The sequence below is a fragment of the Lissotriton vulgaris genome, chromosome 9, assembly GCF_964263255.1.
Source record: "Lissotriton vulgaris chromosome 9, aLisVul1.2, whole genome shotgun sequence".
NCBI classification, from domain to species: domain Eukaryota; kingdom Metazoa; phylum Chordata; class Amphibia; order Caudata; family Salamandridae; genus Lissotriton; species Lissotriton vulgaris.
Window position 1 is genome coordinate 21,335,858 of NC_141697.1, and position 144,179 is coordinate 21,480,036.

Genomic DNA, 144,179 nt, shown 5'->3' on the forward strand with positions numbered 1-144,179 from the left:
CCACCACATCACTCAGGGACACCACCACATCACTCAGGAACACCACCACATCACTCAGGGACACCACCACATCACTCAGGGACACCACCACATCACTCAGGAACACCACCACATCACTCGGGGACACCACCACATCACTCAAGGACACCACCACATCACTCAGGGGCACCACACATCACTCAGGGACACCACCACATCACTCAGGGGCACCACCACATTACTCAGGGACACCACCACATCACTCAGGGGCACCACCACATCACTCTGGGACACCACCACATCCCTCGGCCCAACCACATCGTCACTCCGCCCCACAACAGCACTGTCCTTGCTTGCTACCAATAAGCATTGCCAAAGCCAATAGGACTCGCATTAGGAAAGTGTAAGCTATTGGCTTTGTGAATAACAATGCTATTAATTTAAATATTTTCAAAGCCAATACATATTTAAAAAAATTGTCATTTACAATACCAATAGCTGACACTTTTTTAATGCGAGACCTATTGCATTGCAAATGCTTGTTATGATAGTTAATCTTTAGAAGTATTGAAAAAGGAAATCTTCAAGTACTTCAGTAATCAAAAAATACAATAACAACATGAAATATATTTATTGCTAAGAAATAATTTATAAACCATTTTTAAAGACTAAACACATTTTTTTGTACAATCTGTGTGTTTCGACTTTTTCCCATTTCTGCAGTGGGTACCAGCAAAGAAAGCCATTCTGCCCCTAATTTAAACTGGGTGCCCAGAAAAGAGTAGGTTTTGAATGCAGATCGCATAGGTATCATGGCGGCCCTCGTCGACACGTTCACTCTATAAATCAGCGCTCTAGTGCTTCACGCCAAGGTAGTAGAGTGGTTCAATCCATAATCCCTCTTCTGTGTCTACATTGCGCATGCGCACTCCAACAGTACCGGCTACCGCACGTGCCAGGGCTGCGCTTCCTGCGCATGCGCAGTGCTGAACACGGTGCCATCTGCCCCTCATGGATGCCCCAAGTGCCCTCGCTGCCCTGCGCACACTGCTCCGGGGGGTGTCGGGCCGGGCCCTGCCGGGGGTGCTGCACAGCATCAGAGAGGGTGAGGGGCGTTGGGGAGCTGTCCTGGGCAGCTGGGACAAGTAGAGGGGTGTGTGTGCATGTATGTGTGTCCATGCATTAAACATGCGACTGGGGTACAGAAAGAGCATGTGCCATGACGCATCACATATTAGCAGTCACTGGCACATGCTTGCACTCTAATGAAACAAGCGGAACTACAACTCCCAGGATGCACCTGTCTACTGGTTAACTGCTGGGAAGAGATCTACCAGACAAACGCTTCTTGCTATGATTTGGGAGAAGGAATGTCAGATTCTCATTTTGAGGTAGGAGGTGATATGTAGGATGGACTAAGGGAGTGCACCAGTGCTTTAAGTGGGGTGGGGTCTGCCAGTGCGCAGTAACTGGAATTGATTTGAGCCCCACCCTTTGAGAAGGGTCTCTACATTTATGACTTTAACTTTAAAGGCAAAATCATCAATCGGTGTCACCACTGGGAGTGGAGAAACCCTCAAGGTAGTCCCAGTTAGTAAAGTTTACATTTCACCTATTTTATTACGCATTCATTCACTACGAGGATTTGCTTTCTATTACAGACTGTTTTGGAAAGGATGTAAGGTATGCGTCTTGTATGGTGTGTATACACTTCTTGCTGCCTTGTCTATCTGGGTGACTCACAGTGGGGCTGGGTGTCAGGGCACGATCCTCAGCTGTGGAGTTTGGCTGATGGCAGTGGAGTTTCTAACTGCCTTCCAGAAGATCATTTCTTATTCTGACTACATGTTTATCCAGCCCTTGGCCTCTTTGCAGAGCGCAAATAGCAGTGGTCGTGTATTACAGTAGTAATTCTAATTCAATATGAAAGTGTTTGAAGGAGGTATACTTAATTGTTGAAATATTCATAGCATCAAAGAAAAAGAAAAATACACTGTTTACAGTTGGGCATCACACCATATATACTTCGCTTTACTACACTCAGCTCCACTCTACGCCACATTACATCACTCCAGGACTCTTTACTCCACTTGTGCCACTGTACGCCCCACGACTCTACTACACTCCACTCTACGCCAGGCTACTCCACCCCACTCCACTCTATAGCACTCTTTTCCATGCCACCCTATTCTACTCTATGCCACTTGATAACACTCTACTCTACCCTTTTCATTATTACATTTTAAAGGAGCATGGGCGTCAGGTAAGTTGTGTTTTTAGCAGTGAGCTCTAGAGAAATGTTTAGCAATATTTGTAATGTTTTTGCTCTGTAAATCAGTGCCAAGCTCCGAATAGGCACTATTTACAGGACTCTTCTTCTTATTTTTCCCTCTATCCTTCTCCCAAGAAACAGGCTAGAGGGTGGCATGAGGACGATTTTGTGGACAAAATACGTATGATCATTTTTGAGACCCTGTCCTCTATGGATAGCCCTGCTCCTCCTCCTACAATATCATAAATAAATAAGGTTTCTCCTTCTGATTCCTCTGACTATAAGGGTAAAGAGGTAGAAATGTCCACTTCTGACCAAAGGGTAAAATACATTGATAAAGCGACTTTGTCCAAGATATTTGTAAAGCACCACAGTAATAAGGAGAAGTGTGGCTCACTGGTTAGAGCAGGCAGACCCTGAAGCAGAGGTCAGACCCGGGACCAGGGTTCAATTCCCGACGCGGCAGGGTCTTGAGCTCAAATGTCCATGGACTCGATAATTCTCGCTTCGGTGCCTGACCTAATCATGGGTTCACACTCTGCAACTCTGGGCATTAAGCTTGCTTAATCTCCACAACGCCCCCCGCGGCGGGATGCCTGGCTTTCACCTTGGGGATGCCCTGTAGGGGCTATCTCACAGGGAAAAACCAGGACGGGTTCCCAAGGCAAGCGCGGAGATACCCCTTCGGGGGTCGATTCTGGCGCTATATAAGAATATAATAATAATAATAAGGGGTTTCCATGGGATGATGTTGCAAATACTTGTTCATGGCAAGTAGTTAAACAATTTCAGTGTGCTTTTTCCATGCACCAACCTCTGCATCTTCACATACACTATGTCATGGGTACTCACAAACATTTTTGCAAGGGCCACAAAGTTTGGTCTGTGATGTGACCGAGGGCCGCATACATGCTAACAGGGTGGCGATCTGGGGGCGGGGGGCACCTTTGGTGCACGTTGACTGTGAAAATAAACGTGTTTCAAAAGTTAAGTGGTGCAGGACAACCTAGCTAGTTCCTTTCTTTAACTTCACTTAACCTTTAAATAAAGGCTTGCCTGTATATTTAACAGCTTTTTATTGATAGTGCTGAGCCGAGGAAATAACAACCCAGTGCTGCTGTTGATCAAGGGGCCACGTGTAAAGGTCAGGAGGGCCGCATGCAGCCCCCAGGCTGCACTTAGAGTATGTAATCCTAAGGGAAAGTAAGTACCGGGTTGAGAATAATTCACCTAAGTTTGTTTCCAGGTTACATCGTTTAGAGGGTATGGAATAAATGATTCCGGGACTAGTGTCAGCGGATTCTTAAGTTGCAAGCTTGCTTGATCGTGTCTCTTTAAGGAACTTCCAAACGTGAAGCTTACTTGGCATGGAAAAAGTTCTATGCTGGATTTCATTTAGCCTTGAAAGTGGGCATGTATGGAGCTTATTTTTCTCAGTCGCTCATCCCTGACTTTAGAGAGCCTTTTAAAGCCATCCGCAAGGGCTTGGAGTGTACTATCCTTGCTGGAAATCAAAAAGTAGGAGGAATTTTTATCTGACGTATCCTTTGATGAAGTGTGTGTGTCACCATTGATGAAGGAGCAGACATTGCAGCAGTGCAGAACTTGTTTATAAAAGAAAGGCGTACTGATTCAGTTCATAAAAAAACTCAGTACTTCTTTCATCTGAAGAAGGTAAACTCTTTGGACCAGAGTTGGAAAAACAGCTGTGTTGGTTGTTCAAAGAGAAGATACGTTTTTCTTCCGTTCAGCAATAATCTCTGCTAATATGGGGTCTTCTTCAAAGTCTTCTTGTTTGACATCCCTCTGGAAGAGCGCCTCCTGAACATCAGACTTACAATAGAAGGAAAGAGCATGAAAAGTAATTCGCTGGATATTTTGACCAGATTGGGAAAGCTGCTTACCTCAATAAATCTACACATCCATAACTATGCTGAAGTTGGCCCCAAGTGGCAGGTTGGAGGCTGAATCAAACATTTCATGTTGGCATTAGAAAAATCTGCTCTAATGTCTGTGAGCTGAAAGTGGTCAAGGAAGGACATCTGTGTAGAATAAATCTTTCTTCATATAGATTTTGGGACCATAATTACCCCTTGCACGTCACTATCCTATTAAGAAGTTGGTAATTCTTCAGGCAAATCTGTCTCATAACAAAGGAGCTAGTTGTTCCAGTTCCTATAAAAGGAGAACGGCTTGGGGCTTATTCCATTGTGTTTTTAGTTCTCAAAGTGTCGGGAGTAGTCAAACTCCTAATTGACTTGAAAAACGATACAGTTGAGAAGGAGAGCTCCATTCAACAGTGAGTCTTTTCTCAAGATAATGTCTTGCATTCCAGAGAAACCCTTATGATTAACCCTTATGATTACAATGCTTTTTATAGAAGCTTATTTTGTCATTCCCATTTCTGTTAGTCTTCAGAAATTCCTACATTTCTGCAAGTGTGGAAATCACTATCAGTGTCAGGTACTGCCTTTGGACTTAAATCTGCTCCAAGACGTTTCAAGAAAATGTGCGCCCTCTGACCCCCATTCCCCTCACCCCTGTTGCTGTATCATATCATCAGAGCTGGCATGTGTTTCCTTACCTGGACGATTCGATTGGTTACGTAGTGCTCTATCATCTGAGGAAGCAGTGAAGGGCCTTCAAGATCCTAGAAGTGCCTTTCTTCATGACCTGCTCCCAGAATTTCAGGTGATTTAAACGCAAGATAGAAGTTTCATAGAGCACACTAGTTGACACATTTGGAGATGTTATTCCTTCCTTTGTAGAGAGCAGAACGTCTGAGAGCTATTCTAACTTTGTTACAGGCCCGGCCTCAGACTCCTGTTCGCCTGTGGCTGAAGGTCAAGGGACACATGGTCTTGTGTATTTTCAGATCTCATGGGCATGTTTTCATTTGCTTCTTTTGTTAATTCGTCTTCTCTTTCAGTTCTCCAGTCGTGGTTGAAACCTGAGAATCTGCTAGAGGTTTTCCACTGCATTCCGATTTTCCTTTCGTAGTAAAAACAGAAGGCAGCATGCCTTGCGTGATTTTCAAATGTAAATGACCAAGGAGGGACTTGTTTTAGATTGCACAGTCTTGTAGCAATGATACAGGGAGTTTGAGTTGAGAGGCATCTTCTGTCCATAAAAGGAGTTCATATCCAGTGTCAGGAAAATAGCCAAGCAGATTGCCTGATCAGAATATTTCCCTCATCTCAAGATTTATCCCTCTCCCCAGAATTTTTCAGTTTAATTTTCCAGAGATTCGAGAGGTTGTTACTAGATCTGTTCCCAGGAGGAAGCACAATTTCCCAGATTATTCTTTCAGGGAATTTAGTGATCTCTCATTTGCACCATGGCGTTCCTTCAGGTTCTCTTATCCCGGACTTCTGTTACAAATTCAGGAGGAGGCGCAGAAGTAATCTAGCTTCTGCCTTTCTGAATTTGCAAATCTTGGTTATCTCTATTGCAGTTTATGTTTCTATCTTAACTGTACAATTCCTCTTGTTACCTCTCCTCTTCAGATTCCAAGATATCTCCTTGATTAACTGAAACTTCGACCAATTTGGAAATATAAAGGGTTGAGCTATAAAATCGAGGTTGCCCAAATCATCATTCTGAAACCATTCAAAGATGTAGGCGTACTCTAGAGATTGGAAAAATTGGTGGTTGTCTAGGTCTTTTTCACTAGTTCGTGATTTTGTCTTCTGTCCTTAAATTTTTCTACAGTAATTCAGGGGAAATTGACAGTTTGTGCAATAAAGGCTCAATGGGGAACAATTACAACTCTTCATGGCCCTTTGGAAGGCATTGGGTCAGATGAAGTTCCTGCCACCATTCTTCTGAGTGTTTTTTATTCCCATATTCTATACCTTTTGTTATTCAACTTGGGACTAAACTCTAGGTTACTTTTTTGTTTTGGTGGCTGTAACCATTGCTCATGACTGGTCGGCTTGTGGCTCTCTTGTGTAGGTCTCATCTCCGCAAGATTCTGGTATTCCAGGATCCTTCTATTTCCATCAGATGCTGGATCTCATCTATGTCTTTGGCATACTAGTTCTGGAACTCTTCTTCCTGATGGTATTCAAGGAAGATATACTCAAGTGGCAGCTGATTCGCAGGCATAGATTCAGGAAGTTTCTATTACTGAGATTTGTAGAGCAGCCAATTGGGCTTCCCTGAATACCTTTACTCTCTATTAACCCATCATGAAATAAAATATAAAAATATTGAAACTGTATCTCTGGAAAAGAATTCTTTTGGACAGGGAGTTTTGAGTTGCATCCCGTCTTATTGCAGGGTCTGGTGGCTTAGTGGACTAATGCGTCCACTGTAGGGGCCTGTGTTCAACCTCCTGGTCACAGGTTCAAATCTTGGCGGGTTCAATCAGCCTTTCATCCTTCTGAGGCTGATAAAATGAGTACCATTGATTTGAGTAACAATTAACAACTCTTATTCAGCGCCATCATACCCTTGGGTAAACATGTGCTTTACAAATACTCTTTATGTTATTTTGTTCATAGTTATAGTCTGGATTTTTCTTTATGACAAAGCTTTTGATTTCAGACCTCTAAAAATTGTATTTGTGTATGCTGGCTGATGTGATGAGGGAAAAGAGGAGAACTCTTCCAGAGAGGAGCCCACCAACCTGAGATACAGGCTAGACTGGTGTCTAGTCAGGAGGGCAACACAGCTAAAACTATGGGGCAAAGAGATGGTGGTTTTGTCCACAGGGCGCTCAGTTGCATCAATATGGCAAATATTAGGGCCATATTTTAAGGAAATACCCATGTCTTTGAGATTGAAAAAATAGGAGGGCCTGAGAGCATAGAATATTAACGAGTGTACACTAGATGATAAAAGAACCCCTGACAAAAATAAATTGCAACCTGGCCCACGTAGGACTCTAGAGGCCCCATCTCTCTGAGTCCATTGGTAATGAATGATTAAATAAATTAATAGCTAAACATATAGTAGGGATTGACCTGGCAATCTAAATCACTAAAAATACTTTGCATATAACGCAATCGAGGGAAGAGGAAATTGAAAAAAATACTGACAGGGTGCTCCAGTGATTAGACCCCCACCCCCTCTTTTTAGGTAGAGCCTAGCGCAGCGCGCATGCGCTGCTCTATGGGAGGCTACTTGTGAGCACTCTAAACTTCTCCGTGTGGGTCTGTCTCCTACCACACATTGGATTGGCCTTTGCTTGTGTCTTTCAATAATGAAAGCACGCAAATGGCCAAAGGCGGGTGCATGTCTCACCTCCTTTCCAGTGTGTCACTCGCACTGTGTTTTGCTCTCGGGAGCGAACAGCGGCGCTCAGGGTGGCAGCTGCCTTCCTGGTGGGTCGGGTTACATGCAACGAGCCGTGCTTTCGCTTTTGCTTGTTGTGCTTAGTTTCCTGTTGCGTACCACCGCCTAATTACTGGTATTGTTGCACTTTGCGGCTTATGTGTTTGTTTTGGGGCAATTTATTTTCCTTTTTTCCTGCTTGTGTTTTTGCAAGCTTCATATTTTTTTTTGGTCCCTGTGCTTTTGTGGCATTTGAATAGCAGCGTGTTTGCTCTTATGTTTTTGTGGCAGCTAAAAGACATTATGCTTTTCCTTTATATTTGAATATTTATTTACGTCGGAAAAAGGCAAGCTAGCGAGTATGCATGTTTAAAAGCTTTTACCCCACCTTCTCCCTCCCGACAACACTTGCTCCATCCATAAATCATTCCCTCCCCATCACTGCTTTAAACCCCCTTTGGCCTTTGATGTCTTGCGAGATATTTTCATCAGTGTTTCGAACTTACCAGCCCCCAGGATCTGTTCCGAGTCTCTGTGCGGACACGTTCAGAGTCGGAGCGATTTGATGTTTCTCAGTCTAAAAAGATATTGTGCTTCTCCTTTATATTGAAATATTTATTTATGTTGGAAAAGGGCAAGATAGCCTATGTGCATGTTTAAAAGATTTTCCGCCACCTCCTCCCTCCTGTCTATGCTTGCTCCATCCACAAATGACCCCATACCCCATCACTGCTTTAAATCCTCACTGGCCTTTGAGGTCCCGCAATTCATTGTCATTAGTGATTAGAACTGCCCGGCCCCTGGGAATCTGCTCCACTCCAATCTCTGCACAGACACGAACACCGAGTCGGAGCTGTTTGATGTTTTTAAGCCTCACTCGGCCTGCATCTTTAGACCCAGCTGTGGGCACTGGAAAAGGCTTTGTGTTGAAGATCCTAACAGTGCAGATTTCCAAGAAAGTGGGTAGCGCTAGAAAGGTGTCCCAGGAGCGTGTTCACAATGCTGGCACAACTGTGCACCTCTTTCAGCAGATGGTGCCCTCTCATGGAGCAGTGAATCCCAGTGGCATAGACCACACACAACTTGTAACTGCTACAGATTCCCGGGGCATCCCCATGCACATTAATTACTGCAGAAGGACCGTCACCCACGCGCTCATAACCAGCAGACTGGACTCCGGAAACGCCCTATACACCGGAATCAACAGAACCCTTCTACACAAACTCCAAACCATCCGGAACGCCGCAGCCAGGCCCATCCTCGGGACACCGCGTCACAAACACATGACCCTACACCTACGAGACCTCCACTGGCTCCCCGTCGAGAAGAGGGTCATCTTCAAACTCCTCACCCACGCCTACAAATCCCTCAACATCGGACCCAAATACCTCAACGAGAGAGTATCCTTCCACGTACCCAAGAGGAACCTCCGTTCCGCTGGCCTGGCACTGGCAGAGGTCCCCCGCATCTGCAGAAACAGAACCGGTGGGAGACCTGTCTCATACATTGCAGGCAAAACCTGGAACGAACTCCCTGTGAATATAAGAAGCTCCCCGACCCTGCACACGTTCAGGAGAGACCTCAAGACCTGGCTCTTCGACTGATCCGGAGCTGCTCCCTCCCCCACCCCCCAGTGCCATGAGACACTCACGGGTGAGTAGCGCGCTCTATAAAGCCCTGATTTATTGATTATACTGAGTGAGCGATGTCGGGGCCCGGACAGACCCCGAATGCCTCTCCAGTGCTATTCCAGAGGTGCCAGGTTGTGCCCTGGCTCTGGCGTACGCTGCTTACCCAACACCGTGCTGCATCAATACGGCTGCTTTTATTATTCAGGTTGTTCATTCACAGGAATGTGGCCCGCATGTCCCTCTGGATAGGGTGAACACCCATTTGGTCTCTGGTTACATTCCATGTTGGGTAGGGGCAGAGGCTTGGTACGTCTGCATCTCGTTTCCCAGCCCGGGGCTCTCGCTTAGGGGCTCTAAATGACGCCTTCAACTTGTCGTCATTTACCGTATCCTAGTCTGAAAAATGACACAGCTACTAAGTTCTTGCTTTGGTAGATATTTTCATTTGAAACCATTCATTGTTTTAACAAAATTAAGAATGTAATATTTATTCAATGCTTTTATTTCGGTGTGTCTTTTGCTCGTAGCTGGTACCTCTGCTCGCCAGCAACCTTTCCTGGAGTGTGAAATCAGCATTTGTAGACGCTTCTTTGCAGACACCATAAGCATGCACCGCTGCCCATTTGATTGATGACGTTGTTCATGTTCCTAGAGAGGGTTGTGTTTACTTGTCGGCAAGAAACAACTGCTGGTTGCAGCGACCGGTCACATTATTTTTGAGTCACACTTGGGTCACTGTAGAACACAGCCAAGCACACGTTTATTTATTTTCTAAAGGGAGTGCAGCTGTAGGATAAGTCAGTGGGTAAATGGATCTGTTACCTGAATCTGCACGCAGCCTACAAGACGTTGCTTTAAATATGGCAGAACCAGCAGTATTTTCAACCTTCCAGGTCAATACTATAAGGGCCGGGCTCTCTTTTTACAGCAAGCATTGGCAAAGCCAACAGGTCTTGCCTATGCGTGAACTAGTGTCTTTGTCGGTGCCTTTTTTTTATTTCAAAGATGCTGCCAGTGTGTCTCCCGATGCTGTACAGTCCGGCCAAAAGCAATTGCCAAAGGCAATAGGTCCCAAAGGTGAGACCTATTGGCTTTGCCAATGCTTGTTGTAAATCACGTCCTCTGTCCCCCGATGGGATGGGTTGCTCTTACTAAGACAGTTTTGCTTCCTAGTTGTCTATGTGTATTCCAGGATGTTATGTATTTATTTCCGTAAACGATGTTTAAAACAAAATCCACTTTGTTCAAGGGGGGGTGGGGGTGGAATTGCCTTATAATTGAAATGACAGTACTAAAGCTCTCATATAAGCCATGGGTAGTAGCCCTGCAAGACTTAGAAGTCTTAAAGTAGTCTGATGGATATCAGGGTGTTCCAGATCCTGGGTGCATAGGTGGAAACGGCCAGCTATCTTATTATCTTTTTTTTCCCCTCTTTACACTTCTTAGTCTTTAGTCTGCCGGTGTTTTGACTTCAGGTGGGCGTAGAACGACAACAGATGGTGAGCTTGTCTGCAAGATAAGCAGGGGTGATGGTTGTGATGGCTTTGTCAATGTCGGCAGGAGGTTTTGAAGATGGTGAAGATAGTCATGGGAAGGCAGTGTAGTTCCATCTGCATGGGGGTGATATGTTCATTTTTCTTTTAGCCCTGGAGGAGATGTGTAGTAGGGGTGGTGAAATGGAGTCTTGGAGACCATGAAGCAGGGTGTTACCAGCATTCAGATGTTTGAACAGCCTTCTTGAAGTATCTTTGGAAGAAAGGGTTAATTTCTTCAGAAGAGAGAGCAGGTACCATGCCATCTTTGTTTTTTTGGCTCCATCCCCGACATCGCCACCGCCATCCTAGACAGATACAAGATCCTGAGGAAAGACCGCCCCAACCGCCCAGGAGGAGGCCTCGCCATCGTCCACAAAAGCTCCCTCCTACTAACAACCACCAACTCGGACAATGCCTTGCCCCTCATAGAACACCTCCACTTCCAGATCCAGGTCTGCATGATGTCCAAATAGTGGTTGGGGCATTGGCTGTCTTGAGTGAAGACGACTTTCAAGTAGAGTTGTCTATCCTTAACATGTCGATGAATCTTGATGCTGTACCCTGGTGAACTGCTCAAGTGATAGGGTCTTTTGTCACATGGCGGTGTTAATGTGGACAAACTGGTGTAGGTTGGAGAAGTACGAGGTGAACCAGAGTCCCATTTATAACTCCAGGGTGCATATGAGTGTAGGATGGTCGAGTGTGAGCTGCTGAGGGATCATCTTCATATGTGGTCAAGAAGGCATAGTCTACGTTGTGTAAGGTAGCAGTTTCTGAGCGTCAGCGTGATCTGAAGCCAGACTGGCAGTTGTGCAAGAAATCGTTTGCATAGTTGTGTTCTTGGAGTTGAACATAGACTGCTTTTACTTTGACCTTGCTGATGATTGGCGGGTAAATGATGGCTCGGTAATTAGTAAGGTCGTCGGGGACTAGTGTAGGTTTCTTCAGAAGTAGATGGATCTGGTCTGTCTTCATAGTTTCTTGGAAGATGCCTTGAGTGAGAGAGATATTGAATGTGGTCATGAGGGGCACGAGAACGTCCCCAAAGAGAGCTTTGATGAAGGAGGAGGATAAGGCATCATCTTCATTAAGTGGCTTTGAGGTAGTAGAGTATGTCCGGTCTGGAAGAGATTGAGCTTTGAGGCCGACCATTGCAGGATTCTACGGGAAGCGGTGGGTGAAAGATGAAGCTGTCGTGATGTTGTCAATGTGCTGTTTTTACTACAGAAGATGTTGATTGCATTGTATTTTTCTGTGCAGTGAGGAATAGGTGGGTCTGACAGGGGTTGATGCGTGGCTTGATTGTCTAGAGTAGAGTTCTACTTCTGGTGATGGCTTTGTTGATGGCGTTGGTATTGTACTTTACTTTAGCCTATGTGATGAGCAGTCTGTGAGTTGCGTAGAGGGGCTTCAGTATTGGAGTAATTTGTTGTTCTGTTTTTACCTTGTGGACACTTGACGGTGAGAAATCCAATATTATTGATGTCATAACTAAGGGAATGGGTGATTAAGAAAATCTGAAAAAGATCTTCTTTCTTGTCGGAAGCCATTGGGGGACATCCATTCATCCAAACAATAACTGTTAGATAGAGGAGGATGCTGGGTTATTGATTGATATGTACAGGTGTTTGGTAATCTTTGATGAAGCCAGGTGTACATTTACAATATGAACAGGAGAGTTGTTGACATTTTTAAAAATTACAAGGGCAGCAAGAGTTATATCGGGGTTTTTTTGGGGCACCCTTGCCAATCTGGTACTGTGACTGCTGTAAACTATGCTCCTAAAAGGAGAAAGGCCCACATCTAACATTTACAGAGCACTGCTACAGGACTGAGCACAAAAGCCCCTAACTGTTTGAGATAAATGGGACCGGGATAACAAGACACCACTGGACGTATCGGACTATTAAATTGTGTCTTTGTTGTGATGCTTCGTGCTGGGGGGTAGTCCGGTAAGACCAAACCATATCTTGAACCAGACGTTTGGGGTCTAAATTGTTGGTTAAGGCGAGTTGGATGGTACCTTTAACCAGGCGATTGGACCTTTCGACCATACCATTGCCCATGGGGTTGTACAAGGAAGTGCGAGAATGTTTGACACCACACTTCTCAAAGAAACACCTCATCTCATTGGAGGTTAACTGGGTGCCATTGTCAGTCAAGACCATGTTGGGGAAACCTTCTGAAGAAAACAAATTTTCAAACACTTCAATGGTAGACTTAGTGGTGACATCTCTAAGAAACTCCACACAGAGCCACTTGGAATGGACATCAATGACCACAGCAGCAAAACGCAAATCAAGAGAGAGACCGGACAGGGGGCCAATGAAATCTAGACACAGGTTATACCAGGGTTTGCCAGGATCAGAAATGTGCCCTTGATTGGCTTGAAGACCAACCTTCAATCTTTTTTCGCTCTCCTTGCAAAAAGAGCAATTCTCCACCCAAACACGAATAATATCATCCATGCCCGGCCACCAAAACTCTTGCTTTATTCTCCTAATAGTCATGCCCTGGCCCAAATGTCCCAAGTGTGCTAGCTTGAAAATGTGAGATCTCAGGCCAGCAGGTGGCACAAAACGATCGCCCCTCATAATGATCTCTGAACCTGCCAAAGACAACTCGTCTAAGAGTTTCCAAAAGGGCCTGACAGCCACAGGCACCATGCTTTCTCTAGGAGCACCTCTCCTAATCAAAAGAATGACTTCTTGGAGGACAGAGTCCTTCTTCATCTCAGTCAACCATTGGTCTTGAGAAAAGGCACCCACTGGAGATTCACAAACGTCCCCAACCACAGCAACGGCCTCATCCACAACACACTTCTCAAGATCTTGATCAACCAACTTCCAGTCAACAGACAAGCGAGAAAGACAATCCGCTTGAACGTTTTTCCATCCTTGAATGAACACAATTTCGTAAGAGTATTCCTGTAACCTTGCAGCAAACCTTGCAAGACGAGCAGAACCTTTTCCAGCACCACCACCCGATAAAATTTTCAGCAAAGGCTTGTGGTCGGTCCGCAACACAAATCTTACACCCCACAGATATACGCGAAAGTACTCAACACTCCAAGCAGCAGCCAAAGCTTCTCGTTCAATGACCGAGTAGTTTCTCTCAGCTTGGGTAAGTGTTCTTGAAGCAAAGGCAACGGTTCTTTCAAGACCACGCTGAAGCTGTGAGAACACCACACCGATGCCCGTAAGGCTGGCATCTACGGTCAAGAAGGATTTGCACCCAGGGTTAAAGGGGGCTAAAATACCAGCATTGCAAATATTCTCCTTGATCTGTTGGAAGGAGTCCTCTTGGGCTTCGTCCCAGACAAACTTGTTACCCTTTCTCAGTAACACTCTCAAAGGTTCGGACAGACAAGCAAAGCCTTGAACAAATTTCGAATAATATTCGACTAAGCCCAAGAAAGAGCGAAGCTGATCCCTGTCCTTGGGTGCTGGGGCCTGGCTGATGGCAAGTAACAGATTCTTTTTTGGAGCAATGCCATCAGCGGAGATAGTATACCCTAAATATTCGATCTTTTCAGTTAGGAAAACACACTTATCCTTGTTCACAGTTAAACCGGTGTCCTCTAATTTGAAGAGGACCTGACGCAAAGCTAAATTGTGATCATTCACACTTTTTCCTGACACTAGAATATCGTCTTGAAAGTAGACAACCCCAGACAGACCTTTGAGCATGCTAGACATCATCCTCTGAAAGACACTAGCAGCCGAGGCGAGGCCAAACGGCATGCGAGTGAACTGGAAGGTACCCTCGGTGGTAATAAAGGCAGTCAAAGGTTTGGAGTCAGGGTGTAATCTGATTTGGTGGTACGCACTCCTCAAATCGATCTTTGAGAAGAATCTACCCCCCCCCCCCCCCCCCCCACAGATTGTAACAGCTCATTGATATTGGGAAGGGGAAAGGTGTCAGTAATAATTTCCTGGTTGAGGGACCTGAGGTCAATGCAAAATCTCAACCTCCCATCAGATTTCAAAGTAATTACGACGGGAGAAATCCAGGGCGAGGCTTCCACAGGTTCAATAACTTTGGTAGACAACATGTCATGTAACAAATCCTTCAAACCCTGTCTGACAGAAAGGGGAACTCTCCTTAGTTTATGTTGCACGGGAGAAGCATTGGGCTTCAAAACAATTTTATGGAAATAGTCCTTGACACATCCTAACTTGTCAGCAAATACTCTATAAGCAGCATCTAAAATGTCTTTGACTTGAACATCACGCTCAATAGTCATAACCACATCCGGCGAACAAGGATTGATCACAATGTTCAAATCAAACTGGTGCATCCACCCTAAGATAGGAGGACCTTCTTTAGCTATGTACACTTTTCCATTGACACTTCTGGATTTAAAAGCGATGACCCCAAACATGTACCCCAGAACATCAATAGGTTTTCCCTGGTACCCCACAGGATCAATATCTTTTTCAGTGAGAGAAATATTGTGCCATAAGGAAGAAAAGGTAGATTCCGGAATGATGGTGAACAAGGAGCCAGAATCAACCATAAGTAAGACATTTTGACCACAAATAGAAAATATAGCGGACGGTCTAGATAACCTGGGGGAGTCACTTGTGGTACTAACTAAGTCACAACTCACTTGTTGAACGACTAAAACCCTGTTGTCAATTACATTCACTTTAGATTTGGGTTTGTCAAAGGTGTCAGACTTAGCTTTATCGGAACCCTCGTTCAGTTTACACATTCTAAGGTAATGACCTTTGCGACCACATTTCCGGCAAATCTGGTCAAGAGCATAGCACTTCTTAAAATCACCTGAATGGAATTGGCTTCCACAACGCCAACATTCTTTGCTCCTGACCCTAGAAGGAAAATTGTTAGGGTTACTCTTGTTAAAACGTTTAGAGACAGCATTAACTTCATAACCTTCCACACACTCTTCACAATCAACACTGCCAATTTGAGCGGAAGGCTTATCTTTACGCTCTAATTCTTTGATACACTTTTGAGATTCTTCTATAACCTTCGCCATGTCAATTGCCTCTTTTAAGGAGGGATCTCGTTTTCGGCTTGGGGGTGAGTATAAAAGCGATATCTTGCCATAACCAGGTTGACCTCCTTGGCAAATCTAGTCTCTAGTCTTTTCAGAGCCTCTTTGTAAGCGTCATCCATGGGTTGACCATTGGGACCTAAAGCCACTGGTAAGTATTTGAATACTCTTTGGCCTTCATTGCCAAGGGTGCTTAACAAGAGCGCTTTTTTCCTTTCAGGGTGGAAGTTTTTCCCATCGAGCGCAGTAATATAATTGTCTAACATTTCAACCCAGTCCTCCCAATCTATTGAAGGTGTACCTGGAGAGGAAAGAAACATTGGAGGCATGACAATATTTGAGGCCATAGTGAAGAGAAAATGCAATCAAAGTTTAAACACACTTTAAAAGAAATAATAAAGTCAAACTTGCAAGTAAGGGTGTGCAAATCACCGTGAAAGTGTCTGCAGAACGTTGAGTGAATCAGCGTAGTCACTGAAAGGCAGTCAGTGTGATGTCATAAGGCCCATTGGAAGGCGAGTAAGAACTGCTGCGAAGGGCTGAGGAAAACAAAGGGAACTGTGAACGTTCTCTGCTTGCAGACGCAATAATAGAGACTGACGATGCGTTCCAGTGACGAGGCAGAGGTGTCAGGAGACGTGGGGGCGTCAACACGTCGACACGCCAGAACGTCAAAACGTACAGCGTCAGAAGCGTTGCAGCAACGTCAAATGCGGTGCAGTGACGTGGGGCAAACCGAACTGCTTGGAACGTTGGAGTTCGACAAGCGAGAGTAATAAATCTAATGACAGTACCTTGAAGGTGGCCAAAACAGACGAAATCAGCGTGAAGAAATCCGGACGACAGGCGAAGGCAGCCAAAGGCAAACTTAGGGCTGGAGGAGACGTCGCGGAATTACCAGGTTGCTTCCCATACGATGAAGTCGAGTGAGGCAGATCCAAGCATCGGAAAGCGTCGCCAAAAATGTTGTGATGCTTCGTGCACTCAGGAAAGCAGGAGACTGGAAACGGAGGCCTTGTACAGGTAAGTTTATTGGGAGAAAGCAACCTGGCATCCGACCACCTCGACAGCGCAGGAACAACTGCCAACTCTCGAGTGTCGTGTACCAGATGTTCCACACGGAACATAGAGAAAGAGGAGAGCGAGGAGAGAATCTTGAGAACAGGTAAGATTCCAATACAACAGTCTTCCAATCATGATTTCACCCCACTGTCTTGAAAATATTACTCCGAGCTTACCCCACTTTGCTAACTATACAAAAGATCTGCCCAACTAGGACAGGGAGTGGCTGCATGTTCAGGTCTGGACATTTACCATCTTCCGGTCTGGTTCTTTCTTTGTCCACTGAACAAGTGGCAGTTTCCGGGAGGCCCCAACTCACCACACACTGAAATATGTGGTAGGCAAGTGCCCCAGAGAAGCTGCCACCTTCTGTTAAAGAACAGGAAAAGGACATTGCATCAAACACATGACAGGAAACATAAAGGATTGGGAAACCAGAAACTTGGAAAGGACCTTTGCAGAAGCAATTTACCATAATGTTGATACCTGGGTGAAGCCTGTTGAAATTTAAAAGTTAGGAAAAATTACTGGCCAATTCTGGGATAATGGGAATTTGGTGCATTAAGCACTAAAATCCGCATGTTACCCCGATTTTGGAGTGCTGCTAAAATTTAAATAGGTAATTTTCATACCCTTTAAAAATTGTGTTTCCTGGGGAATCCGATTCAACAGGTCTGATATTTATCACATCCTTTACCGGGCCAAGACTAGATTTATGCTCTTTCCACCAGGTCTGTGCCTTTTGGGCTGTCCACAAGGGAACGTTTGAAGAGTAAAAGTATTGTTTCTTTGCAGCATTAGAAATTCAGTTTTACTATGTGGTGCCAGGTAATATTATGTCATTGTCTTTTGTACAACGCACAGTCTGCAGTTAGTATGGCATACAGCTGTTGGCAGTCTTGGGGTGTGGGTTTCCTCTGCCTTTGATTTTGGAGTTTACATCTCAGAACAAAGCCTTAATTGTGCTTTGATCATTTGTCCTGAGAATTGTGTTCTTCTTGGTGCCTGCTTGGTTTGTATTGCCACATTAAGGGAGCTGTGGATGTGATTTTGATGTTGGAGTGACTGGTGGACGACATTCACCCGTTGATCACTCATCTCTTACTTAACTAACCCACACTGTGCCTGGTCATTTAGAGATGGCACAGGCCTGGTGATGCTGGCTGCCTGTGTGAATCTTTGAGCTGATCCTACATAGGTGAGAAGTTTTGCATTATGTGCTCTCTTGGATGGTAGTGGTGTACATTGGTTGCAAGTGATGCTGGGAGCTAAGCGGTTGCTACCGTTGTAGCACATTTGTGCTGTATTAGGAGTATGTGGAAGTTCTAACATGTACTGTCGGGTGTTCATTGGTGTGGTTTCATGAGGATGAGTTTTTGATTTCTCCAATTAGATTTAACAATTTGGTACACATGTGGTAAGTTGGGTCAGCCTTTGTTTACACCGAAAGAGCTTTATTGCCGCATGCCTGTCCCGGAATTCCAAAAGAGTGCCTTGAGCAGAACCTGTACAACATTCTAAAGAATGAGGTACCACATCCGTCTTCATGTTTGAGGAAGTGGGCAAGGTAACAGCGGGAGCAGCAATTACAGGTGGTGACATGAGCAGGATCTATGCGACCTAGAGGCCAGTTTCGAGCATGTTTGCACCCTAACCACCTCATACTCCTCAAGGAGCTGTAAGAGAAACGATCTGCGCTCACGGTAATCCTAGTTGTCAATTCTAAACCCTAGTTGCAAGGACTGAACTAGTGTGCATGAGAGGTTGAGACATAACATGGTTAATAGGCTACTTCTCTGCCAGAACCAGACTGATCAGGCATATTTAACCCGTCTGCCATTACTCCTCAATACACATTCATAACTTCATGTTAGACCCCAGAGTCCTTTGATGTGTCGTGTAGAAATGAGTTGGGTTTCTCCTTTACCTTCCTCCTAGACATTTTCCCTTATTAGGGAACGTCCTTGCCGGGCAAGAGCTTCGAGCACTTTCCAAAGGGCATGCAATGCCATGCGAAAGAGACGAGCGAGTTTCCTTGTTTTACCTGGGTCACCAGCAGGGCAAGGATCTGATGGAAGCCTCATCTTTTCAGCCTTAGTCCATTGTGATTAGTATCCAACCTGGCATCCGGGTGAGCGCTACCAACAAAAATGCCTCATCCCTACTTGCTCTTTAATATTAGTGTGGTCACTGCACTTCTGCCTCTCATTTCCAGTCCAGAATAGAGTATTGATTGAGCCGCAGCCTCCATGAGCAAAGCTACCCTGAAACAGTGGACACTAGAAACAAGGAAGACAGGGTTTAGAGGCCTCTTTAGAGCCCGGACTGAAGTCCACGTCCTTTCTTCTGGCTGTAAAAGCCTGCTGCCATCAAACCTTTTCAACTCTCAGGGCTTGTGCTTGTTGGTTTCCTCTCACAAACAGCATTTCATCCTTCAATTGAGTCTGTAATGTCAAAGAATAATATATCGGTGGTAACCGGGATTGCACTCTTTTTTTTTTTTTTAAACCTTTATTGTGCAAATAGAGGTATACATATACGGGCCAACAACCAATCAGGCAGGCCACAACACATTATGAACGCACGTAAGTCAACATTAAAGTTCCCTGGCAGTCGCCTAGTGTTGGACAGGCAAGCAATCAAACATTAAAAGGATGAATATAACCGCTAGGAGCAGGATTAAAGAAGGTTACATTTTATAGTGTAATAGGAAGTATAGCAGGATCTGTTACAACTTTTGACATCTGAATTCCCATGGCGGGCTACTTTTAAAGCATCAATACAAAGGGGCGTTGATAAATGAAAATAACAGCAGCGGTTGACAGGAATCAACTTGTGGACGCCCCGCTTCAGATCAGTTCCCACCGCAGCCCACCACACACCCGTCACCACCTGAAAGCGTGCTGGTACAAATCAGAGGAATCAGAACAGCAACGTAAAGATAGCCATCCACTATACTAACCCAAATAAAGAGAAAAAGAAGGGAGGGGTAGAGAGAAGAATATTAGAAAGAGGGAAAGAAAGAACGCAGCGCCACTGCACGCGCCCCACGGCGAATAAAGCACGCAGGACTGAAGGACTCGCTATCGGGGTCAAGGCGTGTAAGACATAATATATGTGCGATCAATATCGTGGAAGCGGGGAAGTCATCCCCTTCACTACTAGCTAACACACCATGGAAGACACGCGCAGAAACAGCGTCCCGATAAAGGGATACAAAAGAGCCATAGAACTAAAAGAAAAACGAACAATATAGAGACCCCATCCCTCCCACCCCACCCTGCACCCCTGCAGAAGGCTACGGCCTACCCCCCCAGCAGCGTGCCTGTCGCCCTAATTGGAACCCGAAATATAGAAAAATCAGAAAGTGAGAAAAGAAAGACAACAGACAAAAGAAAAAGGAAGGGGGGAAAGGGATCCAGTGGGAGAGGAGATCTGCAATTGAACATTCAGCTCCCACCCCCCACCTTAACACAACTGAAACCCACGTCGAGGCGAGAGCGACACAACCTCAAATATCAGGAAACAGAAAAAGGAATCGGCCATATTGCCACAGCTGCGGGCAGTCCTCATCTCCATACATTAAACCAGTAGTCCGCCGAGGCAAGTCTGTCTTACCCCTGTCCTCTCCTGATCATAGCTTTCGTGCGCAATAAAGTAGTAGGCAGAAAACAGTTCGGCATGGAGTGTACACAGGATCGAAACAAGTCAGGCCGAGGGTGTAAACCAGAGGGCCCCAGTCTCAAACAGCAAAGCAAGCAGTGGCTGCGGCAGACCAGACTTTCAAGTAGCAACATCAGGAGCAGCAAACAGTCTAAGTGCGGTCCCGCCGCCCAAAAAAGCGAGGTCTCCCCCGCATGGCAGCCGCGGGACCTCACCAAAGCAGTTCGAGTCAAACATCCGCCGAGCTCCCCAGCCAGACTGGCATGGACGGGCCCCGACGTGGGGCCCTCGCTCATGCTCGCCACAATCGAAACTTCCTGGAGATTCGGGGCCGCAGACATACAGTCTTGTAAATGCACGGCGTCAGCACTCTTCGCAGCAGCCGAGGGGGGCAAAGCAGCACACACCACCAGTCGAGCCGCTTTCATGGGGGACGGTCCAACAGGCATGGCGGCAGAACCGCTATCTTGCACAACAGCGTCGAAGGCCATGTCCGCACGTAAAGAACAGAGGGCGGCAAGGACATCACCAACCGTGGGCTCACGCCCACTAGCCTCAGCCATCGTGTGTTTCAACAATCCAGGTTCGCCGCCCCGAGCAGGTCCGGGACCCAGGGTGTCGGCAGCCATCTTGCAAGTGCAGCCGTGACTCTCCGCTCCTCAACTTGTGGAGTGGGCTCTCAAGCAAGGCCCACCGCTGGAGTCTCTTCGAGCCCCAGTAATGGCAAACTTGGTGCAGAAAGAAGGGCCACCAAAAAACGGGGGCCGCCGGCGCCACCGTCCCACGGGCGCCGCCCGCCGAATCCGGGCAAAGGGCTTGAAGATGGCCGGACAAAACAACAAAGGGGGGACAAGCCTCCTGCCCGGTCTACCCCCGTCTGAGGCGCGCCGCGCCCTGCCACAGGGCCCCCGGGCCGCCAGACTGAGCCCGGTCAGTCGCCACCGGCACAACCGCACAATGGCCTCTTCAGCCGACCCCTCTCCTCCACGGGGGCCGGCGCCGACACCCCACTCCGGCCGACCGTCCCAGGCGAGTCCCCGGCCTGCACGCCGCAGAGGCTCCGGAACAAGCAAGGGCACAACTCCAGATCCGCGGCACACAGGAGCCCCCGGGACAGACGGTAAGTGCGAGCAGTGTTTCACCTTCCCATATCTTGTCGAATGTGTCTCCTCTGGGCAGGATAAGATACAGGATATGCGTTTCTGGCAGGAAGGTTGACGGAGCCGAGCTACAGTGCGGCCATCACGGTCGCAAGCTTGGCTCCTCCCCCCCCGGGATTGCACTTTTGCTCTTTGGTTTAAATGGTGATTATGTAATGGATCTCGGATTGAATCCTGCAACTTACAGAAAATCAGTGTAAAGTATGAATACAGTCAAGATAATGGATTACATCTGAATGCTTCTACTAGACCTATAAAACAGATAAAAGCAGAGTACGCTGTGAATATCAGAATTGATATTGCCATAAATGACTTTACTCCTGAAGTTGTGGGGATTCTGGGTTTATTTATGCAGTTACTTTTACAGGTCCACTCATCTTAAATTGGTTGCTCCTAAAAATGTTGATTGGCATCTACGGTTTTGGCTTGAGAGCCATCACCTCCGATGGTTCTTTTACGGTACACTGTCAGTCTGTAGCCCTGATTGCCTGTTTACAAAAGAGAAAAGTTGTGTAGTAATACTAGCGGCAACAAGGGTCATTTCAAGGGTGATGTCGAGCTGAATAGGCGGGAGTCGTGTCCTCTAGTCTTTTCTAGAGAACGTACATAACCATTTGCAGAAAGGTTGAAGTGTGGTCGTAAGCTTCACACTAGTGATGATGCGCTTATTCGGCATAACGCTGACCATGACGGGTATCTGGTTCAGTACAGAAAACGTCTGCTCAAGAAGAGAAGTGGAGGCCTAACGGTGGGCTACAAAACATCATGCCTACCCTTCATTGTAATGAATATTTAGTAATGGAATGTTGTCACCCGCTTTAACCTTCAGGTCTTCATCCCTTCTCATCTATTGACTGCCACCTTTCAACCCAGATTTCACTGATGCGCTTCTGGAATCGGTATTGGAGACAACTATAATCCCCCCAACCCTTTGTACCTTGGGTGATCTCAGTACTTGGTTAGACGCCCCCGTACTCCAGAACACATAATCTCTCGACTTCCATCAGCTAGTCATGGGAATCATATATCCGGCATGCGCCATCAATGCCGATTTATCATCAAAAGACATAAAAACGACTTCGCAACCTGGAGCTATCAAAACATCATTCACATTAATCTCCCCAGGACAGTATCTCCAGCAAAAGGTACTACTCTAAACATGTCTCCTAGACCCTGGCAGAATATTGACATGAACACAGCGTGGGGGAAACAAAACTTTGAACCCAAAAATGTCTATAAAGAATTCTATCTATGGCTGCCCATTTATTCCTATCAAAATATTCTACATTTAAAAATAAAAAATATATTTTTTTTTTATTAAAGAACAAAGACCCGTAGTTGAGTCTATTACAGTTGACATAACATTTACAATGGCAGTCTACAATGTTCGGACATTGGCCTATAAAGTTCTCACATCTGGTCATCGCTGAACGTAATATAATGTAGCTATAGTTGTATTGTGACATTTTTATACCTCCTCTTCTGATTCCCGGTCCATTGCTGGGGGGTAGATATATTTCCTCTATAGGTATTCCATTTACCCCACACCCCCTCCCATTTTTTGGGGCACCTTCTGTGGATGTACATAGCTTTTTCTGCCACCATAATCTTATCCATATCGCTGCACCAGTCTTCGATAACTGGGGCCTGCAACGCCCCCCATTTCTGAGCTACATTTCGTTTAGCTATCGTCATTCCCAGATTTGCCCAGCCCGATTCAGGTCTGTTGGTTCCCATATATTCAGAAGACAACGTTTGGGTTCAAGTGGGACTGGGCAGGAGCTGACCTCCATGATAGTGTTCATTCCCGCTGTCCTGTGCAGTTTGATAAATGGGCAGTCGCACAACATGTGGTAGAATGTACCTATTTTGTTACATTGGCGCATGCAGTGCTGGTCAGTGACTTTCCCTATTTTGCATAATGTCACTCTTGTGAAGTAAGTCCTATGCAGTATTTTACGTTGTACCAGGCGCAATCTAGAGGACACCGCCACCACCCTGGGTGATTCTATTGCTTCCTGCCAGTTGGTGTCATCCAGTCCTCCCACCTCTTCCTGCCAGTTAGCAAAGGGTCTATTTGGTTGTTGATTATTTTGTGGTATGTGAGGGAGATCGCTTTCTTGTCCATGTGGTCCGTTAATAGCCGGTCCTCCAAGGGCAAGGCTTCAGGGAGGGTCTCTTCTGTTGGAATGGCTGCCTCTAGCTCGTGTTTAACCTGCATGTACCGGAACATCTCGGTGGGTGCCATCTTGTATTATTCATGTAAGTGGGCGAAGGAAACAACCCCCCCCCCCCCCCCCCTTTCCAGAGGTCACCCAGAAACGAGATCCCTATCCTGTCCCATTTTCAGAACCCCCTGCTCTTGCCTAGTGTGCCTAGTTTGCCGGTGTCCCACAATGGGGTGTGTTGTCAGTTTTTCAGCCCATCCCAGGTGCCGTGTCACTGTATGCCACACTTGAACCGTATGTGCCATTGGTCCCGGTATTGCCGATTTTCTCTGTTTATTGAAGAGCACTCGGTTAATTCCTCCCATTCCCAGGCCTAGACTATCCAGGCGGTACGCAGGGTCGGTGTTGGCTGTATGGATCCACTGATACAGTACTGCTAGTTGGGAGGCCCAATAGTACGCCTGAACCTTGGGCAGTGCTATACCGCCATCGTACCACCTTCTAGTCCGTTTACCCGCAGCTATCCTGGATGGTTTGCCGTCCCACAGGAGATTATTGATTTCTGAGTTTATTGCTCTAAAGTATGACGCAGGGACACGGAAGGGTGTGTTGTGTAGGTCAGAGAAATCTGGGTAGTGCCATCATTTTAAAAAGTGCTGCCCTACCCAGTAGGGTGAGCGGCAATGCCCTCCTGTGTTTGGTATCTTATCTCAGCCTCACCAGTGGTTCTTGGAGGTTAAGCGCCTGGAAGTCGTCCAGGTCAGACGTAACATGGATTCCCAGTGCTTGCTTGGACCTCCATGCGCGTAATGCCTGCTGTTAGAGCGCCGGGACACCTCTGTTTGAGGTAGCTGTTTGCGCTATATAAGCTCCAGTATTATTATTATTTGAAGATGTCCGCTACCACCCTAATTGTACAATTCTAGGGTAATTTTGGAGATGGCCCGTGTAGAATGTATAGTACAGACTTTTCCCAATTGATTGTGTACCCGGAAACCGCCCCGTAACTGTCACATATGTTTAGTAGTCTATGAATGGATTGCGCGGGGTATGCTATATATAGCTGAACGTCGTCTTCGTAGAGGGATATCCGGTCTTCCCATCCCTCCGTCCAGCGTAGGCCACGGACTACTGGGTCTCCCCTGATCCACGCCGCCAGGGGTTCCAAGACAGCGCAAAAAGGAGTGGTGACAGTGGACAGCCCTGCCACGTTCCACGGCCCAGGGAAAACTCCTGTGAGATATGTCCATTAGCTACCACATACGCAAGCTGGTTGGTACACAATAGGCAAACCCATGAGCAGAATTTAGGCCCAAATCCCTGATGTTGGAGGACTGCAAAAAGGAAAGGCCGTTCCACGGAGTCGAAGGCCATCCTTGCGCCAGGAGACAGTACAGTGGCCTCTTCCTGTATTGTGTGTTTGCAGCCGAGGACGCTGGGCAGGCTGAGGTTCAAGGCTGTGTTCCTTCCCGGCATAAAGCCTGACTGATCCAGATGGACTAGTTTAGTGAGATGGGGGGTCAATCAGAGCGCCAACGTTTTGGCAATATCTTGGCCTCTGCGTTAATCAGCGAGATAGGCCAGCAGGAGGTGCTTTCAGAAGGGGGTTTGTCTGGTTTGCAGATAGCTCCAATGGTAGCAATGTGCTGGTCCCTAGGGAGCTCTTCCTGGGCCAAGCTTGCCTCATACATTTTCAATGGATAGGCGACCACTTTATCAGAAAAATATTCTACATTGACCTCCTAATCGAAAAGTGGGATGATTTAATTCTGTTATAAAACGATGCAAAAAAAATCGGGTATCTTGAAAGACAATGCAGGAAAACCTACTGTAAGAACAACATATTTTAGGCTTCAAAGACAATACAGAACATCTGTCCAGTAAGCAAAAAGTCTAACTTTTCTCATTGCATCTGTTAAGCACCATGCCCCAGTAAAGACCTCTTTAAAACACTCTGTATTCCATAATGCCACATGCACACTGGTGAGCATAGAAAGCCCCCAGGAGCTTTGCAGCTTGCTGCCGCGCCACTGCATCCACAATGGTTGAAGACCTGGAAGGATACTTCCAACTACAAACAGTCTGTAAAACAACAATTGTCAAACAGTGCTTCTTTCAAAATACAACCTACGGTGTACTCCTTCGACCCTCTAACAGCACACGAAACCAAGGAACGGATGAAAGCTGTAAACGCAGCAGAATCTCCCTCCTACTCCTGCCCTACAAAAATATATTGAAGCATTATTTAAGAAGCTCCTGTGGTCATACCTGCCAGAGCTATCCTCGGTTGATCCTTATCAACTAGAGATATATCAAGTAAAGAAGCAAGGGCTTGAACATTGGAACCCTGCAAACTAGTATCCAAAGGGCATGTCCTTTGTAAGTTCCTCGAAAAAGCAGCCTTTGCTATGGAGATGGCCTTTACACCTTACATCCAAAGAAATGAAATAAGCAAGCTGTGAAGAATCCAGAACGTGCAGCTAGACATCTCTTACATGTAGGCAAGCAGGACTCCATTACTCTTACCCTCAAAGCCCTACACTGTTGCCAGAAGAGGGAATATCTTACTAAGAAGTCTGCATTGCACTCTGAGCAGTTCTAGGGAGTGGACCCATCTTCAAACAGTCAAACCTCAGACTGTGTAGTTCAAGCTCAAACTTCAGATCCAAAATAGTGCCATTCCAGATTGTTTCCTTTTTAAAAAGATACCCATTAGAAGTAGCTCCTCCGTTCAGGCGTCCAAGCTTGGTGACTAGCTCCCAAAGAGAATAAGGACCATCAACAGCCTTGTAGAATTCAGAAAGACAATCAAGACCTGACTGTCCTAAATCATGTTCCTAAATCATGTTCCAACAACTTCACAAAGTATACGTCACTTGGTTTGTATACACAGTGAGCAAAACTATCATCAAACTCCTTAGGCGTACGTCTCCCTGCTTCAGACACTACTACATGCTGCTACATCAGATCTGGACCACATCTCCGGGTCTCACACAGGGCATCAAAACACTTCCCTCATAGCGGACAAATAGACCAGCATCTTCTACACCCTTTTCGACTAAGTTATCGTCACTCTGTCCATTGTGGGTATTTCCACTACTGTATAACATTATACTTGGGTTTCAAGCAACATGCTTGTGAGCGCAGGTAGTGGACTCACGTTAGTTGAGTTTGGCATGTCTATCGCACGATAAGGAGAGTGAATTAACTACCGGTTAGTGCCAATTACAGCGCAGTGAATGGGACACTGCGTTACATGGACACTGATCATACGTGGTGCTACACGAAACCGTAACCAAGTGACCGTCTAGTAACTGAACACGGAGTGGTATGGTGAAATATAGATCCATTCTTGATACACCCTGGCAGGCACCCCTAGAGTTGTATGCTCATAGAATGGTGCAGTGAATTGGACATATCATGTCCTATTGTGATTAGAGATAGAGTGTTTTAGAAGGAGGAGGGGGCTAGAATTGATGGAATATATTCGTGTTGTGTCTGATTACGTGTCACTGTACCCCTTATGCCTTTAGAATCCTGAGACTTGCTATCTAAAGGACATAGGAAGTTGATGCAGAATAGTAGTCTCCAATTGGTGAGACTTCATGCAACTGCTTGTTTTTAATTGCAACTTTACACTTTTGCAGTGATGGTGATAGACACTGGTGTTTTGTTCATAATGGGACATTTGAAATGCATACTGTATTTTGATGTATGTATGTTCTTATATCCTTACAGAGTGTGGAACTGACTTCAAGCTGGTACCACAGATCAATGCCATACCAGTACAAGCATTTGCAATGCAATAGGTCTCGTAGTTACGCAAGTTTGAGTTATTGGCATTGTAAATGGCTATGCCTTTTATTTTAGTTTTTAAAACATAAATAAAAGACACTGTCATGTGCAATGGCAATAGCTTAAACTGGCATAAATGCGAGACCGATTGCATTGCAAATGCTGGTTTACATTTAGGTCTGCACCTCTTGACTGTATTAAATTGAGATTGTTCATCGCTGCATCCCCAGCACATGCCGCTGAGTGAAAAGCCTTGAGTTGGACCAGTGCTGCCTAGAGGGGAGCCAATGGGACCTGCTTGTCGAGTGCGCTAAGACATGAGCCGCTTTCCCACTCCCATCCTCTCCATTATGTCCCAGCCATTGGGAAAAATAAAACTACAGGTGCAGAAAGGCGCGAAAATATAAGATAATAAAATGGTAGGGCTGCTAAACATCTGACGCCAGGACACGTAGTAAGTGGTTCACCTCGACCGCCATCTTGTGTGTTGTGATGTTGTGATGGTGGACATCAATGAGCCACTGCCGGGAGAAGGGAAGGTAGGTCAGGTATGCTGTATAAATCACAACAAGAACTGTTTTCTATATAGCTTTGCCTACGATGTTCTGCGTGCTTAATGAATGAGATTTTTTCATATTGGGGATTTTTCCAGGTGTGTTGCAAACGGTAAGCAATTTACACTTGGCACCCTCCTAGGGTATAATTATTTCTCCCTTGCGTACGCTCAATTTATTTTCTCCAATCTCTCTGGTGTCCACAAAGGCCACCTCAGGTTTAATTTTTAGTATCTAAAGTGCTAGGCTTGCGAAACATAACATTCTGAATAATAAATTGTACAGAAGGCTATCTTTAATTGATCACCTAACTAAATTTCACAAAAGCTTGGGCGATGAAAGAGAAAAGCTGCGTCCTGCAGCTGTCTCGAGATGACCCTGGGGCCAGGGGGTCAGCAGTTGGTGAGTGGGCCTCTGGTCACACCTCGACCACTCGCTGGCCGCGTGCTCCATTCATAAATTTCAAAGCTGGTAGGTTTCCCTTCTCTTAGAAGCGTGCTCCTGCGGCGGGTGACCGCCCCTGGGAGGCGGCGCTTGGCTGGTGCCACCTCCCTTGCCAATAGTATTCACAGGGGAGGAGAAGCAGAGAAGGACTCGTTTCCGCGACCGACTATCCCGTTTCAAAACTTCCTCTGGTGCCACTGACGCCGGCTGCTGCGTTTTCAGCCAGTTCACCTGCAAGGACTAGGAGGCGCAGAGCGCCAGGGATTCGGTGCACCAGCCGCGGGTAAGTCTTAGAGGTGGGCGCTGCAATCCTGAGGAGGAGGGAACGGTGACCCTGGGCAGGCACGCCTTGTCCCCCGCACCTTCCCTTTGCGTTCTCTGTATGGGCGCCGAACAGCTAACTTATGCTTCTTTCCTACACCTTCCAATATCTTGGAATGTTTACCCACCTCATGTTTAGTTTATACCTACGTGGTACAGCAGGAATTAACTTCAGCCTTCCTGGCTCGTGAGCTTTGATACGTGGTTCACAAATTGAATATTTTCATTCCATTTGTTTTGTTTTTTATAATTCCTGACTTTTTGAGAGGGGGCGTAGATAGACCTCTGTGGGGCAGGTGGTGCTGCTTCCCTGGGGAACCATTCTATCTTATGCTTTCCATTGGTGATGATGTGGTGGTGGGGGGGGGGGCGTTACGCCACTGCTTTGAGACTTCTATAGGGCGCGCGGGAGACAGCACTCAAGCTCTCCTACTTCCTTACACCTAGCTGTGGCACTCTTTACTTCGTAAATTGGGCCTCCTTGTTTCATCATGTGTTGCACCTGACCAGCGCTCTGTCTGTGTTTACGTATGTGTTTTCGGTGTATAGCAGAGCGCCGCACACGTCACGTTTGCAATCAGCTCATATTGTGGTGGTGTTGCTGTACCCTGCACAGTAATGTCCCTAATCGAAAAAGGGTTACAGAAAAGTTGGATCATTGTTCCGCCAGCAAAGAAATAAACCTGAAAGTGATCCTCTTTCTTTGATCGCTGACAAATCACTGGTTAGTCCCTGCAAATTTGTAAACCATTTTGTGCGTAGCCGGCTTTGCGGAGATAGCTAAAGCTGGATTTGATTATTCACAGTGACAGTTGATCGATGAAAGCGGGATGCATCTATCTCATGTTTTATTGCTGCCGGGCATAGAGCAGTACCCCAACTCTTACAATGCATACAATATCAACTGGAAGAAGAACAAGGAAGCGTTTTGTCCAAACTGTTTTGCTTTCTGTAACAAGCTGACTCCGTGGAGCCGACAGGGGGAGGGAAAGTGCGCGATGCATGCGCTGCCAGCCTCCGGGGGCAGGAGATGTGCGCGGCGCGTTCTCATTTCCAGTCCGGCCTGCGCGTGTCCGTCTCCTGTCTCCCTTGAGAGGCAAGTCAGCAACAATAGATCTCGCTGGCAACAGCGTTTTCGCGCTGCGTCGCCAGGCGAGACCTAAAATGTATGGTAATTTAGTTGATTCCTTTAATTTACTCACATTATAGATCAGAGTGACAAAGTATATGGTCCTGTGGAATGCCAAGAATCTTTCGGTCCAACTAGGCTGAAACCTGTTAACCATATCTTAATAGGGAACATCCATATCCCTATTCTTACTTTGCTGTTTTTAACCTATCCACTGGAGACACTAATAAAGGATTGACTTTGTCATCCAGGAGATAGTTTTAACTCCTAATTTGATTCTTGCACTCTTCCCCTCACTCGACCCTACATTTGATGAAACAAAACACCTTGCGCTCCTCTCCTGCAGGAGAGTTGTAGCCCAGACTGGGTACCTTGCGGTCCAGTTGCAAGAGGGAACCCAATGATGAAGCATATCACCCTTGGGTGAGTGAGGGTTCTTGTCTTAACGCGTGTGTGCGTCTGTCACCCTATCCTCACAGTGAATATCTGGTGAGTAGTGTAGATACACCATCCGGTTACCTTTTTGTGAGTTCTGTAATATAGCAGTACCCTGAGGTGGGAGGGATGGATCCTAAAGGGATAGAGCAGTACCCTGAGGTGGAAGGGATGCACCCTGAGGGATAGAGCATACCTGATGTGGGAGGGATGCACCCTGAGAGATAGAGCAGTACCCTGAGGTGGGAAAGATGCACCCTGAGGGGTTCTTGCAGCACCATGAGGTTGGGCAGTCCTGCTGATATCAGGTTGAGGAAGAGCAGATACACTTTCTTTAGTAGCCAGACCAAAGAGTGTGGGAGGAGAGAGAAGATACACTCTTGGAGGATTAGTCACCGGTATGCCCTCTTTGAAGCTAGAAGCGAATGTAGGAGCCAAACCAACGAGTATGGGAGGAGAGAGAAGATACACTCTTGGAAGATTAGTCGAAGTCAAAGGTATGCTCTCTTTGAGCATAGAAGCACCTGGGTGGGTGATGGGAATTTAATGAGGAAAACAGCACCCAAAATACCACTCTCTATGGGGAAGGAGATGTGTGCGACAACCCCTTTGGTAGAGATGTCTAAAGGAATGCTTCATGGAAAGCATTAGGTTAGAAGAGAAAAAGAACTTGGGCGAGTTGAACTTAGGTGGGGAGCAGGGGAGTATTCTAACAGAAAGACGAGCGCTCTTAGGGGATAACAAAGCACCTTCAGAATTCTCTTTGTGTCTTCTGCTCTGTCCAGGTTCCCTGGGGGCGTCCTGTTGTTTTAGTCCTTGCTCCTCCAGATGCTTTGAGGGGCTGCTTGCTACTCTTTTCCTAGCTCCTTACGTGCTCTGTCCTAGCTCATGGTGGTCTGTCCTGGCTTCTCATTGTGCTCTGTCTTGACTGTCCATATTGCTCTTTCCTGTCCCCTAACTTTGCTACGATGTGTGTGTAGCTGCTTTTTCCACTCTGCTCCTTGGGGTTCTCTGTGAAGTGTTTTGCTGCTCCCTCTGACTTCATGCTCCAAACCCTATCATTTCTGTTGTGTTTCTGGATTCACTCTATCATTCGTGAGCTTACTGCTGATTTCGCTTAGATTTTTCAGGGCACTTTGAGGGATCTTGTTTCGCTCTGTTTTAGGCTTATCTTGTTGCTCTTTAGAATGCATCCGCTCCATCTAGCTGGGCCTCTGACCAGACTCTCTCCTTGCTGTAGATGACTTTGAGGACCTTTTGCAGAGTAACGAAGACGCCATGCTTCGGATTATTGCAGATGAGCTTCGTCAAGCCATGCCTGAAGACGCCATGCTGAGCTCTGAGCCCAAAGCCATGGAGAAGGTATGATACCAGAGCCTTTGCTCTCTGTGCAATACACTGTTTACTGCCCCTGATGCGGACCCGTCTGTGTAGGGAACTTGCAGGTTTGGGTAAACAGGAAGTCCGGAAGGTTTTTAGAGTCTTTACCATTTTATTCCTCTTTAAAATTTCAGGCTGGTCCCTTCTCCTGGAGGAGCTGATGCTTTGCTGTTATGTGGCCAACTCTAAATTGTTCCCATCCCTAGAACATATTCAAGCTTTTCTCAGTTGCATGCCTAATCCATAACACATATACTTGATCGTAGGCCTGAACTGTCTTTTAAAGTGTCTTTACGCACCCCAGCCCAAGGCTTTGATAAGCCATCCTCTTACTCTATGCCTGCTTATTGTTCTTAGCTTTTATGGCAGTCTTCTTATGTAGACCCTTGACCCTGCTCTCAGGCAGGTCGCTTCCATTGCCACCGCAACATCTCCACCGGTTGTGAGCACCCCACCCCCCAAAGCTTGCTGCTACTGCCAGACGCGAGTTCGAGACTCGCTTGGTGGACTTGGTTTGTTGTCAATTGACTGTTATTTGCCACCTGCATCTTCCCTCATCTCCTTCTCTCCCTCCTGTGATTCTGTGCCCTGTAATTTGTTTTTGTATTGTCTTGGACTGATTACCATCTGTATTGCTTCTATTCCTTCCCCCTCCTGTAATTTCTGTGCCCTGCTTTGCCCTCTGTTTTCCCTCCGCCGTTCCTCACTCATTTTTTCCAGCCGTTGTGTCCCTGCGGCCCTGCCCCCCTGCTCGCCCATTTGCCGCCCGCTCCCACCTCCCAGCTGCTCCTCCCTCCCACCTCCCCTTATATGGCGGCCGCTGCGTGGCCGCGAGCAGCGGGCCTGCTGCTGGCGTGCCAAAGGTGCGCCTAAGGCAAGCCCGTCTGCGCCCTTCCGTGCCTGGACCGCGGTCAGCGCCAGACCCCCTGGCACCTGCAAACACCACAACACCCGACGTCGCTACGAAGCCAGCACCATTCACGCACTCAACATCGGACGATTTCTCACCTGCTTCCTAGCCGCCCCGAAGCGCACCCAAGGACCCTTCTCCTGCCGCAACTGCAGCTTCACCAACATCCGATCCGCTAATCAACCCACCAGGAAAGAACCCAACTACCTCAGATGCATTCTTCTCAACACCCACTCCACCCGCAAACACGCTGTTGAACTCTGGGACCTACTCGACTCAACCTCCCCTGACGTCGCCTTCCTGATGGAGACCTGGCTGAACCACTCCTCGGCACCCGACATTGCCATAGCCATCCCAGACGGCTACAAGATCACCCGCAGGGACCGCACCAACGGAGCAGGAGGAGGAATCGCCATCGTCCACAGGAACACTCTCAGAGTCTCGATCAACACTGACGACACCCGCTGCACTGCCGAACACCTGCACTTCCAGATCCACACCGATCCCAACACTACCCTCAGAGGAACCCTCATCTACAGACCCCTCCGGACCCTGACCACAGTTCAGCGACTTCATCGCCAACTTCGTCAGTAGACACGCCCTCGCCTCCAAAGACTACATCCTTCTCGGGGACCTGAACTTGCACCTCGAGAACAACGACTGCAACTCCACCACCTTGCTCGCCAACCTCAGACTCCGACAACTCGTCACAACACCCATCCACTCCGACGGCCACACGCTTGACCCCATCTTCTCCGCAAGCACCCACGTCTCCTTCAACCAATCACCAAACTCCACTGGACCTACCATCGCTGTATCCACTTCACCTTCTAGGAACCCACCACGCACCACTGCACCCAACAGATCCCCCGCCGCCACTGGAGAAAAGACCAGCTAACCACCACCCTCGCCCGGGGCCCACCCACCGACCCCAGCACCGCCGCCCGCAACATCATACAATGGATCAGCGACTGCACCAACACCCTTTACCGATCAAGAAACCCTCCAACAGACATGCCAACAAGAAAGCCAGCTGGTTCACTGATGGCCTCCAAGCAAACCTGCGAAAGCTAGAGAAGAAATGGCACAGTGAACAGACACCGGATAACTACGCCCACAAGAACGCCACCCTCCGGCACCACCACCTCATCAGATCCACCAAGAGGGCCTCCTTCAAGGACCGCTTAAACAACAACGCACACAACAGCAAAGAGCTCTTAAACATCTTGAAGAAACTCTCCAACCCCAGCTCCAACACCCACATCTCACCTTCGCAAGACCTATGCGACTCCCTTGCCACCTTCTTCCACCGCAAGATAGCTGACATCCACGACAGCTTCAACGTCACAGCCGCCACGACAACCACCGAGACCTCCATTCCCCTGGCCACCAACATAAACGACGAAGACACCATCAAAATCATGAACACCATCCACTCCGGATCTCCGTCAGACCCGTGCCCACGCCACATCTTCAACAAAGCCAGCACCACCATCGCATCCGATCTCCGGAAAGCCATCTACATCTCCTTCAAGACAGCGACTTTCCCGGAGAGCTGGAAGCATGCCGAGACCAACGGCTTACTCAAGAAACATAAGGCTGACCCCAAGGACCTCAAGAACTTCCGGCCCATCTCCCTGCTCCAGTTTCAGGCGAAGGTCATCAAGAAGACCATCAACAGACAACTGACCCGCTACCTCGAGGAGAACAGCATCCTGGACCCATCCCAGTCCGGGTTCCGCAGCAACCACAGCACAGAAACTGCCCTCATCGCCTCCCCGATGACATCAGGGCCCTGCTGGACAATGGAAAAACTGCAGCCCTCATCCTCCTGGACCTGTCAACCTCCTTCAACACCGTCTGCCATTGCACCCTACGCACACGCCTCCAAGACAAGGCTCTGGACTGGACCACCTCCTTCCTCTCTGGCAGAACCCAGAGCATCCGCCTCCCCCCTTTCCACCTTGAAGCCACTGAGATCGTCTGTGGCGTACACCAGGGCTCATCCCTCAGCCCAACATTGTTGAACAGCTACATGGCACTACTCGCCCAACTGAATGACCTCAACATCATCTCCTACGCCGACGACACCCAACTGATCCTCTCTCTCATCAAGGACCCTTCACCACCAAAACCAACCTCCATGACGGAATGAAAGCCGTTGCTAAGTGGATGAAGAGCAGCTGACTGAAGCTATTCTCGGACAAGACGGAAGTCCTCACCCTCGGCTCCACCCCCTCAGCCTGGGACGACTCCTGGTGGCCGACTGCACTGGGAACAGCTCCAACACCCACCGACCACGCACGCAACCTCGACTCCACTCTCTCCATGACAAAGCAGGTCAACACAGTCTTGTCCTCCTGCTTCAACACCCTGCACATGCTCCCTAGATCTACAAGTGGATCCCCACCGAAACAAGAAGAAAGGTCAGCCAGGCCCTCGTCAGCAGCAGGCTGGACTACCGAAACGGCATCTACGCAGGAGCCTCTGCCACACTCCTGAAACGACTCCAGCACATTCAAAATGCCTCTGCTCGCCTGATCCTAGTCATCCCTCGCCGCAGTCACATCACACCCCACCTGAGAGACCTGCACTGGCTCCCCGTCAACAAGCGGATCACCTTAAGGCTCCTCACCCACGCACACAAGGCACTCCACGACACTGGACCAACATACCTCAACTTACGACTCAGCTTCTACTCCCCCAACAACCAGCTCCGCCGACCTCGTCCTTGCCACAGTCCCCCACATCTGAGACCTCCGGTTGCAGATCATTCTCCCACCTCGCCGCCAAAACCTGGACTACCCTCCCCATCCTCCTATGGCAGACCGAGGACCTGCTAACCTTTAGAAGACTCCTCAAGACCTGGCTATTCAAGCAGTAGCAGCATCCCTCCCCCCGCCTTCAGCATCTTGAGACCTTCACGGGTAAGTAGTGCGCTTTACAAATGTCCTGATTGATTGATTGATGTAATTATTATTTTATCATGCAAAATTCAGTTGGATTGTCCTAAGTGTAGTTTGATCACCATCCTGGAGCTGTATGACAATTGGCTTTGAGTGGTGTATGATGAACTAGTACTTTGTAGTGGTTAGTTATGTGTCTTTGTGGTGCTAGTGATTGGCTGTGATTTCTGTTGGTGCTTGAAATTTCCCCTGGTGATAAGTGGTCATTCTCCTGTGAGTGGCTGGCAGGCCTTCTGTGTAATGTGTAGTTGTCCCTTTTAGTGGCGTTTAAGTGCTTCTTGTCTCTGGGATTGGTGCTTTTTCACCTAATAGTGATGTTCTGTGTTCATCTTCCTTTTTAATTGACATTGCTTTTTCTGGGGAGTTTGTCAATCTTTAATTCTTGTTTTGCATGCCGCATTGGTGTTTGGTGGTCCTCTTTCTGATGGCAGTTTGTTCTCCTGACAGTCTATTTCCTTTTAGAAGTTTGTGTTGATACGTCTGGTTGAGGTTTATCATTGTCCTCCAGGTGGTGGTCTTTCTAGGTTCCTCCTCCTCTTTTTTAGGTCTTGCCTAGACAGCGTGCATGCGCTGCTCTAGGAGGGCCTTTGGCCATCGGTCTGCTCCTTTTCAAGCACATTTGTGCTTGTGGTGGCATCCCCTTCGCGGGAGCGAGCAGCGACACACGTGCTAATTGGCCACTGCTCGCTGGAGCGAGGCGAGGCAAAGCTGTGTGAAGCTGTGCTGTCCTGTGCTCAGAGTGTGAATACGGACACAGGTGGGCGAACTGAGACCCGAGACCCGTGACCTGTGATCCAAGACCGCTGAGACTCTGGTGAAGCCGCAGCGGGCAGCTACCTGCCGCTGTCTTGTTCTTTGCCGCGCTGGTTACGGCTGCTCTGGAGGTGAGCCCCTGAGGTGAGGTGAGGTGCGGCCGGTCTCGCCACAGGAGCGAGCAAAGGGCTAGTGGGGCCAGTAGCAGCCAGTAAGGGGGCCGGCGGCACCGTCACTTTGAAGCTCTTTGCAAAACTCTGTGGCACTGTGGTACCGTGGCATTGAGCACTGAGCCTGAACCTCGAGTCCCCAGAAAAAGGTGCCCATTCAATAGCCAACATAAGGAAAGCATACACTGTGGCATATATTGTGTCAGCTAAACAAGATACGAAACGCCCCACGCCTCCCAGTGCCCAGTGCACTGGGAGGCGTGGTCCGGGGCCTAGGGAGGCTGCTCCCTAGGCCCCGGACTCCGGCCCCACACGCTAGCCCACCCCCGTTCCTGCTTGTCGCCACCTAGCGCTTGCCCTGCTACCACCAGCAGGGGGCCAGTGGGGTCTGCGGGCAGGCAGGCAGCGGATGGTGAGCTGTGGTGAGCTGTGGTGACTGGCTGGTGGGCAATCGGTGAGTGCTGCTGAGTGCGAGCAAGCGCAAGGAGAGGTTCCCCGCTACCTTGACATCCAACTGGGACCTCCCGCCTCTCTTTTTTCTTTGTCCAGGGGGGATAAGGGCGCAGATAGTGAAAGCAGTGAACAAGCACCCGCATAAGCTTTGAGAAGCAACTGCCTCAGCATGTAATACCTTTTTGGCAGTAAAAAACAAAAATCACTGGTAGAGGCAGGAGCTACAGAGCGACAAGTGCCGCACAGTGTAGGAGCCTTCCTACAGTGAGGGGGGAAGCAGCGAGTCCCCCTTCAGTAGCGACAAGCTCCTCAGTGATTGCCTAGTTGAGGAGATTGATTGGCTCAGCGGCAAACCAGACCAAATTACATCAGTCCCACTGGCAGAGAGGGGGGGGCCTAAGCCAACATTTTTCGGAATAATGAGGTCGGGTAGGACACGAAAGAATCCACCACAACCCACGAAACGGAAAATCAAAACCAAAACAGACAATAAAGGGGCAACCACCCCCCAGAGTAGTGCAACCAATCTATCAACAACTTCATTAATTCCACCAATTTACTCAATATTTGGTTCAATGAATCCAACTGTCAAATTCACGTTTCTAAAAGACCCAGTCGCAGCTATCTACTCAATGCTAGCAATGATAAATGGACTTCAAAAACCACTGACACCGTGCAAAGCAATCACTCAGATGGTCTATAAACCAACATCATCGGCACAACTTACGCCTAGCACAGTGCACACCATTGGAACAGAAGTATTAATCATGAGTAAGCTAACAGCACAAGAGGCCCACAGGTCAATGAACCAGGGGAATAATAAGCACACAATTCAAACGCAAGCACAAGTACACACAATAATGGGAGACAACGTGCAGGAGCAAGAACAAGCAAAGTATAAAAACTCACATGATTTGATGGACAGGATTACGGACATCATTTTGGAAAATCCATTGGAAAATCTCACGATCAACACAAGCCAAACTAGAGCAACATCAACAACTATACTACCACTACTATTAATCAGTGACACCAATATGGACCAATCAGGGGTGGCACACCACCTTCACACCCCGAACTCCCTGGGTTCAGGGCACGAGCGTGGATGCGAGCCAGGAGGCAATGCCATAAGCAAACCAGACGCCGTCTATAAAGAAAAACCCAATAATCATTCCACACCTAGACAAGAGTCACGATTAAACCAAGAAAAGGACGATTTCAAAAAAATTGATGAATTTTGTGACTCATGGATGGAGTCTCAAACATTTCTGGACAACAAAGAAATTCTACAAGCACTGATTACAACGTCCAAACAAGATAAACAAATTAAGTATATAAGAGAAACGGACTCCAAGCAAACCAAAATATTTAATAAGCTCATAACTCTATCTAATGATGTGCAAGAAAAAAGCCTAGCCGGCGGCCTAATTCGCAAACAACTGATGTCAGAATCAAAAGAGGAAACCATAATTGAGATATCAAGTGGGTTGGAACAGGTAGATCAAGCACCAACAGAACCATTTAACAAAATCCGCCTAGAAGAAAGACGGGAAACAATAATTGAGATAACGAGCGTGCCAGAACAGGCTGATCAAGCATTTAACAAAACATGCCAAACAATTGAACCAAACCCGGAACAAAGAGCTGACATGGCAAGGGAAAATGCTGTGGAAAACATAAAATGTACAGCGAACCCACTTAATCATAACATCAACCGGTGTCGGCAGGCAGACAACATTCTTAAGGGAAAACAGGACCCAAATCACAATCTGGAATCTTTAATAAAATTTCATGGTGCTCTGGGGAAAATATTAGAAACATCAATCAAAACTCTGAATATGCAGTTCGACAAACTCGATATTCAAATAAATTAATGACTCTAATCGCTGAACATATTTCAGAAATAAACAATAAACTTGATCCCATGACAAACACGCTTGCAAATTTCCAGGATCAAAATAACACTCGGGCCCAACCTCCAAATTGCCCTTTGTGACGTGGGCGAGAAGCAGACCAGGACAAAGTGGGGTGCTGTTCACTAAGGCAAGTTTTATTGGGGCCGAAAACAAAAAAAAAACAGTAAAGAACAGGGACTGTTCTTCCCAGTTGGGCTTCTAGCGAGTTTACAATCGTGTTCACAGGCAAAGGATTATGGGAGATGTAGTCCGGTTGCTTCTTAGGGTTATGTGTCAACCTCCTCCATGTCTTGAGGCAGCCTCTTCCTTCAGCGGTTACTCCGGAGTTCGGTTCGGTGCGGTGGACCGCAGGAAAAGAAAAGAAAAGAGTAGTCAGGAAGGGGTTTCCTTCCTTTTAACTTTGCGGGTGTGCCGAGGAGGGGGAGAAGTGCATGGAAGTCACCACTACCGTCACCAGTGCAGCGCTACTGCAATAAACAACGCGCTTCTAGGTTTACTCTTCCTTGCTACCTCCACCCTTCCGCTCCACCCGATCTCCTCCCCACGTTAGCCCAAGGCGTCCCCGTACCTTGTGGAGCCACGACCCTTCTCCTGGGCCATGGCGGGCAATAGCGCGTTGCCAGCTAGGGTCTGGCTGCCCTTCTTGCCGGTCGTCCTTTCTTCCCTCCAGCGACAAGGCTTCCTCACCAGTAACCGGGTCTTTATCCTCCGTCGGTAACGTGTTCTGGTTCCACTGGAATACCTCAAAGGTTGCCACCAGCGTCTCCTCCTCACAGACTGGTCCCACCGAACGCCGCTCTTCCTCCGCGTCTTCCTTTTCCAGCGCGCGTACACCATGTGACCCTGTCACATGACCAGCCCAGGAAGAGGAGTTAAAGGGCCCGTACTCTCCGGGGACATTCTGTGAATACAGAAGGGGAGTACAGTGAGGGGAAAAGTGCCCCGAGTGTGTCTCTAAAGAGTCGTGTCCTCACACCCTTGCAGCCCTATACTTGAAAAGTTAAGGGATTTACCAACAATACTTAAAAATATCCAACATGAATGCAAACGTGCAAACCGTGAGTCGGAAAATATGGAACAACACAGCAAATGTTGCACACTGGAAGAAAGAGACATCATTACCATAGCCCAACAAAAAGACACACTCATTGATGAAACAGATAAAGCAGAAAAGAGGATTGAAAAATTCCCACAAAAAAGTCACAAAAAACAAAAGAACTAATCCTTCCACAAAAAAAGGGAAAAAAGATAAAATCTGGAGAATTAATCGAGGAACCAACATCACCAAAGAATCAACCTCCGGAGCTGACCTAACATAGTCACATCTTGATCATTGAAACAGATCAACAAACGCATGAGCAGACAAACACCACAAATAATCAACAGCCCGTTTTAACCAAAAGACAAAAAAAGTGCTAGAAAAGCCAGAAATCCACAACAAAATAGCAGACTTGCTAATAAGCAGGCATTGGAGAATTATCCAATTTTTAACCTTCCCAAGGGCACAAGGAAATTTCAAAAACAACTTGTGAAAGTGGTAGGACATCAGTCCGCCTACACGGAAGTATTAGCTCGACGGAAAGCAGTTGTGCCAAAGTCAAATACTTCAGTATGCATGGAGGATAGTAATGATGAAGAATCTGCAACTAACACACCCGATGGGAGTAGCACAAACTGGAGTCTTGAGAGTGGTGACTCCGAATTACCCATAACAAATAGATCTGTGGGGAGCCCAACGGGACAATCTAAAAGCACCGGAAACAAAATTAAACTATTCAGTCAACCCAGTCCGAAAATGGACAGATCACAATTGATGTAGAGAATGGTCTCGCAACAGATAGAAAAACCATCAAAGACCTAAATCTAGGGGTGGGTAAACAAGGATCCCTAAGGGATGTAACAAACAAAGTCAACAACCAAAAACCAAAAGTAAGCCTCGTCCAGCAAATGACTGTCAGTCCCAGAGCAAATTTTAGTAAATGCGACTAAAAAACCAAGGCAAATCATTGTGAAGGTTAACAAGAGCTCGCGAGACCTGCTATTATTCAACATAAATATGGAACTTGATGGCCCAAATATCATCAGCGGTACGGAAAAAGAAACCAGGTTAAGTCCAGCTTACCTTACAACCGCGCAAGAACATGCCCGAATCCTTAGCACCAGTGGCTTAAAGATAGGTAATTCGAAAGTACCTGCAAAAGTAAACGAGCCTCGAGAGATTATCAGGAAGGACAACAACAAGAACAACGTAAAAAATCAACTCAATGATATAAATGATTAAGACCATAAAGACCGAAGGAGACAATGGATAAATGAGCAGACGTTAACTTCTTTTGTGCAAAAAGAGGAGACTACATTGAATACAATAAGAAGGATAGTACTCACCCCAAACTATCAATCACAAGGTCCACAAGACTATCTGAACAGAGGGAATATCCTACGACTAATGGCAGAAATCCCAAGTCTACAACATATAACATCTGCCGAATTATTAGCAATAGAATTTGTAAACTCCGGAAATAACACAGCAAAGGAAGGCACCTTAGCAACATGGAGGAATGCAGAAATAGTCAAAGACATACTACACGAAATTACCAAATTTGAAGAGTGGGGAATCTCTCTCAATGAAGAGGTAATACCAGGCTACCCCTCCCCTTTCCTAATGATCTGCGTCTCAAAAGAAAAAAATTCAACAGAAAAATGTATCATATACTCAGTGTTGCAAGGTGCCAAGGGGGCGGAGAGCACAAAACCCAAGCATCAGTGCAGATCAAATAGAGGAATAAGAGAGGAATGAAATTATAATCAGGGTGGTAAAACCGGCCTTGCCTCCATAAAAATCCAATCTTGGAACATCGCTGGAGCAAAAGATATCTTAAATGATAAAGGAAAGACAGAGTCCTGGGACACACATGAAATAATCGTGCTACAAGAAACATGGCTAACAGCTCCTGTAGAAGTCCCAGGTAGAATAGGCCACCACGTCCGTGCAACACAAACTCAACAATATGGACAAGCCAAGGGGGGTTTGGCCGTTTATATTTCTATGGCACTAAAAATCAAGTCCTCTCAATTAACCTCAACCACCCCAGACATGCAAATAATAAAATTGTAAATGGGACAATCCGTTGGTGTAGGCACCATTATACTTATTAACATATATGCACACCCAAAAACTAAAACAAAACAAGAGCTCTTCAAAAAAGTCAGTGATGTTATAGCGGAATTTCGCCTTGAACAGCCAACCTGGGAGATAATTCTTACAGGAGATTTCAATGCTAACTTACTACACCCCCATGAAGAGGAAGAAAATATCATCACAGCAAATGAAATCTGGGCAGTAGAAATGCAGGTGATCCCGGTGGTACAACAAAAGGACAAAGTGGGCCGGCAACTAATATGGGACCTTGAACAGCTAGGCATGCGCGTTAAACGGGAGAATAAAACAGGATAGACCCGCCAATTGCTCGTATATCGGTCCCAGTTCAAGCTCAGTCTTGGACTATACTATAGTCACTCTTCCCCTCCTAGGGTTAACTAAGAAGTTTCAAATCAAATTCTCACTTGATATTGATCATTCGGCTCAGCATATTGAGCTTAAAATAACCCCTCCAAAACACCAGGAGACCCCAATAATAGCAGGGGTAACTTCTACAACAAATCTGAAACGTCTAAGGTGGACGTGTGCCACACTACCACAGATAGCTCAAGATGCAAAAAATCTAATGCTAACGCTTGCACCAGAAAATCATTTGACCGTTGAAACATGGACCACCTTCCTGAATAAGTTACCAAAAGTAGGAGTCAACACCAAAATGACGCATAATGGAAACAATAACAGCCACCGTAGCCAGACATCTCGAGCCTTGAGAAGGCGCTTGAGACAGTCTCTGAGGAGAGCTCAAAGTCATAATTCGCAATTGAAAGTATGGCAGGATGTACGGTCCTTAAAGAAACAATACAAGAAACAAATTTGGAATGAGAAAAAAATCGAGGATACCAATTTCTGGAGGAAAATAGTTTATAATGCAAAAAAACCTGACTCCAGAGCATTCTGGTCGCAGGTAAACTCAATGAATAGAACCACAAACACCATAAGCACGACCTGCGTCTCAGAGATGGCATGGGCCCAGCATCTAATTGACACATTTTCAATAACACCACGGAACAGCTGCCATTAGCTGTAAGCTCAGTATACAAAAGTAAAATCGTAGAGACTCAGCTCTTAATCGCTTCCAACTCGATAAACAACCTGGAACAGAAAAACGAAGATTTAGGCCAAACCCCCGAGTTTACGCTGAAGTAGAAATACTGCGAATCATAAAGAAAATTAGGCAAGATAGTGCACCAGGACCGAACGTCGTCCCCCAGGCAATTTACAAGCAAGATTCACATTATTGGGCCGGTAAACTCACTAACCTGTTTCAGACGATCAACATCGCCAGTCGCATTCCGGAAAGCTGGAGAGGTGCGATCATTAACCCAATATATAAGGGCGGGGATCGTACGGATCCAGCAAATTATCGCCTGATCGCGCCGATAGATGCGGAGGCCAAATATTACGCTTCATTGATTCTAACCGACCTTTAAAATGGTCCGATGATAAAAAAAAAAATTCCCGCAAATCAGTCAGGGTTTCGGCGTGGCACAGGCACAATGGCAAATGTCATAGCAATAAGCCTGATTGCAGAGAAAAGCCTACGAGACCGTCAAGCACTACATCTATGTTTTGTGGACTTCAAGGCGGCCTTTGATCGTGTTAGCCGACACACATTATGGGCCAAATTAAAGCAACAGGGCCTGCCAGACACGATCTTCAACCCAATTGCGGACTTTTATACCAACACCCGGATGCAGGTTAAGATCGATAACGGCCGAAGGCTAACAAGGAAGATTACAACCAGTGAAGGATTAAAACAAGGCTGCGTCTTGGCCCCTCACCTGTTTAATTTATTCATGGCCGATTTGACACCAAGGCTAGATGGGGTAATGCACATCTGCCACGGCTAGGGACTTTACCCCTTACACATCTATCTTACGCAGACGATGTTGTCGTTCTTAGTCAAACAAGAATAGGACTGTAACGTCTAATCTATGAGCTGGCTGAATTCATCCCAAAAGATCTGATGGAAATAAATAGTAAAAAAACAAAGGTCATGATCATAACGCATTGTCGCTCTAAAGAGCCGAAATTTACAATTGATAACATAAACCTGGAAGTGGTGGATAGCTACAAATATCTGGGGATACATCTGGATAGACGGCTCACATTCTCCATGCACTTCGACACTATTGAAAAGAAGGGAACAGTCCTATTGCATGCATTCTGCAGATTATCCAAACAGTTAAAAGGTCCCTTGTTCACCCCCCTTCTCACAGTTATCAAAGCCAAGCTACTTCCAACGATAGCTTATGGCAGTGTGGTACATAATGGAAGAAGTGCACCGCTATTAGATAAAATCCAAACAAGAGTGTACAAATGCGTATTTTGTTTACTGTGCGATGCTTCACCAGAACAGGTATGTCTCTAATTTGGATTGCAGTCCCAAATATTGCATAAAAGAAATGAGTCAATTACATTTTGGTATAACATCTGGCTCAACTGCGATATAGAAATTAACTCTGCCATTTGGGCCACCTTGCAAAGCAACCCCAAATCTAATTATGCGAAGTACCTAAAATCCTCCCTGAAAAGCATTGAGATGACAGATGTTTGGCAAAGGAAGTTACCGGTATCAGCATTTAAGCAGATTGTAAAAAAAGCAGCTAACATGCACTCGTTGATCGAAGATAAAACAACTTTAAGACGCGTGCACACGCATGGATGATTATACAATCCTACAAAAAGCGGGTAGCAGCTGCCTATCTAGGCCTCGCTTTCCCTCCCAGCCTAAAACTAAAGTACTTGAAGTTACGCGTGGGAAAACTGCCAACAAACGCAGACCAACCTGGCTGGAGGACCCTGGGCCCGAAGGATTGTAATCTATGTGACGCAGCAGTGCAAGACTTCATACATCTGATTTGCATCTGTCCAGTGCTGGAGTGTGATCGACGGAGTTTACTCAGGAGAAAGTTTAACGAAAAAGGTATTCGCACATGCCGCTCAGCGATATTAAACGCGTTGGACTCAGTGGACCCACAATTCATCTATCGAATAATTAAATATGTAACCAATTTTGAAAATTTACTGAAAAGCTAACACAAGTCAGAACTTTTGAACTTTGATCTTGCGATTTACATTGGTTGATTTAGAACTTGTTTCCGAAACTATTAATTAAAATCGAGAACATATGTAAAGGACAATAAGGCCAAACTTATAACTAACCAAGTTGCATAAAAAATTCTTGTATCTGTTCTTTTTTATAACAAAGGTATAATAATGTATACTAGTACACAAAGGAAAGTATTTTATTAACTGGAATATTGTAACGGTTTTTATTAACTATACAATAAAAGAATTTATTATCTGCACTGCTCGCTCCCGCAATGTGGATGCCACCACATGCATGAGTGTGCTTGAAAACAGCTGCTGCTTGTTTGAGTTTCAGCATTAGTCATTCACGGTCATTAAACACAGCGCGGGCTGCATTATTTTTTCAATCCCCCCTGACTAACTCTTTCTTTCGCTCACACTCTGTCTCTCTCTCTCTCTCTCTCTCTCTCTCTCTCTCTCTTTCTTCTTGCAGGTCGCAGAGAGACAGCAATTTGTCTTACAATTTTCTTTGTAACGACAAATAACAATAGCCTTAATATAAGGCAGATACTACTGAGCCCTAAAATATCACATTATAAGTTTTCCCTCATGCACAGCTCTCTAAAAAGTGTCCCATCACATTCATTGCATTATGTTTGTATGTTACTTGCCTACTACCAGCTGCGGGGCATAAAGTGCATTGAATAACTCAAGCAGTGTCAGTACATTATCTGGCGCGGCCCACACTTTTTTTCCACTCCCCTCTCACTTACTCTCTCTTTTGCTCGCACTCGCACCACATCCACCAACACGTCCATGACCACGTCCACCACCACCAAGTCCACCACCACCAAGTCCACCACCACCACATCCACGTCCACCACCACGTTCACCACCATGTCCACCACCACGTCCACGTCACCGCCACCACCAAGTCCACCACCTCCACGTCCACCACCACCACCTCGACCACCACGTCCACCACCACCACATCCACCACACCACCACCACATCCACCACCACCATGTCTACCACTTCCACCATGTCCACTATCACCACCACGTCCACCACCACCACGTCCAACACCTCCATCACATCCACCACCACCACGTCCACCACCACCACATCCACCACAACGTCTACCACCTCCATGTCCACCATGTCCACTACCACCACATCCACTGCCACCACTACGTCCACCTTCACGTCCATCACGTCCACTACCATGTCCACCACCACCACATCCACCACCACGTCCACCTCCACCACGTCCACAACCACAACCCACTACCACCACGTCCACCACCTCGTCCTCCAAGTCCACCACCACATTCACCACCATGTCCACCACCACCACGTCCACCACCAGCACCACCACCACGTCCACTACCACCACCACACTGTCCACCACCACCTCGTTCACCACCACCATGTTCACCACCACGTCCACCACCACCACTATGTCCACCACCACCACACCGTCCACCACCACCACAATGTCCACCACAAAGTCCACCACCACGTCCACCACCAATACGTCCTCCACCACCACCACATCCACCACCACGGCCACCACCACCATGTCTACCACTTCCACCATGTCCACTATCACCACCACGTCCACCACCACCACGTCCAACACCTCCATCACATCCACCACATCCACCACCACCACGTCCACCACCACCACATCCACCACAACGTCTACCACCTCCATGTCCACCATGTCCACTACCACCACATCCACTGCCACCACTACGTCCACCTTCACGTCCATCACGTCCACTACCATGTCCACCACCACCACATCCACCACCACGTCCACCTCCACCACGTCCACAACCACAACCCACTACCACCACGTCCACCACCTCGTCCTCCAAGTCCACCACCACATTCACCACCATGTCCACCACCACCACGTCCACCACCAGCACCACCACCACGTCCACTACCACCACCACACTGTCCACCACCACCTCGTTCACCAACACCACGTCCACCACCACCATGTCCACCACCACCACCATGTCCACCACCACCACCACGTCCACCACCACATCCACCACCACTACGTCCACCACCACCATGTCTACCACGTCCACCACCAAGTCCGCCACCACCATGTCCACCACCACGTCCACCACCACCCCACCACCACGTCCACCATCACCACGTCCACCACCACCACATCCACCACCATGTCCACAACAACTACCACATCCACCACCACGTCCACAACCACCACCACGTCCACAACCACCACCACGTCCACAACCACCACCACGTTCACCACCACCACGTTCACCGCCACCACGTCCACAACCACCACCACATCCACCCCCACCACCACGTCCACCACATCCACCACGTCCACCACTACCACGTCCACAACCACCATCACCTCGTCCACAACCACTACCACGTCCACAACCACTACCACGTCCACAACCACTACCACCACCATGTCCACCACCACTTCCACCAACACGTCCTCCACCAACACATCCTCCACCAACAACACGTCCTCCACCAACACGTCCTCCTCCACCTACACGTCCTCCTCCACCTACACGTCCTCCTCCACCTACACGTCCTCCTCCACCAACACGTTCTCCTCCACCAACACGTCCTCCTCCACCAAAACGTCCTCCTCCACCAACACGTCCTCCACCAACACGTCGTCCTCCACCTACACGTCCTCCTCCACCAACACGTCCTCCTCCACCAACACGTCCTCCTCCACCAACACGTCCTCCTCCACCAACACGTCCTCATCCACCAACACGTCCTCTTCCACCAACACATCCTACTCCACCAACACGTCCTCCACCACCACCACATCCACCACCACCATGACCATGTCCACCACGACCACGTCCACCACGACCACGTCCACCACAACCAGGTCCACCATGAGGTCCACCACCAGGTCCACCAACACATACACCACGACACGTCCACCACCACCATGTCCACCACCACCACGTTCACACCAACACGTCCTCCACAGCCAATAATTCCTCCACCACCATGTCCTCCACCACTAACACCACATCCACCACCACACGTCCACCGCGTCCACCACCACCACCACGTCCACCATCAACACCGCATTCACCACCATGTCCAACACCCCATCACGTCCACCATGTCCACCACCACCACCTCCACCACCTCTACCACCACGTCCACCACCACCACGTCCACCACCACCACATCCACCATCAAGTCCACTGCCAACACCCCCACCACGTCCACCATGTCCATCACCACCACGTCCACCACAACCACATCCACCACACCACCTCCACGTCCACCACCACCATGTTCACTACCACCACGTCTGCCTCCACGTCCACCATCACGTCCACCACCATGTCCACCATCACGTCCACCACCACCACGTCCACCATCATGTCCACCACTACCACGCCCACCACATCCACCACCACCACGTCCAGCACCACGTCCACCTCCACAACCCACTACCACCATGTCCACCTCGTACACCACCACATTCACCACCACGTTCACCACCATGTCCACCACCACCACGTCCACCACGTCCACCACCACACTGTCCACTACTACACTGTCCACCACCGCAACGTTCACCACCACCACGTTCACCACGTCCACCACCACATCCACCACCACCACACCGTCCACCACCATGTCCACCACAACGTCCACCACCTCGTCCACCACGCCCACCACGCCCACCACCACGCCCACCACCACGCCCACCACCAATACGTCCTCCACCAACACATCCTCCACCACCAACACGTCCTCCACCACCACCACGTCCACCACCACCATGTCCACCACCACCACCACTTCCACCACCACCACATCCACCACCACCACATCCACCACCACGTCCACCACCACGTCCACCACCAAGTCCGCCACCACCCCCATGTCCACCACCCCCATGTCCACCACCACCACCATGTCCACAACCACCACCATGTCCACAACCACCACCATGTCCACAACCACCACCATGTCCACAACCACCACCATGTCCACAACCACCACCATGTCCACAACCACCACCACGTCCACAACCACCACCACATCCACAACCACTACCATATCCACAACCACCACCACATCCACCACCACATCCACTACCACCACGTCCACCGCCACCACGTCCAAAATCACCCACCACCACGTCCACCACCACCACCACGTCCACCACCACCACGTCCACCACCTCCACGTCCACCACCACCACGTCCACCGCCACCACGTCCACAATCACCCACCACCACTTCCACCACCACCACCACGTCCATCACCACCACATCCACCAAATCCACCACAACCACATCCACCACCACGTGCACCACCACCACTGTGAAAGGGAAAGTGTCACTGGAGGGCAGGGGTAATAGGAGTGTCAACCCTGGCTGTACATGGGACATTTAAGGATGCATTGACTGCGAGAAGACGGGAATAGGGGCTAGAAGTATTACGCTAGACCAAGACACATTTTGAAGAGGCTCAATGTCACAGGGGCTCCTGTAAAAGCACTCGCAGCATCTACCTCACAGTGGCATACCTGCACGAGCCACTCACTCAAAACAAGCATTGGCATGGTCAATAGGTTTCGCCTTTGGGACCTTATAAGTGTTTAGCCATGCAGCACTTGATGTTGTTGCACAAAGGACATTGTGCTGGATAACTAAACACTTATAAGGTCCCAAAGGCAAGACTTATTGGCTATGCCAATGCTTGTTGTCAGTTGGTGGTGGTCTTTGATGCCCTTCTGCTAGGCATATGTTTCTCCTCCTCTTGCTGGGGGACCTAGTCTGTGTGGCAAAGAAATTATTTTGTTAGCAGTGGTTGGAGGTTGATGACCCTGCCAGCTGCAGGCTATTGTCTTCACTAGCACCTGTTGCGGGGTCACTTCTGGTGGTTTGTGCTCCTTCTCATCCTTATGTAAGTTATAGGCTTTTTAGTTCTGTCATTTAGGGTTTGGAGACTCTTAAAGCAAAACCTTTCTCATTAACCATGGAAGTGTCTGAAAGTGGACCACTTATGACTGCAGCAGCTCACAAACCCTCTCCTGCCTAGAACTGCCCTCTGATTATTTTTATTTTTTGCATTAGTCAGTTAGACAGTATTGGCATCGCTGCAAAACATTCCTGAACACAGTGCAGGTTAATGTCCTCATAGTAGTGCAATGTTGTTCCTCCTCCTATTGCTAGTGGTTGGCAGGCTGTACTCTTATCCACAAACAAAGAGGACTGTAGAGGGGAACATTGGAGGAAACTGGGGTGCCGTCCACTCGCAGTCATTCAAAAAAGACAGAAAACTCCAATCTTCTAACACCCTAAAAAAGTCTGGGTAAGAACCCTTTGAAGACTTCTACAAAAAGGGCCTCAACCCCTAAGTTTCTGGTTATTCATCTTTGGGTGAGTCTTGTATGAAAACAAGGTGTGGTGGCCAATAATGACCACCATTGTGTAAGAAATAGGAAATGCGTCACAGGAGCAACCACCAGAACCTGGTTGAATTGTGTTACCAAACAGCTTAACCTGGTGTCATTCAAATGTTAACTTCTGCACGAACCCCTGCAATGAGGTTTGTGAGGTCCCCATGAGTAAGAGAGTCCACACCGCACACTCTAAATCAAAGTGACCCAAATCTAAAAGGAGGCTAGAAATCTGCCCAAAAGACTGCCAGTATTATTTAATATGTTGGCCTTCAGCGCATGGTTGAAAACAGGGCACTGGCCAAAAAGTAACAAATGGCCAACATGTTTCATTGCCAGGAGGACCATACTGTCCCCCAACAGTACACCATGCTACATCATCACCAGGTAAAGGTCGACCAGTTAGTTAGTTCAAGCTGTATCTATGTCACTAAATTGAGCCTCCTGCAGTGCCAGAGGTTCAGAATCTTCTTACAGGTGCACCAAGGCTGTACTCCTGGTCATGTTTGGTCTTTTGTCTTTGAGGTCATAAAATTCTGATGAACCGTCTCGCGGACCTAGGAGTGTCCGGAGAAGCCCTGGTCTGGTTCGAGTCTTTTTTATCGGACAGAACCTTCCAGGTCTTTGACGGCACATCCGTGTCATCGAGCAGGCCTTTGGGGTGCGGAGTCCCGCAGGGTTCATCCTTGAGCCCTACGCTCTTCAACGCATACATGAGGCCGCTGGCTGGGATTGTTCGTCCGCATGGTATTAACATCATTTCCTATGCGGACGACACCCAGCTGGTGGTCTCCCTTGCACAGAAGAGTGGCCTCCAATCACCGCCCAATCTAGCGGCGTGCCTGGAGGATGTAAGGAGTTGGATGATGAGCTCATGTCTGAAGCTCAACGACGACAAGACCGAGCTCATGCTCCTGGGCCTGGCGGCCCCCTCTACTTTGCAGCTGTTATGGCCCGCGAGCATGGGTGCGGCTCCCGCCCCCAGAGATAACATCAAAAGTCTGGGGGTATGGCTAGATACGTCGCTGAGCCTCAATACACAGGCCACCAAGGTGTTGGCCACCTGCTTTGGCCTCCTTAGGGTGATCAAAAAATTCTTCCCCTCCCATTTGAGGCCAGACAAATAATCATACAGGGCCTTGTCCAATCCCGCCTGGATTTTAATAACGCTCTCTATCTCGGAGCACCAGACTACACCCTGCAAAAACTCCAGCGCACTCAAAATTGTGCTGCCCGTGTGCTATTGGGAGTCCCACGAAGGACTTCAATAAAAACTGGCCTAAGAACTCTACAATGGTTGCCTGTTAGGGACAGAGTGAAGTTCCAAGCTCTGTGCATTGCTCATCAGACCCTCTGGAAAATGGGTCCAGAAATTAACCGCTCCCTGATCTCTCCTTACCTGCCCAACAAGGTGCTTCCATCCTCAACTGCATAACTAGCCAAGATTCCTAGAATCTTTAGAGCCAGAGCAGGAGGACGTTCGTTCTCCTACAATGTGTCTAAATTGTGGAACACCCTCCCTTTGCAGATGCGGGATAACTCCAACCTAACTAGTTTCCGGAAACAGCTTAAAACCTTCTTGTTTCAGTAACCAGTAACTTCTTGTTCCTCTGAGGGCATCCTCTGTTTAGCTTCAGCGCCTGGACGCCTCAGGGCAACTGTAGCGCTTTACAAATCTTATTTTCATTTCATTTCATTTCATTTCAAATGTTCTGTGGCTCAATACTGCTGGTTTCTGAAATATAGGTTGAGCTAGAGTTCTTCTGGGAGGGATTGTACATTTGCTTATTTTATTTATAGAGTTTTTTATAGCGCAAACTTGACCTGCGGGTATTAGAATACTTGACCGAGTATGCACAGCAACATTTACACAAGGAAAATAATAAAAACAGTAGGCATCCATGATGATAATATATAGACTATGGTGGAATAGTTGACCGATATAGTCGGAGGTAGCAATGGGAGGTTATTTCGAAAGTTGGGAGTGCACAGCTATTTTCAGAGGTATGGTTGTTCAGCCGTTTTTGATGGTTGATGAGGGAAGTGTTATTTTAGAAGGATGGGTTCAAGTTTTATAGAGAAGAAGCAATTTAAGTTTATTTCTGAAGGGTAGGAATGATTGATTGTCATGTAGATCGTGTGGCAGGGCATTCCAAGTTCTAGGCACATTATCAGAGAAGGAACAGGTGAGTGATTTTTATTTCTTAAATTTGGGCAGAAATATGAGTAAGGTGTTTGAGCTTCGTTGGGGCCTCTACTAGCAAGCTTTTTATAGTTTGTTAGCACAGGAGGTTTGTTTTGCAGTGTAGGTGTAGGAAAGTGGGTTTCTGTTGCAGTAACCCCCCCACTTTTTGCCAGACTACTGATGCACTCTTCCTTGGTGTGCGCTGGGTACCTGCCAATCAGGTTCCCATGGCCTGTGTTCTTCCCCACAAAAACTAACCCAATTGGCATCTTTGGCCACAGGTCAGCCCCCGGTAAGTGGTACAACAGGTACCCAGGGCACTGTGACCAGGGAAGACCTCGTAGGGCTGCATCACTTATTGTGCCACCCTTAGAGGCCCTGTACCCTGACACTCACTCACTGCCTTGGCAGGCTGCGTGTCTTGGTGCAAAACAAAGTGAAGAGTCAACATGGCACACATCCCTGTGTGCCATGCCCACAAAACACTGCACTGGCATACATCGGTCACCCCTCTACCCCTACAGTACCCAGGTCCATTCCTGGGCACTGTAAGTGCAGTACTGCAATTAAGAGTATATGGTGCTGGGAGTTTGTCATTATGAACTCCACAGCACCATAATGGCTGCACTGAAGACTGGGAAGTTTGGTATCAAACTCCTCAGCACATTAAACCCACACTGATGCCAGTGTGGGATTTAATGTAAAATGTACGACAGAGGGCATCTTAGAGATGCCCACTGAAACTCGACTAACTCCTAGTGACCTGACTGAGTGGCTACCTAGGCTGCCACCACCAGACATGTTTCTGGACCCCTGGGTCGAGACCTTGCTGCTCTCGGGGGCTGAAACAATGCCCTGGTGCCAAAGGGTTCACGAAGGGACCACTTGCTGTACTCAGCAGCTGGTCCCCACTGGTTCTACCCCCCCACTTTGGGCGGGGGACCCGGCGGGAAAAACAAAGTTGCTATCATGTCTCTCAGAAGAGTTAGTAAACTCCAGGCATTAACCATACAAGAGTGGTACAAAAGAGGGTGGTGATGGACGGAGCATCTGAATCAATCAAACACTCACACCCAGTCAAAATATCTGGGTTTAATCCATCACCGTTCTTTAGCCTACTCTGCCACCCCAGTTCAGACATGGCTATATGCAAATCAGTCTGACCCTGTGCCTCATGGGAACAGTCCAGCCCGAACTGCCAAGCCATGTCTTCCCTGGACCGGAAACAAGCTTCCGAGGACCGGTTTCTGGCATTCCAGCCGTCTTCAGCCCGGCTTTCTTGAATCCAGTGGCAAAGTGAGCAAGGGACTCACGTCTGAGCATACCCTGCCACACTTATGGCGGCCAAAAGCGGTACAAAAGGGGGTGGTGATGGACGGAGCATCTGAATCCATCAAACACTCACACCCAGTCCAAAGATCTGCGTTTAAGCCATCACCGTTCTTTAGCCCACTCTGTACATGGGTACCATCTGAACAGAATACTTGCCTGGGTGCAAGATTTTGGCTACCCACTAAAAGCCCTCGTAGTAACTCCAGGATTAGGAGCTGCACCGTAGATTTTACTTGGTACCATCTGCCATGGCACGGTAGGAATTGAAGCAAAAGGTAGGCTGCTCCAGTGGCGCACCCTGTTGTCAGTCTTTTAAATCCCCTCCTCTGTTGACCGAGTTGCAAATTTGGCCCTCCCACCACTGTTGTTTCCTTTGTCCCGCACCCACCCGCCATAAGAAAAAAATACTTCTATGACGCAGCCAGCCCTAGCTGCGTCATAGCACTATATTTTCAAATTTAACTCTTAGCCTTGCCTCACAGTTACATGGCTATGCAACGACTAAAACACGTTGAAAAAGCCATTCGCTTTCACCTAGGCGAAGCCTGGTGGCTTTGCCAATGCTTGTTCTGAATGGCATGGCATGGACTTTTTTTTATCTGTAAAATTATTTTTGGGCTTTCCACACTTCTGACAGGAAATGGCTTTGTTCGCCTTGGGCCAGTTCGGCTTGATGTATTTTTGTACATGAAAACACCATTGCATTGAACATGAAGTAATATCTTGTTTCTCCTTGGATCGGCTAAATGTCAATGTTTTAAAGACGATCCTCATCACAGTGATTGGTGAGACTTACAATAAAAAAAACGCAAATATCTACACGTTTTGGGGCAGAGAATTTTCTGAATTGTCTGTTCAGCTGGTTAGTCTTCCTAATGAGTAACACGGTACGCTCATAAGCTTCTTAATTCATTACCCTGTCCTAATAAGCTTTTTTTTTTTTAAACAGGCATTATTGATAGATTGTACACATTCCGCAGATCTCTGCACACCAGAGATATCTGTAGGCCAAATATGCGACATCAATGAAAGTTCAATCCACTTTTCTTTCCGTTGATAAGCAAACATAAACAAAGCAATACTAGGCGCCCCCCCCAAACTCCCCCCTCCCGGATCCCGCCCACCCCAGTTGCACAATGTCCATTGCATGTCTCTATAAATTATACATTGAACTGACTGCATGCATGTACCCTCTACCATGGCTCTTTCATGCCGGAAGGTCTTCGCGTTCCACCGGGGGCTCAAGCCACAGGCCCCTAAATTCAGCCCAGCGTTTCCAGATGTTGTAATGCTTTCGTGGGCATCCTCGGGCAACAAAAATCGGCTGCACCATTCCCGTACAAAAGTCTAACCCCCTCTTCCACGCCACCACAGAAGGGCCCCGCGGATCTTTCCATGCTCTGGCCACGTCTCTTTTGGCCAATGTGAGACCCAGCAGCAATAGATGCCTTTTGTAGACATTGCCCCCACCCCATCCATCACATGTAATAAGCCCAACTGTGGTATACGGGGTAGCTCCTACCCCAGGACCTCAGACATACAATCTAGCACCCCCATCCAGAACCGATCCAGAGAGCCACAGCTCCACACCGTGTGTAGAAATGTTCCCACTTCCTGGCCACATCAAAGACAGTCCAGGGATGAATCGGTCCCGCCCGCCACAATCTCTCTCTAGTAAAGTAAACTCTATGTAGGTCCTTAAATTGGATGAGCCGTAGGCGCATCGCTATGGCAGCACCCCTGGGGTCTGCCAACGCCTCCCTCCAATCCTCCTCTTCCAGTTCTCCTACGTCCCTTTCCCAAGACTCCTGTAGCTTCTGCAGCGAAGGGGAACAGTGTGTGACTAATGACTGGTAAATGCGTGATATCTTTTTCGTCTCCAGGTCTCCCATAAACACCTTCGCTTTCAGTGGGCTAAACTCGGGGAGGGATTTCAGGCCCTCTAGGCTCAGGGCAAGGGCATGACGGAACTGCAGGATCTTGGAAAGACTTAAGTGTCACTCCTGACAGCACATCACCTAGTGTCGACATTCCAATGCTGTCCCATCCCCGGAAGCCCTGCAACGTCGCCAGCCCAGGTAGGCGCCCATTGTGCCACAGGGGGGTTTTACCAGTCAAAGTGTTCCACCATCCCATGCGATGCAGAGCCTGTCTCCAGATCTGAAACACCACCTGCGTGGCTGGTGGTAGCGTCTTCCGCATCTGTGCCGTATATAGAATAGTGTGTAACGTGTGGGACCCCATAAGACAGCGCTCCAGGGCGTATGCCGGGTCCCTCCTGTTTCCATACCACCACTCATTCAAAACTAAAAGGTGGGAGGCTTGGTAGTAAGAAAGAATATCGGATGTCGCCAATCCACCACAATAAGTAGACAAAAAACAGGTGTGCAGTGCCACCCGTACAGTGCCCCCCGCCCAGAGGAACTGCCCCATTACGGAGTCTACCTGTCTGAACCAGTGAGGCGGAATGGGATAAGGGTGGTTCTGTAATTGGTATAGCAGCCTGGGGAGGGCCACCTTTTTAAAAATGGCCGACCTACCATATATCATCATGGGCATGCGGGACCACGTCTTGATATCTGCCCGAACCCGCTCCCACACCAGCGCTAAGTTCCGCTCCCAGGAGACCGTCGGAACCTCAGACAAAAACACCCCCAAGTACTTAATACCCCTCACCACTACCTGAAGTGTAGACGCCCAGTCCCCCACTCCTGATTTCTTCCCCAGCACCCATAGAGTTGACTTGCGAGGGTTCATATATAGCCCCGAGGCCTCTCCGAAGATTTGCATGATTCGCAGGAGGCGCGGCCCGACCGATTAAGGTCCGTAATGAAAAACAGGACATCATCTGCGTAGAGCGCGATCCTATCAGACAGTCCCCGCCCCTATTCGAAACCCTCGCAGCTGCGCATCAACACGGACCCATGCCACCAGCGGCTCCATAGCTAGGGCAAACAGGTTCAGCTAAAGGGGGCAGCCCTGCCAGGTACCGCGCCTGATGGAAAAACTGGAGGGTATGGCCCCCGCAACCTGAACCGAGGCCGTCAAATCCGTATATAAAAGTCGCAGATATGACAGGAAGCGAGGCCCTAAGTTAAGCCGAGGCAGGAGTGCAAACAGATAGACCCAACTCAGCAAGTTGAATGCCCTGTCCATGTTTGCAAAGGAAGTGCCGCCTGTTCCCCCGTACTCCGAAACGCCGCCACCGCCACATGCGCTCGCCGAATATTGTGTCTAGTCGCCCTATGGGTCATAAAGCCAGCCTGATCTGGATGGACAAGCTCTGCGATATGGGGCAAAAGCCGGTTAGCCAATGCTTTGACCAAGATCTTGGCCTCCACATTCAACAGAGAGATTGGGCGGTATGATGCGTGGTGCTCCGGGGGCTGGCCCGGTTTATGGAATACCACCACTTCGGCATGTCTCCAATCCGGAGGGAGGCTGCCTCGTTCCCTGGCCTCTTCCCAGGCCACCCTGTAATACGCAACCAACTGTATGTGATATTTCCTATAAAATTCACCTAATAAGCTTCTTAATGCCTTACCCTGTCCTAGTAAGCTTCCTAATGCGTTACCCTGCCCTAGAAAGCTTCTTAATGAGTTACCGAGTCCTAATCACCGGAAAGGAGGATGTTAGCTCAGAGGTAAAAGTGGAGCTCAAATGTTGAGCATGGTATCAGATTTGGAAGTGGTGATGTCACTTCATAATTTAAAAGTAAGGGACATGTGTGGTCTTATTGGAACCCTTAGTGCTTTAGGAGTCATGGCACATTGTATAAAGAACAGTATGTTTAACCGACAGGTCCTGTTGAGGTCAGAGGTGAGCATCAGAGCTTCCCCTGCTGGTGTGGTGCTGCACACAAAGCCTTCCCATATTCAGTGCAAATCCCAGGACAATACCCACACCTCTGCGTAATTTAGTACCGGAGTTAACCCACCATAGTGGCACTGGGTCGCATGCACTCAATCCCCACATCTGGCTCAAGAACTTGTTGGATTTGCTGCATCTAAAGCCTACACTCCTTGTACAATGTGGGCCCCAAAGTAGTGTGTCTCATTGTCTCTGAGCGGTGTCCTTTGGTTCTTTTCAGATGGAGCAGAGCACCAAGCCCTTGGTGCACTTGGATGCATTCCTGTACGAAGACAGCTTGGTCGACCAGATGTGTGAGGAAGGGACAATGAACAGACACTACTGCTTATCCTGTGGTTCTTGGAAGACCGCACCCTTGGGTAGGTACAACTAACAGATCATGGTTTTCAACCATAACAGAACAGCCGACATGTGTTGGAACAAAAGACATCGCTTCTTCAGGGCTGTATGTGACAAGCATCAAACAAAGCAAATAAAAGCACTTTTTAACCATTTCCGCGCTGCATGAATTTTCGCGCTGTGCGGGAGTTTTATTGAGTGAGCGGAGTTCGGACGCCCCCAACCTGTCCTCCGCACATTCCCACAGTGACGTCGGACGGCTGGGTGCCGTCCGAAGCACACAAGGGGTTAAGATATGATAAAAAAAGAAAATATGTTTTTTTTTAAATATTTGAAAAAGGTTTCTTAGCCATCTTGTGATAAGTAAATAAATCTATTTGATAGTATTATTCAATGTTCAGTAAAATTATATTTTTAAATTTAGAATGTAACTATGCTGAATAGTGACAATTTTGAAAAGATTTCATGCTAAGTACATTTTAGTGCATAATCAGTTCTGTGAGCAATTGTTTGTTCTGATCCAGTCATTCGGTAACTCTATAAATGACAAGCAGCGCGTGTTTCCGTCTGTTGCCTGATCCAAGTATGAGGATTCTGTGGAATCACCTCTTAAAGGTACAGGTATTATGTTTAAATATTGTTTGTCCTAATGAAAAATATATATATATGCAACCAAAACTTAATTATTTCAAATATGTAGCCAAAAATGTTAACAATATATCAATAAGTGAATACCATCTCAAGTCCGCCTTTTTCCCTGTCGCCTCGATCTAGGACATTGAATATTGCTTTTTAGGTCTCGCCTAGGCAGCGTGCATTCGCTGCTCTAGGAGATGACCTTTAGAAATTGGTGAGCTCTTTTCAAGCACTCATGCTTGTGCTGGCATCCACCTTGTGGGAGCGAGCAGCGGCCTGCGTGCTAATTGAAAACGTATGGCTCTCGCGCCGCCACTGCTCGCTCCCACAAGAGGGATGCCAGCACAAGCATGAGTGCTTCAAAACAGCTGCTGCTTGTTTGAGTTCCAGCACGCAGACACAGGACACCTCCCCCACTTGTGATCAGGTTACTACCTCGGGCGCGCTTCTTTTTACAACATTGTATGTTTATGCCCACAGCATAGTAGTAGTAGCAATCGTTGCTGTGCATGATATTTTCCATGTGCGCAGCTTGCACCTTTTGCTTTATAAAACGTTTTTGTTGGGCAGCGTGGCACGCTTTCAAAAATAGTAGCCGTGCTCCTTTCTTTTACAAGTGCCCGCCTCCCCCACTTGCAACTCTGCTCATTCAAGGATGAAGCACGTGACGGGCATGCTCTAACTATCCTGTCCGTGGTGTGATCGTACTGCTCTGCAACAACGGCTGACACTGTGACACCAAGCCGTGCTATGGCGTCACTGGCACAGTCCAGAGAACCTACTTTGCCTCCACTGTGCGCGCACCTCAGTGCTGTTTTGTGTGTTTGATGCCCTTCAGTACTGGATGAATTCAGTTATATACGACGCTCTCTTACATGGCTTTCTTTGGTTCTGTGTAAGTAATATTGATCGCCTCAAGTCCATTCAACGGCCTCTCCAGTTCAGTATTTCTACATTCGGCAATTAAAGCACAAAAACTTTATAAAATGTTTTTTTTTTTTGGGCAGCGTGACACGCTTTCAAAAATAGTGGCTTTGCGCCTTTCTTTTCCAAGTGCCCGCCTCCACCCCTACCCCCACTCACATATCTTCCTCGCACCCCTTTCTCCCGCTGTACTGCAGTCGCAGTTTTAGTACCGTATCGGCCCTTTACCTTCTGTTCCCACCCATCTATCTCTAACCCGATGTGGACACACATCAACACCCTCTCCCTAAACCAGTGAACCGGGGAAGGTGCGTGTTTAGAGGCAAGTTGCTGATCTGATGTAACTAGCTGGAGTCTGGCCGGTGAAAAGCATCTGTTGTCACATTTTATTCACCAGCAGTAGCAAGGGAGGGCAGCAAATATCTTTCTGCCCTGGGCGCTACTGGACCAAGGGCCTGCTGATAGCACTACAGCGTGTTTGTTTATATCATAACACGATTGCCTCGAGCTTTATGGAACCGTTTGCTGTCATAACTAGAGGGCATTCCTCAAACAGCCCCTTCATTGGCGTAAAACGCGATGCACTTTGACTTTTTCTATAGGGACCCAGGTCATTACCTTTGCTAGATTCCACCGAGATAATTTTTTCCACCATCTTAGGTGTAGGAGGATTGTGGGGATACATAACTCTAGTTTTAAGGGTTTCTCACGAATTTGGAGTAATTTGAGTTTCCATGTGGTAAATCAGTAGTCGTATTTTCCTATATGCCAACATTTTTACAACTGTGAAGTTTTAAAAAAGAAAATCAGGGGAATGCCTTTTCCCCGTTGCCCCATGTTGAACAAGGGGTCATTTTAGACAGGAAGCTGGTAAAATAGAAGGATTTTTGGCTAAAATAAACGGGAGTCTCCTGTGTGAATTGGCCTGGTTGGCAGGTATATCATTTATAGTAAGCTCTCCTTCTGTGCCTGAATACCCTCGTTTGAACGTTGGCACGTAGAGAGACTAGTGATTTATAATTTCAACATTGCATGGCTAAACACTTACAAGGTCCCAAAGGCAAGACCTATTGGCTGTGACAATGCTTGTTTTTTATTCTCAGTTTTTTCTAAAATATTTTCAATAGGAGAAAAATATATATGTAAAAAAGAAAATATACTGGGGGATCCTAGGGCCTTAAAAGATTTCCTTACATTTTTTTATTATTAATACTTTTTCAAATTAATTTATCGCCTGCATTTTTTAATCAAAATCTATATAACTAATAAACTCTTTTAATTTGAGAAGTAGAATCCCAGTTCAGCAAAAGGCCATCGTGCATCCACGGACGTCATTAGACTCCTGATACGGTTTTGAAACTGTTCCCTTTAATAATAGAAAACAAAAGGCTCTGGCGTTCATTCCTGTCAAAATCCCAACTCAGGAATGTGCATTGCCAGTATTGCATCTGGCCAGAGTGTAGATTACTAGGCCAGAGTGTAGATTACTACAACGAACACATACCAGCATTACGCATGCATAATGAATTCACTTACAACGCACTCTTATCCATCACAACCACACTTTACATTACAATGCTTTATATCATAAATACATGATACATGCGTTTAAAAGAGATTAATCCACGCTACCCCTGAGCACTACTCATCTCTTTACTCTAAAATAACTTTATTATCTCTCAAACACTGCCCTTCCCTAAACAGAATAAAACCCTCACTACCCATCCCTGAACCCTTAAAACTTCTATTCCTGATCCCTAAACACCCATTCTGCCCCTTATCACTATCCACCCCAGAACCCTAGAAGCTCCTTACTACTCTTTTATGGTACCCAGTTCGAAACCTTAAATCCCTTGCTGCCTTTATACCACCCATCAATGAATCCTAAAAAGTCCCTACTTCCCTATACTTGAGTATCCCTGAATACTAAAAATCCTTTACTACTCCTAAATATTGCACACCCCCAAACCTTAAAACCCTCTCACTCCCCCTATCCACCTACCATCCAAAGGCCTGAAAAACACTTATAATTCTTAAATGTTTCACTGCTGAAAATGTTTTGAAAATTGAATGCTCTGTAACTTACCTCATGTTGGTGGTGGATGGTTGGTGTGGATGAGTGGGGAGACTGCACCAGGCCATGGTGAGGCCAGGTTAGCACTGCAGTGGCAGTCATTGTAACCAATCTCTGTCAAAGGCTGGCTTCACCAAGTTACCAGTCCTGCCCAGTTTCAAGTGTTCTGTGCTCTACATTTTAAAAGTTTGTCTGGGCAGGTCTGGTAATTTGGTGGAGCCAGCCTTTGGCAGAGATTGGTTACAAAGACTGCCCCTGGTGTTTTGAAAGTGTATGGCACTCATTATAATCAGGTCACTGTTTGCATGGTTCAGTGAGTGGAGGGCGGGCTGGTCATTATCCCTCTGTTGCTCCTTCTGTTTTTTTATGAATAGCACTGCATTGAACCAATAGGATTCACTCTGGTAGGCCACGGGGGGCCCTGCTATCGCTGCTCAAGGGCGTAGGTAGGCCAGGCTAGCAGTACCCGCTGAACAAGGTAATGTTTCTACTGTGAACAAAAGAAGAAAAGGAGAGATGTTTAAACCTAGTGTTGGCCCCCTTCCATGACTACAGCCTCCCTAAAGTGCGAGGATTATGAATTCCAGGCAGGCATAGGCTGGTGGTTCTGGCAGTTGGAGAAGGTAGGGGGAAGATGGTGGTGCATGCTCTGAGTGGAATAAAGACCCGCTAATGTGTACCCATTCAGTTTTCTGAAATATTTACCATACACTTTCCCTTATCCCCTGTTTCTGAAAGAGTTCATCTCCCACTCCCTTTCACTGGTGGAGTTGAAGTTTCTTTTCCAGCACGCGCTTCCAGACCTTACGGGCAACATGCTGCTCGACGTTGGTTCCCGACTCGGTGCTGTCCTTTTTGGGGTAAGTTAAGTTGTTCTCCTTTACTGCGATACTCCTATTTGTGTTAATGAATGCCTTTTCATTTGATAGCCATTTGGGATAGAAAGAATGTGCATGTCTCCAATAATGTTGTCTGTAACGTTTTTATTCGTATGATCCTAGATTGTCGGCTTTCCATAGTACACTATGGCACACTTTAGATTATTGGTGACATAGGCCACAGTGAGACTGCCTAGGCCACAGAACAGTTACACCTTCCTAGAACAGTGTTAGTTGCACCGTATGGTGATCCTTACTGATTTTGGGGCCTCAAACCGTGGTGGTTGGGGTTGTTTGCCACTGGTGCTCTGGGGCTGTCCTACAGTGGCTCTGCAAACTGGTCCAGACCTATCCTAGTCAGGGACAGGCTGGGGCCACTGTGCGCATGTTTAGATTAGTGTGATGCCACGGCCTAAACAAAAGTCAGGATACCAGATGTGCATGCAGTCAGGCACTCAGGGCAGGGGAACCCGCTCGTACATCATGCAGAGGACATTCTGTCACAGTGCATGACATTATTTCTTGGTTAGGGGATTGCTCTACTGTGTGTACACATAATGTACTCAAGAGAATACACCTGTGTATCTCGAGAAAGCCAAGATACTACTCTGCCCAATTCCCTCATCTGTCCAGCCTCTGTTGAGGTCAAAGTAGGGAGCAAGAGAACTGCTGCCAGGCAGGGTCATGCCTGCTTTCAAGTTTCAAGTCCAGTTTGTGCTCAGTCACATTCCTAGCAAACACAAGGAGATGATGGACGGAGCGCTGAAACTTTTCAGACACTCACCCCCAGTCACTATTAGAGCTGTGTTGAATCCATCATCGTACTTTAGCTCACTTGCCACCTTGTTTCAGACCCAGCTATATGCAAATCAGTCTGACCCTGTTCCTCATGGGAACAATCCAGCTCGACCTGCCATGCCAGGTCTTCCCTGGAACTCAAACAAGCATCCTGGGACCGGGTTTGGGGTAATGCCCCTCATCAGCCAGGCTATCTTGAATCCAGTGGCAAAGTGAGCAAGGGACTCACGTCTGAGCATACCTGCCAACTTAGGGCAAACACAAGGAGATGATGGACAGAGCGCTGAAACTTTTCAGACACTCACCCCCACTCAGGATGCGGACTGGAAGGTTGTTGGTCTCTCCTTCCTGCTCCTCTGCCTCCAGCAACACATGCATTAGCTCATGCATTTTGGTGACATCTGTTATTCTGCAGAGCACTTTGCAGCTTATGAGCCCTCGCAGAACCTTCTTAAGTTGGAAATATGTTTGGCCATGCAATACCCCTGGTGTTCACAGTTGTCCTCCACCGTTGCCCCCTACTCTATGTTGTCCCTGTCCAGGACATTCAGACTGTCAGCGGGACAGGGTTTTCTCTATTGCAGCAGCTAAGCTGTGGAATGCCGTTGCTGATTCTCCCAGCTGTACCACTGAGTTGGTAACCTTCCATAGTAAGTGGAGAACTACCCTCATTCCATCTTAATGATGCCCTTCCCCTGGCCCTTCCTTAAAATGTTATGTGTTTGTAATGCCTTTGAGTAATTTAAATGTATTTTCATTCGCGCCATGAATCTACAGGGTAAGTGCGCTCTAGAAATAAATGATACATGCATACACGATCTGGGAAACCCAGGCCCATCGCGCAAACAACTTCAACAGGATCTTTGCAGATCATCTAGTGAACCACATGAAGCCAGTAAATAGTGGCTTGCGGATAACAGGTTGCAGAATAACCCCGATTTTCCCCTCCCCCGCACATTTCATCATATTCCACAATAACCTTTTACACCAGCTCTGAGAGGACTTCGCTGGTTACTGGCGGAGACAGGAGGAGACTAGAAGGTCACTTGCATAAAGCCGCCTGTGTCGGTGGACCACCAGAATTGGAGAATAAGCAAATCCCGAATATCCTGTGGAAATCGATGAGAGCTGAGACTGTGTATCAGCTGGTGGTTCCCAGTTTTAACAGTGTGTGTTTGGAGGTCATGACCACCCAAAAGTGGAATGCAGTGTCCTTAGACTTTCATCCTAATAACACATAGCTTTGCTTTCAGTTGTTGCATGAGCATGCATGTTTCAAATACCTTCTGCAGCTTCAGAATTTCTTGCTCGTAGTAAAATATCCTCTCCAACAATTGGGTAACCTCTTCATACAGAACGGTGCCAACATTCCTAGCCCCACTTTGCAGTTTCCCTTTGGCTTGGCCAGTGAAGAGATATAGGGCCCACCTATATTTCACCCATCTTGCTGTGCACTTTACAGCGTCACTTTCCTGGCACAAACTCCAACACCGAGAAATGCCTGTGCCCTGCAGCTCCCTATATGAGAGTGCCGCTTTGTTGCTCATCCCACACATTGGCTATTACCAGGCTGGACTCGACTTTGAGTGGGATTTCAAGAAAGATTACCACTCAAACGTCAGCTCAACTACCAGTCACCTCACCGCCCACCACACCCTCCTTTTGCTCTTCCTTGCTCTATTTCCCAGTTCCTCCAGCTCCCATATCACTTCCATCTTGAGTTTTCCTTATGTGTCCTCCAAACCCTTGCTCTGGGCGCTTAATTTCCCAGGTACTTCCACTGTTCCCCAGATCTCTGCTGTTTCCTCGTTCATTGGGCTCGTCAGCCCTCCCTTGCTCTATTTCCTTTCCATCTTCTGCTGTTGGACACTCAGGCCCTGCTTGCCTTTTCATCTCTTGCTGCTAACACACCCACCCCTTTTTATGCCACACCTCAACCTGCACCCCTGCTTTAGGCTTTTTTGGCAAATTCACTTACCACATCCTATTATATTCTTAGACTCTCATGAGGGTCTATGACCCCACACAATATCACCCCACATTCCATTTTCAGCCACATTTGCCTTTGACAGCTTTGTCTATCAGTCCGCTCGCCAACTCACCATAGTAACCGCCTGTAGGACCACTTCCTTCAGATACCCGAACGAGATGCCGCCACCCACCTGATTCTACACAGCCCTCCAGCATCCCCACTGCTCTCACTTGATGCTACTACACTCCTGCTGTTTCCTCTAGTATTCGTCTTGCTTGAATATCCCTTCCAGAAGCGTTGACGGCTCTCCCTGGTTGTACTGCTAGTGTCAGTAATCTCGCGATAGCCGCCCCACCACCTGCACTCTGTCCCCTCTCCCTTTCCCCTGCTGCCTTCAAGCACCCAGGCCCTTTGGCCCATCTGTCGTTCTTGACATCCTGGGGGTGGTCCTGTACGCGGCATGGTGGTATGCAGAAGTCCCAGCCACTGTCCTTGTTCCATCACTTGGAAGCCCTTCCTTCCCTGACCTCTTGCAACTTATGAGTAAAAGTGATCAGCCTCCCTGTCTACTCTTGCTGATATGAGTGACGATTCAAAGCTTCCGTATAATCAGTGGCTCACCAATGTAATCAATATCCTGAATCATCAATTCGAGAAGTAGAGGTTAAATAACATAGTGCAGTTCGTAACCTGTCTACAAAGCATACCTGATGTGAAGATCCTGTTTCATCCTGCCCCCTCTCCTTGTCCTCTAATTAATCAAATGTTGAATCCAGTGTTTTGGTTTTCAAAAGTCCCCAGGCCAGTCTACCGCACTAGGACCCCTTTTGGTTCCGCTCGCCCTGGTGACCCTTAGACCCTCCGCTTATTCTAGGACACTGAAACGATGGATGAAGGGTTTCCCCATGGCTATGCTACCACAGGTCTGCCCCGAGCCGCACACTGAACTGGTCTTTCTGTTGCACCCCGGGCGGGGGAATGGAGCTTGTGGCTGTGAGATAATCCGTGTCCCTTTCCTCCACCTCAGGGTGCTCTCTACAGCTCTGCTGCCCGGCTCGTCGGTGTGGAGATGAACAAAGAGTTTTGTGAGCTCCAGGAGAAGATCATCGACAAATACCACTTCAGCGACAGAGTCCAGGTGATGCCGAATGTGCACTTTGCATCCAATGTGCTACAGCGTGCTCAATGTGAGGACCCAGGACTGCACACCTGGCGGGATATGGGAGACCCCTGAGCCGGTACCCGTAACCCTAAGAAGCTTTGTTCCGGGCTCAGGAGGTTGAGGAGCTCGCTCAGGGCATCTTTTAGAAATCTATTGATGATGTGCTGCTTACACTTTTCAATAACTTGCCCCACTAATCCTCTTAAAGAGACAGTACTCCATAACTTCATTCCCATTCCTGCAGTCTCATGCTGTGTCAGGCTACTAGTGACTAGTCAGGTGTACTGTTTTTTCTGTCTGCATATCTCCCTATGTGGTGGAGCGTCCATTGCAAGGCGTCCTTCCACGCATTGTTTAAACTCTTACGTGGATTCATCGGAAGAGTCCTCTGCAGTGCTGCAGCAGGCAGCGACGCTCCCCTAGCATGCCCCCCTCACCTCAGTGACAGAGCCTCAGGGTCTCTTGGCACCTCTTACTAGGACTATGAAAGTAAAGACGAGGAAACAAGTGTTTCTTCGTTGGACCACCCTGGTCCCTCTTGATAATCACTCCTGTCTCCCACCTTCTTTCTTTTATCTGAGGGAAGAGCTTGACCAGCCCACCTCACCATTGTTTATAACCTGCACCCAGAGTCTTTGCAGCGCCCTCAGGTCAGTGCTGTCGGTACGCTTGGATAGCCTGGTTTCCTCAAGCCAACAATACCCTTCATGTTTCTTTTTTCAATCCTGTCTCCCTGCTCAGGTGCTTCACGCTGACATCTGTACCCAGACGTCCCTTCTTCAGGGCGCTGATGTCATTGTGCTGAACAATGTCTTCGAGTATTTCTTGGACGAGAACGAACAGACCAGGTAATGACAGCAAGTTCGGAGATGCTTCTGGGCCACCTGTTCTCTTTAAGTGTGACAGCGCGGGAGTCAGTGATAGTTGATGAAAGGAGGGAAGGACAACCTGAGCAGGGCTTATTTGAACTTTCAGCACAAGGGATTTTTTTTCCATTAAACAAGCAAATGACATTTGGGAGTTGATGCCGCCCACCTCCAGGCCTCGCGACATCTGGGAGCCGTTTCTCCAATGGCCACGAAGAAGAGTTGAGTGGGGAAGATGGTGACTGAGCGGGTACTCTATTGCTCACAAGTTATATAGAAGCGGCTGATGGGCTGGATAGGAACTATGTGACGGTTATGATGTGTGGGGCTGGGCCTGGATGGATTCTGTATTGCGATGTGGCTATAGATATGCGAACTGCTGGGCTGCTGCAGTACGGGCTGCGGATACAGTCAACTATTTGAAAGTCTGTAATGTTTCACCGATGTTGACACAACGCTGTGATTTGATTATTAGTTACAGGGGTCATAGAAGTCTGTAGTTGGTTATCTTATCGTAAATGTATGATTACTGGCAAAACTGAGTTTGTTTTGTTGTATATGATATTGAAAATGCAAAAAAAATGACATCACAATACACCCCTCCAACATAAAATCACATTCTGCATATGGCAAATAATCAGAAGTACTCACATATACCAATATCTCTGCAAAGACAACAAACAGACAAATAACTCCAAATTAAAACAATAAAAACAACAAGAAGCTTCCTCACATCCTCCCTGGACGTTATGTACAAAGTCATGTTGGAATTATGAAGCATCGCCCGGTCAACATTTTAGACACCTTTCATGGCCTCCCGTCACCACCAACACAATCTCTAGTGTGCATCTCCTTGCTCATCATCAGCCGCCCTATTTAAAAGAAACAGACGCAGCGGTTCCTAAATGTCTTTCGGTCTCGAAATTGTCGGTAATTTCTCCGCGTACGTTTCCAAGTTTTCTTTGCAGTAGACCAAGTCCTTTATCCAATGTTCCACTTTCGGAATACGTTTCACTTAATTGCCACCCTTCGCGCAGCCATAAGCAGAACCAATCCCATAAATCTCCTACTCACTCCCCTTACGTGTGGCACACAACACAGCAGACAGACAAGTGGAGGGCACTGAAGCTCCATCGTCATAATAATCTTTAAGGCTCTCACTACCGATTCCCAGAATTCATAAACCTTTCCACATTCCCAAGCTTGATGCAAAAAATCTGCGCCCCCTTGTCTACAACGCACACAAACATCAGATTCACGCAGTCCAAAACTATGCAATCGTGCAGGAGTGTAGTACACCTGGTGTATGTACTTAAAATGTATGATGCGTAAATTCCCATTCATACTAAGTATACCTGTTAATTCACATTCATACTTCCAATGTGTCTCAAAAATCGGCTCAGGCAGGCAGGTGTTCCATCTTTCCCAGCTTCTTTCTCGTACTTTCGGCCTTGATCATCCTATATAACCTAGAAATCGGCTTTTTGTTAGTGGGAGTGGTAAGGGCAAACTGTAGTGACAGCAGTGCGGGAGGTTCCAGAGGGTAAGTAGTGTAATGTACCCTGATCGCATTTCACAGTCTATGCAACGCAAATCTGAATAACAGTGATGGGTTACTAATATATTGGAGCGCGTCTGGTGTGATAAACGTCCCTTCTGGATATACATCTTGCATCCGGTGGAAGCCTGCCTCATTAAGCAGTCTCGTCGACGGCGCTTCGTGGGTTTCGGACAATGCAGCGTGGTGCTCTATATACATAGCTGGTGCGTATAGTGGCAATTTGTGCCACAGATGCCCAATCGCCTGCCAGGCGGCTATGGTTGCATCCACAGCATTTATTTCCGTTCTCTGAGTTCCACGTTCCCGGTGTGTTATCACACTGTGCAAGGGCACCGGATAGGCACCGCCCTCTTCCACCGCAACATGTGGGATAAATGCATGCGGTCTCAACCAGTAGTACACGTTCTGGGCCTGCGCGCTCAGATAGTAAGCATACAAATCCGGCGCTTCGAACCCTCCCCTGTCATACCCACTTGAGAGAGTTCACCATTTCACGCAAGCATTTTTGCCACCCCAGACCAGTCTCAGCAGGACACTTCTGATATTATTGATAAACCCCTTTGTTAACACCATTGGAATGTTGATAAACAAGCACAGAAACCGTGGCAAAACCACCATCTTAATCAGTGCGATGCGGTCCGCCAGAGAAAGTGGCAGCGAGACCCATATGTCTACCTGCTGCTCTAGCCTGGTGTATGCTCGCCCATAGTTTTCCCATATCACTGTACTCGGGTCTCTATGGATCCAGACTCCAAGATAATTTACCGGGTCTGTAGACCACACCAACGGGAAATCCATATCCTGCTATTTAGTGGTCTCCGTCAAAGGAATGATAATAGATTCATCCCAATTAACAAAAAGGCCCGATAAGCGGCCGAATCTGACATATTCCCTGAGCAGCTGTGCTAAGTATCAGGCCGGTTCGCGAACAAAAAGTACCATATTATCCGCGTATAGCTAGATAGCTACTGGACGGTAGTTAAAATTCAGTGTTGTCTCCCTATGTCTCTGCCTCATGACACATGCCAGTGGTTCCAGTAGAATTGCAAATAGCAGTGGGGAAAGCGGGCATCCCATGCGTGTGCCCCCCTCAATATTAAATGGTTCGGAAGTCAGCCCTCCAACGTGCACCCTGGCCGTCGGATCCGCATAAAGCCCCTTTATCCACTGTATAAAATGGGGAGAAAATACCATATGCCGTAACACAAAAAGCATGTAATTCCATTCAACAGAGTCCAATGCTTTTGCTACGTCCAGTAGTACAGCCACAGCCGACCTGCTCGGCTCGAGTATATGGAGCATGGAAAATATAGTCCGAAGGTTATGCGACGTGGATCTATCGGGTATGAAGCCCGACTGATCAGGCAACCCCAGACACGACATCAGGGATTGCAACTTAGTCGCTAGGATCTTAGCCAGTATTTTGCATCTATATTGATCAGTGACAGAGGGAGGTAAGAGTCACATCTGTCTTGGGGCTTATCTTTTCTGAGCAGAGTTATTATCAATGCCTGCCTCAATGATGGCAGTAGCTTTCCGGACTTGTGTGCCTCAACATACACCTCCAATAAATATGGAGCAAGCAAGTCTGCATACATCTTCTAGAATTCCACTGTAAGATCATCAGGCCCGGGTGCCTTTCTATTAGGAAGCGCTGATATAGCTGCCTTAATATCCTGCTAATCTGTTGGTGAACATAGAAACTCCCTTTGTGCATCTGATAACCAGGCGCACGCCACATCCCCTAGGTATTTATCTAGATTGTGACCTTAAAAGCCTCCCATAGTGTTGAGGCCTCTTCTACTGTGCCCTTATTAATTGTGAAATATTGTTCAATAGCCTCCCTCACTGTGTTCTCATAAACCGGGTCAAGCAGAGCCTCTGAGCGCAGCCGCCACGGGAAAGGACGATGCAAAGACGTCGGGCTATCCAAATCTAATTGCACTGGGATGTGATCTTTCAATGTGCGCGGTATGTTCGCCACCCCCCGCACCCAGTCTATGGCCTCCTCTCCCAACAGCCAGTAATCCAGTCGCGACCAGCTGTTGTGCGAAAGCGTCGCATGTGTCCCTTCTTTCATCTGGGGGTTCCTCACTCTAAACACATCGCTCAATCCAAATTCCTCCATGGCACAGGCAGCACATCTAGTTACTTTGGAAGTGCGATAGGACAATGGATTAGACTTATCCAGATCAGGATTTAAATAAGTGTTCAAGTCCCCCCCCCACAACACAACAGCCTCTGACCAATCTCTCAATGCAGCATACATCTGCATAAAACACCCTGGGTCATCTGTGATAGGTCCATACATATTAATTATAGTCACCAACGAAACCACCCAGTTTCCCCTGCACCATTGCACATCTCCCCTCCTCCATTGCACACCTCCCCTCCTCATCAACATATGTACGACCGGGCCTAAATGCTACACCTCGTTTAACCAGCATAATCGTACCTCTGGCATAGGATGAAAACAAAGCCGCTAGCTTGAAACCCGCCCATCTCCCCGCAACACCACGCTCAGTACTTTTAGTCAAATGTGTTTCCAGTAGCAAGGCTATATGTACCGAGTGCAGATTCAAATAGGCTAATACCTGTCTCACTTTTTAGGTGAGTTGAGGCCCCTCACATTCCTAGTCAGCAGTCGAAATTTCTGATAGATACATCTGCCAGTGGATTCCTCACCTTGTGAATATCCCCTTGCGTCAGCAACAATTCGGAAATTCTTTTTTGTAGGTTCGCGCCGACGTGGACGACGTCACAGAGGCACGACATCGCGCGTGACTCTGCTGACATCACCGCACCATAATAGGCCCACGCCGGCGTGATGACGTCAGTTTCCTTTTTTTCGCATCGTCGACGCTAACGGTTTCGGGGAATCTCTGTAGCTGTTGGTAACTTTGTTACTGTTTTCTCTGTTTTCTTGCTTCTTTGTCTCACTTAAAATGTCGACTAAGAAAACCGGGTTCAAGCCATGTAGAGAGTGCGGCAAAATGAAGTCGATCACGGACCTGCACGAGGACTGTATCTGGTGCCTGAGATCGGACCATGATGTCGATAGCTGTTCTTCATGTAAAAAGATGACTCCGAAGGCACTTCGAGAGAGGGAGACTAAGCTTTTAATGGTGAAGTTAAGAGGAAGTAAAGAAAAGAAGATTTCGAGATCCCATTTGAAAAGGGCGAGGTCAAAGTCGAGGTCGAGGTCAAGATTCCGCTCGGCGTCACTTTTGAAGTCGTCATCCGGTCATGCTTCGAAGTTGAAAAAGAAGCATAAAAAGCAAAGGCATCAATCTCGGCATCACTCCGGTAAGGATTCGGACTCGAGACCGAAGTCGCCTAAGAGGAAGCATGGGAAGGATGTAGTGTCTCCATCACCAGAGGTCTTGGATCCAGAAGGTGAGGCTTCGCCTTCGGAGTCGCAGGTTCAATCGCCGACTCTGGTTTTGAATCCGTCTCAGGTGCCGTCTCCGGCTCGAGAGGACGAAGAAGTCCCTTTGAATGAGGGTTCGATGACACAACCACCTGTGGAAGAGGAGGCGAATCGGGAACCTCTGTAGGGTCAGTCTGTGGGTTCTTACCCACCTTTCCCAGCTCCAGGTGAAGACCCTACTGCGTTTTTATATGCTATGTATGGTGTCAATTCCAGAGCATGGTACCCCTCTGGTGCACCTTCGGGTCCTATGGGTCCTCTGGCGTATAATTTAGGAGTTCCCCACTCCTATGCTCCAGCTTCCTTTATGCCGGCACCGACGCCGCCTTGGCATTACTCGGCGCTGCCGTGGTCGTCGACGCCGATATCGACGTCGCCGGCTCCAGGTCGACTTCGAGAACAGCGCCCTGGGCCTAAGGATTTGATCTCGATGTCGATAGTCGGCGTCGTTCACGGATCCAACGGCGCGGCTGTTGAAGAAGAGATCCAGAAGGGATGCTCAGCGTCTCATAGAGGAGCAAAGATGTAGAGAAGCTGAGGCTGAGATGGAAGAAGGTGAGCTTCAGGAGGACTGTTTTGAAGATCTAGGAGAAGCTAGTCGTTTGGAACTTTCTCCTGAATGGGAGCTGCCATCTGTGTCTGATGCCCCTTCAAAGGATGTTAAGCCATACCACATGGTCATGAGGAAGGCTGCAGAACTTTTAAATTTAACCTTGCCTACAGTGGAATATAAATCCAATCTCTTGACTGAGGTTCTCCATTCCCCAAGTTCTGTTATTGAACCGTTGCTTACTTTTATTAACCGTTAACTGAACCTATTTTGGAGGTTTGGAGCAAGCCTCTTACAGCTCCTGCAGTGGCTGAAAGTGTTGCAATGAGGTATAGAGTTGCACCTGGGGATCCTGAGTTTTTATCCTCGCATCCTTTGCCTGAAAGTCTGGTTATTCTGGCAGCCTGTTCAAAAAAGACTGTGGGTGCATTCCCTCAAGTGCCTTGGGATAAGGAATCCAAGAAACAGGATCAGACTGCGAAGAAGTCTTTCTCTGCAGCAAGTATGGCTTTAAAATCGACTAATGCCACTTGCCTTATGGGTAGATACATACATGCCCTGATGGATTCATTGCGACTGTTGACTCCTAAAATTCCTGATGACAACAGGAAGGATTTTGATGAGGTATTAGCTGATGCACAGGCGGCTGCACGTCAAGTGATCCAGAGTGGGCTAGATACGGCTGAGTTCGAGGCATGTGGGCTGCTGAATTCATATCTGTGCATAGATCGCCGCCTAGTGTTGGGTCCGGATGATTGCACATTGTTGTCCTGGAAGAGTCTTCGAAGTATCACGAGCTAGGTGGCTCCTCCCCTGGACTACAGTGCGCATGGGCATCCTCTCCATCCTCAGATTGTTTTTTTCCGCCATTGGGTTCGGATGTTACTATCTTAGCTCAAGTTAGGAAAACTTTCTACAAAGCCAAAAGGCTTTCGATAGCGTCGGTATTGTTTCGTTCGGTATCGGTGCCCCTGCTTAGAGGACATCGAGGACTCAACAGGTTTTTTCTTTCCACACTCTACCCGATCTTAGATCTGAAATGGAAAGAAGTCTATTCAAGCGGTGTCCCCTCTGCAATGCAAAATACCCGCACATCGATGTTCACCCGGTGTGCAACAAGTGCCTGTCCCCAGACCATAACGAAGCCAACTGTATGGCCTGTGCCTGGTTTAGGTCAAAGAAAACCCTCAAGATTCGACGCGCGGCTCGATTGGAGTCGAAGAAGTCAGCGCCTGTTCCCGTGAACATCTTCGGGACCGAAGACGAGGAGGTCGTTGATCAGGAGGATCAGGAACATTGCTCCGATCCGGCTTTGGGCCATGACTCCGAGTATGACGCCGAAGACGAGGAGGTACAAGACGAAGACGAGAACGTCGTTGATGAGGTAGGAGACGACGTGAAGGCCCTTGGGGCCGTAGAAGATAGCTCGGGTGAAGAGCTAGGCCAACCCGGCAACACGGGGGCCGAAGATAACGCACTTAATAAGGCTCGGGTCTAGGGATCGCCACTAGGCCTTACCCAAGATCCACAATCTCGTTCTACAGCCCCGCATAAAGACCCGGCTTCGAACATTTCGAAAGAGCCTGCGGTTTCGAAACCGCCATCGGTCGATACAAAGAAATCGAAACCAACAGAATCTTTGCGGAAACCGAAAGTGCTTGTGCCTCTCGTCGGCTCCAAAGCCTCAAACCCCTCGGAGCCGAAGAAAAAGAAAATGGCCGTCGACGCCGGAAAACTCAAGAAGGTCGTCGAGCCAATGGTTGGGACGCCGAAGACCAAGGTCAAGGCCGTCGACCCATCGAAGCCGACGCCGAAGGGTGTCGATTGGCACAAAAGGCTCGAACCGAAAGACAGGATCGATCCTCGGTCGAAGCCTACAGACAAGTCGAAGACTGGCTCCAAGGACCCTGTCGAGTCGACGAGACCCAGTCCGCTCGTAGCCAAGGAAGTGTCGGAGTCGCTCCAACGCATCAAGGATAAGGCTACATCGGTCGAACCAAAGAAGGCCCTGACGCCGAAGCTGGTCGGACAAGTTCAGACCGCGTCGACACCTATCAAGTTTGGGTTACCACCCTTGGTGCGTCCGAAGATGTCCGAGCCGAAACAATCTATTGGCGCCACTAAACATGTGTCAACGGAAATGGAGGCTAGGGAAGAGCCTGAAGACCAAGAGCCGAGACAATTCATCGACACGGAAACTGGGAGACTGTCCATATACAAAAGAAAGTTAATGCCAGAGGTTCACATGGAATCATATAGGATTCCCTTGAAGAAAAAGAGACTTTCTACAACTTCTCCAGCTCTTGTGGAACCCCTCCATCACTATGGTCAGGAACCTCAACATTTTTCCCCAACATACTCAGATGTTGAGACAGGGCATAATGACAATGAGGAGGGCCTCTATCATGTGGACACTGATCCTGATGATCAAGACCAACAATGGACGGACCCTGCTGACTCAAGGGATCTGCAGACTGGCCCAGACACTCATGTGTACAGTGTGAAAACGTCTCCTACTGAGGACACAACTGCTTTTAACGCCCTTATTGGAAGGGCTGCCAGTAATCATGACGTTGAGCTACATGCTGACCTGTGGACGAAGACTTTCTGGTCGACACTTTTTCAACTTCAGAAAGGGCAGTCAAAACCCTACCCATGCCCAAAGGGGTCCTCAGGCATGCTGCTGACATTTTCAAAGATACCACTAGGGCCAGGGTGTTAAACCCAAGGATTGAGAAGAAATATCGCCCGGCCCCTGTGGACCCTCCTTATATAAGGGGACAGTTGCCATTGGATTCATTGGTTGTTTCTAATGCACGTAAGAGAGCAAACTACCAGACTACAGGTGATGCTCCTCCCCCTGACAAAGAGTCAAAGGTTATGGAAACTTCAGGAAAAAGAGTAGCTGCGCAGGCGGCTAACATCTGGCGCATTGCCAACACTCAGGCACTCTTGGCCAGATATGACAGGGCACATTATGATACCCTTGAGACACTATTGCAACAACTACCTGATCAGTACAAGGAGGGGGCAGAGCTACTCTTACAGGAGGGGAAATAATAACCAATGCTTCTATCAAGTGCGCTCTGGACGCAGCTGGCACTGCAGCCAGGGCCATCAATACTAGTGTTATGCTAAGACGACACGCCTGTTTGAGGATTTCAGGATTCAAACCTGAAATTCAAACTTCTATCCTCAATCAGCCAGTTAACCCAGACTTCTTATTCGGACCCGAGGTTGACACCACCCTTGAGAAACTTAAAAAGGACACAGAGACTGCAAAGTCTATGGAGGCTCTGCAGTCACAGCAGTTTCGGGGTGGCTCCTTTCGTCGCTCCAGTACTAGAGGACTCTCAAGAGGCCAGTCAACGCAACAGACACAATACAATAAGGGAGGTACACAATCCACCTACAATAAGAACAACCGGGGTGGATATTGGGGAAACAACATCAAGGGCAGAGGCAGAGGAAACAACAGTTCTAGATCCTGTGCCAATACCAAACAGTGACGCCCTGTCACTGCCCCCCGACCATATAACACCTGTCGGGGGGAGACTACAACAGTTCCTGCCGGTCTGGAAATCCATCACCACAGACAGGTGGGTGAGAGACATTGTACAGTACGGGTATTGTCTGGAATTAATGTCCACTCCACCCAACATCGCACCAAGACACCGTCCTATGTCCGCAGAGCACTTACACTTATTGCAGCAGGAGGTCGTCAGCATGCTGCAAAAAGGGTCCATAGAGCTCGTGCCTGTAGAAGACCAAGGGTCAGGGGTGTACTCTCTCTACTTTCTCATACCCAAAAAGGACAGGTCTCTCAAACCTATACTGGACCTCAGGCCTCTAAACAGTTACATTCTGTCAGAGCATTTTCATATGCTCACCCTGCAGCAGGTTCTGCCGTTATTCAGTCAGGGAGATTTCATCGCAACGCTGGATCTAAAGGATGCATATTTCCATATACCCATACTCCCATCACACAGACAGTATCTCAGGTTCACTATTCAGCATCAACATTATCAGTTCAAAGTCCTCCCTTTCGGAGTAACGGCAGCACCCAGGGTGTACACAAAGTGCCTCGCAACAGTAGCAGCACACCTCAGGAGACAGCACATACATGTCTACCCTTATCTGGACGACTGGCTTATTCAGGCAAAGTCAGCCCAGCAGTGTGCCAGCCACATGTCCCACACCATTCATCTTCTTCACTGTCTGGGATTCTCACTGAATTATCCGAAGTCACACCTTCAGCCCGCCCACGTGCGACAGTACCTGGGTGTGACAATAGACACTCTGGCAGCCAAAGCACAGCCAAATTCAGTGAGAATAAACAGCATGCAATTGCCTTCATGCAGTTGATAGGCATGATGGCCTCCTGCATTTTCATAGTCCCGCACTGTTGGACTTGGCCCTTATGGCAGGTTCACCCCTAGACTTTTTGCTTGTAATGGTGACCTGGTGATGGTGATTTTGGGTTCTGCGCACTTTCACTGTGTCCCAGTGGAAAGTGCGTGCGCACTCTGAGTGCATGTGATGAGATAGGCCTGCCCTCCCATAGGAATGCATGGGTAATGTATGTGTCCCTGGTAGTTCTTGATGCGTGGGGTGTACAGGTTCGAATCTGATATGTGTAAACTCGTTAGAGTGAATGCTTCGCAATGGTGTGTGTTGCATGAGTGTGTCATATGTAGAAATGCCATTTCCAAGAGTTGGCATATTAGTGTAAAATATGCCTGGCGTGTGATTGGCTGGAGCAGGCTGGTGAGCCTGGCTCCAGGAGTCTGGATGGGTCTGCCCCGGTGGTGAGTGGGAGATTAGCATTCTGATGGCTGGGGAGGAGTGTACCTGTGTCCTGAATGGGCTGGGCTTTTCCCTACACAATGCTGGCTCCGCCCCCTGTGGTGCGACTGATGACCCAAGCCCTGCCAGTGAATAGAGAGGGTGGTTGAGGTAAACAGAGTACTCAAGAACCAGCTGCGACTGGTTCCGCCCCCACCCTGCACCTTCAGACAAAGGAATGTACTGTATAAAAATGGGGCTGTGTCCCCACTGAAACTGTTCTCTTCCTGTATCCTGAGGGGGCTGCTGCTGCTGCTGGGCCAGAGGACCGCCACTTGGGGTGTCTCCCTGCTTGGAGACCCAGTGTGCTGGCTCTGGGCCCAGCCTTGCCCCCCCTGCCCTGCTGAGGGCACCTGGAAGCACTGGGATTATTGCTAGCGCTAGGAGCGCTGTGGATTTCCCTCCGAGCGCCTGGGAGCGCTTCCCTTAATTTGCGGCGCTAGATTTGCCCCCTAGCGCTGAGAGCGCGCTCTATTTCCTGCAAGTGCCTCGGGGCGCTTTATTGTTCAGAGCCGGTGCCCACCCGGCATTTGCCCCGATCGCTACTTCATTCGCGAGTGCCTACCTCGCTTATTTGGAATTTAATTGTCCCCTGGCAGGTGCCCACCCTACCTGGGACATTGCCGCTGTTTCTCTGCCCAGGATCGAGTGCCCACCTCGACTTCGTGCCTGGGAGAATCACCGCCGCAGCCCAGGAGGGTTTGTACCGTTGCCGGGCCGCTGCCTATTGCGACCCGGAAGTGCCCGCCTCCATATCCCCGGGCCGCGCTGCGATTGGGTCCTGCAGCCGCGACCCGGAAGTGCCCGCCTCACTGCCCGAGAGAGGAGCTCCAGCCCCAGGGAGAAGGGTGCCTGCCTTCACTGGGCTCCCGGACCCAGGGAGAGCCCCGGAGTGCCGCCAGGAGTCAGAGGCAGAGAGCTCTGCAGCCGCCGACGAGACTGGTGATGCCGATAGACGGGAGGGGCGCCGGGACCCATTGTCGGGGTCCGCCCCCCCCCCCCCCCCCCGTAGCACAATCCCGCACTGTTGCTTGTTTGGGAGCCACGAGGCTCCGGGGGCATTCCTTTGTTGAGCATAGGAGGCTCCCCCCCACGGGAGCATCCCGTATTTCAAGCCCTGAGAGGCTCCCCGCCCCCATTTGGTGTTCAGAGCCCAGAGAGGCTCAGGCGACCCCATTGTTGTTTAAGAGCCCCAAGAGGCTCAGGGGCCAATTGTGTATTCAGAGCCCAGCAAGGCTCCAAGGGAACAGTCATTCTGCAGAGCCTGTGAGGCTCCCCCAGCGTGTTGGCCCCCATCATTGTGCTACCCAGTTGCCCAGCACTTTGTGGGCAACTGCTCCGTTTAGGCCCCCCTGACATTGGACACAGGGCGTCCTAGCCCCAACAAGGCCAGAGGGCCTAGGGACAGTCACAGGTGGTGACTTACGTGAGTTTGGCGCAATTGTTATTGTTATGCACCTCTGAATGTGTTGGTAATACGTCATGTGCTTTGCTTTTACACCTCTGAATGTTTTGTTAGGCATCATGTGTTTCCTCCCTTACACCTCTGAATGAATGTTATGCATTGCATCATGTGTTATGTTCTTACACCCCTACAGGTAGTGTGATATGTAGGTGGTTGTTTTCTCCCTAGTACAGGTGGTGCTAGTGAGGTCCTGGTAACCAGTGATTACTGGTTGTGTGCTCTATTTTTATATTGTGTACTACAGTGATGTTACTTCTAAAAGTGCATACCCTTGACAGTGGTCCAGGTGGCCCTGTCCTGTACATAATCCCCTGTAAATTCTGCCCGTGCCTCTGGCACATTGTAAAGTGTGTGTTTTATCTAATGTGTTTTGGTGTAATACAAAGGCTATTTTTATATATAACCTTGTGTGGAGTTTCCTTTGTGGTGGGTCTTGGGTGTTGTTGCTGGGGTGCGTGCGCCAATACTTAACTCATATCGCCTCCAAGTTTAGCCTTGCTGCTCGCACCACGTTACCTAGAGGGTGAGCGGGGGTTATCTTGGCGTGTAACTCCCTTGCCCTGACTTAGGAGTGGTGGTCTCTGACTGACTTTGGCGCAAGCCCTGGCCAGCCAGGGATCCCATTTCTAACATTGGCAGCAGCGAGAGGATGAGGATTTGTGTTTGCGTTGTACCACAGTGGCGACAGGCCACACTACAAAACTCTGCATTTTAGATGACCACATTTTAGGGGATTATTGTTTTTGAAGTTCCATTATTTTCTTCTCCTGAAGGTATCATTGTGCAATTGTGTCAAGTACATTTATTCCCCTGCCCCGCGCCCAGAGTTTGGTACCTGTGTCACATGTGGTCAGGTTGAGGAATCAGGGGTGGTAGAAACTGCCTTACCAGTCCGAGGGGGGGGGGGGGTTGTGTGTGAATGAATGGTGTGTGGCACTAGGCAAGTGAGTGTGAGTTCTCTGGGAGAGGGAACTTGCTGAACCTTTGTGAATTGTGTACTCCTGTGTTAAGCTCAGACCCCTAAGTTCCCTGTGTAATCTTTTCTCTAGAACGTCCGCCAGAATGGAGCCTGCTTTTGATTTCTGTGATCTGTTTGGATACAGTATGGGAGAGTTGGTAAGGTTCTGTGAAGAGAGAGACATAGGGGTGGATGAGTCAGACACTCAGTCCGAACTTAGGAGCAGCCTGATCCTATGGCAAAAGGGTCAGTGGGATCTTGAGCGCAGTGAGGAAAGGGCCCGGGTCTCACACCATGAGGGTGGTGGGTCTGTGGGGAGCCCTGAAGATTCAGGAGAGGAGGAAGAAAATGATAGCACAGGGACGCCAGCAGATAGTGAGGACCCCATAGATAGGGAGTCCCTTGCTGGGTCCAGCGTAGGAGGCAGCGCCTCATCCCTTTCCCCGTCCCCAAATGAGTTGGAAGACAGGAGGAGAGAAAGGGAGCACCAGCTGGCTTTAGAGAAGCTCAAGTTAGAGCATGCCCAGGCTATGGCACAGCTGGGCGTTAGAAAGCAACAGCTGGAGGTTAAGGAGCAACAGCTAGAGACTGAGAGGGTCTTAGCGCAGGAAAGGATAGAGGAGGCTGAGAGGGCCTCCACCAGAGGCAAAGTAGCTCTGGAGGGTAGACTATCCCCTGCGCGCAGTGTTGATTGTCTGGATTCCCCGGGGAGGGTTGAGTCCAGTGGTGGCAGCTATATAGATTTCAGTGTAGGAAATCCCAGTCCCAGGTCCCCCAGTCTGGTACCTGTTTCCCCAGAGGAGGAGTTAAGGGTGACGTTCAGGGACAGTAGGAAACTGTCTCACCAGTCTTGGGTGGAGTTTGAGGATGAATGTTGTGATACACTGTTTGATTGGGTAAAGGTTCACACGAAAGATGATTTTGATGTCTTGTTTGACCTGATTGTCAAAGAGCACCTGCTCAGTTGTTGTTGACCAGGGTTGCGCCAACACCTGTTGGGGTGTGGATTGTCTGACGCATGTGAGCTTGCAGATGAAGCAGACCGCTGGGAGAGGGCCAGAGGTTCTTTAGAGTCCCTAGTGAGTGAGTCCAACAGTATTGGTATAGGTATCTTCCAGCCCAGCGTGGTGGAAGAGGCTCAGTGTAGCCCAGCTAGGTCCCAGTATAGTGAGAGAGGTGGAGGGGCTGACTACCTGGCTCAGTGGAGCAGGAGTCAGTGGGAGGCTGAGAGTCCCCAGAGGCCCGGAGCTCTATCTCAGAACCTGGGTGGTTTCTTGAGGGAACACCAGGTTAGGGACCTAGGCTGTCCTGTTAGTACACTTGAGGAGGATCTCCTAGTGTCTAGGGAGCCTGGAGCTTCTGTAACTAGAGCTCCAGTGGTTCCAGTGTCCGGCAGTGCTACTCCAGGAGGGAGGGCACAGAAGTCTGAAGTGAGGAGTGATTGGGGGATGAGTTTCCCATTGGATGCACCAGTGGACCAGGGACTAGCCAGTTGGGCTAGATCTTCTTTGGGGGACCCGGGTGGCGCCACTTCTGGTCTGGGGGATCTTCACGCACTGTCAGGTGGACAGGGGACGGGAGATCTGCGCCAGACAGACAGTTACACGACACATGGGTCATGTGTCAGCCTCAGGGGGATGGCATGTGAATCCCCAGAAGTCCTGGAGTGCCAGGCAATTGTTCCACCAAAGGTTTTAGACCAGAGGTTGGGAGGTCAGGTTCAGGATCAGCCTGACCTGAAGGGTAGGACGACTGTAACTAGTGTCCTGACCGGTTCTTCCAGAGGAACTTCTCCAGTTGGGAGAGGGCAGACCTCTGGAAGGGGGTGCAGAGGGTGGGAGAGCCCACCTCTGACCCCGGTACAACCTGAGTGGATAAGCCCTGGGTTGGAGTGGCGTTGTAAGGGTATCCCTCGCAGGAGGAGGAACCCTAGAAGAAGAGGTAGGGGGAGGAGAGCCTTCCCTGAGACTCCTGGTCCGCCTGAGGTTGTCGGCCCTAGGCTGGAGAACCAGTGGCAGTCTAGTCCTGTCTTGCAGACAGGAAGAGTGGAGAATGGCTACTATGTGCCAGGGGTTACTACCCCCCGCTCTGCGAATAGGCAAGGACCGGTGGCACCTGGGTGGCCCAGGGCCTGGTCCTGGCCGCGGACAGCTTGGGAGTACCAGTGGGGTAGCCCAGTTGGTCCAGACAGTGGTTTGAGAAGGAATCCCATGGGTTCACCGTGGCGTAGAACAGGAGGGTGTCCCTGCAGTTGCGGGCCCGCGTCCGTGTTCTATCGCCCCAAGCAGGGAAGTCCATCATGGTGGTGATTGGTCTACCCTGCGTTTTGGCTGGAAGGGGGTTGTGTTGGACTTGGCCCTTATGGCAGGTTCACCCCTAGACTTTTTGCTTGTAATGGTGACCTGGTGATGGTGATTTTGGGTTCTGCGCACTTTCACTGTGTCCCAGTGGAAAGTGCGTGCGCACTCTGAGTGCATGTGATGAGATAGGCCTGCCCTCCCATAGGAATGCATGGGGAATGTATGTGTCCCTGGTAGTTCCTGATGCGTGGGGTGTACAGGTTTGAATCTGATATGTGCAAACTCGTTAGAGTGAATGCTTCGCAATGGTGTGTGTTGCATGAGTGTGTCATATGTAGAAATGCCATTTCCAAGAGTTGGCATATTAGTGTAAAATATGCCTGGCGTGTGATTGGCTGGAGCAGGCTGGTGAGCCTGGCTCCAGGAGTCTGGATGGGTCTGCCCCGGTGGTGAGTGGGAGATTAGCATGCTGATGGCTGGGGAGGAGTGTACCTGTGTCCTGAATGGGCTGGGCTTTTCCCTACACAATGCTGGCTCCGCCCCCTGTGGTGCGACTGATGACCCAAGCCCTGCCAGTGAATAGAGAGGGTGGTTGAGGTAAACAGAGTACTCAAGAACCAGCTGCGACTGGTTCCGCCCCCACCCTGCACCTTCAGGCAAAGGAATGTACTGTATAAAAATGGGGCTGTGTCCCCACTGAAACTGTTCTCTTCCTGTATCCTGAGGGGGCTGCTGCTGCTGCTGGGCCAGAGGACCGCCACTTGGGATGTCTCCCTGCTTGGAGACCCAGTGTGCTGGCTCTGGGCCCAGCCTTGCCCCTCCTGCCCTGCTGAGGGCACCTGGAAGCGCTGGGATTATTGCTAGCGCTAGGAGCGCTGTGGATTTACCTCCGAGTGCCTGGGAGCGCTTCCCATGATTTGCGACGCTAGATTTGCCCCCTGGCGCTGAGAGCGCGCTCTATTTCCTGCAAGTGCCTCAGGGAGCTTTATTGTTCAGAGCCGGTGCCCACCCGGCATTTGCCCCGATCGCTACTTCATTCGCGAGTGCCTACCTCGCTTATTTGGAATTTAATTGTCCCCTGGCAGGTGCCCACCCTACCTGGGACATTGCCGCTGTTTCTCTGCCCAGGATCGAGTGCCCACCTCGACTTCGTGCCTGGGAGAATCACCGCCGCAGCCCAGGAGGGTTTGTACCGTTGCCGGGCCGCTGCCTATTGCGACCCGGAAGTGCCCGCCTCCATATCCCCGGGCCGCGCTGCGATTGGGTCCTGCAGCCGCGACCCGGAAGTGCCCGCCTCACTGCCCGAGAGAGGAGCTCCAGCCCCAGGGAGAAGGGCGCCTGCCTTCACGCGGCTCCCGGACCCAGGGAGAGCCCCGGAGTGCCGCCAGGAGTCAGAGGCAGAGAGCTCTGCAGCCGCCGACGAGACTGGTGAGTGCCGATAGACGGGAGGGGCGTCGGGACCCATTGTCGGGGTCCGACCCCCCGTAGCACAATCCCGCACTGTTGCTTGTTTGGGAGCCACGAGGCTCCGGGGGCATTCCTTTGTTGAGCCTAGGAGGCTCCCCCCCCACGGCCGCATCCCGTATTTCAAGACCTGAGAGGCTCCCCGCCCCCATTTGGTGTTCAGAGCCACGAGAGGCTCTTGAGGGGCACATCATGAGTTAAGAGCCCAGAGAGGCTCAGGCGACCCCATTGTTGTTTAAGAGCCCTGAGAGGCTATGGGGCCAATTGTGTATTCAGAGCCCAGCGAGGCTCCAAGGGGACAGTCATTCTGCAGAGCCTGTGAGGCTCCCCCAGCGTGTTGGCCCCCATCATTGTGCTACCCAGTTGCCCAGCACTTTGTGGGCAACTGCTCCGTTTAGGCCCCCCTGACATTGGACACAGGGCGTCCTAGCCCCAACAAGGCCAGAGGACCTAGGGACAGTCACAGGTGGTGACTTACGTGAGTTTGGCGCAATTGTTATTGTTATGCACCTCTGAATGTGTTGGTAATACGTCATGTGCTTTGCTTTTACACCTCTGAATGTTTTGTTAGGCATCATGTGTTTCCTCCCTTACACCTCTGAATGAATGTTATGCATTGCATCATGTGTTATGTTCTTACACCCCTACAGGTAGTGTGATATGTAGGTGGTTGTTTTCTCCCTAGTACAGGTGGTGCTAGTGAGGCCCTGGTAACCGGTGATTACTGGTTGTGTGCTCTATTTTTATATTGTGTACTACAGTGATGTTACTTCTAAAAGTGCATACCCTTGACAGTGGTCCAGGTGGCCCTGTCCTGTACATTATCCCCTGTAAATTCTGCCCGTGCCTCTGGCACATTGTAAAGTGTGTGTTTTATCTAATGTGTTTTGGTGTAATACAAAGGCTATTTTTATATATAACCTTGTGTGGAGTTTCCTTTGTGGTGGGTCTTGGGTGTTGTTGCTGGGGTGCGTGCGCAAATACTTAACTCATATCGTCTCCAAGTTTAGCCTTGCTGCTCGCACCACGTTACCTAGAGGGTGAGCGGGGGTTATCTTGGCGTGTAACTCCCTTGCCCTGACTTAGGAGTGGTGGTCTCTGACTGACTTTGGCGCAAGCCCTGGCCAGCCAGGGATCCCATTTCTAACACGCACGCAAGACTACATATGCGTCCGCTTCAGGAATGCTTAGCACGTCAGTGGAATCAGGCACAAGGACAGTTAAAAGACCTAGTGTTGGTGAGCGGTTGGGCATTCAACTCTCTGCATTGGTGGAACCCACGAAACCTTTGCAAAGGCCGACCGTTCCAAGAGCCTGTTCCACAAATCGTACTGACAGCGGAAGCGTCTCTCCAGGGATGGGGAGCTCATGTACTCCACTACACGGTGCAGGGACTATGGACAGCACAGCAGAAGAAGATGCACATCAACCTTCTGGAACTGATGGCAATCTTCATGGCGATGAAAGCTTTCAAGGTACAATTGTGCAACAAGGTCGTATTGATCCGGACAAACAACATGACTGCCATGTATAACATACAGAAGCAGGGAGAAACGCACTCTCCACAGTTGTCTCATCTGGCTCAGAGCATGTGGAAGTGGGCCATTCAGAGGAACATCTTCCTCATGGCGGAACACCTCCCGGGCAAAGACAACCAGATGGCGGATCTGCTCAGCAGACACAGCCACCAGATGCACGAGTGGGAGATACATCCATCAGTACTCCAACCGTACTTCCAGCAGTGGGGTCATCCACAGATAGACCTGTTCGCCACAAGGGAAAACGCAAAATGCCAAAGCTTCACAAGCAGGTTCACAAGTGGGTGTCAGTCGCAGGGTAATGTGATATGGATGAACTGGTCAGACAAATTTGCGTACGCTTTTCCCCCAGCACCTTTGATACCGCTGGTGGCACGCAAACTACGGCAACACTCGATGACCCTCATCCTGGTTGCTCCAATGTGGGCACGCCAACCATGGTACACCACGTTTCTGGAACTATCCGTGGTACAGCATCAAAGACTACGCCTCACACCCAGGCTTTTGACGCAGAGCCATGGAGACATTCAGCATGCAGATCCGCAACAGCTCAACCTGGTGATCTGGCTCCTGAAGTCCTAGAATTTGGCTACCTAAACTTGCCGCCAGATTGTATGAATATCATCAAGGAGGCAAGACGGCCCACAACCAGAGCGTGCTATGCGGCTAAATGGAAAAGGTTTGTCATATATTGTACCAACAATGACATTAACCCGCTGGATGCATCTATTCAAAACATCTGTTATTTGTTGCATTTATACAGATGTAATCTGGCGTACGGTTCCATTCGTATACATTTATCCGCCATAGCAGCCTATCTTCAGAACAGGCAGCACCTCTCCTTATTCAGAGTGCCTGCCATTAAAGCTTTTCTGGAGGGACTTAAGAGTGATCCCTCCCAGACACCCACTGTCACCAGTCTGGAACCTGAATGTGGTCCTCACCAGATTGATGGGACCACCTTTTGAACCTCTACACTCTTGTGAGATTCAATTCCTTACCTGTAAAGTTGCTTTCCTAGTGGCCATTACCTCACTGAGGAGAGTTAGTGAACTCCAGGCACTAACCATTCAAGAGCCATTCATCCAGGTCCACGCAAATAGGGTGGTATTGCGCACCAACCCTACATGTATGCCTAAGGTGATTTTGCAGTTCCACATAAACCAGACCATAGAACTGCCAGTTTTCTTTCCTAATCCGGAAAATGTAGCGGAGAGATCCCTACACATGTTAGATGTCAAAAGGGCTCTAATGTACTATATAGACAGAACAAAGGATTTCAGAAAAACAAAACAGCTTTTTGTTGCCTTTTCTCCACAACACAAAGGCAACCCCATTTCCAAAGCATGGATAGCCCGGTGGATCGTTAAATGTATACAGATTTGCTATGCAAAGGCTAAACGCACACTAACCATTCCACCACAAGCACACTCCACACGTAAGTTAGGAGCGTCCATGGCTTTCCTGGGGAATATTCCTTTAGAAGAGATATGTAAGGCAGCCACTTGGTCCACCACACATACATTTACGAAACACTACTGCGTAGATGTGTGTTCTAAACAGCAGGCCGGCTTAGGACAGGCTGTTCTCAAAACTCTTTTTCAGACTGCTGCAGCTGGCACGGGCAGCCGCCGCTAACAGGAGGGACTTCTATGTAATCTATGCACAGATATGAATTCAGCAGCCCACATGCCTCGAACCGAATATGCTACTTACCAGTATGCATCTGTTCTTGGCATGTAGGGCTGCTGACATTCATATCGCCCACCCTCCTCCCCGGCGCCTGTAGCAGCTGTAGCATTCAGAATTACTATTTAGCATGGACATCACTCACTGTATTACACTCCATCTCTGCCACAATGGCGAAAAACAATCTGAGGATGGAGAGGATGCCCATGCGCACTGTAGTCCAGGGGAGGAGCCACCTATCTCGTGATACTTCGAAGACTCTTCCAGGACAACAATGTGCAATCATCCGGACCCAACACTAGGCGGCGATCTATGCACAGATATGAATGTCAACAGCCCTACATGCCAAGAACAGATGCATACTGGTAAGTAGCATATTTGTTCAGTTGCTCGCATCATGGGAACTGCTGTTGCCTCTAGAAGGCGGTGTATTTTTCTACCGAGTGGGCACTTGAAGTGAGCACCAACTCAGAGGGTCCGCATAATTTCGTTGGATCCCTGTAATTTGGCCCTTCTGTCCTGAGGAAGCCCATAGATACGTGTGGCTGAAACGCGACCGCGTCGACAGACATTCTGTGGAGGAGTCAATTTCAATTGTTAATTTGTGCTATACTGTAGCATAAGCGCCGGTTTAAATAATCATGTTGGGGTAATTAGTTTCCCCAGGCGCTGTTACATAGGACTACCTGGGAGTGTAGCATTGAAATTCAGGAATGCGCGCATAGACATATAAGTGTTTTTTTGTGTAATTTTTTTGTTTTTTTGTTTTTTGTAGGGCTGTGTTTTTGTGAAATTTGTGTGTAAATATATATATATTTGATGTATATGTTGTATATTGTATTATATGGAAAGATTGAGTACAAGTGAAGATACTCTCGTATATAATCATTTGTTGCTTGTTTTATGTGCTCCACCTAGTTGTCTGATATAGCTGTATATGTGACTATAATTTGTGTATTCATTACTTCATAAAATTCATTTTTGGATATATCAAGGCTTTTAACTTAACCTTGATTACAAATAAATACTGAATCGATCCCTCTGTGCCTCTTTGTATTTATATACATCTTTCTGATGTCATGTGCTCATGTACATGAGGGTAATTTGGGCACAACCCCCCCCCCCTTTCTCCTAGTTGCCTCTAGAAGGGCTGCCTGGCTGAAGTCATCGGACTTTTCGGCCGACGTTCAGGCTGCATTATTGGATTTGCCCTTTGACCTTGTTGGTCTTTTTGGTAAAAAAGCTGATGCAGCTTTGGAAAGATTTAAGGACAGTAGGGCTACTGCCAAATCTTTGGGGCTGCAGACTAGAGGTTCATCTACCAAAAGGTATAGAGGTTTTGGACGTTCTTCTTTTCGTCCCTACCGTCAAGGTCAACAGCAGCAGCAGCAACAGCAAAACCCGCTGTATAAGTCATACCGGGGTAAGCAGAGAGCTCATCCTCTGGGACATCAAGCCTCCTCCTCCTCCTCCACCTCTTCCAACGCCCCAGCCACAGAAAAGCAGCCCTAGATCCGCCATTCTGGATCATGCGGGCCCTGTAGGGGGTCAGCTTACCTATTTTCTACGGGATTGGGAATCGGTTACATCAGATCTTTGGGTTCTCAATCTCGTAGAAAATGGGTATGCTCTTCCCTTTTGGGAATTCCCTCTGAATTACCCTCCTTGCCAAGGTTTTTTGCACGGAGGAACACCTGTTACTCCTGCAAGAGGAAGTCCAGACACTGTTAAAAAAGGGTGCAATAGAGATGTTCCAGAGCAGAAAAGGGGTCAAGGATGCTACTCCCGGTATTTCCTGATACCCAAGAAGGATGGCAGACTTCGTCCAATCCTGGATCTCAGTATCTTGAAGCTTTACCTAAAACAGGAGAAGTTCAAGATGCTCACCCTTGCACAGGTTCTTCAGGCGCTGATGGAAGAAGACTGGATGGTGTCAATAGACTTACAGGATGCATATTTTCACATCCCTATCCTGCAGTTACACAGGAAGTATCTCCGTTTTACGGCAGGGTTGCAACTTTACCAGTTTGTGGTTCTACCGTTTGGTCTTACTACTGCGCCTCTAGTCTTCACCAAGGTGATGGCTGTGGTGGCAGCACATCTCAGAAGATAAGGGATTCCGGTATTCCCGTATCTGGATGATTGGATGATCAAAGCAGAATCTCCAGAGATAGTGCTCCATCATCTGCAAGAGACAACTCAGTTGTTGCACAGGTTGGGTTTTTCGATAAATGTGCCCAAATCTCACCTTGTGCCCTCCCAGCGCAACCGGTTCATAGGTGCGGTTATGGATACAACTGTGTGTCGTGCATTCCCTCCTCCTCAAAGGATTCGCGACATACAGGAGTTGATTCCTTTATTTTTCAATGGAGCGGTTGTTCCAGTCCTGAAGGTCCTTCGCCTGCTCGGTCTGATGGCTTCCTGCATTCTGTTGGTCAACCATGCACGCTGTCACATGAGGGCACTCCAGTGGTGCCTCTGCAGGCAGTGGTATCAACACAATGGAGATCTCAGGGATTCTGTGAGGATCTCCAGACAAACTACAGTGGATCTGACTTGGTGGGGAGTGGAAGGCAACCTGTCTCAAGGGAAGCCTTTTCAACTGCCTGCAGCTGTGGCCACAGTGATAGCAGATGCATCCACTCTAGGGTGGGGTGCTCATCTGGGAGATCTGGAGGTCAAAGGTTTTTGGTCTCAATAGGAAAGGTTGCTTCACATCAACCTTCTGGAATTGCGGACGATACGTTTGGCACTCAAGGCCTTCCTCCCTTCCCTTCGCGGTCGGTCGGTCCAAGTTCTGACGGACAACACCACCGCGATGTGGTATGTCAACAAACAGGGAGGAGTAAGGTCGCAGTGTCTCTTCAGAGAGGCTCTGCGTCTCTGGTCCTGGGTTCACGACCATCAGATTTGTCTGATGGCAAATCATCTGGCCGGATTTCTGAACGTTCGTGCAGACAGTCTCAGTCGGCAGTTCTCAGCCGACCACTTGTGGAGGCTCCATCCGGAGGTAGTTCGTCACGTCTTTCGGACGTGGGTAACTCCTCAGGTGGACCTGTTCGCCACTCGCGAGAATGCTCACTGCCCGTCATTCTGCAGTCTCCAGTTTCCGATGCAGTGAGCCTTGGGGGACGCGTTTCAGTTGAGTTGGGTCTCACAGCTCCTTTACGTGTTTCCTCCCATACCCTTGATTCCTCGGGTTCTGAGGAAGATTTGCCAAGACAGGGCCCAAGTCATATTGGTCGCCCCGGATTGGCCAAGAAGGGTGTGGTACAAAGATCTTCTCCACCTCTCCTCGTGCCCGCCGCTCCGTCTCCCTTTCAGGGCAGATCTCCTCTCTCAGATGGAGGGGCAGGTTCTACACCCCCACCTCCAGACCTTACATCTTCATGCCTGGAGATTGAACGGGGCAACCTGAATTCCTTTTCTCTCCCACCTGATGTGGTGGGTGTCATTTCTATCGGCCAGGCGTGACTCCACCAAATCAATCTATTCATACAGATGGTCTAAATTTGTCACTTGGTGTGGAGAGAAATCTGTTGACCCCTTGAGGGCTCGTTTATCAGATATACTAAAATGTTCTCTTTATTTGGCGCAGCAAGAGTTTGCGGTTGCCACTGTCAAGGGTTATCTTTCACCTTTGTCGGTTTTTCTTAGTTTGCCGGATCAGCCGTCATTGTTCAAATCTACTGTGGTTTTAAGATTTTTGAAGGGCCTTACAAATAAATTTCCACCTACTCCCTTTATTGTGCCTCAATGGGACTTAATTCTGGTGCTTACTTTCCTGACGGGTTCTCCTTTCGAACCTTTGCACAAATGTCCCTTGAGACTTTTGTCTTTTAAGACGGTTTTCCTGGTTGCTATTACCTTGGCAAGGAGGGTAAGTGAGCTTCAAGCTCTTAGTTCGAAGCCCACATTCTTGACCATTCATGCTGAACGAATGGTTCTTAGGACCAGGGCTGCTTTTCTGCCAAAGGTAGTGACTCCCTTCCATCTAGGACAGTCTATTACCCTTTCTACCTTCTATCCTCCCCCTCCCCCTTTCAAGGAGGAGGAGAGACTTCATCGCCTGGATCCTAAGAGGGCGGTGAGCTTATACCTGGACAGAACCAGAGAGTTCAGGGTGGATGACCAGCTCTTTGTTGGATTTGCTGGCTGCAAGAAAGGAAAAACGGTGCACAACCGCACACTTTCAAGATGGATCATACTTTGCATCAAGATCTGCTACTCCCTGGCGGGTAAAGAACCTCCAGAGGGTATAAGAGCTCACTCTACTAGAGCAAAGTCTTCTACATCTGCTATGTCTAGGGGTGTGCCTGTAGAGGATATTTGTAGAGCTGCAACTTTGGCCTCCCTCAACACTTTCGCGAAGCATTACTGCTTGGATTCTGAGATGAGAAGGGACGGCCACTTTGTGAGTTCTGTTCTCCAGGATTTTCAGGTATAGGGGTGTGGACACCCTCCTCCGGGAGTGGGGACTGCTGTGGGACTCTATTCACAAGGTGAGGAATCCACTGGCAGATGTATCTATCAGAAGAACAAGTTACTTACCTTTGGTAATGCTTTTTCTGGTACATACAGTATCTGCCTGTGGATTCCTCACATGCCCACCCGCCTCCCCGTTGTCCACTCTTCTATACCCTAGGTAATGGCAATATTTTAATTTATATTTGTTTATTCTCAAAAGTAGTGTTTTATTCTACTTGAATTACTGCATTGTCTTTACACTGTGTTTGTTATCTTGACTATTGTATACTGTGTATATATCTACTGTTGTCGGTCCATCCGTGTGCCTCGAAAGCACGGAAAAAAGGGTAGAACTGACGTTATCACGCCGGCGTGGGCCTATTATGGTGTCGGTGACGTTAGCGGAGTCACGCGCGATGTCGTGCCTCTGTGACGCCGGCGCGAAGCTACAAAAAAAAAATTCCGAATGTTGCTGACGCAAGGGGATATTCACAAGGTGAGGAATCCACAGGCAGAAACTGTATCTACCAGAAAAAGCGTTACCGAAGGTAAGTAACTCGTTCCTCTCACCCATAGCAGCCCCAAGCGACACACATCCACCTCATTATTGACTCAAGCGGCTGCTGACGGGCGCCGCCAATGCCATCTCCAGGTATCCCTTCACATTTTCCCGCTCTCACTCCAGGCGACTTCAATGAAACAATTACCAAATAAAAAAATACAACACATACCCCACGCTTCTCAACCCCACCCCCCGCCCACTCCAACCTCGCAATTAGGTCGAGACCAAAATCTATCCCCCACCTGCACTGCAAACCCAGTTTCCATACAACTCAACAATTGAGGAACACTCACTAGGGGAAGCTGATCGGCAACGAATACACACACCGAGGTGTGGTCGCCAGATGAGAACTATGTGGCACACCTGTGCACAGTATTTATTTATTTATTTATGGGATTTTTAATGCGCAACTAATACCCTAGGGTGTCTAGGCGCAATGAGATGCTCTAGGATACACAAAATTCAGGACACAAACTTATTGATTAAATAACCAAGTTTTCAGGGCCTTACGAAAGGCAATGAGTGTTTGTGCTGTTTTGATGTGCAAGGGGAGTGTGTTCCACAGTCTGGGGGTTGCTACCAGGAAACGTCTGTCTCCCCATGTGGCCGTTCTTGTTCGGGGAACATGCAATAGGTGGCTTGCTGCTGATCTTAGATCCTTTCCAGGTATGTACACCTGAAAAGCTTCCTTTAGGAACTTCGGTCCAGTCTGATGGATGGCCTTATAGGCGATGCAGAGAGCCTTGAATTTGATTATGCTCTCCACTCTTAGCCAGTGTAGATGGCGTATGGCTGCTGAAGTAGAGTGTCGCCAAGGAATATTAAGCAGAATCTGTGCTGCCACATTTTACACGGACTGCAGTTTGTTCAGGATGTATTTGTGTGTGCCAAGGAAGAGGGCGTTTCCATAGTCCAGCTTTGAAAACACTAAGGTGGTGATCAGTGTTTTCCCTGCCGAAGCAGGTAGGTATGGCATGAGTTTTTTTATTTTCTTCAGCACGAAGAATGCAGCAGAGACCACCTTGTTGACATGATAACCAAAAGATAGCCTGTTATCAAAGATCACTCCCAAATTCCTAACCTTGACAGCTGGAATCGGGGGGGGGACCCATCTGACTGGGCCACCAAGTTGGGGACCATTCGGGAGAGATCTTACCGAAAGTCATGACTTCGGTTTTCTCTGCATTAAGTTTCAGGCAGTTACTGTGCATCCATGATTGTACATCCAGTAACCCCTCCTGAAACTTAGCTGCTACTACTGGACCGTTCTTATGCACCGCCAACACAAGCTGGGTGTCATCCGCGTAGGTAGTTAATCGCATCCCATGTGATTTAATAACCCTCGCCAAGTCCGCAACATAGATATTAAAAAGCATGGGACTTAGCGAGGATCCTTGAGGGACTCCACAGGGCAGTTCAGAAGTGGGCGAGTAGTAGTTGCCCAGTTTGACTGCCTGTTTGCGATTAACTAGGAAGGAGGCTATAAGATCTTTAGCCAGATGACTAATTCCAAGGGCTGCGACACGGTCGACCAAGATGACGTGGTCGACCGTGTCAAAAGCAGCTGACAGGTCCAATAAGATGAGATGAGTAAACAGTGAATGTGGCCAGCATCCCCGACGCTTAGACCAGGTACAATTTAACAAAACCTCATGAGATCATATAATGCATTTTTAGGGAAGCATCCCCAGCCCACCACAGTTATAACATATAATATCAAACCAGCACATGTTTGTGACGCTTAGCAAAAAAAGAACCCCCCGCCCATGAACAAATGGTATACAATATCACCGATATCAGTTTGTTTCCTCCAAGTTGGATGACGCTGCTGAGCTCTCCGTCCCTCCCTGTCAAGGCTTGGATTTTCAGATGTGTTTTGAGAACTTTAGGGCCGACTTTGAGTCTGTGAAGAAGTGCTCCTGTCCATCGTGCGTTATTTTCAGTTTGGCCGGGTACAGCACAGCGTAAGGCACCGACGCAGCCTGCAATAACTTTTTTGCTGGTACAAACTCCCTTCTGGCTGCCTGCACCACTGGGGTGTAATAGGGGGAAAAAGGATAAAGTGTCCCCATTGTAGGTGACAGGGGCCCTGGCCCTAGCCTCCCTCAGGATAGCATCCCTATCAGCATAGTTCAGAAGGCGCGCAAGTATCGGGCGAGGTGGCACACCCGGTTGAGGTCTGGGGCCCAAGGAGCGGTGCGCCCTCTCAACTATCATTACTGTGGACAGCACTGAACCAAACAGTTCACGCAGCAGCCCATCAATGAATGTCTCCATTTTGGAAATAGCGTTGGATTCAGGCAGGCCAATAATGCGAAGGTTGTTGCGCCTAGAGCGCGCTTCCAAACCCTCATTCTTTGCCATTATAATCTCCAGTACCTTCTCCATTTGTAGAATTTGGGTCCGAGATTCCGCCTGCGAGTCCTGTGTGTCCAACAACCTATTTTCCAAGAAGTCTAGTCTGTGCTCATGCTTAGCCACCTTTTTCTTTACAACATCCAGTCCAGTCGCCAGGGGAGCTATTTTACTATCTATGGACTTCATGCCCGCTCTTGGCTCCAACAGGATAGTTCTGGTTTCGTCTTCCGTTTCCTCTGGCGTTTCGAGGCACCCTGTGACCTGGCCTGATCTCCCATGGCTTCGCTGGCACGTGTGTTACGTTTGTTCTCAAATTTCAACTTGGACTGCTTGGGGTCAGACTTTCCCATAGCGGTGGTGATATGATAGGGTACTGTGAAATATCCAGCCTCACCACTCCTATCGTGTACAGATTCAGTGGTTCCCTCCGCCGCAGGCACAAGCTAACTCCACTCCCACTCTGCAATTCCACGGCGCCCCATGTTAATCAGAGAAGTTTGGAGACCCTCACGGGTAAGTTCCCCCACAGCGCAGAGGAGCCAGTGCAGTCAGATGCACATAAAGATGTAGGCTGCAGTCTGCACCACTCTATACACGCCCAGGTAGGTCCCAGCAGCACCTTCACTCCGGGCAAACTAACACTGACATCCAGTCATAGCCAGCCACTTCTTGTAGGAGACTAGTGTGCCTTCCATGGGGCACCACCTCTGCCACTTGTTGCTATGTGCACCTCCACCATACAATGTGCCCAACACCGACGAGTATTCAACCCCTCAGGAGGCTTATAGGACCCACCGGGATCCTCCCGCGCACATAAGGCGTCACCGCAACCGTCCCCCCAACAGCTCAGAAGCCCCCGCAGCACCCCGTGTCCGCCAGCTCGTAAGCACGAGCGAGCTTCTATACTGGGACGCTCCGATCAGAGCCCCCGCGACGCAGAGCGTCAGAGCCGCGTTAACACCCAATATAGGCCGAGAGCGCGCCGCACACCTGCGCCCGGGGGATCAGACAGCCCCGACCCGGCCAGACACCGCCACGTAGCTATACCGGGCCACCCAGACAAAGCAGCGCCGGCCGACCAACCCCAACCCTAGGCCCAGTCCCCAACCCACACCCCACTCACTGTGCCTCCTATCGATCACCGGTCACACCCGGCTCCGCGCTGTAAGTGTCCGATCGCCACTTTCAGTCTGGTGCGACACGCCGCACTGCAATGGCCCCGGGCTCACAGGGCTCGTGCTGGTATAGCCACCATGCCTGACTTGCTGGATGCGTCCAAAGCTCCTTGAACGACCAGCGTCCACAGCTCTCTGTCCTTTTTGGGCAACCGGCCCGGCCCGCAAGAGTCAGGCCCAGCAGAACTCACACACCGCCCTCAGTTGCTAGCAGCCTCACTCCTGGGGCGCCAAGACTCGGGCAGGCGCCATTTTCTATCCTCTCGGGGACTCGCACGTACTACTATTCAGGCAGAGTTACAGCAGCTCCGGGGATGCAAACATCCCCTCTTCTTTCTCCTGAGTTATTGTTCCCCGCCTCATCACCACTGTACGTCCGGTGCAACACGCCGCTTTGCAGCGGCCACGGGCTCACAGGGCTTGCGCTGATACTCCCACCATGTCTGCCTCGCTGAGAGCGGCCAAAGTGCCCCGAGCGACCAGTGTCCACAGCTCTCTACCCGCTTTGTGCAGGCAGTACGTTCCGCATGAATCAGGCCCACAAGAGCTCACATACCGCCCTAAGATGCTCACAGCCTCACTCCTCGGGTCCCGAGACGCTGGCAGGCACCATTTTCTTTCCGCTCGCGGTCTCGCATGAGCGTCTCGTCAGGCAGGTTTGGAGCAGCTCCGGGGATGCAAACTTTCCCTCTTCGTCCTCCGAAGCTCTTATTCACTGCTCCATGTGTTTTTTAAGCCGCACAAGTGTCTATGATGTCTGGTATTTATCGGAAGATGGATCTGGCAATCGGAGCTCCCTCAAGAGACAGCCATTCGGCCTCGCGCCAAAGTCACGCTCCCCCCCCCCCCCAATTTTCAGCACAAGGGATGCTGCATCTATAGAAGGGGTAAGATATGTAATGAAATGATTCTAGTGACAGGTGTGATGATAGCCTTCTTGTGGATAGCTCGTAACAGTCTCGCTAAACTGCTCATGTTGCAGTTTGCAGAGTTCATGTGCAGAGTTCATATGTTATGTTCTGTTAACAGGCATTTCTCGAGCGCAGCTATCACTCCGAGGAGCATCACGGCGCTAAGCGGATCACTTGGTAGACAGGGTAACTGGGAGTGGAGAAATGATTTAGATAAGTACTCTACATAGTGTGTCAGGGGCAGTTAAAAATCCAAGTTTTCAGGGCCTTCCTGAAAAGAGTTTCTGATTGGATAAAACGAAGGTGGTTGGGGAGTTGGTTCCAGGTTTTGGAGCCAATCTCTGCGATTGATTTTCCCCCTTTTGAGACAGATCTGAACACTGGGGGTTTTAGCAGATTGCCCTTAGATGATCTAAGAGTGTGGTATGGTACATAGCGTGCAAACCTGGGCAGGAGGTAGTGAGGGCCTGGGAGTGAAAGATTCTAAAGCTAATTATCAGGTTCTTAAACTGGATTCTTTTGTGAATGTGTAGCTGATGTAGTGCTTCCAATGTAGCAGATGCTGATGAACTCCTGGGCCACTTTAGTACTAGTCGTGCTGCTGCGTATTGTGCCATCTGTAGATTGTGTAGGACCGACTTATTGGCACCTGCATAGAGGCTGTTGCAGTAGTCCACTCTAGATGTCATTAGTGCTGCTGTGACTGCTTGTCTTGTCGTGCTGGGGATTAAGTCAAAGTGATTTTATCATATGGAAGCAGGTCCCAGCTACTGCTAATGATTGCTGGTGGAAGGATAGTGTTGAGTCAAGTTTGACCCCCAAATTCCTGGCTATCTTTACTGTATTGGGGGGTAAGGGGGATTTCCGAGGGCCACCATAGACTGGGGGAGAAGGTGTTCCCTTTCCCCAAAGGCATGATTTCTGTCTTTTCCCAGTTGCACTTTAGGTGATTGGCGTTCATCCAATGAAAAACCACTGTGAGACATTGACGGAGGTTTCCTCCCGCCGGTGGGGTGTTTTTGTCTAAAACCAAGATTAGCTGCATCTCGTCTGCATATGAGATAGTATCGATGTTAATGGACGATATCAGACAAATCAATGGGGCCACATAGCCATTAAAGAGCACTGGGCTGAGGATGGACTCTTATGGAACCCCAGAAAGCAGGTTTTTTTCTGCTGACTGATATTGCCCAAGGGTAATGACTTGTCTACGATTTTGCAGAAAAGAGCTGAGCCAGGCCAGGGCAAGATCCGAGATACTGTAGGATTCGAGACGGTCCAAGAGATGACATGGGAAACCGCATCGAATGCGGCTGATAGGTCTTTCCTTGATCAAGGACGGCTTTAAGAGATTCAGCAGTGTACAGGAGGGCTGATTCCGTAGCGCGTTGAGGCCTGAAACCTGATGGATTGGGGTGTAAGATGCCGACCGGGAGCTCATAACCGCCAAGACTGGGCTGGCAGTTACCGCCCGGTTCCAGCAGTGTGAGGGGTAGGTCCTCCGCCAATGCACGGAGAAGACGCGTGAGTAACCAGCTGCTAACAGACCTCTACCTCCCACTCAGCGGCTATACCTTGGCTTACGAGGCTCATTGGTGATACCTGTAGGTGTTTCATGTGACTCCAGGCTGCAGGCTGTGATATTCCGGAACCCCATGTCATTGCGGAAGCGTGCAGTTGCTTACGACCCAGTCGCCTTGACCACAGCAGGTGCATTGATGAGGCTCCGTGTTAGCCTCTTTCGGTGCACTTATTGTGTGCTGCTGCCGTTGAGTTGTTGCACGCCGCTCCAGTATGAGTTAGCGTTTCCTTGGCAACCCCTATCAAAACGCAGACAGCGGGACACATTACCTCCGGGCCTTGACATCTCACACTATCGGTGTCCCCTTGGACCATTGTGACAGGTGGTAAAACCACGTTCGCACTACCTTTAAGACACAGGTCCCCAGCGATTTACCCTTCTTTTTCATACTTACAGGACACTACTCTTTACAGTGTCATCACCTGCTGGAACATGTAGAGTAGTATTAATGACCACAATGGAGTGAGTTCAAGAACCTTTTGCCACTTTTTTTTATTGTAAACCATCGCCTTACATGTCTGTCACAGCACGCTAACATGTAGCATGCTTACTTCACTGTTGAGTGCTGCACGGGCCTGTTTTTAACCATATGATGAGTGCCATTAATTGATGTTGTTACTCTCTCTTGTAATTTCTTACAGGTTGTTCGTTTATAGTGACAGGTACCACACTGTTTAGGGTACTGGTTGTGGTCTTGCACTTCTTCATATGGACCACTACTGACAGTGTAGAATTAACTGATGCTGATCCTGACGAATTGCCGTCCACTAGACAATTAGGCAAGAAAAATGTTGACCAACAAACGCGGGACCCTGTAACTTATTTTTAACTAGGAGAGGAGCCACACATTAAAATTGTATTGACTGGACTCCTACCTTCTATTTTAACCTCACTTTCTTATACATCTACACTCTCCAGGCCCCTCACACGCACCTCACCTTAAGGCAAGGAACAAAAGATCTCCGTCAGGTATTGCAGCTCCGACCCGACGAGGAGCAGACCCAATGATAAAGCAGAACACCTAGCGGGCTGGGTGTGTGAGGGCCCTAATTTCGAAAAGAGTAATTCCCTCCTCTTACTGAATTTCACTTTTTTTCCCAACCTGTTCTTTACTGTCAGGAACTGCAAACCTCTTTTGCATTTATGTATTGCCGGGCATGTATGCTGGAACTATTGTAAAAAGTCCCCAGTTCCCCTTCTTCTAGACACCTCCTTAAAGGCTACACCATCCACCCCAGTGCTAACCTTCTTCTTGGGGCATGCTGCATCCCCTCGGTGGTGTCCTGGCTGCTGGCAGTCAAAACACAACCTCTTGTCTAAGAGTTTCTTCATCCCTTTACTGTGCTTGCTAGAGGTGGCTGGGCCTCGACTCCCTCCTTAGGGTTCTAGTTTTCCTCTTTGGTAGGTTTACTACCTCTCTCCTTTCCTTTCTGTGGGGCTAATCACCCTCGCCCCACTTTGTGGGATCACCTCCTTGGTCTTCTTGGGTACTCTTGTCCTAACTGACTCATCAGTCCCCGGTGGTGCAGCCTCTTTGCTGGTCCCTTAGTGCAGCAAACCAATCCCTCTTCGGGCTCTGGGGCCAGGCCGGCTGGTTACTGACCCACCCCCCCCCCCTACTGACACAACTCCTGGCCATGCCTCCCCTGCCAGCCCTAACCCACCACTGTGCCCATGGGAAGTGATGCAGCACACATGGCTTGTGACAGCAAGGCTCATGGGCCTGGCTGCTTACTGACCTGCCCCCTGCCCCCTGCCCTACTGACACAGCTCCCAGGCATGCCTCTCCTGCCCCCAGTGTGCCCATGGGAAGTGTTGCAGCTCTCCTGGCTTGTGGCTGCAGGGTTCTGGGGTCTGGCTGGCTGGTTACCGTCCTGACCTACTGACACAGCTCTCAACCATGCCTCTCCTGCCCCCCGCCACCCCAGTGTACCCATGGCAAATGTTGCAGCAGAAATGGCTTGGTGCTGCACGGCGCTGGGGCCTGGCTGGTTACTGAGCTGCCCTACTAACAGCTTCCAGCCATGCCTCTCCTGCCTCGAGTGTGCCCATGAAACCATGGCTTGTGGCCGCAGGGCATTGGGGCCTGGCTGGCTGGTTACTGACCCTCCTTACTGACACAGCTCCTTTCCACGACTCTCCTGCCCTCAGTGCAGCTGTCATGGCTTCTGGCTGCAGGGTTCTGGGGCCTGGCTGGTTACCGACCTGCCCTACTGACAGTTCCCAGCCATGCCTCTCCTGCCAGCACCCCCCACACGGAGCCCATGGGAAGTGATGCAGCACACATGGCTCGTGGCCGCAAGGCTCATGGGCCTGGTTGGTTACTGACTTCCGCTACTGACACAGCTCCCAGCCAGTACAGTGATCTGGGCCTTACTCCATCGTTTTTTTGCTCACCAAGCCTTCCAGTTTGGACCCAGCCAATTGTGTGTCTTTTGCTTTCTCGCCCTAAGTGCTTCAGGTATGCCCAGACGTGAGTCCCGTGCTCTCCATGCCACTGGAGTCAAGCTATCCTGGCTGAAGAGGGGTGAAACCCGGAAACCGGTCCTAGGATGCTTGTTTTCAGTCCAGGGAGGACCTGGCCTGGCAGTTCGGTCTGGACTGTTCCCATTGGGCGCAGGGTCAAGACTGATTTGCATTTGGCTGGGTCCAAACTGGAATGGCATGGTGAGCAAAGAAATGATGGATTTAGGCCCAGATCTCTGTACTGTGGTGAATGTATGACATTGTTCATACCAACGTGGTCAGGGATCAGCAAAGCAGAGATAAGACTCCCTCCCAGCAAGCTAGGAACTGGGCCTGTTCATATAGAAACTGAAACTGTCCTCCCCTGCTCTAAAAGCAACAACACCTAAAAGAGGACTATCATCTCGATCTCCCCTATTTGGTGGCCATCTTGGGCTAGACTCTCTCTCGCTTTGGCAGCCATCATGGACTAGTCATTCCCACTATCTGAACATACCATAAGAACTGGCCTTTTAGACCAATCTCATCTACCACAGACTTTACATCGCTCTGTATCTAAATCTTCATGCGATTGAGTGTCTGCCTTTTGTTGCAGTATTATACTTTTGCTGGTATTTTGTACATTTGTATAACCTGCACCCATTTTCACTTTTCCCTTACCTCATATTTTACCAGTTGCTCACTAGTGTTGTATTTGTCTATTGTAGCCTTTTGTTTGCACTTATACTGGTTCCAGTATTTCTTTAGTATATTATTCCTATTTGTCTACTGTATATTTTGTAAGCTGCACCCATCTCACTTTTATCCCTATTATGCACTGATTGCTACCTCATATATTTTGTTCATTCTTGTAAGCTGCACCCAATCACTTTCTATTCCTGGATTACACCGATGCTACCTCTTACATTCTAGTTATTTTTGGCCATTCACCAGTGTCACTTTGGTTCCATTTAATTGATTGCTACCTCATATATCTTGTACATTTTTTGTAAGCTGCACCCACTCACTGTTTTTTCCTGGACTGCACCGATTGCTACCTCCTATATTTTTGTCTATTTTTGGCCACTCACTCGTGTCACTCTTGTGCTATGTAACCTACAATTGACAGTTGTTCTTTGCATATGTGTTTTACTATCGTTCTCCCTCCCATACCCACCTATACAGCCATCCCAACATGGATCTCATCGGCAAGCACACATATAGAATCAACTACCCATCCACTCTCACCAAAAAAGCCGCTAAACCCTTTAAACACAACTTCCTGAGGTCCCACCCTGAAACCCCCTTTGCCGACACCTACTTCTCACCGGTTAATGGAGCCCTGAACATTGATATCTTCCACACCTCACGCAGAGCTCAATGGAGAAAAACGTTCCTCGCCCTACTCACCGTCTCCACCACCAGGAAAACCGCTCATGGCCTAACTCTCTCCATCACACCATCCCAACTCTTCCCTGGCAAAATCACCATTACTATCTACAATAACGGGATTGTCCTAATTCAATCCACAGACAAGAACCTGGAGCTACTAGACAACCTGTTCCCCAAGTTCAAAGAACACCTTTCCAAGCTGCGGACCTCCACCCATAACTCCTTCAGCACTATCACTCCTGACGTCACAGCCCCCACCCACAACCCGTCTATCCTAGCTCAGCATCAGATTGACAGGCACCTCACCTCTACCCCCAGCACCCTAGGCAATCACCCACCTGCTGTTACCACCCCACACTCCTCAATCACAGTCACAAACCTCTCCCCCTCATACACCAGCCGCCCCTCTAACACTAACCCTTTGACCCCCACACATACCACTCCCATTCCTCTCTCCCCGAACATAAAAACCCCCACCCACAACCCCTCCAACCTAGATCAGCACCAGAACGACACACATAACGACAAATCCCACCCTTTGTCCCCCCCCACTCTCAGTCCCCACTACCACCCGCTAATTAACCACGCAGAGCACACCACACCTATTATTATAACTCCCCCTCCCCACGACAGGACCATTCCCAACCCCATCTCCCCCCCATTCTCAGCCCTCACTACCCTTCAGATTCCCCCATCACCACCAACATACACTCCATTTCCACCCCGCTCTCTCCGCCCGCTACCAATGCCCTCCTCTACGCCACCAACCTCCTCCGTACCTCATCCACTCCCATCGCCCACATACCCTCTCTCCTCCCTAACACCATCCCGTATGCCGACACCACAGAGCCCTGCATGAACACCAACCCACCCCCCCACTCGCACGATAATCCCCAGGTCAGCCACTCACCCATGACTCCCGCCCCCAGCACTCACACTTATCCCACGCTGGACAACATTATGTCCTCCCTCCTACAGCTCAAAGAAGACATTCACACCATCAAAGAAGACATTCACACCATCAAAGAGCTACTCATCACACCCCCCAGACACACCTCACTCACCACCACCCTCCCTCTCAACTTGCTCTCCACCCGTCTTGTTGACGCTTTCAAGCTACGCCCTTCACACAGGACCGCGACCCACGCCCACAATCGCAACAACCGCACCCGTCGCCCACACTGGACAGCGATCCCTGCCCACAATCGCAACAACCGCCCCCGTCGCACTTGCAACCCTCTTTCGGATCTCGACACTCTCACCCTCCTCCGCTCCTACAACCCAGCTGCCCTAAACCTCCCAACCGCCTCGCACCTCCCCATTACCACGATACACTCAAATCCCCGTAGACCCTCCACACTAAACAACAGACTCTCCGTCGCGAATAACCTTAGAAAAGTCCCCCTCTCTCTAGTACCCTCTACCTCCCCTGACACACCCCGTCTTAAATGCACTCTCCTAAACTGCAGATTGGCTTCTAGACACTCCACCGCCATCGCTGACCTAATCCTAACATTGGACCTTGACCTAATCATCTTGACTGAAACCTGGCTAACCAAATCTTCTACACCTATAATGGACATTCTGGTTCCCCCCAACTACCACATCATTAGGCTTGACAGGGCTGGCAAGATAGGTGGTGGAATCGCATGCATATACAGGAACAATCTTTCTGTTCTGAAAATCTCCGCATCGTCCCTACCCTCCCCAACTTCCTACGAATGCATCTGCTTCGATATTATTAGTGAGGGCAAACCGCTATGCTCTCTTCACTGCATTTACCACCCACCCAGAGACAACCTCTCCTTCGTCCAACAAATCATGGACATGATTTCAACCAACGCCGGACGACAGCCCACCCAAATATACCTTGGTGACTTCAACCTCCACTGGAACGATTACAATGATGCGGTGGTAAATAGTCTTAAAAACTTCCTCGACGCCCTGGACCTCACCCAAATATGCAACAGCCCGACCCACGAGAAAGGCTCTATCCTCGACCTTATCATCGCCAAAGAGGACGCTATCCAACTTGAGTCTATCCAACCATGTGACTGGTCAGACCATCATATTGTCACATTCTTCATCAATGAAAAAGTCAAACTCAACACGGGTCAATCCTCCAGACCTAAAGTCTGGAAAAGAGATCTGAAAAAACTCAACCCATACTCCCTACCCCCGAACAGCCGCGACCTCCTGCTCCCTCCTACGGGCGCTACAGATGTCCAATCCTTGACTGACCACTATCTCAACGCCATGACCTCAATAATTAAAAAGGCGGCTCCCATGCAGCTAAAAAGAGTCTCCGCTAAAATTTCCAATCCCTGGTACGATGGGAGTCTCAATGAAGATAGACGAGCCATGCAAATGGCAGAGAGCACCTGGAGAACAGCTCCCTCTGCACTGCACCTGAAAATCCTGAAGAAAAAGAGAAACGCCTACTTCAGGAAAATAAAGCGCTCAAAGGCAAACTTCTTCAGCCTCCAGCTCGACCAAGCAAAAAACCGTCCAAGAAAACTGTTTGAGCTAATCAGAACACAAGCCAAGGAACAACCCCAACCTCTAAGTACTTTATGCGAAGCACCCTCCTGTGAAGACTTCGCCGCTTTCTTTACCCAAAAAACTGACAACATAAAGAGTGATCTCCGCACTGACGCAAGCCTCTTCGCCACACCCAACTGCATAACACCCACCGAACCAAAAAACAATGCTACATGGTCTTCCTTTGAAACCTACTCCGAAGAAGAAATAGGCAAACTGCTCAGCACCTTGAAACCTTCCAATCACCTCACGGATCCCCTCCCTGCTAACGCTGTCAAAGATTTCTCTCCATTGCTCCTTCCACTCTGGACTAAAATTATCAACAGCTCGCTCCAACAAGGAACCATCCCTGACTCCCTCAAAGTTGGACAAGTCACACCTTTACTAAAGAAACCTACCGCCGACCCATCCGACCTAAACAACTACCGCCCCATTACCAATATTCCCACTCTCGCCAAACTATTGGAAAAATGCGCACAACTACAACTGACTAAACACATTGATCAGTTTGATCTCCTCAACCCTCATCAATCAGGCTTCCGAGCAGGACACAGTACTGAAACTGCTATGACTCACATAATTGACAACGCCCTTCAAATCCTAGATCAAAATGATACCTGCCTCCTCATCCTTCTTGATCTCTCTTCAGCATTCAACACTGTTAAACATGAGAATTTACTCGAACTTTTGAACACAAGAATGGGTATATCTGGGACTGTTCTCAAGTGGTTCACCTCCTTTTTACACAACAGGTCTCAGAAATTCAAGAGTAACAACCTGATGTCCTCGCCAATACCTGTTTCGTTAGGCGTCCCCCAAGGATCTTCCCTATCACCAACTTTGTTCAACCTAGTTATGGAACCTCTCACCACCTTGCTACAAGCATCCAATGTACTTTTTCACATGTACGCAGATGATACCCAACTATATCTCAAATTACAATCCCCCAATGACATTTTACTCCTGAACTCAATGATCAGAAGCACCCAATCCTGGCTTGCCGATAATCATCTCAAACTCAATGCTCTGAAAACAGAATTCCTTCTGATCTCACCTAACGCGAAGATCTCTACCACTCAAACCTGGCTTAAACAGCTAACTGCACTCAATGTCCAACCCACCATAGTGGATTCAGCAAAATCTCTAGGCATAACTCTCGACTCCAATCTCCACATGCAGCAGCATATCAGCAAGGCTACTAAGGGAGCGAACTTCCAAATCAATACCTTGAGGAAACTTAAACCCTTCCTGCCAGCCAAAGACTTCCAAACTGCAGTACAAGCACTAGTAATCCCGCGAATTGAATACGGCAGCATCGCCCTCTGCGTTCTTCCGTTAACGACTACTGCACCCTTAAGAGCATCTCTAAACGCTGCAGCGAGACTCATCACAGGGTCAAAAAAACACTCGCATATCTCCCCTGACTTGAAATCCTTGAACTGGCTGCCTTTTGAAGCCAGAATACATCTGAAAATCGCCTGCATGACACACAAGGTTGTACACCTGAGCTCTCCCGGATACCTCACTCAGAAACTGTCAATCTCTGGCGGCTCTAGAAACACTAGAGGCACAAACAATCTTCTGCTAAAACCTCGTAGATTCCGGAAGGAAAAAACTTATAAACGCTCTTTTTCAGGAATGGCACCCAAGATCTGGAACTCACTCCCTCCTGAAACCAGGCTCATCTCCTCCATCACACTTTTTAAGATAGAAGTAAAAGCTATTCTCATGGCCAAATACACTTGACCTATTAATGTGGATCTGTAAGACTCTGCACCGATATGTATTATTTTGCTCGATCCCTACGACTATGTGTTTTACCTGTATTATTGACTTACCTGACTATCTATGCACACATTTATTTGTAATACTTGTATTTTTTGATGTACCTGTTCCACTTTACTCCCTAATGACCTGCTTTTCACTCGATTGTTGGTATTCCCTGCTTTGTAAAGCGCTCTGATATCTGCAAAGATCTTGTTCGCGCTATATAAAACTTTCAAAATAAATAAATAAATAAAAAATACATTGTTCTGCATTCTGTCCATCAACAGTTCTTTTTGCATTGGTACATAAGGAGCGACACGCTGTTTCTGCTGGTGCATTGATATGCCTCTCTGCCATAGTGATAAGGCATGGGACTCCGCACTCTCTGCCCTGGTGCATTAGGAGATCTGTGCAACCCCCCGCCCCCTCAGTGTATTGGCTCTTTGATAATCCCTGAAATCCCTTGTAGTGCCTGAGCTGCCCTAGGACACTGCCCTGGTGCACGGGCAAGTTTTCATGGATCCGAGTAGTCACCTGAGCGGCTGTGCGCATGATTTTGAAGCCTTGTCCTCGCCAGATGGCTCAACAGTTTCTGGATTTGGTTTTCAGGGCCTGGACCTGCATCAGCAGCCATGCACGGAAGAAGGGTGCGTTCCTGGTAACGGTGCCGGCCCTGGAGGAGTCCCTCGCCAAGCTCCAGGTAAGTGTCTACTCCCATCCTGCTCCGTGCATGCTCGGTGGAAAGGTCTTGCCACCTATTTGGATATCCGGAGTGGTGTTTCTGGTTACTCCGGTGGTAAACTCAAACTCAGGCATGCTGGTGATCATAGCTTGCTTTTCAAGGTGGGAGCTGAGGGAAACAATAGGGTGAAATGTGTTGGTGTGGCCATCTCTTTCGATGTTTCATTGCTGCTTTTCGTGTAGTGTGCATCTGCCGTTGGGGTGGACTGCTTGTAGGATTTGTGTTGATTGGGTTGCAGTAGTTTGTTTGGGTCATGCTTTTTGTTTCTGCTGGTAACAGTGTTGAAAAGTAGAGCTCAGGAGTGGGTTTGTGGTGTGCCTTGTTGGAGGAGCAGGGACCCATAGTTATGGTTTGGCTGGCTTTTTGCTGTTTGAATTTGTGTCTGAACACAGTGAAGGACCCATGTTGTCATTTGCCTGCCCTTTGGGGGTGTATTGCTTGTTTGAGGTGTAGTGTCAGTGAGGTAGTGTGTTCTATCAATCTTGTTTTTAAAGCCACCTATTCACCCACGAGGGTACCAGGCGCTGAGAGCCATGCTGCTTGGGAAGGATCAGTTGAACAACCAGATCTGGAGCCCCTTCCTGAATTCCCAATGGGTGGGTGAAGACTGGAGGTGGAGAGGGTGGGGCCAGGACTATGCAGCAAGGTAGGAGAAGGGGCGACCTCCACTGTTGCTTCGGCGGATGCAGGGGTGTGAGCGAGGGAGAGAGAGGCAGGTGTCTGGAGGGTTGGTGGAAGCTCAGGCAGTGGTTGATCTATGCTGGTCCTTGATTGGCCAGGGCTTAGTAGGTGTGGGTCAGCATCTTGAATTGACATCTCTTGTGTACGGGGAGCCGGTGGAGTTTCATCAGGTGAGAGGTGATGTGGGTCCATCTGGGGAGGTCGAGGATGACTGTGATCTCTGCGTTCTATATGGTCTGCGGTCTTTTCAGGAGGTGTGTGGTAATTCCTGCATACAGTGTGTTGCCGTAGTCCAAGCAGCTCGTAAGAAGTGCTTGAGTAACTGTGTATCTGGTGCTATTTGAAGATCTTTCGGAGCATGCGAAGAGTGAGGAAGGAGGCTGAGGAGACTGCATTGATCTGGTTTTTCATGGTGAACTTGCTCTCCACGATAATGCAGAGGTTCCAGGTGGGGTCTGCATGGAGTGGGTGAGGGTACTAGCGTGGCAGGCCACCAGGAGTCGTACCATGGGGAGGTGTTGTTCCTGAAGATCAGTCCGTCTGTTTTATCTGTGTTAAGTTTAAAGCAGTTATTTTGCATCCAGATGGCGACACTGGTCACACACAGGTGGAAGTTGGTCCTCATGTTAGATGGGTCGTCAGATAGTGAGAGGATGAGCTGGCTGTTCTCTGGGTAGGATATGCTGTTCAGTCCACTGGATCTGACGATGTTGGCCTGGGGGGGGTCATGAAGGCGTTGAACAGAGTAGAGATGAGGGATGAACCTTCAGGGATGACTCATATGATGTTCTTGGGCTCCACGGTGGAAGGCGGATTCTGTTGTCATGTGATGGAGGTATATGTTCAGTATCTTGCCATTTTGGTGCTCTGTAGCACCTGACCTCGTAGACAGATGCACAATGCACAATGCTGGTGTGGAGCTGGAGAGGGACGGAGAAGTCCGACGAGGACTGTGCGATGTGCCTCAGTCTCCGGTTTAGTATTAATGTCAGACCTCTCCTAGTCCTGCTCTGTGGCCTCTGTACAGAGCTCCGCTCAGACTGCCCCTGGCTCTCCAGTGTCCTCGGGTTGTTCCTTGCTCTCTTCTCAGCTGGCAGAAGTGCAAGGATCACCTTGAAGTTGTGATCACAGAGGGGTCAGTGTGGGGTGTCTTCTGTTCATGGTGCTGTAACCATGCTAGAGGTGGTCCCCTCCAGTGCTGGACAGAGGTTTTCTTTAAGGATATGATTCCATGCCATACTCTGACCACCACGTGTCCCTCCTGTACTGTTGTCCGTTTGCTGCCACCACGTACTCCATCACTGCCCTGTACTGCTTGTGCACTGAATGACACTTCTGCTTTTGTGCTCCTTCCATAGGCTTAAACACTGCTTTCTGCAGCTGCCCGCTATGCTCCTCTTGCATGGTTTTCAGCCTGTGTCCTCTGCAGACAGGTTGCGAGGGTTGTAACCACCATTGTAGGTTTAATGCATGTAGATAGCTCAGTTTGTGCTTTGTAAGTATTGTTTATCTGAGACTATGTTGTACATTGTAGAGGACATTGTTTGTCAGAAAGTTGCTTTGGAACTCCTCTACTGAGAAGCGTAACTATGAGTAGGCTAACTTGTTGCGGTTCCTGATTGCATGTTTGTCTCTTGCGGCGATTGAATTGGACTCTCCAAAAAATATTGAGGACCCCAGGTTTGTGTCTGTTGGGGTTCATGAACATGAAAGCAGATACTTGTGCATTGCTCAGTGCATCACAGAAGATGCGCACAATCCCTGCTCCTGTAGCGTAGGGTATTATGTAGTGGGTTATGTTTGTGGTACCCTGTGTGTCCCCTAGCACCCCAGCAGCTCCTGCATCTGGGAATGAGCCTTCTGGCAGGGGGTCGCTGGCTGCAGGGCCCACACACTGGTTCCTCTCCTCTGTTCTAAAGGTATGTCTTGTGTTTCAGACTGGCATTGACCTGAGAGCCTGGGTGGAAGAGGTCCGGCTGGACTGCAACGTGTACCTAGGTCCAGACACCGACAACGAAGCCCTGGAGAGCATTCATGTGTACCAGGTCCGGTAGCAGGTTCTGAAGCAGCTGCTCGAGGGACTCGTGAGGGTCTGCGGTGCATCGGGATTGCCCACACAGAGGCCTCCAGGAGCCCCAGCGCGGACTGATCACTACCTCACAGCATGGACTGGTAGAGGGTCTGCAGTGCATCAAGATTTCCCACAAAGGGATCTGCAGAAGCCCCAGGATTTCCCAAACAGCGATCTGCAGAAGCCCCAGGATTGCCCATACAGGGGTCTGCAGAAGCCCCAGGATTGCCCACACAGGGGTCTGCAGATACCCCTGGATTGCCCACACAGGTGTCTGCAGATGCCCCAGGATTGCCCACACAGGTGTCTGCAGATGCCCCAGGATTGCCCACACAGGGGTCTGCAGATTACCCAGTATTGCCCACACAAGGGTCTGCAGATGCCCCAGGATAGCCCACACAGGTTTCTGCAGGAGCCCCAGTGTTGGAATGACTTGACCATAGAATATTCCAATGTGTATGTGGCCCTTTCTCTTTTGCCTTTGTCCCCTGTTCTCCTTGTCCTCCGCACTCCCTCATAGCACAATGGAATGTTCCATACAGTTAAAGTTGCTCTGGGATTCTGTTAACATTCCAGCTGGCACTTGAGCTTTGACTGAAGGGTTGATGGTGTGTGAATAAACCTACCAAGAACCACGTGGCCTTCTCTAGTCTTTATAACACTGGCGAAGAGGATGGGATAGAACACACAGCAGAGTGCATTAAGGAAATGAGAGCAAATACTGATTGACAGCCCACATCCCCTGTTGAAGGATGGAACAGAATATATATTTATTAAATGTGAAATCATTGTTTTTTTCTAATATTTTGTTTGTAGGAGTCATCGGTTTTGTATGCGGGTGGACCTCCAACTTTATTAATGATATTCGGTTCAGCAGGAGATGTGGGCTGTCGGTCACTGTTTTGTCTCATTTCCTTCATGCACTCTGCTGTGTTTTCTAACCCAACTGCTACATCAATTGATTGTTTCAGGTCTAGGTTCTGTGTGAGAAGTTTCTCCTGTACATTGGGATTGATGATACATCTGACCAACTGATCACAAACCCATCAATCTGTTTAGGATTCAAAGTCACATGTGTTAGATAAACTTTTAAGAGCTGCAATATATGCTATTACTTTTTCAGCTTCGTCCTGAACCCTCGTGAAATATTTTTGCCTCTCTAGGACAACATTTATTGTTTATTGAAAGTGGTCGGTATTCATCCACTTGGCTGTCATCTTCTTCCTCTGTCTGGGATATCCCAGACTATGTAATAGTATGTGCTGTTTCCTTAATGGCTTTTTTTGTCAATGTTTTTATTAACAGCACAAAATACAGTGATTGACAATTAGGAGTGGAGCTCACAGTGTGGCATTTGCAGTGGAGCTCACAGTGTGGCATTTGCAGTGGAGCTCACAGTGTGGCATTTGCAGTGGAGCTCACAGTGTGGCATTTGCAGTGGAGCTCACAGTGTGGCATTTGCAGTGGAGCTCACAGTGTGGCATTTGCAGTGGAGCTCACAGTGTGGCATTTGAAGTGGAGCTCACAGTGTGGCATTTGCACATAGAGGATTGACGAGATACACATCTTGGAATTTAGCCATCCTATTCCACATGCAGATCATCTAACTGTATAAATGGCTCACTGCCATATGGTGAGAATAGGTGGGGGCAAAGGTACGGAAAGATGGAGAGGAGTAAGAGAGGAGGACAATAGTTTAACAGTGTGAGAGGTCTACGGTCCATGATTATTGTAAAGTGAGACCAGAGAGTCTGCACATCCACCTGTCCGATCATTAGTGGGGGACTGCGCTGTGGTCAGTCCTATGTGAGTGTTGTTACCTATTGGAAACAGGTGGGCAACTGCAGTTGGCACCAACCGTGCCATGAGTGAAGGGCAAATTGGGTACCCGGGAGATATATCTGTGGGAGCTGGTAATTGTGCGCTGTAAGGGGGAGCAAGGGCGTGGCGCTGAGGTGAAGTAGCCTTGGGTATGGGAAAGAGTGACATCACGATTAACGGTGTCGTCCATTAATGCTACACATAGGGGAGTGCCTGGTGCCTAAGTGTTCATGGTGGTAGATCTTCACCTTGCTTCAACTGCTATCAAAAATGTCCCCCACTCCTCAGCGGCCGTGCGGGAATCACCTCTCATGCGGAGCAATCTGAAAGTGTGTGCCTCGCCTGGTCCATGTCAGCAATACCTGTAGCCAGCCACGAATATCTTGAGGGGGCGGGGGATTTCCATGCCATGGCTATGTTCTGAATAAACAGAATGAAGGCCAGATCGATGAAGCGGTGCAAGTGTTTGTCCCCTTTGCGCGGGGCCGCAGTCTAGTAAGCAGGATTCAAGGGAGGAGGGTAGGGAGTGTGTGGACAGTTCCGCCACTATTGAGGATACTTATGCCCACGTCTGTGATAATGGTGCGCAAGTCCATATATGCATGAATTCTGCGTTCTGTAGTTTGCAACCGGACATTCCGGGTAGATTGTTGGGAACATTCGATGAATGTGGTCTGATGAAAGGTAAGTGTGGTGTATGTAGTTGAATTGGATGATATGAAACCTGGGATTGCGACAAACATCCTTGGTCAATCGTAGGATGTGAGCCCATGCTGCATCAGTAAGAGGCTGGTGGAGCACTTCGTCTCATCTGGCGCAAGCCCTTGTGGTTTGGTCGGGTGGAATTTTGTTAAGAGTGGAGTACATAAATGTGATAGCATGGTGTGTTGAGTTGGATGTCAACAACATGGACAGAGCTTGGACCAGTGGCAGTTTGGCCTCCCCAGCACCCCACGATTCATGGGTCACCTGTCGTAGAACACAGTATGATGGGAATTGACCAGCATGCAGTCCGTATGTATTGACCACGTATGGGAATGACATCGCCTGTGTAATTGCAAGATCGGTCCATGTGTGTCAGTCAACACACGCCTCTGTGTCCGGCACAATAAGGTCAAGTCCCAGATGGGGATTGAGGGAGAGTACAGTATGGCGGGGCCTTTGAGGTGCAGATACCTACACCAGCAAGTGCGGGCAACCATAATTTGACAGAATTCGAGTGTCTGCCGGATAGTGGAATTAGATAGCCAAGTGTAAATAGCCGTTCCCAGCAGGGTATTGCGGTCAAGCGAAGATTCAGGGCGTTTCGGGCACTCAGCCAGGACATGGGCCATTGTAGTTATGCTGTGGCATAATCAGCTCAAAGTTGGGCATCCCCAGGCTGCCTTCCGCGAGTGGGTGCTGCAGTCCAGACAGAGCCACCCGACAGCAGCCGGAGCTCCAGATTAACTTCAGCAGCAGTCCATTCAAGTTGAGGAAGAGGATCCTGGGGAGCACGAGGGGTAGAACCGTAAAATAATACAACAGTCGGAGTATGAGCATTTTTGAGATTGCAACCCAGCCAAAAGGGGACAATGAAAGTGAGTGCAAGAAGGGCAGCGAGAGGCGTATGGCTCCAATGACCCGGTCTAGATTGCCCTCCCTGAGGTCTCCGTCGGAGTGATATATCTGTATGCCCAGATACTTGAAGGTATCGTAACACCACCGCAGGCGTGACTCCGGATGTTTTAGACGGTTGTTGATCAATGTATGCATACTTGATATCCAGTTCCCGGAGGCATTGTTTGACACGTAGAAATGATCCGCTGCGAAGTTGCACTTCCTTTGTGAAGTCAGGGTATTGTATTGTATTGTATTGCATTGTAATTGCATTTTATATAGCGCTTACTACCCCTGACGAGGCGTCAAATCGCTTTTTGGGCGGGTAGCACGCTACTCCGGGATCCATAAACGATTAGTGTTGAATTAGTATAGTGAAACATGCAAGTACATTTTAAGTGGTGGATAGGTTAGTCAGTTATTTGGATTTGGAATGATAGCAGAAGGATAGAGGAAGACAAAGGTTTGTATTTATTTATCGCTTGTTGACGCACGCTATTCAGGAAGCCTTTAAAGGATTAGTGGTAAATTAATATGGTAAAATATGAGGTAATTCCAGTGGTGGATATTAGTCTGTTACTTGGAGTTAGAAGGATAGCGGAGGGATAAGATTTGCATTCATATAGCACTTGTTACCCCTGATGGGTGTTGAAGCGCTTTTCTGGTGAGTAGCACGCCACACTGGAACCCATAAAGGATTAGTGGATTTTTATTTATTTTTATTTATTTATTAATATTATTTATTTATTTTTCTTTTCTCTTAACAACATAATTATTTTACATGTTTTATAAAGTAATACACAAAGATAGGTACATATCTATAGTGAAAATAAATGCTTATATACAGAGGGATATGCAGTAAATTTCTGTTTGCGTATGGTGCTTATGTGGTGAAGAGCCAAATCTTGAGTAGTTTTTTGAAGATAAGGTGGTTGCCGGTGGATCGGTGCCTTGTTATCAAGGACATTTTTCACTAACCAATCCTCTATGAACAGTTTCACGCTGGGACCCTCTGATCATTCCGGGAAGCCTAGCAGGCGGATGTTGTTGCACCTGGACCTGCCTTCAGCATCCTCTGCTGTGATCTGTAAGAGGGTGATCTCCGCTTCCACTTTCTTCAGGCGTTCCTGCAATTCCTTGTTGGAGGGGGAAAGGACCGCCAGCACAGATACGGTCCCTTCCACTTGGTCCGTCAGTTTGCAATGGTTGGTGCGTAGTAGGTTCACCTTTAGCGAGATGGTCAATGTGGGCTTCCAAGGAAGTCTTGGTGTCGAGGATGGCTTGGACAACCTTGTCAAACTGAGCCGAGTGAGCTGCAGATATGGCCGTTTCTCATGCAGGGCCTTGTGGTGGCCGGGTCCATGAGCCACGGGCTCCCACGTCACCTGACCAGGCCCTCTTCTATGGCACCTGAGGGCAGGGTCCCCTGCAGCTCTCGGATCCCATATCGGGTGGGGCCGTGGATGCGAGCCCCCACACCTCCGGCAATCGTACTTCGCTCACCCGCAGGTAGGCAGCAGCCTGGTCCGAAGCCCATAGCGAGCCAGCAACAGGCGCTCTGTGGTTAGGCCAGCCATGCTGCGATTCACGGTATGCCTCGCCCCAGTTCAAGTGCCCAGCGGCGGCGTCATGGGTGACGAGTCAGGGCATCGGAGAGTGCCCGATTAAGCTTGCCACTGATGTTGACTAATATGGAGGAAATTACAGCCGGATAGTCGTTAGGGCCACTGCAGAGCTCCAAAATATACGTCTGGCTCAGTCGCCATCTTGGTCTCGCGCCTTCCTTAATGGCCCTTTAAGAGCTCTGGATGCAAACACAGTTATGTGTTCTGTACCGTTTTCTTTCTGTGTGAGCATGGCTCCTAACCTGTGTTGCTGACATCAGTAGTTAAATGAGTGGTTTTATTGGGATCAAACCTTCCCAGTGGGGGACCACTAGCAAAGCTGTCTTTATGTTGTGATAAGCTTTTTGACAACTCTCATCCCACTCAAATGTTGTATTCTTTTTAAGTTGGTTCCGTAAGGCATCAACTATATTTGTAAAACCTACTACGAATTTCGGGTAAAATTCAGCAAGTCCAAGGAAGGACTTCAATTTATCTTTGCAGGTTGGTATTGGTGCCTTTCTTACTAATTCCACTAAGTCAATATTGTGTTTTATGCCTTCCCATGATATAGTGTGGCCTAGATACTCCTCAGAGGTGACCCTCCTGCGACATTTTTATTACATTATGGTTAACCCAGTCTCTTTTAGTCTGCTTAATACTGCCCTGATAATGTTATCTTGTTCTTCAATACTGGTGCCAAACATTAAAATGTCATCCTGGAAACAGATGGTTTGTAACACATGTTGCATGATCCGTTGGACTGCAGCCGAAGCCAGACCAACAAGCACATTTTTTTGAATTGGAATACTCTTAATGGGGTTACGAATGAAGTAAAATGTCTTCAGGGGGTGTATAAATCTACTTGATAGTAGGTCGGAGATAGGTCTTGTTAGAAATTGGATCCCTGGCTGGCCAGGGCTTGCGCCAAAGTCAGTCAGAGACCACCACTCCTAAGTCAGGGCAGGGGAGTTACACGCCAAGATAACCCCTGCTCACCCTCTAGGTAACGTGGCTCGAGCAGCAAGGCTAAACTTGGAGGCGATATGATTTAAGTATTTGCGCACGCACCCCAGCAACAACACCCAAGGCCCACCACAAAGGAAACTCCACACAAGGTTATATATAAAAATAGCCTTTGTATTACACCAAAACACATTAGATAGCACACACTTTACAATGTGCCAACAGGCATGGGCAGAATTTACATGGGGATTATGTACAAGACAGGGCCACCTGAACCACTGTCAGGAATCAGCACTTTCCACTGGGACACAGTGAAAGTGCGCAGAACCCAAAAATCACCATCACCAGGTCACCATTACAAGCAAAAATTCTAGGGGTGAACCTGCCAGAAGGGCCAAGTCCAACAGGTCTGAAAATCTGGAATAAGATACTGTGTCAATTAGTGTTAGGATTTCATGGATACGGGGTGATCGGTATTGATCCACATAGATCTTGTCATTTAAGTCCCTGAGGACTACACATAGTCTAATCTGGCCCTTTGCAGCTTTATGGACAATTACAATCGGGGCTAACCACTCCGAGCATTCTATAGGTTTGATTACTTTCAGTTTGAGTAACTTATCTAGCTCTTGTCTGAGTGGAGCATGAAGAAGGGAAGTAATGGGTCTAACCTTGTGTTCAATTGGTGCAACCTTTAATTTGAGTTTAATGTGTTTTTTAACAAACCAATTTTTTTCTGAGAACACCTCAGGAAATTCAGTGCAAACTTCTTACCCACACCTAGAAGGGTTTTCTAAAAGGACTGGATCAGAGCTGTTGGAGTCTAGTATTATGCCTAAATCTTTCTGATGCTTCCATCCAAGATGATTCGACCCCTTTTTTGTGATGTATACATTCCCTACAGTGCTTCTGTCTTTAAAACAGATCCTCACTTTCACTCTACCCTCCAGCGGTATTTCATCTCAATTGTATCCACCAGATCTAATATCTGGTGGTTCTAGCAAATCACTGCTATTTGGAAACAGAACATCAAACTTATTCTTATCCAATAAGGTATATTGTATTGTATTGTAATTGCATTTCTATAGCACTTACTACCCCTGACTAGGCGTCAAAGTGCTTTTTTCAGCGAGTAGCACGCCGCTCCTGGACCCAGAGGATTAGTGTTGAATTAGTATAGTGAAACATACAAATACATTTGAAGTGGTGGATAGGTTAGTCGGTTATTTGGATTTGGAAGTATAGAAGAGGAAAAAAGGTTTGTATTTATATAGCGCTTGTTACCCCTGATGGGGTATTGAAGCACGCTACTCCGGAAACCCATAAAGGATTAGTGGTGAATTAGTATGGTGAAATATGAAAGTAATTTGAGTGGTGGGTATTAGTCAGTTATTTGGAGTGAGAAGGATAGCGCAGGGATAGAAGGGGAAGAAAGGTTTGCATTCATATAGCACCTGTTACCCCTGGTGGGTGTTGAAGCGCTTTTCTGGCGAGTAGCACGCTACTCTGGAACCCATAAAGGATTAGTGTTGAAAATTAGTATAGTGAAATAATAAGTATTTTGATTGGTGGAAATGTTATTTGGATAGAGAAGGGTAGGTGGCGGGACAGAAGAGGGAAAGAGGTTTGTATTTATATAGCGCTTGCTACCGCTCATGGGGTTTTAAAGTCCTTTTTTGGTGAGTAGCACGCTACTCTGGAACCCATAAAGAATTAGTGGTGAGCTTGTAAAGTGGAATATGGAATTTGAGAAGTGAACATGGTAGTCTGTTATTTTGATTGAAAAGGATAGTGGAGGGATAGAAGAGTGAAGGATTTTTTATTTATTATTTTATTTCTTTTATTAGGTCATAGCAGTAGGAGGAGGCTTTTGGATGAGTAAAAAGGGTTTTTGGAGGGGAAGAGTCAGAGGAAAGAGTTTAGAGAGGTTTGATTTTGGGGGATCAGTATAGTAAAAGAGGTGTCAGATGATGCAAGAAGGGGTAAAGTAGGAGAGTCTAGAAAGGGTTATTTGGGGGATCATAGTATTGGTATGGGGTTTGGGATAAATGTGAAAGTGGGTGTAGAGGATATATTGATAAATATATAGGGTGAGAGATGGGGTAGTACATTGGAAAGAGTAGTTTAAATGTACTGATTGATTGAAGATGGAAAGTTCACATGCTTGTTCTCCTCAGTAACCTGCAAACAAATATATTTTCTTCTTGAGTGTTTGCAGGTTCTACCATAGGCTTGTGTTTGTTTTGTGTATTTGTGAGAAAGTGCCCTCTTTCTTGCATGGTATGCCCACACTTTTTGCCGAATTGCTGATGTGCTTTGACTGAGTGTGCCCTGGGCTCCTGCCAATCAGGTAGCCAGTGCCTGTGTTCCTTCCCTAAACCCAATTGGCATCTCTGGCCACCTATCAGCCCTTGGTAAATGGTACCATAGGTACCCAGGGCACTGTGACCAGAGAAGGCCCCTAAGGGCTGCAGCACTTATTGTGCCACAATTAGAAGCCATGTGCCCTGACAAACACACACACTGCCTTTGCAGGCCGCATGTCTTGGTGCAGAAGAACGCAAATAGTCGACATGGCACACATCCCTGTGTGCCATGCCCACAAACATTGCCCTGGCATAAATCAGTCACCCCTCTATCTGGGTGCCCTATACCAGTGGTGAGGGTACAGATGCATGAGCCCTGTTCTCCTACAGTACCCAGGTCTATTCCTGGGCACTGTAAGTGCAGAGATGCCATTAAGAATAAATGGCATGGGAGTTTGTCATTACAAACTTCACAGCACCATAATGGCTACACTGAAGACTGAGACGTTTGGTATCAAACTTCTCAGCACATTAAACCCACACTGATGCCAGTGTGGGATTTAATGTAAAATGCACAACAGAGGGCATCTTAGAGATGCCCCCTGAAACTCGACCAACTCCCAGTGACCTAACTGAGTGGCTGCCTAGGCTGCCACTACCAGACATGTTTCTGGACCCCTGGGTCGAGAGCTTGCTGCTCTCGGGGCCTGAAACAATGCATATCCCGGGACAAGGTGCCAAGCCTCCTCCCCCAGGATGGGCAGGGTTCACAAAGGAGAAGCTTCACTACCGCCTTTGTGAGCCTCTCCAGACCACTTGCTGTACTCAGCAACTGGTCCCCACTGGTTCTACCCCCCACTTTGGGCGGGAGACCCGGTGGGAAAAAGAAAGTGAGGAAGAGAGGTGTGCCCACCTCTGCCAACTCCACCACTAAGGTGGGGGAGGCAAGGTGAAGCACAATCCTGAGTCCCTGCCATCTTGAGGATGGGGGGGCGCAGCCAACCAGGGACAGGCTCCTGCCCCCTCCCACTATAGAGTGGCAGAATACACCCCAGGGAAGGGGCCCATTGGTCCCTGCTTTTTACCTACCTGTAGTGCCCCTAAATGTAGTAATTAGGGGCACCCTGAACCTTCTTTCCTGAGATCCAGCAACAACAAGAAAAGGCCGAGAAGCCGTGCAGAGCTAACAAGAGGACGACGCCCACTGACTTGGCCCCAGCCCTACAGGCCTGTCTTCCCTCGCTCGAACCTTCTCCTGCAAACCCCCGGCATGTCCAGCAGCCAGCAACCTCAAAAACCCTGGAGGACCTACCTGCATTCACTTTTCAAGCTGTTTCTCCCGTGAACACCGGATGTGTTTAAACTGCAGCTTCTGGTGCCAGCCAGAAACCACAAATTCGGCACACTCTGCACCCTCTGAGCCCGGCCTGTGTGTGAGTGAACAAACACCACGAGGAGATCTCCCCCTCCCCCCCGCCCCTGGTGATCCTGACCTGAAATCCGGCGACCCCTGGCCTGCCTCCAGACGACGCCTGCAGCCTCAATCCAGAGGATCGCTTCTACCGCGACCAGAGCGAGTAAGAAAATCCGACGTCCAAAGGCACCCCTGTCACCGACGCTCCACGGCCTTGTGTGCTCAACCCAGTGGTGCCTAACCATCCCTCTATATCCCTACTTACCCCACGAAGTGGTGGTCACTCCTGGAAGATCCTCGTCCCCGAGCCTGCAGTGTTTCTTTGTCCCAGAGAATCTCCATTGAAATCAACAGGGCACCCAACCTCAAAACAGCACCCTGCACCCGGCTGCCCTAGCCCCGCTGAGGGTGGCCCTTTGCTGCCAACTTGGTCCCCAACTTGCCCTGAGCTTAACCCTAGGAACTTTGCTCCCACAACCCTGTGGCTTGCTTGCCAGCCGCCACCAACGGAGTCTCCCTATCCCCCATTGGATAACATTGGGCCTCAACACTCTGCACCCGGCCGCCTGAGTGCCGGTGAGTGTGCAACAACAGTGCATCACTGACCCTGGGAGACCCCGGAGTCTAACCCCAGAACCCTAACTCAAAAGACCGATTACTTACCTTGAAACCGATAACTCATTTTTCCTCGTAGGATAACATTGACACTTTTGAAAACTACAAATATTCCTTAAAAATTAGCCGAATAACCAAAATGCATTTTCTCAACTGTTTTTAGGAAATGTCCCAGTGCTGAATCCAGGATCCAGCACTGAGTAAGAAAAAGTAACGATAACCTAACTTACTTGCTAAGTGAATTTCCTCCCATAGGATAACATTAGTGATTCTATGTGAAAAAGTTTCAAAGTTTCAACTTTTGAAATGCAATAATATTCCTTAAAATTCGTACCTTTAACCAAAACGCATTTACTCACCTGTTTTCAGGAAATGTCCCAGGGCTGAATCTAAGCTCCAGTCCTGTGTTAGCAAAAGTAATCTGAAAAGTAATTAACTGAATTTTACTTGAAGAGCCCATTCAATTGAATGTAATGTGTTGCAAACTGCTTTCTTAAAACTGTAACCAAAACCAGTACCAGTTACACTGCTATTTTGAACTGTGTTCATACAAGTAATTTACTACTGAAAAGTATCTTTATGCTTACCTGCACCAGGCTTGCTTGGTTCTAGAAATAAAACAGTAAATGTTTTATACAAAACAATTGCCCTAGAGTTTAGTTATTGAGTGTGTGAGACCATTTGCTGACTGAGTGTGTACATAAAATGCTTTACACTATCCTCTGATACTGCCTTACTGCTCGACCAAGCTACCACTTCAGAGAGTAAGGTTCTATCTAAGTTTAACCTCTGCCAAACCTTTGGAGACAGGTGGACTCTATGCAGATTGTACCTCACTTTGGTGCAGTATATGTAGAGCCAGTTTCTTACATTGGTGGCAGCAGTGGGATACAAACTTGCATTTGTTGGAATACTTGGTTACCATCTGATCACACAACAGAACTTTTAAAATTGCCTTTAGAATTCAGATTTTTTAATTTTGGCATTTTTTTCCAAACAACTAAAAGTCTTGTTAGGGCCTTGCGTAAATCCCTTTAGAGTTTTAGAATAATAAAAGTCACTATAGTCAAGGGTAGAGGGGTTCGAAATGTCTGTTAGAATGTCTCAAAAGAAACCAGCTATTAGTGAAGATAACCATGATAACATACTGGACATGGTTGAGGAGTTCGAATTCACCCTTTACCTTCACCTGTCTTTTCAAGAGTTAAGGTTCTTATGTAAAATTAAAAACATAGCCATGGGCCAGCATCCAACCAAACAAAGGCTCCAGGAGCTGATGGCTGAGTATGCGAAGGCCCACCCTTCTGAGCATGGTGATGACCAACCAGAAGGGAAAGGAGGTGAGGAGGATGGAGATAGGTACCAACTTCCAACACTTCCTAGGGAAGATAGGGTCCCTGTACCCTTAACTCCAAGCATCAACCCCTGGAGGCCACACAGGTGGCCCAGGCTCTGGTGAGGACATTGGGGACAACCCCAATGAGGAGGACAGCTTTTTAGCAAGGCTGGCCAAAAGATTGGAACTAGAGTCTGGACTCCAGGCTCTGGAAAAAGAAAGGAAAGAGATGGGTTTAGCCCCCATGAATGGTGGCAGCAATACAAATAATAAGGATAAAAAGCCATCTTTTGATCCTAAAATCCCCAAAGGGAGTGTCCCTAAATTTGAGGAGGGTGATGACATCATCAAATGGTTCACAGCCTTTGAGAGGGCTTATTACATGAGCAAGGTGAAGAACCCTCTTTGGGGGGCAATCCTGTGGGAACTGTTCTCTGGTAACTGCAGAGACAGGCTTCTGACCCTCTCTGGGCCAGATGCAGGGTTCTATTACCCCATGAAGAGAACTCTGGTTGAGGGATTTGGACTCACTACTGAGGAGTACAGAATTAGATTCAGGGGGGTTTACAAATCCCAGAACCAGTCCTGGATTGATTTTGTAGACTACTCAGTAACGACACTGGATGGTTGGTTGACTAGACACAATGTGCATGACTTTACTGGACTTTACAATTTGTTTATGAAGGAACGTATTGCTCGAATGAAAAGTTACATCAGCATTTGGTAGACCTAGGTCTAATTTTTTCCCAAGAATTGGGAAGGCAGACCACTGGTCAAGTCAAGACTAGGGTGACGAGGACAACCACTGGGGGTGATCAGAAGAAAGTGGTTACAAAACCTCCCCAGGGGAAAGGTGGTAAGAATCCCCAAGATAGAAAGTCTTGAGTCTTCCAAAGGGCCCAAAAAACCTTTTCAGGGTGGTGGGTCCCAAACTACTCCCTATGTGCCTCAGCCCTATAGGGGGAAGAACGTTGATCCTTTAAAGGCCTATTGTAACAACTGTAAGAAGTTCGGACTCTGAACTGTACACAAGTCTTGCCCTCACAACAAGGTCCCTAGTTCTACAAGTACAGCCACTTCTGGGGTAGCAAGTCTACAGATGGGATCAACAGTGTGCCCAGAGCAAATCGGGATACACACTGAAGCAGTTCTAGTTTCACAGGGGGAAGTTGAGTTTGCCACTGTAGCTGTGTGGCCACCCACCTTAAATACATACTTACAGTACCCTTGGATCAATGGAACTAGGATAGAAGCTCTGAGGGATACAGGTGCCAGTGTCACTATGGTGAGAGCCACACTGGTTTACCCTGAGCAATATTTGATTGGGAGTACTTACCCAGTCACCAATGCTGACAGTGTTACCACTAATCATGCAATGGCTATGGTGACATTAGACTTGGGGGAGGGGGTTTGCTGGCCTGAAACAGGTAGTGGTATCTCCAAAGCTACCAGCTGCATGTCTGCTTGGCAATGACCTGGAAACCTCAGCCTGGGCTGCGGTTGAATTAAAAACCCATGCAGCAATGCTGGATATCCCTGAATTGGTGTGTGTAACAACAAGAGCACAGAGAAAAAGCAGGGTGACAAAGTAGAGTTGGCGCCTGAAAGTATGGCCCAACCCACCAAGAGAAAATGTAAGAAGCCTGGGGGACCAGCTTCTGTACAGCAAACAAATCAGGACCACTCTCCTCAGGGAGATGACTTGGACACCCCAGAGGGAACTGAGCCTATGGAGCTTGACCATTACTAGGTTGAACTCTTGGGCCCAGGGGGACCCACTAGGGAAGAGCTGTGCCAGGGTCACACCTTATTGGGAAGAGGGATTACTGTACACTGAGGCAAGAACCCCCAATCCTGGAGCCACCAGGAGAGTGGTAGTGCCACAGAAGTACAGGGAGTTCCTCCTAACTTTAGCTCATGACATCCCCCTAGCTGGGCCAAACCAAAACTTGAGAAAGGCTAGTTAGACACTTTTACTTGCCCCAGATGCACCAAAAGGTGAAGGAGTTTGTCATCTCCTGTGTTACCTGTCAGGCCAGTGGCCAGACCGGTGGCCACCCAAAGGCCCCCCCCGATACCACTAAAACGCACAAGATGATGGACGGAATGTTGCACAATGGCAAAAGATTCACCCCAGTCACAAATCTGGGTTTAATCCATCGTTATTTTGCTCACCAAGCCACCCCAGTTCAGACATGGCCATATGCAAATCAGCTCTGACCCTGTGCCCCATGGGAACAGTCCAGTCCGAACTGCCAAGCCATGTCTTTCCTGGACCGGATTCAAGCATCCTAGGACCGGTTTCTGGCTATCAGCCTTCATCAGCCATGATAGCTTGACTCCAGTGGCTTAGTGAGCACGGGACACACGTCTGGGCATACCCTTCCCATATAGGGTGAACAGCAAAACACACAAGATGATGGACGGAATGTTGCACAATGGCAAAACATTCACCCCAGTCACAGATCTGTCCGATACCACTGCCTGTACTGGGGGTTCCCTTTGAAAGGGTAGGTGTGGACATAGTGGGTCCACTTGTACCCCCCAAAGTTTCAGGGAACAAATTCATTCTAGTGGTAGTGGATCATGCTACTAGATACCCTGAAGCAATTCCACTTAGGACTACTACAGCTCCTGCAGTAGCCAAGGCCCACATTGGTGTCTTCACTAGGGTAGGGTTTCCTAAGGAGGTGGTTTCAGACAGAGGTTCTAACCTCATGTCTGCTTACCTGAAACACATATTGAAGAGTGTGGAGTGCAGTACAAGTTTACTACACCATATCACCCACAAACCAATGGCATTGTTGAGCGATTCAACAAGACATTGAAAGGCATGATCGTGGGACTCCCTGAAAAGCTCAAGTGGAGATGGGATGTCCTGTTGCTATGCTTGCTTTTCTCTTACAGAGAAGTGCCACAGAAGGGAATAGGGGAGGGGACCACTCTTTCTTGTGAAAGAGGGTTGGGAGAGGCATCTCCAAGAACCCAAGCAAGACATTGTGGACTATGTGCTTGCCCTACAGTCCAGAATGGCTGAGTACATGGAAAAGGCATCCGAGAATCTTGAGGCCAGCCAGGGGCTTCAGAAGCACTGGTATGACCAAAAGGCTGCTCTGGTTGAATTTCAACCTGGGCAACAGGTGTGGGTTTGGAGCCAGTGGCACCAAGGGCTCTCCAAGATAGGTGGAGTGGCCCTTACCCTATCCTAGAGAAAAAGAGTGAAGTCATTTACTTAGTTGACCTAGGCACAAGCAGGACACCCAAAAGGGTTATCCATGTGAACCGCCTTAAGCTCTACAATGACAGGGCTGACATCACCATGCTGATGGTGACTGATGAGGAACAGGAAGCAGAGAGTGAACCTCTCCCTGATCTCCTCTCTTGCAGCCCAAAAGATGGGTCGGTGGATGGAGTAGTCTTTTCAGATACCCTCTCTCCCCAACTGCAGACTGACTGCAAGCAAGTCTTGCAACAGAATGCTAGGCTCTGTTCCTTGACCCCTGGATTGACAAACTGGTGTACCCACGATGTGGACGCTGGTGACAGTGCACCTGTCAAAAAGATCTATCAACAGTCAGACCAAGTCAAGGAAAGCATCAAAGCTGAAGTCAGCAAGATGCTGGAGTTAGGGGTTATTGAAACCCTCTGAGAGCCCCTGGGCAAGCCCAGTGGTGCTGATCCCCACACCTCACCCAGAAGGTGGAAAGAGAGGAATTAGGTTTTGTGTGGACTATAGAGGGCTCAACTCTGTCACCGAGACAGATGCTCACCCTATCCCAAGAGCAGATGAATTGATAGACAAATTGGGGGCAGCCAAATTTCCAAGTACCTATGACTTAACTGCAGGGTACTGGCAGATTGGCATGGCCCCAGGAGCAAAAGAGAAAACTGCATTCTCCACACCTGATGGGCGCTATCAGTTCACTGTGATGCCCTTTGGTTTAAAGAATGCCCCTGCCACCTTCCAGAGGTTGGGTTGGAGTCCTTTAGTGCAGCTTATCTTGATGATATTGCTGTCTTGAGTTCCACCTGGCAGGATCACCTGATCCACCATGGGAAGGTTTTAAAAGCAATGCAAACTGAGGGCCTAACTATCAAGGCATCCAAATGCCAGATAGGGCAGGGGACTGTGGTGTACTTGGGCCACCTTGTTGGTGGAGGCCAGGTACAGCCCTTACAGCCCAAGATCCATGCCATCCTGTACTGGGCAGCTCCAGCCACTCAGACCCAAGTCAGGGCATTCCTTGGCTTGACTGGGTACTACAGGAGGTTTGTGAAGGGATATGTGTCCATTGTGGCTCCCCTCACAGAACTCGCCTCCAAGAAAATGCCCAAAAAGGTTAGCTGGACAGTTAGTTGCCAAAAGGCTCTTGACACCCTGAAAGAGGCAATGTGCTCAGCACCAATTCTCAAAACTCCAAACTATGCCAAGCAGTTCATAGTGCAGACTGATGCCTCTGGGCTAGAGATAGGAGTGGTTCTATCCCAGACCAACCTGTTGCTTTTATAAGCGGGAGGCTCCTCCCCAGAGAGCAGCGTTGGAGTGCCATTGAGAGGGAGGCCTTTGCTGTGGTTTGGTCCCTGAAGAAGTTGAGGCCATACTTGTTTGGTACTCACTTGCTGGTTCAAATTGACCGCAGACCTCTCAGATGGCTAATGCAAATGAAAGGAGAAAATCCCAAACTGTTGAGGAGGTCCATCTCCCTACAGGGACTGGACTTTGAAGTGGAACACAGACCTGGTACTGCCCATGCCAATGCAGATGGACTTTCCAGGTTCTTCCACTTAAGACAATGATGACTCTCTAGGGCAAGGTTAGTCTCATCATCTTTCGTTTGGGGGGGGGGGAGGAAGAGGGGAGGGTTGTGTGAGAAAGTGCCCTCTTTCTTGCATGGTATGCCCCCACTTTTTGTTGAATTGCTGATGTGCTTTGACTGAGTGTGCCCTGGGCTCCTGCCAAACAGGTACCCAGGGCCTGTGTTCCTTCCCTAAACCTGCATTGAAGCCTACACCCAATTGGCATCTCGGCCACGTCAGACCCTGGTAAATGGTACCATAGGTACCCAGGGCAGAAGGGTCCTAAGGGCTTCAGCACTTATTGTGCCACTCTTAGAGGCCCTGTGCCCGGACACACACACACTGCCTTTGCAGGCGTGTCTTGGTGCAGAACAAAACAGAGTCGACATGGTACACATCCCGTAGTGCCAGGCCCACAAAACCCTGCCCTGGCATACATCAGTCACCCCTCTAGCTGGGTGACCTATGCCAGTGGTGAGGGTACAGGTGCATGAGTCCTGTACCACTATAGTACCCAGGTCCATTCCTGGGCACTGTAAGTGCAGTGCTGTCATTAAGAGTATTTGGTGCTGGGAGTGTGTCATTACGAACTCAACAGCACCATAATGGCTACACTGAAAACTAAGAAGTTTGGTATCAAACTTCTCAGCACATTAAACCCGCACTGATGCCAGTGTGGGATTTAATGTAAAATGCACGACAGAGGGTGTAGGAGAGTAGGGTCTTCTTCCTATGGTTACCCGCACTTTGTGCTGGGATTCTCTGTTTTTTCGACTTTAGTCTGGCTGTGGCCCTGCTAATCAGGCCCACAGCCTAGCTGTTCTCTCAATTGATACAATGTACTTTAGGTACATACCAGATTGGTTACTGGGTCACCCTTGTGAACCCCTGCATAGTGTACCCTAGGTACCCATGGCATAGGTGCACCCTAGGCCTACCAGGGGCTGCAGCATGTATTGTGCCACCCCTGGTTTGCCTTCTAAACTGACACCACAGGTCTGTTCACAAAGCCTGGGTAAGGTGGTGTAATCACCCCTTACTTAGATATAGTATATCTATAGCTACCTTATATATAGACACATAGTAACCTATAAGCCACTCCTATGGCAGGCCTTAACAATACTGGAGGCAGAGTGCTTGGTTTTGTGTGAGAGGGTGCCCTAGCATGAGCTGAGTCCCTCTGCAGCTTTTGGAACCATCTCCTTATAGCTGCTCTATGATATAGCCATACCATATACTCTTAAGTGCATTATAATTCTTGTGGTTAATGCTACCTTTAGTTTAGCTTTATTAAAACATGTCGTGTAAGGTGTCAAACACTGTGGAATACTACCACCCCCACCACCAGTTCTGGTGGCGGGGGTAGAATTCCACCCTTCTAGAGGGAGAAGACATGTAGGTACCGATAAACCCGGTTCAAGTTAAACAGAGCCTAAGCATCACAAAATGGATGCTGCTGCCACAGACACGAGTCTGCCCTCCTGCTGCTGGACAACTCCGGCAGGGGAGGCCTGGACAATAGTTTTCCTGTCCAAGGAGGTGCTGGCACCTCCCCAGACAGGCTTTTGTGTATTGGGGCAGGGAGGGCTGCATTCAGTTAATGCTTTCCAGATACTGCCTGGGGCACACTAGGTGCTCCATGCATTTCCCAGTTCAAACTGGTTGCTGGGGCACTTAGCCCCAGCTCTGGTGCGAAACTGGACAAAGGGAAAGGGGTGTAAGCACCCCCTTCCCAGGTCCACCCATAGGAGGGACCTTAAAGGTAGTCCAGCCCCTAAACTTAGTATAAGTATAGGAACCCAGTCCCTAGGACTTTAGATTAACCTGGACGAAAATCTGAAACATAAATCCTGGACCTTCGACATTCCATTTCGACTGTAAGACAGAAGACATCTCCCTTGTGGTCAAGGAGTGACCACCCTGTTCAAACAGGCACCAACAGCAACTTTGCCTGTCTGCATTTTCGAGGCTCCTGCCGGATCCCGAAGAATCTGTGACACAGGACACGGACTTCAAGACATCTCTGATCCCGACCTTCGCTCACAGCAAAGCGGAGGCCCGTGGCGGATACCAGAGACGTGGGGCCGGAACTCCTGGACATCCTGCATTTTGCTAACTGCATCAACTCCTGAGGTATCTCGCAGTTGTGCATTGGGGTACTTGAAGCCCCAGCCCAGAAAACCACTTGCACCGAAGCTCAGGCCCCCACACTCCGCGAGTGTCCCGTGGGCCCCGCTATTGCATTTCACCTCGACGTGTCTTCCCGGTTTCTAGTCCGTTGGCTAGTGAGCCCCCGGAAGACTTACTTTTGAATCTAACTTGCTTTCCTGGTTGCTCCAGGCTTGCTCCAGCTTCCCTACAAAGGAGAAGCGCCACAGACCTTGCTGGTCTGCACCGAAGCCCATCTCGACATCTTGCGTGGATTGCGTTTACCAAGGCTTGTTGGGTCCAATCCGGATACCGACACCGCAGTCAACTAGATCCTTCGTGGGACAGCACGAATCCAGCTCCTGGTCGTCGTCAACACCTCCTGGACCTCGTGGCTGAAGAGACAAACTTCACCTTTTCACCTGAAATCACCCGACATTGGCTGGCAGTTTTCCATCGCCATCCTGGTCACTGGCAAGTGACCCAGACTCTTTCCCTTCTGCTTTCAGGTTCTTCAGATCTTCGATCCACCCTTGGATCCACCCGGACACTTTTCCTCTGGTCGCCTGCAGCACATCTTTGCAGCTCTCCATTGTAATTGATGACGAAACCCGACATCAAAAGACACCTATGCACCCGGCTTCCGTCGGTGAGGTAACACGTGTACTCTGGTAGTCTCGAGGGTATTGGCCCTCCTAGTGTCTAAGTCTAAAAGGGTTTCCTCGTAGTCCATCCGGAAGTATCCTTAAATTGTAAATTTGTAACTTGTTCGTTTCCCATAGAAAGTCAATGCTAACCTGCGGCTGTGTTTAGACACTGCACGCGTCTCCCGTGGGCCTCCTACTTCCTAACCCTTGGTTGTTCCTAGAAGCCCCAGCAATTCCCTAGGCCCTAGGCCTGCTTTCTATCTCAGACGTGGTTCTTATACCACTATTTTAGTATATGGTTTGTGAGGCCCCTAGGGCAAAACGTATACTGTGCAACTTATTGTATGCTAATTAAGTAACTTGTTTTGTACTTTTACCTCTGACCTCATAAAGAGTGTAGAGGGTTTGTGTTTAGAATAAATACATATATATTTGATATATACCTTGTGTGGTGTGCTTTCATTTGGTACTCAAGGGATTATAATTGCTAAAACAACTTGCTTAATGCGCTCTCTGAAGTCTTAGCCTGAGGACTGCTGGTCCATGCTACCACTAGGATAGCTTTCTATAAGGTTGACTTTACAACCACCATCAATAAGGGTCGATTAGACTGGTGCAAGATGCCCACTAGAACTAGTGGACATCATATGCCAGGCTTAAGTCCAATTGGTCGCACACTGCTTGTCCTATCAGCGTGTTGCCCCAAAGCATCGTGGTCTATGTAGTTAGCATCAGCGGGTACGCCTCTGCCAGGGTCTTGAGCAAAAAATCCAAATCGCGTTGGCCATCCCTGGACACGTGTTTCGAGGTTGTTGCCTCTCGTCAGCAGGGAGTAGGACTGTGTGAAGGGGTTCTGCCTAGGCTGCCAAAAAATATCTTCAGGTTCGGTACCACTCGTGGCACGCAGGTGCGTAACCCGGCTCGTCAGCCCCACCAGCTCCAAGGAGCTTGAATATAAGTTTAAGTCCAATTGGTCGCACACTGCTTGTCCTATCAGCGTGTTGCCCCAAAGCATCGTGGTCTATGTAGTTAGCATCAGCGGGTACGCCTCTGCCAGGGTCTTGAGCAAAAAATCCAAATTGCGTTGGCCATCCCTGGACACGTGTTTCGAGGTTGTTGCCTCTCGTCAGCAGGGAGTAGGACTGTGTGAAGGGGTGCTGCATAGGCTGCCAAAAAATATCTTCAGGTTCGGTACCACTCGTGGCACGCAGGTGCGTAACCCGGCTCGTCAGCCCCACCAGCTCCAAGGAGCTTGAATATAAGTTTAAGTCCAATTGGTCGCACACTGCTTGTCCTATCAGCGTGTTGCCCCAAAGCATCGTGGTCTATGTAGTTAGCATCAGCGGGTACGCCTCTGCCAGGGTCTTGAGCAAAAAATCCAAATCGCGTTGGCCATACCACTAGGATAGCTTTCTATAAGGTTGACTTTACAACCACCATCAATAAGGGTCGATTAGACTGGTGCAAGATGCCCACTAGAACTAGTGGACATCCTATGCCAGGCTAACTTCTCACAGAGGGCATCTTACAGATGCCTCCTGAAACTCAACCAACTCCCAGTGACCTAACTGAGTGGCTGCCTAGGCTGCCACCACCAGACATGTTTTTGGACCCCTGGGTCGAGAGCTTGCTGCTCTCGGAGTCCTGAAACAATGCATATCCTGGGACGACGTGCCAAACCTCCTCCCCCTTGATGGGCAGGGTTCACAAAGGAGAAGCTTCAAAGGCATATCGCCTTTGTGTGCCTCTCCAGACCACTTGCTGTACTCAGCAACTGGTCCCCACTGGTTCTACCACTTTGGGCGAGAGACCCGGCGGGAAAAACAAAGTGAGGAAGAGAGGTGTGCCAACCTCTGCTAACTCTACCCCTAAGGTGAGGGAGGCGAGGTGAAGCACAGTCTCGAGTCCCCGCCATCTTGAGGATGGGGGGACCCAGCCAACCAGGTACAGGTGCCTGCCCCCCTCCCACTGGAGAGTGGAGATAATAGGGGGTGTACCCACCCCAGGGAAGGGACCTATTGGTCCCTGCCCTTTACCTACCTGTAACACCCCTAAATTTAGTATTTAGGAGCACCCTGAACCTTCCTTCCTGAGATCCAGCAACAAAAAGAAAACGAGAAGCCTTCCGGAGCTAATAAGAGGACGACGCCCACTGATTTGGTCCCAGCCCTACAGGCCTGTCTCTCCTCGAACTTGCTCCTGCGAAACCCCGGTGTGTCCAGCGGCCAGCAACCTCAAAAAACCCCAGAGGACCTGCCTGCATTCACTTTCCAAGCTGTTTCTCCCGTGAACACCGGAAGTGTTTAAACTGCAGCTTCTGGTGCCAGCCAGAAATCGCTAATCCAGCACACTCTGCACCCGCCGAGCCCGGCCCGTATTTGAGTAAACAAACGCCACGAGAAGGTCCAAAGGCGATCCTGATCCGAGATCCTGCGACCCCTGACCTGCCTCAAGCCTCCAGACGACGCCTGCAGCCTCAATCCAGAGGACTCCCCCTACCATGACCAGAGCTGGTAAGAAAACCTGACTTCCAAAGGCACCCCTGCCACCGACGCTCCACGACCTTGTGTGCTCAAGCCAGTGGTGCCTAACCATCCCTCTACATCCCAACTTACCCCTCAAAGTGGTGGTCACTCCTGGAAGATCCTCGTTCCCGAGCCTGCAGTGTTTCTTTGTCCCGGAGAATCTCCATTGAAATTAACAGGGCACCCAACCTCAAAACAGCACCCTGCACCCGGCTACCCTAGCGCCGCTGAGGGTGTCCTTTTGGTGCTAACTTAGTCCTCAACTTGCCCTGAGCTTAACCTTAGGAGCCTTGCTCCCACACCCTGTGGCCTGCTTGCCAGCCGTTACCAACCGGAATCCCCCTACCCCTATTGGATAACATTGGGCCTCAACACTCTGCACTCGGCCACAAGAGTGCCGCTGAGGGTGCAACAACAGTGCATTACTGACCCTGGGAGACCCCTGAGTCTAACCCCAGAACCCTAACTCAAAAGCCAGATTACTTACCTTGAAACCGATAACTAATTTTTCCTCATAGGATAACATTGCCACTTTTTCTCCCCAAAATTTTTTAAGTGTTAACTTTTGAAAACTACAAATATTCCTTAAAAATCAGCTGATTAACCAAAACGCATTTTCTCAACTCTTTTCAGGAAATGTCCCAGTGCTGAATCTAGGATCTAGCACTGAGTAAGAAATACTAACGATAATTTAGCTTACCTGCTAAGTGAATTTCCTCTCCTATAGGATAACATTGGTGATTGTCTGTGAAAAAGTTTCTAAGTGTCAACTTTTGAAATGCAATAATATTCCTTAAAAATCGTACCTTTAACCAAAACTCATTTACTCACCTGTTTTCTGGAAAGGTCCCAGGGCTGCGTTAGCAAAAGTAATCTGAAAAGTAATTAACTGCATTTTACCTAAAAAGCCCATTCAATTGAATGTACTATACCTGCAATGTGTTGCAAACTGCTTTCTTAAAACTGTAACCAAAACCAGTACCAGTTACACTGCTATTTTAAACGGTGTTCATACAAGTAATTCACTACTGAAAAGTATCTTTATGCTTACCTGCACCAGGCTTACTTGGTTCTAGAAATAAAACAACAGTATATTTTTTATACAAAACAATTGGCCTAGAGTTCAGTTCTTGAGTGTGTGAGACCTTTTGCTGACTGAGTGTGTACATCAAATGCTTAACACTGTCCTCTGATAGTGCCTTACTGCTCGACCAGGCTACCACTTTGGAGAGTAAGGTTATATCTAACTTTAGCCTCTGCGAAACCTCTGGAGACCTTTGGACTCTATACACACTGTACCTCACTTTGGTGCAGTACATATAGAGCCACTTTCTTACAGTATTCCTACACACTCTGGTAAAGAACCCTTTCTTCCCACATTTTCTACTTAGAGAGGTTCTGGTTTGGCAATGTATGAAGTTTGCTAGATGACCTATACTTCCACAATGAAAACACTTGGCTTTCTCATTTGCAGATGTTTGCTTGTGAAAATTGTTTAAAAAATATATATATTTTGTTTGTAGGAGCCATCTGTCTTGTATGCGGGTGGACCATCAACCTTTTAATGACATTCAGTTCAGCGGGGATGTGGCTTGTCGGTCAGTGTTTCTCTGGTTCTACGTGAGAGGTTTCTCCTGTACTTTGGGATTGTTGGTACCTCTGACCAGCTGATCACACATCAATTACTGTCAAGGAGACAAAGTCGCACGTGTTAAGATAATCCTTTAAGAGCCGCAATATATGCTGCAACCTTTTCAGCTCTGAACCCTCGTGAAAAATGTGCACCTTTTTAGGACAACATTTATTCTTTTGCCAAAATGATTGATTGCAGTTTTTTGGAAGTGGCCTGGTCTCCATCCACTTGGCTGTGATCTTCATGCTGTTGTTCGTCTTCCTCCGTCTGGGATATATCTCAATAAACTTTCCTTCCTTCTATTACGCGGTTTCCTCAATGGCATATATGTTCCCCCTCCTATCGCAATCAAAAATAGGAGTCAAACTATTTAGTCCACTATTTCCAGGGTAGAATTGGTTCTCCATCTTAATTTAGAAAAGGTGGCGGCTGGGACATACTTGGGTCTGCCATTGTACAAAATTAGATGTAATAGTATAACTTCTTTCTTTAGTGTTATTATAGGGAGAGTTGCTACTTCTTCATACTTAATAGTAAATCTTACCTACACAAAACTTTCCTTAAATACAATGTTTATGCTAAAATCAGCAATAGTACATTCCACGCGTATTGTAGCTGTCAATGCTTGTTTGTACATAAATATTGTAGATACAGATGCCTGCAGAAGCCCCTGATCATCACCACCATCACACAGGAGGCGGTGCAGCACCCCCCTCCCCCATTCCACCCCAGGCGTATCCTGGGGGTGGACAGAGCCTGGAAGGGGCCCTTGGGCCTTAGCCTGCCCCAGTTCCAGCCTCTTGCAGACCCCAGGGCCCTGGCAGAGGGTCGAAGGGGCACTGGCGGAGGGTACTGGGCCCTGGCAGGCCTAGGCTAGACGCTGCTGGATGGTACCCGAAGCAGTGGGCTCCCCTACACCCCAGAAGTAGCGGCATCTGGGACAGAGCCTGGAGGGGGGCCTTGGGCCTTGGGCCTTCAGCCTTCCCCCGGTTACAACCCCTTGGAGGGCCCAGGACACTTTGAATCTGTCTGGCCTGAAGCTGTGGGTCTGTAACATACAGTCCACCCCTATCTGACCTCTGTTCGTGTTCTGTGGAAAGAATGTGATGTAACCGGAAGTATTAATGTGTCGTTTTACAACAGTTCAAGTGTTTCAAGGGTTGTTTACCGAAGTAACTGAGAGAAACGGGTAAAATGTAACTTTGTGCAGCCGGGCAGCGCACCCCCCCCCCCCCCCTCCTTCCAGATAGGGCAGCAGGCTCTGCCTTCCAAGGTCGCTCACCGTGGAAGAGACAACGGCAATACAATATATTATTTTTCTCGTTTTATATTTGTTTCCCCCCCCCCCCCCCCCCCCCAAATTGTCTAGGACGCTGAATAGCAGTCGGTACAGCTGCTGGTCTGGACTCCACAGAGGTGTGTTGGAGCATGCCACACCCCAGACTCCCCAAGTCCACGGTAGAGGGGTACAGCTGCTGGTCTGGACTCCACAGAGGTGTGCTGGAGCATGCCACACCCCAGACTCCCCAAGTCCACGGTAGAGGGGTACAGCTCCTGGTCTGGACTCCACAGAGGTGTGCTGGAGCATGCCACACCCCAGACTCCCCAAGTCCACGGTAGAGGGGTACAGCTGCTGGTCTGGACTCCACAGAGGTGTGCTGGAGCATGCCACACCCCAGACTCCCCAAGTCCACGGTAGAGGGGTACAGCTCCTGGTCTGGACTCCACAGAGGTGTGCTGGAGCATGCCACACCCCAGACTCCCCAAGTCCACGGTAGAGGGGTACAGCTCCTGGTCTGGACTCCACAGAGGTGTGCTGGAACATGCCACAGCCCAGACTCCCCAAGTCCACGGTAGAGGGGTACAGCTGCTGGTCTGGACTCCACAGAGGTGTGTTGGAGCATGCCACACCCCAGACTCCCCAAGTCCACGGTAGAGGGGTACAGCGCCTGGTCTGGACTCCACAGAGGTGTGCTGGAGCATGCCACACCCCAGACTCCCCAAGTCCACGGTAGAGGGGTACAGCTGCTGGTCTGGACTCCACAGAGGTGTGCTGGAGCATGTCACACCCCAGACTCCCCAAGTCCACTGTAGAGGGGTACAGCTGCTGGTCTGGACTCCACAAAGGTGTAATGGAGCATGCCACACCCCAGACTCCCCAAGTCCACGGTAGAGGGGTACAGCTCCTGGTCTGGACTCCACAGAGGTGTGCTGGAGCATGCCACACCCCAGACTCCCCAAGTCCACCGTAGAGAGGTACAGCCCCTGGTCTGGACTCCACAGAGGTGTGCTGGAGCATGCCACACCCCAGACTCCCCAAGTCCACGGTAGAGGGGTACAGCTGCTTGGCTGGACTTCACAGAGGTGTGCTGGAGCATGCCAGACTCCAGACTCTGCATGTCCACGGTAGAGGGGTACAGCTCCTGGTCTGGACTCCACAGAGGTGTGTTGGAGCATGCCACACCCCAGACTCCCCAAGTCCACGGTAGAGGGGTACAGCTGCTGGTCTGGACTCCACAGAGGTGTGTTGGAGCATGCCACACCCCAGACTCCCCAAGTCCACGGTAGAGGGGTACAGCTGCTGGTCTGGACTCCACAGAGGTGTGTTGGAGCATGCCACACCCCAGACTCCCCAAGTCCACTGTAGAGGGGTACAGCTCTGGTCTGGACTCCACAGAGGTGTGGTGGAGCATGCCACACCCCAGACTCCCCAAGTCCACGGTAGAGGGGTACAGCTCCTGGTCTGGACTCCACAGAGGTGTGCTGGAGCATGCCACACCCCAGACTCCCCAAGTCCACGGTAGAGGGGTACAGCTCCTGGTCTGGACTCCACAGAGGTGTGCTGGAGCAGGCCACACCCCAGACTCCCCAAGTCCACGGTAGAGGGGTACAGCTGCTGGTCTGGACTCCATAGAGGTGTGCTGGAGCATGCCACACCCCAGACTCCCCAAGTCCACGGTAGAGGGGTACAGCTCCTGGTCTGGACTCCACAGAGGTGTGTTGGAGCATGCCACACCCCAGACTCCCCAAGTCCACGGTAGAGGGGTACAGCTGCTGGTCTGGACTCCACAGACGTGTGCTGGAGCATGCCACACCCCAGACTCCCCAAGTCCACCGTAGAGGGGTACAGCCCCTGGTCTGGACTCCACAGAGGTGTGCTGGAGCAGGCCACACCCCAGACTCTCCAAGTCCACGGTAGAGGGGTACAGCTCCCGGTCTGGACTCCACAGAGGTGTGCTGGAGCATGCCACACCCCAGACTCCCCAAGTCCACGGTAGAGGGGTACAGCTGCTGGTCTGGACTCCACAGAGGTGTCCTGGAGCATGCCACACCCCAGACTCCCCAAGTCCACGGTAGAGGGGTACAGCTCCTGGTCTGGACTCCACAGAGGTGTGCTGGAGCATGCCACACCCCAGACTCCCCAAGTCCACGGTAGAGGGGTACAGCTCCTAGTCTGGACTCCACAGAGGTGTGCTGGAGCATGCCACACCCCAGACTCCCCAAGTCCACGGTAGAGGGGTACAGCTCCTGGTCTGGACTCCACAGAGGTGTGCTGGAGCATGCCACACCCCAGACTCCCCAAGTCCACGGTAGAGGGGTACAGCTGCTGGTCTGGACTCCACAGAGGTGTGCTGGAGCATGCCACACCCCAGACTCCCCAAGTCCACGGTAGAGGGGTACAGCTCCTGGTCTGGACTCCACAGAGGTGTGCTGGAGCATGCCACACCCCAGACTCCCCAAGTCCACGGTAGAGGGGTACAGCTCCTGGTCTGGACTCCACAGAGGTGTGCTGGAACATGCCACAGCCCAGACTCCCCAAGTCCACGGTAGAGGGGTACAGCTGCTGGTCTGGACTCCACAGAGGTGTGTTGGAGCATGCCACACCCCAGACTCCCCAAGTCCACGGTAGAGGGGTACAGCGCCTGGTCTGGACTCCACAGAGGTGTGCTGGAGCATGCCACACCCCAGACTCCCCAAGTCCACGGTAGAGGGGTACAGCTGCTGGTCTGGACTCCACAGAGGTGTGCTGGAGCATGTCACACCCCAGACTCCCCAAGTCCACTGTAGAGGGGTACAGCTGCTGGTCTGGACTCCACAAAGGTGTAATGGAGCATGCCACACCCCAGACTCCCCAAGTCCACGGTAGAGGGGTACAGCTCCTGGTCTGGACTCCACAGAGGTGTGCTGGAGCATGCCACACCCCAGACTCCCCAAGTCCACCGTAGAGAGGTACAGCCCCTGGTCTGGACTCCACAGAGGTGTGCTGGAGCATGCCACACCCCAGACTCCCCAAGTCCACGGTAGAGGGGTACAGCTGCTTGGCTGGACTTCACAGAGGTGTGCTGGAGCATGCCAGACTCCAGACTCTGCATGTCCACGGTAGAGGGGTACAGCTCCTGGTCTGGACTCCACAGAGGTGTGTTGGAGCATGCCACACCCCAGACTCCCCAAGTCCACGGTAGAGGGGTACAGCTGCTGGTCTGGACTCCACAGAGGTGTGTTGGAGCATGCCACACCCCAGACTCCCCAAGTCCACGGTAGAGGGGTACAGCTGCTGGTCTGGACTCCACAGAGGTGTGTTGGAGCATGCCACACCCCAGACTCCCCAAGTCCACTGTAGAGGGGTACAGCTCTGGTCTGGACTCCACAGAGGTGTGCTGGAGCATGCCACACCCCAGACTCCCCAAGTCCACGGTAGAGGGGTACAGCTCCTGGTCTGGACTCCACAGAGGTGTGCTGGAGCAGGCCACACCCCAGACTCCCCAAGTCCACGGTAGAGGGGTACAGCTGCTGGTCTGGACTCCACAGAGGTGTGCTGGAGCAGGCCACACCCCAGACTCCCCAAGTCCACGGTAGAGGGGTACAGCTGCTGGTCTGGACTCCATAGAGGTGTGCTGGAGCATGCCACACCCCAGACTCCCCAAGTCCACGGTAGAGGGGTACAGCTCCTGGTCTGGACTCCACAGAGGTGTGTTGGAGCATGCCACACCCCAGACTCCCCAAGTCCACGGTAGAGGGGTACAGCTGCTGGTCTGGACTCCACAGACGTGTGCTGGAGCATGCCACACCCCAGACTCCCCAAGTCCACCGTAGAGGGGTACAGCCCCTGGTCTGGACTCCACAGAGGTGTGCTGGAGCAGGCCACACCCCAGACTCTCCAAGTCCACAGTAGAGGGGTACAGCTCCCGGTCTGGACTCCACAGAGGTGTGCTGGAGCATGCCACACCCCAGACTCCCCAAGTCCACGGTAGAGGGGTACAGCTGCTGGTCTGGACTCCACAAAGGTGTCCTGGAGCATGCCACACCCCAGACTCCCCAAGTCCACGGTAGAGGGGTACAGCTCCTGGTCTGGACTCCACAGAGGTGTGCTGGAGCATGCCACACCCCAGACTCCCCAAGTCCACGGTAGAGGGGTACAGCTCCTGGTCTGGACTCCACAGAGGTGTGCTGGAGCATGCCACACCCCAGACTCCCCAAGTCCACAGTAGAGGGGAACAGCTGCTGGTCTGGACTCCACAGAGGTGTGCTGGAGCATGTCACACCCCAGACTCCCCAAGTCCACTGTAGAGGGGTACAGCTGCTGGTCTGGACTCCACAAAGGTGTAATGGAGCATGCCACACCCCAGACTCCCCAAGTCCACGGTAGAGGGGTACAGCTCCTGGTCTGGACTCCACAGAGGTGTGCTGGAGCATGCCACACCCCAGACTCCCCAAGTCCACGGTAGAGGGGTACAGCTCCTGGTCTGGACTCCACAGAGGTGTGTTGGAGCATGCCACACCCCAGACTCCCCAAGTCCACGGTAGAGGGGTACAGCTGCTGGTCTTGACTCCACAGAGGTGTGCTGGAGCATGCCACACCCCAGACTCCCCAAGTCCACGGTAGAGGGGTACAGCTGCTGGTCTGGACTCCACAGAGGTGTGCTGGAGCATGCCACACCCCAGACTCCCCAAGTCCACGGTAGAGGGGTACAGCTGCTGGTCTGGACTCCACAGAGGTGTGCTGGAGCATGCCACACCCCAGACTCCCCAAGTCCCCATCATAGAGGGGTACAGCTGCTGGTCTTGACTCCACAGAGGTGTGTTGGAGCATGCCACACCCCAGACTCCCCAAGTCCACGGTAGAGGGGTACAGCTGCTGGACTGGAGTCCACAGAGGTGTGCTGGAACATGCCACACCCCAGACTCCCCAAGTCCACGGTAGAGGGGTACAGCTCCTGGTCTGGACTCCACAGAGGTGTGCTGGAGCATGCCACACCCCAGACTCCCCAAGTCCACGTTAGAGGGGTACAGCTCCTGGTCTGGACTCCACAGAGGTGTGCTGGAGCATGCCACACCCCAGACTCCCCAAGTCCACGGTAGAGGGGTACAGGTCCTGGTCTGGACTCCACAGAGGTGTGCTGGAGCATGCCACACCCCAGACTCCCCAAGTCCACGGTAGAGGGGTACAGGTCCTGGTCTGGACTCCACAGAGGTGTGCTGGAGTATGCCACACCCCAGACTCCCCAAGTCCACGGTAGAGGGGTACAGCTCCTGGTCTGGACTCCACAGAGGTGTGTTGGAGCATGCATCACCCCAGACTCCCCAAGTCCACGGTAGAGGGGTACAGCTCCTGGTCTGGACTCCACAGAGGTGTGCTGGAGCATGCATCACCCCAGACTCCCAAAGTCCACGGTAGAGGGGTACATCTCCATGTCTGGACTCCACAGAGGTGTGCTGGAGCATGCCACACCCCAGACTCCCAAGTGCACGGTAGAGGGGTACAGCTCCTGGTCTGGACTCAACAGAGGTGTGCTGGAGCATGCCACACCCCAGACTCCCCAAGTCCACTGTAGAGGGGTACAGCGCCTGGTCTGGACTCCACAGAGGTGTGCTGGAACATGCCACACCCCAGACTCCCCAAGTCCCCATCATAGAGGGGTACAGCTCCTGGTCTGGACTCCACAGAGGTGTGCTGGAGCATGCCACACCCCAGACTCCCCAAGTCCACCGTAGAGGGGTACAGCCCCTGGTCTGGACTCCACAGAGGTGTGCTGGAGCAGGCCACACCCCAGACTCTCCAAGTCCACAGTAGAGGGGTACAGCTCCTGGTCTGGACTCCACAGAGGTGTGCTGGAGCATGCCACACCCCAGACTCCCCAAGTCCACGGTAGAGGGGTACAGCTCCTGGTCTGGACTCCACAGAGGTGTGCCGGAAGATCCCACACCCCAGACTCCCCAAGTCCACGGTAGAGGGGTACAGCTCCTGGTCTGGACTCCACAGAGATGTGCTGGAGCATGCCACACCCCAGACTCCGCATGTCCACGGTAGAGAGGTACAGCTCCTGGTCTTGACTCCACAGAGGTGTGCTGGAGCATGCCACATCCCAGACTCCGCATGTCCACGGTAGAGGGGTACAGCTCCTGGTCTGGACTCCACAGAGAAGTGCTGGAGCATGCCACACCCCAGACTCCGCATGTCCACGGTAGAGAGGTACAGCTCCTGGTCTGGACTCCACAGAGATGTGCTGGAGAATGCCACACCCCAGACTCCCCAAGTCTACGGTAGAGGGGTACAGCTGCTGGTCTGGACTCCACAGAGGTGTGCTGGAACATGCCACACCCCAGACTCTGCATGTCCACGGTAGAGGGGTACAGCTGCTGGTCTGGACTCCACAGAGGTGTGCTGGAGCATGCCACACCCCAGACTCCCCAAGTCCCCATCATAGAGGGGTACAGCTGCTGGTCTGGACTCCACAGAGGTGTGCTGGAGCATGCCACACCCCAGACTCCCCAAGTCCACGGTAGAGGGGTACAGCTGCTGGTCTGGACTCCATAGAGGTGTGCTGGAGCATGCCACACCCCAGACTCCCCAAGTCCACGGTAGAGGGGTACAGCTGCTGGTCTGGACTCCACAGAGGTGTGCTGGAGCATGCCACACCCCAGACTCCCCAAGTCCACGGTAGAGGGGTACAGCTCCTGGTCTGGACTCCACAGAGGTGTGCTGGAGCATGCCACACCCCAGACTCCCCAAGTCCACGGTAGAGGGGTACAGCTCCTGGTCTGGACTCCACAGAGGTGTGCTGGAGCATGCCACACCCCAGACTCCCCAAGTCCACGGTAGAGGGGTACAGCTGCTGGTCTGGACTCCACAGAGGTGTGCTGGAGCATGCCACACCCCAGACTCCCCAAGTCCACGGTAGAGGGGTACAGCTGCTGGTCTGGACTCCACAGAGGTGTGCTGGAGCATGCCACACCCCAGACTCCCCAAGTCCCCATCATAGAGGGGTACAGCTCCTGGTCTGGACTCCACAGAGGTGTGCTGGAGCATGCCACACCCCAGACTCCCCAAGTCCACGGTAGAGGGGTACAGCTCCTGGTCTGGACTCCACAGAGGTGTGCTGGAGCATGCCACACCCCAGACTCCCCAAGTCCACGGTAGAGGGGTACAGCTCCTGGTCTGGACTCCACAGAGGTGTGCTGGAACATGCCACACCCCAGACTCCCCAAGTCCACGGTAGAGGGGTACAGCTGCTGGTCTGGACTCCACAGAGGTGTGCTGGAGCATGCCACACCCCAGACTCCCCAAGTCCACGGTAGAGGGGTACAGCTACTGGTCTGGACTCCATAGAGGTGTGCTGGAACATGCCACACCCCAGACTCTGCATGTCCATGGTAGAGGGGTACAGCTCCTGGTCTGGACTCCACAGAGGTGTTCTGGAGCATGCCACACCCCAGACACCCCAAGTCCACGGGGTACAGCTCCTGGTCTGGACTCCACAGAGGTGTGCTGAAACATGCCACACCCCAGACTCTGCATGTCCACGGTAGCGGGGTACAGCTCCTGGTCTGGACTCCACAGAGGTGTGCTGGAGCATGCCACACCCCAGACTCCCCAAGTCCACGGTAGAGGGGTACAGCTCCTGGTCTGGACTCAACTGAGGTGTGCTGGAACATGCCACACCCCAGACTCCCCAAGTCCACGGTAGAGGGGTACAGCTCCTGGTCTGGACTCAACAGAGGTGTGCTGGAACATGCCACACCCCAGACTCCCCAAGTCCACGGTAGAGGGGTACAGCTCCTGGTCTGGACTCCACAGAGGTGTGCTGGAGCATGCCACACCCCAGACTCCCCAAGTCCACGGTAGAGGGGTACAGCTCCTGGTCTGGACTCCACAGAGGTGTGCTGGAGCATGCCACACCCCAGACTCTGCATGTCCATGGTAGAGGGGTACAGCTCCTGGTCTGGACTCCACAGAGGTGTTCTGGAGCATGCCACACCCCAGACTCCCCAAGTCCACGGTAGAGGGGTACAGCTCCTGGTCTGGACTCCACAGAGGTGTGCTGGAGCATGCCACACCCCAGACTCCCCAAGTCCACGGAAGAGGGGTACAGCTGCTGGTCGGACTCCACAGAGGTGTGCTGGAGCATGCCACACCCCAGACACCCCAAGTCCACGGGGTACAGCTCCTGGTATGGACTCCACAGAGGTGTGCTGGAGCATGCCACACCCCAGACTCCCCAAGTCCACGGAAGAGGGGTACAGCTGCTGGTCGGACTCCACAGAGGTGTGCTGGAGCATGCCACACCCCAGACACCCCAAGTCCACGGGGTACAGCTCCTGGTCTGGACTCCACAGAGGTGTGCTGAAACATGCCACACCCCAGACTCTGCATGTCCACGGTAGCGGGGTACAGCTCCTGGTCTGGACTCCACAGAGGTGTGCTGGAGCATGCCACACCCCAGACTCCGCATGTCCACGGTAGAGAGGTACAGCTCCTGGTCTTGACTCCACAGAGGTGTGCTGGAGCATGCCACACCCCAGACTCCCCAAGTCCACTGTAGAGGGGTACAGCGCCTGGTCTGGACTCCACAGAGGTGTGCTGGAACATGCCACACCCCAGACTCCCCAAGTCCCCATCATAGAGGGGTACAGCTCCTGGTCTGGACTCCACAGAGGTGTGCTGGAGCATGCCACACCCCAGACTCCCCAAGTCCACGGTAGAGGGGTACAGCTCCTGGTCATGACTCCACAGAGGTGTGCTGGAACATGCCACACCCCAGACTCCCCAAGTCCCCATCATAGAGGGGTACAGCTCCTGGTCTGGACTCCACAGAGGTGTGCTGGAGCATGCCACACCCCAGACTCCCCAAGTCCACGGGGTACAGCTCCTGGTCTGGACTCCACAGAGATGTGCTGGAGCATGCCACACCCCAGACTCCGCATGTCCACGGTAGAGGGGTACAGCTCCTGGTCTGGACTCCACAGAGATGTGCTGGAGCATGCCACACCCCAGACTCCGCATGTCCACGGTAGAGAGGTACAGCTCCTGGTCTGGACTCCACAGAGATGTGCTGGAGAATGCCACACCCCAGACTCCCCAAGTCCACGGGGTACAGCTCCTGGTCTGGACTCCACAGAGGTGTGCTGGAGCATGCCACACCCCAGACTCCCCAAGTCCACAGTAGAGGGGTACAGCTCCCGGTCTGGACTCCACAGAGGTGTGCTGGAGCATGCCACACCCCAGACTCCCCAAGTCCACGGTAGAGGGGTACAGCTGCTGGTCTGGACTCCACAGAGTTGTGCTGGAACATGCCACACCCCAGACTCTGCATGTCCA

At 49.3% G+C, this 144,179-nt stretch overlaps 1 protein-coding gene across 8 annotated transcripts; it reads left to right on the forward strand.

Annotated features, from left to right (window-relative positions):
- Positions 1-923: 923 nt before the first annotated feature.
- On the forward strand, positions 924-110,806 carry LOC147689547 (uncharacterized). Of its 8 annotated transcripts, none has more exons than XR_015299865.1 (9): positions 924-1,084; positions 31,689-31,810; positions 58,249-58,387; positions 62,740-62,861; positions 66,677-66,787; positions 67,553-67,659; positions 107,287-107,377; positions 110,038-110,321; positions 110,386-110,806. XR_015299865.1 is itself a non-coding variant. In XM_086936941.1 (8 exons), exons 1-8 carry the CDS (start codon positions 991-993, stop codon positions 110,152-110,154), a joined length of 903 nt encoding a protein of 300 aa, XP_086793067.1. In that variant the 5' UTR covers positions 924-990; the 3' UTR covers positions 110,155-110,806. The 8 variants fall into 8 exon arrangements, 4 of the variants coding, with proteins under 4 accessions (XP_086793067.1, XP_086793070.1, XP_086793068.1 ...); XR_015299864.1 differs by having other exon boundaries at positions 110,419-110,806; XR_015299867.1 differs by having other exon boundaries at positions 965-1,370; positions 110,419-110,806.
- Positions 110,807-144,179: the final 33,373 nt, after the last annotated feature.

Bases quoted from the DNA above. Each gene is read 5' to 3' on its own strand.
- LOC147689547 (XM_086936941.1), top strand. From the start codon at position 991: ATGGATGCCCCAAGTGCCCTCGCTGCCCTGCGCACACTGCTCCGGGGG. The intron at 58,388-62,739 runs GTAGGTACAACT...TGTTTCTGAAAG, and splicing joins TTGGAAGACCGCACCCTTGG to AGTTCATCTCCCACTCCCTT. The intron at 67,660-107,286 runs GTAATGACAGCA...TTTGGTTTTCAG, and splicing joins GACGAGAACGAACAGACCAG to GGCCTGGACCTGCATCAGCA.